The 137,655-nt window shown below is 51.0% G+C and overlaps 7 protein-coding genes across 30 annotated transcripts; 2 read left to right on the forward strand and 5 right to left on the reverse strand.

The window, feature by feature from the left end:
* Positions 1-4,382: 4,382 nt before the first annotated feature.
* Positions 4,383-16,850, reverse strand: RINL (Ras and Rab interactor like). 4 transcript variants are annotated; one of them, XM_016935875.3, is made up of 12 exons: positions 16,802-16,850; positions 15,263-15,351; positions 14,901-15,060; positions 12,458-12,560; positions 10,383-10,455; positions 10,232-10,296; positions 9,663-9,812; positions 9,155-9,577; positions 8,528-8,845; positions 8,135-8,266; positions 7,809-7,972; positions 4,383-4,667 (listed from the first exon to the last, which is right to left on the reverse strand). In XM_016935875.3, the coding sequence occupies exons 2-12, from the start codon at positions 15,310-15,312 to the stop codon at positions 4,626-4,628; spliced, it is 1,680 nt and encodes a 559-aa protein (XP_016791364.2). In that variant the 5' UTR covers positions 15,313-15,351; positions 16,802-16,850; the 3' UTR covers positions 4,383-4,625. The 4 variants fall into 4 exon arrangements, with proteins under 4 accessions (XP_016791364.2, XP_512988.3, XP_009433819.2 ...); XM_512988.6 differs by lacking the exon at positions 4,383-4,667 and adding an exon at positions 6,381-7,728; XM_063800735.1 differs by lacking the exon at positions 4,383-4,667 and having other exon boundaries at positions 7,550-7,972; positions 9,155-9,236; positions 9,333-9,577.
* Positions 16,851-17,129: 279 nt separating this feature from the next.
* SIRT2 (sirtuin 2) lies at positions 17,130-38,376 on the reverse strand. Of its 8 annotated transcripts, XM_054672440.1 has the most exons (17): positions 38,025-38,139; positions 37,313-37,437; positions 36,898-36,944; positions 32,336-32,384; positions 31,931-32,044; positions 28,625-28,666; positions 28,377-28,483; positions 28,211-28,267; positions 27,609-27,677; positions 22,209-22,338; positions 20,000-20,059; positions 19,668-19,723; positions 19,389-19,465; positions 19,253-19,304; positions 18,202-18,272; positions 18,001-18,067; positions 17,130-17,880 (listed from the first exon to the last, which is right to left on the reverse strand). In XM_054672440.1, coding segments are annotated over exons 4-17 (1,059 nt in total). In that variant the 5' UTR covers positions 32,337-32,384; positions 36,898-36,944; positions 37,313-37,437; positions 38,025-38,139; the 3' UTR covers positions 17,130-17,724.
* On the forward strand, positions 38,039-48,474 carry NFKBIB (NFKB inhibitor beta). Of its 5 annotated transcripts, none has more exons than XM_016935885.2 (6): positions 38,039-38,258; positions 44,658-44,707; positions 44,789-45,122; positions 46,800-46,888; positions 46,978-47,238; positions 48,316-48,474. In XM_016935885.2, exons 1-6 carry the CDS (start codon positions 38,039-38,041, stop codon positions 48,415-48,417), a joined length of 1,056 nt encoding a protein of 351 aa, XP_016791374.2. In that variant the 3' UTR covers positions 48,418-48,474. The 5 variants fall into 5 exon arrangements, with proteins under 5 accessions (XP_016791374.2, XP_016791373.1, XP_001168499.1 ...); XM_016935884.2 differs by having other exon boundaries at positions 38,171-38,258; positions 44,602-44,707; XM_001168499.5 differs by lacking the exon at positions 38,039-38,258 and adding an exon at positions 38,552-38,730 and having other exon boundaries at positions 44,602-44,707.
* Positions 48,475-48,721: 247 nt separating this feature from the next.
* Positions 48,722-52,849, reverse strand: CCER2 (coiled-coil glutamate rich protein 2). The gene is made up of 6 exons (XM_063800736.1): positions 52,324-52,849; positions 51,681-51,769; positions 51,395-51,435; positions 51,149-51,236; positions 50,143-50,666; positions 48,722-48,910 (listed from the first exon to the last, which is right to left on the reverse strand). The coding sequence occupies exons 2-6, from the start codon at positions 51,739-51,741 to the stop codon at positions 48,821-48,823; spliced, it is 804 nt and encodes a 267-aa protein (XP_063656806.1). The 5' UTR covers positions 51,742-51,769; positions 52,324-52,849; the 3' UTR covers positions 48,722-48,820.
* On the reverse strand, positions 52,353-69,986 carry SARS2 (seryl-tRNA synthetase 2, mitochondrial). 4 transcript variants are annotated; one of them, XM_016935869.2, is made up of 18 exons: positions 69,720-69,986; positions 65,467-65,562; positions 61,818-61,847; positions 61,107-61,247; positions 60,972-61,026; positions 59,695-59,758; positions 59,371-59,476; positions 58,369-58,416; positions 58,027-58,135; positions 57,699-57,744; positions 57,526-57,613; positions 57,329-57,438; positions 55,820-55,913; positions 55,636-55,728; positions 55,439-55,504; positions 55,214-55,348; positions 53,548-53,701; positions 52,353-52,440 (listed from the first exon to the last, which is right to left on the reverse strand). In XM_016935869.2, the coding sequence occupies exons 1-18, from the start codon at positions 69,984-69,986 to the stop codon at positions 52,418-52,420; spliced, it is 1,725 nt and encodes a 574-aa protein (XP_016791358.1). In that variant the 3' UTR covers positions 52,353-52,417. The 4 variants fall into 4 exon arrangements, with proteins under 4 accessions (XP_016791358.1, XP_016791359.1, XP_016791362.1 ...); XM_016935870.4 differs by lacking the exons at positions 52,353-52,440; positions 53,548-53,701 and adding an exon at positions 54,865-55,089; XM_016935873.3 differs by lacking the exons at positions 52,353-52,440; positions 53,548-53,701 and adding an exon at positions 61,582-61,662 and having other exon boundaries at positions 55,072-55,348; positions 61,107-61,172.
* A 93-nt stretch (positions 69,987-70,079) lies between these two features.
* On the forward strand, positions 70,080-72,268 carry MRPS12 (mitochondrial ribosomal protein S12). 2 transcript variants are annotated; one of them, XM_001135151.4, is made up of 3 exons: positions 70,080-70,248; positions 70,526-70,593; positions 71,581-72,268. In XM_001135151.4, exons 2-3 carry the CDS (start codon positions 70,545-70,547, stop codon positions 71,946-71,948), a joined length of 417 nt encoding a protein of 138 aa, XP_001135151.1. In that variant the 5' UTR covers positions 70,080-70,248; positions 70,526-70,544; the 3' UTR covers positions 71,949-72,268. The 2 variants fall into 2 exon arrangements, with proteins under 2 accessions (XP_001135151.1, XP_001135068.1); XM_001135068.5 differs by having other exon boundaries at positions 70,204-70,421.
* Positions 72,269-74,529: 2,261 nt separating this feature from the next.
* FBXO17 (F-box protein 17) lies at positions 74,530-109,572 on the reverse strand. Of its 6 annotated transcripts, XM_016935877.4 has the most exons (7): positions 109,366-109,453; positions 108,518-108,803; positions 82,882-83,247; positions 81,481-81,592; positions 79,386-79,481; positions 78,011-78,146; positions 75,323-75,796 (listed from the first exon to the last, which is right to left on the reverse strand). In XM_016935877.4, the coding sequence occupies exons 3-7, from the start codon at positions 83,228-83,230 to the stop codon at positions 75,653-75,655; spliced, it is 837 nt and encodes a 278-aa protein (XP_016791366.1). In that variant the 5' UTR covers positions 83,231-83,247; positions 108,518-108,803; positions 109,366-109,453; the 3' UTR covers positions 75,323-75,652. The 6 variants fall into 6 exon arrangements, with proteins under 6 accessions (XP_016791371.1, XP_016791366.1, XP_024207083.2 ...); XM_016935882.3 differs by lacking the exon at positions 109,366-109,453 and having other exon boundaries at positions 74,530-75,796; positions 108,534-108,695; XM_024351315.3 differs by lacking the exon at positions 78,011-78,146 and having other exon boundaries at positions 75,619-75,796; positions 109,366-109,565.
* Positions 109,573-137,655: the final 28,083 nt, after the last annotated feature.

The following is a 137,655-nucleotide window of genomic DNA, read 5'->3' on the forward strand; positions in this document are numbered from 1 at the left end:
CATATAATATGTACTATATTATATATAGCATATCATATATAGTATATATAATATATACTATATTATATAGTGTATAATATATACTATATTATATATAGCATATCATATATAGTATATATAATATATACTATATTATATATAGCATATCATATATAGTATATATAATATATACTATATTATATAGTGTATAATATATACTATATTATATATATATTATATATATAACTGGGTTTTTTTTGTTTGTTTTTTTGGTAGAGATGGGGTCTTGCTACATTACCTCGGCTGATCTCAAACTCCGGGCTTCAGGCAATCCTCCTGCCTCAGCCTCCCAAAATGCTGGGATTACAGTAGTTAGCTACCACACCCACAGAAGTTTTCTTTTCGTTTTTGAGACGGAATTTTGCTCTGTCGCCCAGGCTGGAGTGCAGTGGCATGATCTCAGCTCACTGCAGCCTCCACCTCCTGGGTTCAAGCAATTCTCCTGCCTCGGCCTCCCTAGTAGCTGGGATTACAGACATGCACCACCATGCCCAGCTAATTTTTTTTTTTTTTTTTGAGATGGAGTTTTGCTCTTGTTGCCCAGGCTGGAGTGCAATGGTGTGATCTCGGCTCACTGCAACCTCCATCTCCCAGGTTCAAGCGATTCTCCTGTCTCAGCCTCCTGAGTAGCTGGGATTACAGGCATGTGCCACCGTGCTTGGCTAAATTTTTTTGTATTTTTAGTAGAGACGGGGTTTCTCCATGTTGATCAGGCTGGTCTTGAACTCCTGACTTCAGGTGATCCGCCTGCCTTGGTCTCCCAAAGTGCTGGGATTGCAGGCATGAGCCACCACACCCAGCCGCTAATTTTTATATTTTTAGTAGAGACAGGGTTTCAACATGTTGCCCAGGCTGGTCTTGAATTCCTGACCTCAAGTGATCCACCTGCCTTGGCCTCCCAAAGTGCTGGGATGGGTGTGAACCACCACGCCTGCAGAAGTTTTCTTAAGCCTCCTTGTAAACCCTCTGTTTTTCACTGTCCCCCGCCCAGTGTTACAGACCACAAGTTCTTGGGATCTGAATGCAACTGAAATTGACTTGAGGCCAAAAGAGTTTTCCCAGACAAGACTTCATTGGAGTTTATGCCTGGGTATGAGGGAGACAGCACAAGAGAAAGAGAGCAAATTTGCTGGCTGACTCTTGGAAAAGAGCCAGTAGGGCTTTTTTATTAGGCAAAGCTCTGGAATTGACATTAGCGGGAGGATATACAGGCTGAGCTGGGCAAAACATGTGAGGAGTAGAGCACTCATGAGGACACTTGTCTGGCTGCGATGGTTATCTTGAGTAATGGGCCACATGGTGTTCTGGCAGGTGCAACAAGGCTGTAAATCAATTGTTCAGCTTTCCTTCTGGAGCTGGGACACTCACACCCTCGGTTACTTCCTAAGGCCAGTTCCTGAAATTCTTTGTTTTTTCTTTTGTTTGAGACAGAGTCTTGCTCTGTTGTGCCCAGGCTGGAGTGCGGTGGTGCTATCTTGGCTCACTGCAACCTCCTTCTCCCAGGTTCAAGCGATCCTCCTGACTCAACCTCCCGAGTAGCTGGGATTACAGGCGCCTGCTACCACGCCCGGCTAATTTTTATATTTTTAGTAGAGATGGGGTTTCACCATGTTGGCCACACTAGTCTCGAACTCCTGACCTCAAGTGAGCCACCCGCCTCGGCCTCCCAAAGTGCTGGGATTACAGGCGTGAGCTACCGCGCCCAGTCTCGCTATTGATTCTTTTTGCTTCCACGGACAACTTTTTATTTCCTATCTTCCATCTGTGAGGGCGTTCAGGACTTTTGGGCCTTTGTGTGTAAACAGTCAACTCTGTGGAGCAGAGACCCTAGAGAATATGGCCAGAGAGAAATGTGAGCTGTACTCCATTGGCAGCTAGCAAAACTTTCCTTTCTTTGAGCTGTCTTTGCAGTGGTTCTAGATCTTGGGAGGACGGCTGTAGATGCCCTGCATCCTTGGTTAAGTCATACTTGGTTAAGGCTTATAGGTTTCACTTCGGAGAGTACCTGTGGTGAAGAAGTTCACAAGCCAGGAATACCACCTGTTTGTCCCAGCTAAAAGCTGGTAATACGGCTGGACACTGTGGCTCTCACGCCTGTAATCCCAGCACTTTGGGAAGCCAAGGCGGGTGGATCACCTGAGGTCTGGAGTTCGAGACCAGCCTGACCAATATGGTGAAACTCTATGTCTACTAAAAATACAAAAATTAGCCGGACATGGTGGTGTCTGCCTGTATTCCCAGCTACTTGGGAGGCTGAGACAAAAGAATTGTTTGAACCCAGGAGGCGGAGGTTGCAGTGAGCTGAGATTGCACCACTGCACTCCAGCCTGGGCAACAGACAGAGACTCCATCTCAAAAATAAAATAAAGAAAGAAAGAAATTTATTTATTTTAATAAGAAATTTAATCTGGTAATAAGAAATTTAAGAGTATTTATTTTGAAGAGCTTTATAGTTAGAAGTCAGCTTAATCAAAAGCTAATATCCAAGTTTTTTTTTTTTTTTTTTTTTTTAAGACTGAGTCTTGCTTGTCACCCAGGCTGGAGCGCAGTGACACGATCTCGGCTCACTGCAACCTCTGCCTCCTGGGTTCAATGAAGCCATTCTCCTGCCTCAGCCTCCCCAGTAGCTGGGATTATAAGGGCGCACCACCACGCCCAGCTAATTTTTGTATTTTTAGTGGAGACGGGCTTTCACCATGTTGGCCAGGCTGGTTTCGAACTCCTGACCTCGCGATCTGCCCGCCTCGGCCTCCCAAAGTGCTAGGATTACAGGCGTGAGCCACCATGCCGGGCCCCAAGTTATATATATATATATTCAACAGGACTTTCTGACTTTTCTCTTTGAATCTTTTTTCGTGGACTAGAACTTTTTTTTTTCAAACACAGAAAAACCCTGTGTGCTTGGTATGACCACTTCCTTTGTTCACTTCCTCCCTTTTTCTTTTTTTCTTCTTTCTTGAGGTGGGGTCTTGCTCTGTTGCCCAGGCTGGAGTGCAGTGGTGTGATCACAGCTCTGCAGCTTTGACCTCCTGGGCTCAAGCAATCATTCCACCTTCACCTCCCAAAGTGCTGGGATTACAGACATGAGCTTCTATGCCCGGCCCACTTCCTTTATTAAAAATTATTTTTCCATGATGTGAGTGAGAGCCCAAGGGGAGACTTCTAGCATGAAGCCCAGAGCTCCACAGCAAACAGGAGCTTGAGTTTGACCCTAAGCCCTCAACCAGCGATACCCCAAACAGCTGCCATTTGAGTTTCACGTCCCTTTTTTTTTTTTTTTGCCACACATTCATGCATCACCTGCCCTCTTCACTGCTTAATAATTTTCTTTAAATCAACCCACTCTTTTGTTTTTAATTCAACACTTTATTTAAACAGGAGATGTCATTTCACTCCAGGAAGTGGAAAACCAGTGTCAGTTGGCACACATAGACTCTAATAGTACAAATAAATCCAATGATTCAGCAACAACAGAGAAGTGCTAAAAGCACTGGGTGAAAGGTGTTGGGGAACAGGTTGGTCACCAGGTCTCAAGGTGACACCCACAGATGATGCAAGAATTCAAAGGTTCACGCCTATAATCCCAGCACTTTGGGAGGCCGAGGCGGGTGGATCACTTGAGGTCAGGAGTTCAAAACCAGCCTGGGCAACATGACGAAACCCCATTTCTACAAAACATACTGAAAATTAGCTGGGCATGGTGGTGGTGTGCACCTGTAGTCCTAGTACTACTAAGCTGAAGTGGGAGGATCGTGGGAGGTGGAGATTGCAGTAAGCCTAGATCACACCACTGCACTCCAGCCTGGGCGACAGAGTGAGACCCTGTCTCAAAAACAAACCGACAAACAACAACAAAAAATAAAACAAAAAACAAGGGGAGAAGATGGCCATCTGCAAGCCAAGGAGAGAGCCCTCAGAAGGAAGTCTATTGTGTTGACACCTCGAACTGGAACTATTGTAACTGCCCAAGGGGTTCACGTTTCCTGCTGCCTAGACAGAGCCCATACATCAAAACAGGGGAATTGCAATAGAGAAAGAGTAATTCCCTGGGCGCAGTGGCTGACGCCTGTAATCCCACCACTTTGGGAGGCTGAGGTGGGTGGATCACGAGGTCAGGAAATCGAGACCATTCTGGCTAACACAGTGAAACCCTGTCTCTACTAAAAACACAAAAAATTAGCCGGGCGTGGCGGCACGTGCCTGCAGTCCCAGCTACTTGGGAAGCTGAGGCAGGAGAATGGCGTGAACCCGGGAGGCGGAGCTTCCAGTGATGCAATGAGCTGAGACCACGCCACTGCACTCCAGCCTGGGCAACACAGCAAGACTCCGCCTTAAAAAAAAAAAAAAGAGTAATTCACGCAGAGGAGCCAGAGCCTGCTGTGTGGGAGACCGGAGTTTTATTACTACTCAAATCAGTCTCCCTGAGCATTCTAGGATCAGAGCTTTTAACAACAACGCGGTGGGTGGGGGGAAGCTAGTGAGCCAGGAGCGTTGATTGCTCAGGAATGAAATCATAGGGAGTCGAAGCTGTCTTCTTGAGCTGAGTCAGTTCCTGTATAGGGGGCCACAAGATCAGAAGAGCCAGTTTATTGATCTGGTGGTGCCCACCGATCCATCAAGTGCAGGGTCTGCAAAATATTCCAAGCACTGATCTTAGGAGCAGTTTAGGGAGGGTCAGAATCTTGTAGCCTCTGGCTGCATGACTCCTAAACCATAATTTCTAATCTTATGACTAATGTTAGTCCTACAAAGGCAATCTAGTTCCCAGACAAGAAGGAGGTCTGCTGTTGGGCGCGGCGGCTCACGCCTGTAATCCCAGCGCTTTGGGAGGCCGAGGTGGGCTGATCACAAAGTCAAGAGATCGAGACCATCCTGGCCAACATGGTGAAACCGTGTCTCTACTAAAAATACAAAAATTAGCCAGGCGTGGTGGCACATACCTGTAGTCCCAGCTACTCAGGAGGCTGAGGCAGGAGAATTGCCTGAACCCGGGAGGCGGAGGTTGCAGTGAGCTGAGATTGCGCCACTGCACTCCAGCTTGGGCAACAGAGCCAGAATCTGTCTCACAAAAAAAAAAAAAGAGGGAGGTCTGCTTTGGGAAAGGGCTGTTTTCAACTTTGTTTAAACTACAAACTGTTTCTCTCAAAGTTAGTTCAGCCTACATCTAGGAATGAACAAGGACAGCTTGGAGATTAGAAGCAAGATGGAGTCAATTATGTTAGATCTCTTTCACTGTCTCAGTCATAATTTTGCAAACGCAGTTTCACTGTGAGGAAATAAATTTCTGTTGTTTAAACCACACAGTCTGTGATCTTTTTTTTTTTTCTTTTTTGAGACAGAGTCTCGCTCTGTCGCCCAGACTGGAGTGCAGTGGCACAATCTCAGCTCACTGCAACCTCCACCTCCCAGGTTCAAGCGATTCTCCTGCCCCAGCCTCCTGAGTAGCTGGGATTATGGGCGCGCGTCACCATGCCTCAGCCTCCCGAGTAGCTGGGATTACAGGCGCGTCACCATGCCCGGCTAATTTTTTTTTTTTTTTTTTTGTATTTTTAGTAGAGACGGGGTTTCACCATGTTGGCCAGGCTGGTCTCGAACTCCTGACCTCGTGACCCGCCTGCCTCGGCCTCCCAAAGTGTTGGGATTACAAGCGTGAGCCACCGCACCCGGCCATCTGTGGTCTTTTTGATGGCAGCTCTAGCTGACTAGCCTATCTCCTTAGCTCAGTGGTCAAAGTTAGCTTTACCAATCACGGCCCCTGATGGGATTCAGGTACCGAGAAGGACACAGCGTCCCTGCGGAGTATTCTTCCCCACAGCTGCAAGACCAGATTTTAATCATGAGGAAGCAGCAGACGAGGCCAGAAACTGGGACTGTCCACAGGACAACTGGCCAGGGCTCTTTGAACAGCCAGGGTCAGTCCAGCTGCTACACATGTGAGGTAAGAAAAAAAAAAGCCAACGTCAGGAGCCTCTCTGAACCTATTGTGGTTTGGAGGCTGTCCAGTTTATTTACAAATTGAAAAAAGTTATATATATAAATTATTATATTATTGTTTTATAATATTTATATTATTTTATAAATTAATATAATTATGATTATAAATTAAATATTTTAATTTATATATAAATTATATATTTTAATTTATATATAAATTATTTTTTATTTTTGTAAATATATAAATCTATCTATATATAGATATATCTATACGTATAGATACAGATAGATACCTCATGTAGCTAGTGCATACTTGAAATGTGACTAGTCCAAACTGTGATGTGATTAAGTGTAAAATGCACAGTAAATTTCAAAGCTTTAGCATACACACACACAAACATACAAAGTTTTAAATATGTCAGTAACTTTTTAATATGGATACATGTTGAAGTGATAATATTTGGGATACATTGTGTTAAATCAAATATATTATTATTAACGTTAACTTCACTTGTTTCTATTTATTTATTTATTTATTTATTTATTTATTTTTGAGATGGTGTTTCACTCTTGTTGCCCAGGCTGGAGTGCAATGGCACAATCTCGGCTCACTGCAATCTCCGCCTCCCGGGTTCAAGCCATTCTCCTGCCTTAGCCTCCGGAGTAGCTGGGATTACAGGCATGCGCCACCATGCCCGGCTAAGTTTGTATTTTTAGTAGAGACGGGTTTCTCCATGTTTGTCAGGCTGGTCCTGAACTCCCGACCTCAGGTGATCTGCCCGCCTTGGCCTCCCAAAGTGCTGGGATTACAGGCATGAGCGACCGCACCCGGCCTCACTTGTTTCTTTTTAGTTTTTTGAATTGTAGTTACTATGAACAATGAAATACATAAATATATGGTTTGTTAGCATGTGATACATTCTTTGGGAAAAACGATCACATCTGGGCATGGTGGCTCACGCCTATAATCTCAGCACTTTGGGAGGCCGACGTGGGAGGATTGCTTGAGGTTAGGAGTTTGAGACCAGCCTGGGCAACAGAGAGAGACCTCATCTTTATAAAAAATTTTAAAAATTAGACAGGCATGGTGGTAGGTGCCTGTAGTCTCAGCTACTTGGTAGGCAGAGGCAGGGGGCTTGTTTGAGCCAGGAGGTTAAGGCTGCAGTGAGCCGAGATCATGCCACTACACTCCAGCCTGGGCAACAGACAGAGACGTTCTTTCAAAACAAAACAAAACCCCCTGTTCCTCAAGCAAGATGCCAGACGTACCTGGGTCAGTCCAGACTCCTGACCTATGTGGTTTAGGAGCAGCAAGGAGGAGGGAGGGGTCCCAGGAAAAGAGAACAGCCTACCTCTGGGCCTTTGCACTGGCTCATCCTGCTTCCCGGAATGCTCTTCCTAATACCCACTCTGCTCCTCCCTTCCCCTCCCCTCCTTCAGGCCTTTCTGCAGATGTCACCTCAGTGAGGCTTTCTCTGATACCCCTGTCTAAAACTGCAAAGCCTCCTGAGTAGCTGGTACCACAGGAGTACGCCACCACGCCCGGCTAATTTTTGTTTATTTTTTTTTTGGTAGATGGGGGTCCCACTGTTTTGCCCAGGCTGGTCTCAAACTCCTGGGCTCAAGCAATCCTCCCACCTTGGCCTCCCAAAATGTTGGGATTACAGGCATGAACGGAGGGGTGTGAAACCCCTAGTTGTCACTGGTCCCTGTCACAGTCTCTTCTGCCCATGGCTCCTTAAAGGGCAGGTTGGCCTGTGGGGAGAGGTGGGAGCTGGGTCAGAAGGGCACCAGGTCTCACCCTCCCTTCTACTTGCAGCCAGATGGGCAGTCACCTGGGCTCTGGGATGATCCTTTCTGTGCAGCGTCCGCCTGCGGTGCCACTGGTGCAGGGAGGCGCGGGCCTCGGAGCTGAGCCCCCGGGGAGCGCGGTCTGTTTCGGGCTGGTAGTGGGCAATGTGGTGCAGCGCCCCAAACCACGTGGTCAGGTAGTACCCAGCTGGGGACAGAAAGGGAAGTCAGTTCCGCCCTCTCGGCTTCCCTGGTCGCCCCAAATCCCCCTGCAGTTTGCCTGCCGTCCCTCCTGCTGCGGGGGGAGGCTGTTTGGGATCCCGGAGGTACTGGATCGCTGGGTTCCAGCATTCTGGAGTTGGGGGCTCACCCTCTCCCTGCAGCTCATCTGGATCTAAGAGCTCCATAAGAAACTCTACGTCCAGCTGCGTCTCCCCAATGTCCGGGCTCCAGATGAGTTCCTCGGTCAGCGCCGGCAGGAAGGCGTCGGCCCCCAGGGGATCTGGGAAAACCCGAGGAAAGGTCTTGAGATGGATGGGGGCGCGTAGACACCTTCCATCCGATCCCCAGGACCACGAGGGCTGGCTGCCCCTCCACCTTGTCGGGCATGACAGCGCCTCCTACCAGAATCTCCAGGACCACATAGATTCCTCCCACCAGTGCTACCCTCTCCCTCGACGTGCGCCTGCATACTCGCCTCCCGCCTGGCTCCCTCAACTCTCAAGGCTCTCCCCACCACGCTAGACGTTGACCCCTCCCTTACCTTGGTTCTCGCCTCGAGCCAGGCCCGCATAGACATCTCTGCACACCTCCAAGAGGAGCGCCACCTTGCGGCGCGGGGCGCAGGCAGCGTGGAGGTGCGCAAGGCGCTCGTGGATGCGGCTCCGCAAGGCGGGGGCGGGGCTCTGCCCTTCCGGTCCCGGCCCCTGTGCCCCCGGAGGCCCCGCCCCCGCCCGCAGGGCTGTTTGTCGCCGCCGCAGCCGCCGCAGCTCCGGTGCTCGGAGTGTGCGGAGTCGTGTCCACAGGGCCGGCTTCAGGGGCGCCAGCACCGCCTGGCACACCGCCGTCTCCAGCGCGGGGCCTGCGGGGTGTGGGGGACGGGTGAGCACAGGAGCGCCAAGTTGTCCCACGCCCACCCACGCGCTCCAACAACCCACCCTGGCCCACAGCCACCCCTGCCTAGCTCTGGTCCCCCGTGAGTGTAGACATGGTTGTGAACATGTGTGGAAGAGTTAGCCTGGGTGTGAACTTGCGCGCATACGTGGGCGATAGAACGCGTGGGATGTGTAGGAAGGGCGTGTGGGTGCAGAAGGAAACGTGTGCGCACCGATGGAGAGGACGAAGTTGCACACTTGAACCCGTGGGGGCTCCCTTCCAGTCCTCCCATTACCTGGATCCTCGTCCTTCTTGGGGAGCCCAGGACCTCTGCTTCCAAAGACAGCCCTGATGTAGGAGTCCTTTGCCAGATGATCCTGGAGGTCAGTAAGGAGGTGCCGCACATCCTGAAGCAGCTCCGTGGCCGGGTCCCCAGACCCGTGGGGACCCCCAGAATCTGAGGCGATGCGCACCCGAAGGCTTCGGTATTGCCTGGCCACGTAGCTGCTCCGGGCCCTGACCAGAGACTGGACGTGAATGGTGAGCACGTCCTCAGGGCCTTCCTCTTCCGGGTCGTCCTCCCTTCCTTCCTCCTTTCCTTCAAGGTCTTCCTCCTCCTCTTCCAGGAGGCTGGCGAGAGCCGGCCCAGGATGGTCCACTTCCGGGCTGAGCGGGCCTTTCACCCAGGAGACCCCGTGAGGCGCAGGGTTCCTGGGGGCTGGAAGTGAGGAGGGCGTTCGGTCGCCTAGAACAGGGGCAGCAGCTCCCTCCCCCTCAGAGGCCCAGGGCCCCGCCCAGCTAACCTGGATCATGTCTCTGAGCAGCCTCTGGCTCTGTTTCTTGAGGGGTCTGCTCCCTCCCCCAGCCTCTGTGGGTCTCCAGGTAGAGCTGGTTCACAATGGAAAGCACCTTCCCTGGGGTGTCCTGTTGGACCCTGCCGATCTGCACAGGATCTGGAGCCAGCAGAAGTGAGAAGGTGTCCTAGGTATCCAAGGGACCAACCTTGGTCCCCTCAAGGCGCCAGGAGACTTACTTCCCAGCTTCATTGCTGGAGGTGCTGAGGCTTAGCTCCTGGCCCCTCCTCAGTCAGACCCAGGAGTCCAGGTCCCTAGTCCCCTTCTCACTTAGGCCCAGGCATCCGGGACCCCCAGTTCCTTCCTCCTCCAATCCCCTCCTCTGTTAGGACCTAGGAATACAGGTCCCCATCCCCTCCTCCCTCTGGGACTACAAAGTCCAGGCCCCCAGCTCTCTCTAGTCTCCAGGTCTATATTCCCCTCAAACCCAGTAGTCTGGGCCCCAAAGCCCCATTTATTCCCTTGGAGCAAGGAAATTGGCAGGTTGGCTGTGCCCTCTTTAGAGAACCATGCCTCACCTGTGTGTTCATCTCTGGGCCCTAGAGTGGGAGGGGGCAAGAGCAGGGTTCTGGGCAGAACATCCCTGAGAATAAAGAGGTGGGAGCCACAGTGTCAGTGGGGTGTCTTAGGGAAGGGTCCCCCTTAGTGCCTCAGATGGGTGACCTGTACCTGCTGGCTGATAGAAAGGCCAGGAGATGGGGCAGGTCTGGCATGCAGAGGTTGGAGGATTCCAGGGACACACCTGTGGTGGGGGGAGGAAGAAGGAGAAAGTAAACTCGAGTGGTGGCGGTTTTCTGTCCCCTGGGATGCTCTTGCTCCTCCATTCCTTCAGAATCCCCCCAGGGACCTTCAGAACAGGGAAGTTCCCACTCCTTGGAGTCTCCATCTTTACTCTTGTGTACCACTTATGCCACCAACAAGGATTCATTCATTAGACAAACATTTACTGAGCCCTTAGTCCTTTCCAGGCACTGGAGATACAGTTATCAAAAGGCAGACAAGTTCACTGCCTTCCTGTAGCTTACCTTTTAGCGGGGGGCAGAGGGGGAAAAGGCAGAATATAAATGAATAAACAGTCAGGGTACAGTGGCTCACGCCTGTGATTCCAGCACTTTGGGAAGCCGAGGTGGGCGAATCACCTGAAGTCAGGAGTTCGAGACCAGCCTGGCCAACATGGCGAAACCCCGTCTCTATTAAAAATACAAAAATTAGCTGGGCATGGTGGTGGGCGCCTGTAATCCCGGATACTTGGGAGCCTGAGGCAGGAGAATCACTCGAACTCGGGAAGTGGAGGTTGAAGTGAGCTGAGATTGAGCCATTGCACTCCAGCCTGGGCGACAAAAGTGAGACTATCTCAATAAATAAATAAATAAATAAAAATTTTAAAAAAGAGTCAACAAAGTGGATATTGTATTGAGTGCTATGAAGAAAATGGAGTGATTGAAAGTGACCAAGAGGCCAGGCATGGTGACTTACGCCTGTAATCCCATCACTTTGGGAGGCTGAGGTGGGTGGATCACTTGAGGTCAGGAGTTCAAGCCAGCCTGGCCAACATGGCAAAACCCATCTCTATTAAAAATACAAAAAATTGGGAGGTGGGGGCCTAGGGGAGGGATAGCATTAGAAGAAATACCTAATGTAGATCATGGGTTGATGGGTGCAGCAAACCACCATGGCACCTGTATACCTATGTAACAAACCTGCACGTTCTGGACATGTATCCCAAAACTTAAAGTACGATAAAAAATAAATAAATAAAAATAAAAATAAACCAAAAAATTAGTCATGTGTGGTGGTGTACACCTGTAATCCCAGCTACTTGGGAGGCTGAGGCATGAGAATTGCTTGAACCTGGGAGGTAGAGGTGGCAGTGAGTTGGGATTGGGCCACTGCACTCCGCCTGAGCGACAGAGTGAGACTCTGTCTAAAAAAAAAAAGAAAAAAGAAAAAGAAAGTGACCAAGGTGCCATCTTTTAACTATGATGGTCAAGAAAGTTTATATTTCTGCAGAGGCCTGGAGGATGGAGACTAAACCAGCCCCTCCAGGAAAAGCATTCATACAGGACGAACCCAAGCAGAGGTCCCGAAGCTGGAACACACTTAGCATGCTAAAGACACACAGAGGGGAACAGTGTGTATGGGGCAGAGTGAATGAGGGGCAATAGATAGAGAGACAGGAAGGAACTACATCACACAGCACCTTATAGATCATGACAAGGAGTTTACATTTTGTATCTAAGGACGTTGCATGCTCTTTGCAGGATTTGGGGTAGGGGTGTATAACATCTGATTGATACTGAAAAATATCTTGGGCTCAGAATGGATTGCGGGAAGGAAAGGGAGACAGGATTGGGAATATTCATCACATATTTTGGAAACAAAGCTGACAGGTGTTTTTGTTTTGTTTTGTTTTGGCAGGGTTTCCCTCTGTTGCCAAGGCTGGAGGGCAGTGGTGTGATCTTGGCTCACTGCAACCTCCGCCTCCTGGGTTCAAGCTATTCTCGTGCCTCGGCCTGCCAAGCAGCTGGGATTACAGTCGCGTGTCACCAAGCCCGGCTAATTTTTGTAGAGACGGGGTTTTGCCATGTTGGCCAGGCTGGTCTCGAAATCCTGGCCTCAAGCGATCCACCCGCTTCGACCTACCAAAGTGCTGGGATTACAGGCGTGAGCCACCGCGCCGGTCCAGCTGATAGTTCTTAGTGATCAATTGACTGTGGGCTGGAACCTCAGGGGAGGTGCCTTACCTCTGGGAATCTTCTGGATCTGGTAGGTGTTGACTTCTCCTGGTAAAGGTCCTGACCTCAACACCAGGGCCTGGCTGGGGTCACGTCCTGTGACCAAGAAACTCTGGGGGATAGAGACAAAGGCCAGCGTGACAAAGGTGTGCGCAGATGTCTGTTGCTTTTGCCTGACTAGCATCCATTTCCCTTATTTTGGGTTCCACACCCCAAATTTCCTTTAGGGAAACCCTCTCCCTACTTTCGGTCCATGTGTGTTGGGCTGACTTCCCCCAAGCCCTGGCGGGGTGGGCCCATGACCTGATCTAGCCAACAGGATGAGGGTGCTCTCGGCCCACTGTTTGGTTCAGGGAACAGGCATATGACTCAAGCTCAGCCAATGGACATCTTCCACAGGATTTTTTTTTTTTTGAGAAGGAGTCTCGCCCTGTCGCCCAGGCTGGAGTGCAGTGGCACAATCTCTGCGCACTGCAACCTCCGCCTCCCGGGGTCAAGCGATTCTCCTGCCTCAGCCTCCCAAGTAGCTGGGATTACGGGCGACTGCCACCACGCCCGGCTAAGTTTTTGTATTTTTAGCAGAGACAGAGTTTCACCACGTTGGCCAAGCTAGTCTTGAACTCCTGACCTCAAGTGATCCGCTCTTCTCAGCCTCTCATAGTGCTGGGACAACAGGCGTGAGCCACTGCGTGCTGGAGCTCTTTTGGAAAGACTTCATTTGTTACACTGGTGTTGCTAAACTGGTGGGATACAGCTCTGAGCTGGGAAGGATGATACCCTCCTGAGGAGGAAGCTGTGGTAGCCCCCGTTTGCTGTCATCTCCAAATCTATTCCACATTCCTTGCAGAATTCCTTGTTCACGGCATTAATATATCCAGCCATGAGTAAGATTGATATATGGATCATGATTGATATAGGTGGTGGTTCTTAGCTCTGGCTGTATACGTCCCAAGAGAGCTGTTAAAAATATTGCTACAGCCGGGCACAGTGGCTCACGCCTGTAATCCCAGCACTTTGGGAGGCCGAGGCGGGTGGATCACCTGAGGGCAGGAGTTCGAGACCACCTTGGCCAACGTGGTGAATCCCAGTCTCTACTAAAAATACAAAAATTAGCCGGGTGTAATGGCGGGCGCCTGTAATCCCAGCTACTCGGGAGGCTGAGGCAGGAGAATCGCTTGAACCCGGGAGGCAGAGGTTGCAGTGAGCCAATATCGTGCCACTGCACTCCAGCTTGGGTGACAGAGGGAGACTCCATCTCAAAAAATAATAATAAAAATAATAAATAAAAAATTAAAAATATTGCTACCTGGGCCCCATCCTTTTTTTTTTTTTCTTTTTTTTTTTTAATAGAGACTGGGCCTTGCTCTGTTGCCCAGGCTGGTCTTGAACTCCTAGGCTTAAGCGATCCTCCTACCTCAGCCTCCCAAAATGCTGGGATTACAGGCGTGAGTCACCACACCCGGCCAGCCATCTATATTTTCTGAATCAGTTGTGAAAACCTTTATTTTGGCCGGGGACGGTGGTTCACACCTGTAATCCCAGCACTTTGGGAGGCAGAGATGGGTGGATCACCTGACGTCAGGAGTTTGAGACCAGCTTGGCCAACATGGTGAAATCCCATCTCTACTAAAAATACAAAAAATTAGCCACGCGCTGTGGCAGATGCCTGTAATCCCAGTTACTCAGGAGGCTGGGGCAGCAGAATCGCTTGAACCTGGGAGGCAGAAGTTGCAGTGTGCCGAGATCATGCCATTGCACTCCAGCCTGGGCAACAAGAGTGAAACTCTCAAAATTAAAAAAAAAAAAAGAAAAGAAAACCTTTATTTTTCCTGTAAAATAAACAGATGCAAGTGGTGCCTCTGTTCTCCCTGCCTGGAATGCACGCAGGTGCTTGGGCCTGGGGCAGCCCCCGGGAAGCTGTGAGAGAAGTCCAAGAGAATTATAGCTATGCTGGCCTCAATGTCACTGCGCTGCTGATCTAAAGCCAGCAGCTGCCTTTTTGGTTATGTTAGGAAGATAAATGCCTATTTGTTTAAGCCGCTGTAGGACAGGTGTTTGTTATATTCAGTCCCAAATATCCAAAATTCCCCGCAGTTGAAAGCAAAGCCAAGAAATGGGATGAAGAGGAATTTATAAGTGTTCTGAAGTTCAGGATCCAGACCTTCCTGAAATTACATTTTTTTTTTTTTTTTTTTTTTTTAGACAGGGTCTTGCTCCATCACCCAGGCTCGAGTGAAGTGGCATGATCTCAGCTCACTGCCGCCTTGACCTCCTGAGCTCAAATGATCCTCCCACCTCAGCCTCATGAGTAGCTAGGACTGCAGGCGTGAGCCATTGCACCCGGCAAGAAATAGCCTTTTTGGTTTGCCCAATTTGTGTCGTGTTTGTCGCTAGTAACCAGCAGAGTCCTAATCTAGGGTGTCAGGATGGGTCCCCAGCTGTGAGTACTCACCCCTAGTGGCCACAGCCCCACAAGGGCCTCCGCATCCTGGGTATCCAGCTCTGGCACATGCCACACCCCCCATGTCCTCTGCAGGCGAGTAAGTGGCTCTAGGGTGCTGAGGACCCCTAGAGGGGTCCTGTCTGCTTTGTTCACCTGTGGTGGGACCAGCCTGGGATGGACAGTGCCCAGGGAGTCAGGGGTCAGAGGTGGGCAGTGGGACAATGAGGTGAGGTCAAAGGTACAGGAAGGGGCAGGCCCAGGGCAGAGGCTCAGAGATGTGATTCAGGATTCTGTAGTGAGGGAGGTATTGGATGGAAAGGGTTTCTGGATGCAGGGGAAGGAGGGCATAGCCTCAGCCCTAGTAGCCTCACCTCACCCCCTCTGTGGGGACTTCAGGTGCCTTGTCTTCTGGCTGGGCCATCCTCAGGTTGCAGGAAGCCAGTGAGTCATGACCTGGCCTCTGGCAGGGAGAAAGGTAAGACTCAAGGCTGCTCTAGCCCTCGGGTCATGTTCAAGATATTTACAATCAATATGGCAGAGACCCTGACCAATCAGAATGGACCCCAGAGGCCGCTTGCCGTGGCAGGGGTTAATTCTTTATTTTATTTTTGAGACGGAGTCTCACTGTATTGCCCAGACTGCAGTGCAGTGGCACTATCTCAGCTCACTGCAACCTCCGCCTCCTGGGTTCAAGCGATTCTTGTGCCTCAGTCTCCCGAGTAGTTGGGATTACAGGCGTGCACCACCACGCCTGGGTAATTTTTGTATTTTTTAGTAGAGACAAGGTTTTGACGTGTTACCCAGGCTGGTCTCAAACTCCTGACCTCAAGTGATCCCCCCGCCTCGGCCTCCCAAAGTGCTGAGATTACAGGCATGAGCCACCACACCCGGCAGGCAGGGGTTAAATCTTTAGTACCGGATGGTGGGGAATCTGGGGATCCCAGGAGAGAGGCCAGTGTGTCTTGCGGTGTGGGGAGAGGACTCAAAACAATAGCTCTTTACTGAAGTGGTAGGAAATATTTTAAGATTTTTAACAGCCATGGGGGCTGTGTGAATGTGGGCCAGCCCTTGGCAAAACCCAGTCAGCGCCTGGAAAAGTTTTTGGCCCAGAGTAGGCAGTCCATATATCTGGAAAGGTAATAACATCCCCTCTTCCTCCCTTCCCACACCATGGAGGGGCCACTGAATCTCTTCCCCCAGCATTTTATTATGAAAAATTTCAGACATAGAGAAAAGCTGAAAGAATTGTACAGGAAACATCCATATGCCCACTACCAAGATTCTACCATGAACATTTTACTCATCTTGCTTTATCACACATCTGTTCCTCTCTCTCTTCATCCACCCATCAGGCCCCAGCTCCTAACCAGGTACAGAGTCCTACGTAGGTTATCACTTAGGGTGGCACTTATCCCAGCAGCAGTCCCAGGAGCAGGAGACCTGGATCGGGGGAGGATCCATCCTCCCTCCCTCCCTCCCTCCCTCCCTTCCTTCCTTCCATCCATCCAGTATTTACTGAATACAGGCTGGAATTAGGTGCCTCTGCCCTGGAGAGAGGGTGATGAACAGGACAGGCTCCTCCCCTCAGGGCCTTCCATTCTTGTTTGGGGCAGGTGTAGCATATGGATAATAGGCAGCTAAACAAATACATTAGGCCATTGACCAGAAGGCCAGGGTGTTATTAGGAAGGAGGGAGGTGGGCAGGGAGGCGCAGGTGCCCTGCCCAGGCAAGAGCAGGAAGGAAGGGAGGGGAGGGTAGGGGAGAGGGAAGCAGATGCCTGCTTGTGTACCGTGGCAGGGGAGGCGGCTGTGGGCAGTGCATGGCAGGGGTGGGTCAGGGCAGCTGCCTCATACCAAAGGGAGGCAGCAGGGGCTGAAGATGCCAGATGCTCGGTCCCTGGGGGCCCTACCTGTTCTCGGAGGAGAGGCCTGCAGTAGCAGGAAGTGGAGAGAGGAAGCTGAGCAGGCAGGGGGAAGAGGCGGGGCTGGGGTATCTGAAGTCAACTTTCCTCCCTCTTTCTGGGGCCTCAGGCCTTCAGTGACGGGGCTTAGAGGAAGGGACACTGGCAGGCTGGAAGTCCAGGGGTCAGAGCCACGAGGGCCCCCGTGAGGACCCTCTTGTTACCCCTCACTCTGGATCCCGGAGACTTTCTGGTTCCTTAGTGGCCCAAGATCTAACCCCCTCCCTCCAGAGATTTCCCTGGGTGCCCACAGAAAGAAACAGGAGGCCAGACCGGATTGTTAGTTGTTTTTGTTTTTAATTTGTCTCCAATAAGCAATGTCTTCTGCCCATCCAGCATGGGAAGTGGGTCCCACGTGAAGGGGGCCCACCACCCACTTTGGGAGCTGAAGGCAGAGACTCGGGAGCCCTCCCGGCTCAGACTCCCCCTACGCTGGGTATGGGTTATATTCAGAGGCCCACACCCACACTGGGGTAGGTTAGGTATGGTTTACTTAGCCACAGGCCCCTGGGGGCAGGAGACAGAGTGGGGGCCCGAAGCTCCCTGTCCTGGAAGAGTTAAAAGTTCTGGGGTAGCCCTGGCCCCGTGGGGGCAGTTAGAGATGAGGGAGGTTACTCCTTAGCCCAGGAGTGGTTAGAGACAGCGGGGCTGGTAGAGATGCCTGTTTAAGCCTTGGCCTCTAGGAGGTGTTAGAGATTTGCTGGGGTTGGGGGCCAGGGTTGCTGGGACCCCAGTTTTGGGGAGGGAGTTGTAAGAGATTGGGGGATGTTCTGAGCTCCCCAGACAAGAACTGCTGGTTAAGAAGGGGCCAGGCCTGGTTGGGGCTCAGCTGTCCCTGAGGAGCTCGGCATCCCGCCTGGGAGATGCAGCTGTCACTGGGGTTTCTCCCTCTCTGTTGTCCTGGCCTCGTCCTTGGCAGGTGGCGGGGACTTCTTGGGGGAAGCTGAAGTGCTGGGGTTGGGGACCCCCGCCCCCGACTGGGCATCTATGCTGGCGTGCTCCCTCCGGACAAGGTCCTCCAGCTCCTTCTGCAGGAGCAAAGGTCACAGAAGTCAAAGGTCACTGTGCATCATGGGGTCAGAGGACCCATGGGGTGGGGAGAGGGTCCAGGGATGGGGCTCAGGACAGGCTGGGGTTGCTCAGCTCACCTTCCATCCAAGGAGCTCAGCAAGGGCCAGGCAGCCCTGGTCGCATTCACCCAGCCAGGCCACGTCCCTGCGGTGCAGCAGGAGATCAGAGTTCCCAGGCGGGCTCGCCCCTGCCTGCTCCTCTCATCTGCCTTCGTGCCCCCGCCCCCGCCACCTCACCCTGTCCCTTCCAGGCTGCCCCAACCCCCGGTGGGGCCTCACCTGTAGGCCTTCTTGGAGTCAAAGTCCATGCCTCCTCCGAGGCCCATAATCATCCCCAGGAAAGGGTCCGACTGTCAGGGAGGGGGTGGGGCAGGGGCAGGAGCAGGGAAGGGAGAGCTAAGAGCACAGACCCTGGAGCCAGGTGGCCTGGGTTTGTATCCTAGCTCTGTGACTTTGTTTTTTTGTTTGTTTTTTTGGTTTTTTTTGAGACAAAGTTTCACTCTTGTTGCCCAGGCTGGAGTACAATGATGTGATCTCGGCTCACTGCAACCTCCACCTCCTGGGTTCAAGTGATTCTCCCGCCTCAACCTCCCGAGTAGCTTGGATTACAGGTGCCCAGCACCATGCCTGGCTAATTTTGTATTATTAGTAGAGACGGGGTTTCACCATGTTGGTCAGGCTGGTCTCGAACTCCTGACCTCAGGTGATCCACCCGCCTTCGCCTCCCAAATTGCTGGAATTACAGGCATGAGCCATTGCGCCCAGCCAGCTCTGTGACTTTGGTCAAGTGACTTGTCCTCTCTGTGTCTTAGTTTCCTGTAGAATAGGGGTGATCACAAAACCGCGATGGGGTTGTGGCGTCAGTGAGTTCACGCAGGCTAAGGCTTGGGACAGTGTCTGCCCACAGTGTGCGCTGCTTGCCCGGTGACCCTGCCTACTTCCCCTGAGGGGAATACCCAGGAGGGAGCACCTGCCCTAGAGTGAGGCTGCTCAGGAAAAACAGACCTGAGAGACCCGGAGCGTGGACCCACCCCCCCGCCCCCCCGCACTGTCTCTCCTGACCCCTGCACCCCCTCCCACCTCCTCAGTCCCTGGAAGCCCGGCCTTCCTATCTGGCTTCAGCTGGTTTGAGTTGGAATTCTATCACTTGCTCAAAAGGGCAGTGAATGTCCCAGAGGCCTGGAACCCGACCCCTCTGGATTCTAGAGCCCCAGGTTCTGAGCTGAGGAATGCAAAGTGCTGGGGTTCCACAGTGGGGGTTCCCTCTGAGGAAAAGGGTGAGAGGGAAGGGGGAGCCTGTGACGAGGGGGGCTTGAAGAAGGGCTCTTACCTGGCCAGCTTTCTCCTTGTTGATGAGCAGGCGAGGGGTGGAGAGGGGTGCCCTGTGGGGAGGGGGAGCTAAGGGGTCAGGGTCTGTCCTGGCCCTGGGTGCCCAGCCGTCCTCCCAGCCACAGCCCCCAACCTACTTGCTGATGAGGGAGGCAAAGGGCTGCACCTGCAAGGAGGTACCCATGACCAGCAGGAGGTCCACCTTCAGGAAGTCCTGCGGGGAGGGGCGTGAGCTTGGGAGCCTCCGCCCAGGCTGCGCCACCGCTCCCTCCCCCGCCCCCAGCAGCAAACCTCCCTGCCGCCCCCCATAGCTGGGGAGGTGACCTTTCCTGAGGCAGGGCCCAGGCTACCCCCATGGGGCCCAGCACAGGTGGAGGCGGCGGTTGGGGATGCGGGGAGGCTGGGGGGCCACTTACTGACTGCATACAGGAGAAGAAACGCGCTGGGAGGCTCTCACCAAAAAAGACGATATCTGAGGTGGAGACAGATGGACGGACAGAGACAGTGACATGGGGAGGCAGAGAGGACAGGTGGGAGCAATGGCAGACCCGGAGGCCACGGTGGGAGTTGGAAGCAGTGGGGACCGGCCAGGGGCACAGACCCCATTCTCCCCAGGATGGATCTGGGGCACTGTTCAGAGAGACAGAGGTGGCCAGATGTGTGGGGGTGTGGCCTTTGGGAAGGGGTCAGGGGGAGGAGGGGACCCCCACCCAAATCCACCTGGGCAGGTCCCTGGCCCGAGGCTCACCAGGCTTCACCAGGCTCTGACAGTCTTCACACTTGGGCGTCACCTCAGAGAAGATCTTCTCTGGGTGTGGCGAAGGGGAAGAAAGAGAAGGCAGTAAGAGGATCTGGGCCGGAGTCTGGAGGTGCAGCACCCCCACCCCTCTTCCACTGTTAACATGAACACACCTCCATCACTTGGAGTGTGATGGGTGTCTCCTGAGGTGTCCACTCTGCTCAGAAAAGACCTCTCTTCTTGTTGTTGCATTTTGTTTTTTGTTTTTTTCTTTCTTTTTTTTTTTTGAGATAAGGTCTCACTCTGTTGCCCGGGCTGGAATGCAGTGGCACGATCATGGCTTACTGTAGCCTCAACCTCCCAGCTTCAAGTGATCCTCCTGCCTCAGCCTCCTGAGTAGCTGGGATTACAGGTGCATGCCAGCACGCCCGGCTAAATTTTGTATTTTTTGTAGAGACAGGGTTTCGCCATGTTGCCCAGGCTGGTCTCAAACTCCTGGGCCCAAGCAAATCTGCCCACTTTGGCCTCTCAAAGAGCTGCAATTACACGTGTGAGCCACTGCGCCCGGCCTTATTGGTTTGTTTGTTTTTTTGAGACAGGGTCTCACTCTGTTGCCCAGGCTGGAGTGTGGTGGTGCAATCATGGTTGAGTGCAGTGGTGTGATCATAGCTTACTGCACCACCGACTTCCCAGGCTCAAGTGATCCTCCTGCCTTAGCCTCCCGAGTAGCTGGGCTCACAGGCATCCACCATCGCACCTGGCTACATTTTATTTTTTTTAGAGATGGGATCTCCCTATGTTGCCCAGGCTGTTCTCAAACTCCTGGGCTCAAGTGATCCACCCACCTCGACGTCCAAAAGTGTTGGGATTACAGGCATGAGCCACTGTGCCTGGCCTTATTTCTTATTGATTTAGGAAGCTTGAAAGCATTTCTGGCCGGGTGTGGTGGCTCACGCCTGTAATCCCAGCACTTTGGGAGGCTGAGGCGAGTGGATCGTTTGAGGTCAGGAGTTTGAGACCAGCCTGGCCAACGTGGTGAAACCCCGTCTCTACTAAAAATATAAAAATTAGCCAGGGGTTGTAGCACGTGCCTGTAATCCCAGCTACTTGGGAGGCCGAGGCAGGGAGAATTGCTTGAACCCGGGAGGCGGAGCTTGCAGTGAGCCGAGATTGCACCACTGCACTCCAGCCTGGGTGACAGAGCAAGACTCCATCTCAAAAAAAAAAAAAAAAAAAAAAAGAAAGCATTTCTGTCACTTGCAACCCACTGAATTCTAAGTCATTTGCTCAACTGTCCATTCATTCATTCAGCACACATTTAGAAAGCATTGTTTCAATGTCAGTAGTCGGTAATTTTCTTTAAAATATTTCTGCATGGACAGCATGACACCGTGGGTGCTGCCTGTGACGCTGCTGTCAATGACACATAATGGGGGTAATGTGAATTGTAGACTGCCCCCAGCTGCTTGCAGTTGGGCTATTCAGGAATCCTCAGCCCAGGGGCACTCAGCTGGCATTTTATCAGAACGGCCACACTCCAGAGGCCCTTCTGCAAATGCTGCAGCTGTCCTTATCTCACAGGGACACCAGAGGCTTTGTTAAATCAGCATAAAGAATGTCAGAAATGGCTTTCCATGAGTGGAATAAGTGACTTCTTGTTTTTTTTTTTTTTTTTTTTTTTTTTGAGACAGAGTTTTGCTCTTGTTGCCCAAGCTGGAGTGCAATGGTGCGAACTCAGCTCACTGCAGCCTCCGCCTCCCAGGTTCAAGCGATTCTCCTGCCTCAGCCTCCCGAGTAGCTGGGATTACAGGCGCATGCCACCACACCAGGCTAATTTTTTATTTTTTTTTGTATTTCTAGTAGAAACGGGGTTTCACCATGTTAGCCAGGCTGGTCTTGAACTCCTGACCTCAGGTGATCTGCCTGCCTTGGCCTCCCAAAGTGCTGGGATTACAGGTGTGAGCCACCGCTCCCGGCCTACTATCATCTATTAAAAACAGCCAAAGACAGGAAATCAGGCAGTTGGGCTGCAGTGAGCCATGATCACCCCACTGAACTCCCCGCGTGGGCGACAGAGTGAGACTCTGTCTCAAAAACAAACAAACAAAACAAAAAAAACCCCAAAGACTTGAGCAGGACAGAATGGGTGCCCACTGCATGGAGACACTGCTCCTGGTGCTGACAGGAGGCCTGCCCTCAGGATGCCCTCCAGCCTCACCTTTCATCCAGCTTAGCGGGTATTCGTGCCGGCAGCTGGCGCTGACGCAGTGTGATGTGTAGAAGGTGCCATGGGCCTCCACCAAGTCCTCCTGTTCCAGCCCGGCTATTCGCTCCAGGGTATCTATGTTCTAGAGGGAGAGATGGAGAGAAGAGGGGTGAGGAGTGAGCCACCCCTTGTAGGCCAGAAGGCACAGTAGGGAGTTGAGGGCCACGAGGAGCAGTGAGGTGGTGGGGACAGGTGGAGAAGGGAGGGAGGAGAAGCAAGTGGCAGGGTTTATCTGAAGACTCTTCTGTTCATCCCAATGGTGCCACTTAAAGGGTGACAGTCAAGGCTGCTTAAGGGCAGGGGCCAGGCTGGGCATGGCGGCTCACGCCTATAATCCCAGCACTTTGGGAGGCTGAGGTGGGAGGATCACTTGAAGCCAGGAGTTAAAGACCTGCCTGAGCAACATATCAAGACCTTTGTCTCTACAAAAAATTAAAAAAAAAAAAAAAAGGGGGGGCCCAAACCTAAGTATCTATGAGGCCAGGCCCACAGCCACTCCACAGCCTGTGTGGCTTTTATTCTGCAAATTCAGGCCATCTGCTTCCATTTTTCAGAAAAAAAAAAAGTTGTTTTATTAGAGCCAGATGCTTTATTTCCACCTGTCATTAATTACTGAAATTAACATACATTTACAATGTCTCTGTTATTAATGGAGCCCCCTCAGATGTGGCATCCTTGTGCAATGTGCACCCTGCACAGCTGCATGTGGCAGCTCCAGGCAAGCATTAACATAAATGAATCAGGAGGGCTTACTAGGTGTGGTTTTTTTTTTTTTTTTTTTTGAGATGGAGTCTTGCTCTGTCACCCAGGCTGGAGTGCAGTGGCACAATCTCGGCTCACTGCAACCTCCGACTCCCAGGTTCAAGAGATTTTCCTGCCTCAGTCTCCCAAGTAGCTGGGATTACAGGCACGCACCACAATGACCGGCTAATTTTTGTATTTTTAGTAGAGATGGGGTTTCACCATGTTGGCTAGGCTGGTCTCGAACTCCGGACCTCGTGATTTGCTTGCCTTGGCCTCCCAAAGTGCTGGGATTATAGACATGAGCCAATGCGCCTAGCCATGTTTTTTTATGTATTTGAGACAAGGTCTCACTCTGTCGCCCAGGCTATAGTGCAGTGGTACAATCATAGCTCACTGCAGCCTCCAACTCCTGGGCTCAAGCAATCCTCCCACCTCAGCCTCCACATCTGGCTGATTTTTAAAATTTTCTGTAGAGATGGGGTCTCACTATGTTGCCCAGGCTGGTCAGCGAGCCTTCTGCCTCAGCCTCCCAATGTGCTGGGATTACAGTGTGAGTCATCATGCCTGGCCCTTCCTTGGCTTTAATCACTATCTTCCCCTTTAGTAGCCAGGGTCCTTTCTTACTATGGCCTGTTTCATAGATGGCATATTCACCTGTATTCTTTTCTTTTTTTGGAGGCAGGGTCTTGCTCTGTCACTCAGGCTGGAGTGTAGTGGTCTGATCACAGCTCACTGTAGCCTTCACCTCCTGGGCTCAAGCCATCCTCCCACCTCAGCCCACTGAGTAGCTGGGACTACAGGCAAATGCCACCATGCCCGGCTAATTTTTTATCTTTTTAATTATTTTTGTAGAGATGGGGGGTGGGGTGGTCTCCCTATTTGCCCGGGCTGGTCTTGAACTCCTGGGCTCAAGTGATCTTCCCACTTCAGCCTCCCAAAGCGTTGGGATTACAGGCGTGAGACACCATGCCCAGCCACTGTTTTCTTTTCTTTCTTTCTTTTTTTTCAGATGGAGTTTCACTCTTGTTGCCCAGGCTGGAGTACAATGGTGCTATCTCGGCTCACTGCAACCATTGCCTCCTGAGTTCAAGCAATTCTCCCTGCCTCCGCCTCTCAAGTAGCTGAGATTACAGGCATCCGCCACCACGCCTGGCTATTTTTTTTTGAGACGGAGTCTTGCTCTGTTGCCAGGCTGGAGTGCAGTGGCGCGATCTTGGCTCACTGCAAGCTCCGCCTCCCAGGTAGCTGGGAACACAGGCACGCGCCACCATGCCTAGCTAATTTTTGTATTTTTAGTAGAGACGGGGTTTCACCATGTTGGTCAGGATGGTCTCGATCTCCTGACCTCGTGATCCGCCCACCTCAGCCTCCCAAAGTGCTGGGATTACAGGTGTGAGCCACTGCGCCCGGCCACTGTTTTCTTTTAAGACAGTGAGACTTTCCATATTAAACAGGTGGGAATGTTCTTTTCTGCACAGACATTTGTGCGCGCTCATTTTTCTTAAAACACCCACCCGCGTTGGAGCAGCTGTTGTTTGCCTGTGAGGAATGCCGCTAAAGCAGGTGCTGACAGAGGACACTGGCAGAGGTTACGCAGAGATGGCTCGCATGTGTGGCCCAGGGCCAAACTGACAGCGTTTCCCAGGGACTCCAGAAACAACGGGAAGGGTTTGTTTCCCTTCAAGGGCAGAATGAATGCTCTAACTGCCTTCTGGGCTCCCTACCAGCAACCACCTTATCTCCAAAGCCTACAGACAAGAGTCACTGTCACTGTTCCCACACGCCCTGTAACTTTCCTCCCTTGCCCGCTATTCTAAATCTTGGTTTTGCCTTTGGTACTTGACTCAGTCTACCCACTGACTCCCTCACATGTGAGTGAGCAATTTGCAAATAACTGAACAGTAAGCAAATAACAGCGTGGAAAAGAACCACCGAAATACCTCTACGTTCTGTTATTCTTTGACAACATGGTTTTTTTTTTTTTTTCTTTTGACAGGATTTTGCTCTACTGGTCCAGGCTGGAGTACAGTAGCTTGATCATAGCTCACTGTAGCCTTGAAATCCTGGGCTCAAGCAATCCTCCTCTCTCAAGCTCCCAAGTAGCTGGGACTACAGGTGTGCACTACCATGCCTGGCTAATTTTTTTTTTTTTTTTTTTTTGAGACGGAGTCTCGCTCTGTTGCCCAGGCTGGAGTGCAATGGCGTGATCTTGGCTCACTGCAACCTCTGCCTCCCAGGTTTAAGTGATTCTCCTGCCTCAGCGTCCTGAGTAGCTGGGATTACAGGCACGCACCACCACACCCAGCTAATTTTTGTATTTTTAGTAGAGACAGGGTTTCACCATGTTGGCCAGGCTGGTCTTGAACTCCTGATGTTGACTTTGGCCTCCCAAAGTGCTGGGATTACAGATGTGAGCCACCGCGCCTGGCCTTTATATAATAGTTTGTATGTGATGTGTCATTTTTTTTCTCTTTTTGAGACGGAATCTCTCTCTGTCACCCAGGCTGGAGTGCAGTGGGGCAATCTCGGCTCAGGGCAACCTCCACCTCCCAGGTTCAAGCAACTCTCATGCCTCAGCCTCCTGAGTAACTAGGACTACAGGCATATACCACCACGCCTGGCTAATTTTTGTATTTTTCGTAGAGATGGGGTTTACAACAGCACCCCCCTTCCCGAACACATACACCGTTTCTGACTCCCCTTCCAGCTTAACTGTGTTCCAGGGACCCATGACCATCTTATATGCTCAGTATATGATGTCTCCATCTTGTCCATCACCTCCCTCCCTGCAGTAGGGAATCAACTCAGTGAACATTTACTTTGACAGAAGCTGACAAACAAGGGCCAGCGGGTTCTTGGAGTGAGTGTCATGACATCAACCACAAAAAGCACTTGGCTTCAAGCAAGCTGTTATCATATCTGAGCCACGTCCTGGAATAATGGTGACTCTCTGGGCAGAAGGTTTATTCTGAGCCCGGAGTCTCCCTATGTTGCCCAGGCTGGTCTTGAACTCATGGGCTCAAGCGATCTCCCACTTTGGCCTCCCAAAGTGTGGGGATCACAGGACTCCTCCTCTTGGAAGGAGGAGGCCTCCGCTGCCCTCTGCCTCCTACCAGCCCCAGGTGGGAACACCTCGCCCACCTGAGAAATCTGAACTTAAAGCCAGTTGTTCCTCCCCCTGGCGGTAGCTTTTGGGGCTGCAGGTGCCAAACTGCCAGGTACAGGGAGAAAACACTAGAACACTTATTTATTTTCAATGTTACCACTCTTTTTTGTTTGTTTGTTTGTTTGTTTAAATTGAGATGGAGTCTTGCTCTGTCACCCAGGCTGGAGTGCAGTGGCACAATCTTGACTCACTACAACCTCTGCCTCCCAGGTTCAAGTGATTCTCCTGCCTCAGCCTCCCGAGTAGCTGGGGTTACAGGCACCACCACACCTGGCTAATTTTTGTATTTTTAGTAGAGACCAGATTTCATGATGTTGGACAGGCTGGTCTTGAACTCCTGACCTCGTGATCTGCCCACCTCGGTGTCCCAAAGTGCTGGGATTACAGGCGTGAGCCACCGCGCCTGGCCACCTGTTTTATAATTCGGGGTTCTGAGGTGTGATCTAGAGCTTGAATTAATACTGTTGTAGTGCCTCATGTCATTTCTATACATATTCATAAAACAGGTAGAGGCAGCAACATTTTGTTGTTGTTTTGATTTGTTTTTTGTTTCTTTGAAACCAGGTCTCCCAGGCTACAGTACAGTGGCACCATCATAGATCACTGCAGTCTTGACTTCCTGAACTCAAGCAATCCCCCTACCTCAGCCTCCTGAGTAGCTGGGGCTACAGGCACACGCCACCCTGCCCAGCTAATTTTTGTATTTCTTGTAGAGACAGGGTCTCCCTATGTTGCCCAGGCTGGTCCCGAACGCCTGGGCTCGAGCTATCTCTCACTTTGGCTTCCCAAAGTGCTGGGATTACAGGTGTGAGCCACTGTGCCCAGCCCATCAAGATTTTTTTACTGTTAGGGGTATGAGACTCTCCAAACCAGAAGCCAACAATGTGAGCCATCCTTGCTTGAATGCCCCAGGGAGAGGCCCTTGGCTAAGCACCTGACGTGTACGAGACATGTTTATAATTGGGCAAAGCACAAAAAACTATAAAAAGGTGCCCCTTCCTTAAGGCACAACATCTACTTGTTGGACATGTGTCATAGTGTATGGATTTTGTTAGATGAAGTCACTTTGGAAACTCGCTCATAACCAATGTGAAATCTGGGGTGCCTATAGTGCACACAGAGTCCCTTCAGCCATAGGCTCCTTCCACATCACACATGGGATGGCCCTGAGAGGAGGTCACTGCCACCGCACTGCAGACCTGTGAGGGCAGACCTGAGAGGGCAAACCTTTTCTGGCCCCTGTTTGCCGGAAGGGGAAACTGAGGCAGAGAAGACGTGACTCACGGCAGGTCATGCAGCAAGGAGGCAGTAGGCCAAGCCCTGGCCCCGCATTGCTGGAGTCCCCGCCTGAGCTCTTGGGCACGCAGCTCTGCTCCTCCGCTGAGGACACCATGCCCGTTCCACCCGCCCATCCTCCTCCCAGGATGCTCGCATCCGCCTACCTGCGTGTAGCAGCGCAGGAGTAGCCCCTTGTCCTTCAGCAGGCGCATGAAGTAGTGACAGATGGTCGGCTGCAGGGGAGAACGACAGCACTGCTGATGACTGTAGGGAACAGCCACAGGCCACTGCCACATGCCAGGAACTGTTCTAGGCACTGCGACTGTTTTACCCCCAGGGAACCATCACAGCAGCCGCGTCGGGGAGAGACCACCGCTATCCCCAGATCACAGATGAGGAAACTGAAGGACAGGGAAGGGGATTGTGTTGCCAAAGTCACACGGTGGGTAAGCTGCAAAGCTGAGATTCGCGCCCAGGCAGCCCGGCTGCAGGTTCCCGGGCTCTCAACGGCATCATTAGTCAGCTAAGCCTCGCAGCAGCCCTCTTCAGACAGTACCATCAGCTTCACTTCACAGGAGGCAAATCGGAGGCTCAAGGTTGTAAGATGAAGACATGAGGAACCAGGACTTGAACCGAGGCAGTCTGGGCCCAGCACCCATGTACTTAATGGCTACATAATATTTGTCTGCAGGGCCTTGGGGGGGCTTCTCATGCGTGCCCTCCCCCAACCCTTCCTGTTTCGCGCCCTGCAAAACAAAGATCTCACCTTGAACTGCCCAGGATAGAGTTCCTTGGCGAGGGCGAAGAAGGGTTCCGGATGTTTCTGTAGGAGAGACAGCCAGAGGGCCAGATGCCCCAGGTAGCATGAGGGTTGGAGCCAGGTGACCCCATCCCCACCCCTCACAGACGCCCCTTCCTGGGGGAGCACAAACCTTGAAATAGCTGATCTCAAAGATGGCCTCTGGGTAGGGAAGATGGTACTTCTCTAGGTTGTCATAGAGGCCGGTGGATGGAGAGCGAAAGTCGGGGATGCCTGCGGCTAGGAAAGGGGGGTCAGGGAGCAGTTGGTCTATACCATACTAACCCTCCTGGGACAGGGCTCAGATAGGGCTCCTCCCCAGCCCTTGGGAGGGACTCCCCAGTTCCTGGGGGTAGCTGCTGGGGGAGAAGGGTTACTTACATGTGGAGATTCCAGCTCCCACCAAACAGATGACTCTGCGACCTGGAGGAGAGGAACTTATGCACCATATGACACCGTTTGCTCAGTCCCTACGATAGCACCACCCATCACAGCCCCTGACACCGTTTACTCCATGCCAGGCTCTGGGGCAAGCATCTCAGATGCATGACGGGCCTTCCAATCATCTAGACGGGGATGGTGTTAACATCCCCATTTTATAAATGAGAAAACTGGGGCTCAGACAGGGGAAGAAGTCACACAATCAACTGCGGAAGAGCCAGCCAGCGGATAAAGAATCCAGTGTTGGGCTGGGTGCAGTGGCTCATGCCTGTAATCCCAGAACTTTGGGAGGCTGAGGCAGGCGGGTCATCTGAGGTCAAGAGTTTGAGCCCAGCCTGGCCAACATGGCAAAACCTCATCTCTACTGAAAATACAAAATTAGCCAGGCGTGGTGGCACGTGCCTGTAATCTCAGCTACTTGGGAGGCTGAGGCAGGAGAATCACTTGAACCCGGGAGGCGGAGGTTGCAGTGAGCCGAGATCATGCCATTGCACTCTAGCCTGGGTGACAGAGCGAGACTCCATCTCAAAAAAAGGAAAAAAAAAAAGAGAATCCACTGTTGGAAATCACACCAACTTGGACTTGAGAAAAGGCCACTTGAGGATAAGAACCCTGGGCTGAGCAGAAATAGCTAGCTACTGGCTGGTGAGTAGCCACCAGGCCATAGTACCCTGGCATCTGCCCATCAGCTGATAGACAGGCACAAGTGTGATATGCTGTGGATCAGATGCCTCTGGGATGCCCTGTCCAAGGGAGGACAGCAAAGGTGAACAGAGCACAAAGCCTGCCACAGCTTCAGCCCTGAGCTTCAGCTCTGAGATGCCATCAGGCCAGGCCTGGTTGAATCCAGTGGTGGCTACATGTGGTCTGGATTCAGGGGACCTAGGGTCAAATCCTGGCTCTGCCACTTGGCAGCTGTTTGACCCTACACTGAGTCGTGACCTTTTTGTGCCTCCTTTTCCTCCTCTGTTCAGATCACTTCCATAATGATCTTACAGGTATAATGTGAAGATCAAATAATAGGACACTTGTAAAGTGCTGAGCCCAGTGCCTGGCAAATAGTGAAGGCTCAATTAAGTGGTTAAAAAGAAATTTTTAGGGCCGGGCCCGGTGGCTCACTCCTGTAATCCCAGCACTTTGGGAGGCCGAGGGGGGCAGATCACCTGAGGTCAGGAGTTCAAGACCAGCCTGGCTAACATGGTGAAACCCCGTCTCTACTAAAAGTACAAAAATTAGCCGGGCGTGGTGGCACGCACCTTTAATCCCAGCTACTCGGGAGGCTGAAGCAGGAGAATCGCTTGAACCCGGGAGGCAGAGGTTGCAGTGAGCCATGATAGCGCCACTGCACTCCAGCCTGGGTAACAGAGTGAGACTCTGTCTCAAAATAATAATAATAATAAATTTTTAGAGCAGTGAGGTGAGGGTTGGAGCCTCACCTTTAAATTTTTGCAGAGAGGGGGTCTCGCTTATTGCCCAGGCTAGTCTTGACCTACTGGCCTCAAGCGATCCTCCTGCTTTCAGCCTCCCAAAATGGTGGGATTATAGGCCTGAACCACCACTCCCGGCCTCAACTAATTGTTATTTTTCATTACTATCTCCTCCTGGGCACCCTCATGAGCCAATTACCCCAGAATCCAGGTGCAGGAGGACACAAGGAACAAATGCTTTGTTGCCACTGCCTGTGTTGTCTTTGGGGCCTGCCCAGGCTAAGACAGCTGCTCGCCTGCCGCAGGAGAGGGAGGCTCAGGGCAGCAGGCCTGGCTTCCCGAGGAGGGAGACAGTGGCAGCTGGAGGACAGGGACACAGGAGAAGACGTCCTCAACAAAAGGCTGCTCAGGAACCACAAAGGGTCGATTGTTCTAGTTGAGGACTGCCAAGGGCCTGGTTTCTCAGACTTTGGTGACCTCAACTTGTGGCAAGAAATATAAATTTCAGGCCGGGACGGGTGGTTCACGCCTCTAATCCTAGCACTTTGGGAGGCTGAGGAGGGTGGATTGCCTGAGCTCAGGTGTTCAAGACCAGCCTGGGCAACATGGTGAAACCCTGTCTCTACTAAAATACAAAAAATTAGCCAGTCGTGGTGGTGTGCGTCTGTAATCCCAGCCACTCGGGAGGCTGAGGCAGGAGAATTGCTGGAACCCGGGAGGTGGAGGTTGCAGTGAGCTGAGATTGTGCCACTGCACTCCAGCCTGGGCAACAGAGCAAGACTCCATCTCAAAAAAAAAAAAAAAAGAAAAAGAAATATAAATTTCATGGTGACTCAGTAAGTGGACACCTATCCACCACATCTGAAATAAGCCTCCTGTAGTAATAACCACGGCACACCCTGCCACAGCTCTCGCTATGTTCCAGGCCCTGCTCTAAGCATTTGCATTTTTATTTATTTTTAAAATTTTATTACTTTATTTTTTTTTAGAGTCAGAGTCTCACTGTGTTGCCCAGGCTGCAGTGCAGTGGTGCCATCATAGCTCACTGCAGCCTCCAATTCCTGGGCTCAAACAATCCTCCCTTCTCAGCCTCCTGAGTAGCTGAGACTACAGGCAACGCCCCCATATCTGACTATTTTTTTTTTCTTGTAGAGATGGTGGGGCGGGGGGGGGGGGGTCTCACTATGTTGCCCAGTCTGGTCTTGAACGCCTGGCGTTGAGTGATCCTCCCGCGATGGCCTCCCAAAGTGCTGAGATTACATACATGAGCCACTGCACCTGGTCCTATATTAATTTATTTAGCCCCGCCAATAACCTTATGAGTTAGATACTATAATCATTATCCTCATTTTATGAAACAGGCCTGGTCAATCAGAGTGCAGTAATTCACTCAGCAATGGAGAAGCGACCCAGGTCTGGCCAATCAGAGGCATGGGGGCAGGCATGTGACTCAACCGGGACCAATGGGAGCCAATCTCTGCTGTTTGGTTTGAACTACTGGGAAAAGGTGCTCTCCGGTGGCAGCTCCTAGGCTAGTGGAACATGCATTTGCAGCTGCCAGGAGTTACCTTTACCCCAAAACAAGAAAAGCAGCATCAGAGAGAGTTATGATTTTTAACAAAGTGGAAGCACCTGGACCCAGCCGTGCTTCAAGCTGGATTAGAGCCAACACACTCCTTTTTGGCTTAAGCCAGTTCCAGTTGGGTTTCTTGCTACTTATAAAGAAAAGATTTCAATAAATGGTTCAAGTGGCTGGGGATGGGAGGTCACTTGGGGCCAGGAGCCAGGCAAAGTGGCCCAATCCTGACAGGGGACTCACAGCGTTCGCTCTGCATGTACCGGGCCACCCCTTCCAAGGTCAGCTCGTCCAGCAGACGCTCCTTCTGGCTGCCCAGGCTGAGCGTCTGGGAGAATAAGTTGCGCAGGAAGTCCACTGACCGGAAAGAAGAGAGACAGCGGCACGACGGGCATTCAGCCAGGGGGCATGGATGTCTCCAGCACCCTGGCCCCAGCCCTGGGGTCCCCGGCCTCCCCACATCTAAAGGCACAAGGCCCGGCCCAGCCAGGGGCCTCCAGGAGCCTGCTCTGGCACTGGTACCCAACCCACTGCTACATACTTTGAATGTCACTCCTGATGGAGTTGAGGAGGTATCACCCACACCCCTGCCCTGAAATCCCCCGCCCCACCGAACCCTGCTCCCTGTCCCTCCAGGAAGATACTCACTGTCTGCTTCTCCACCAGCGGCTCCTCCCTCAGAGTCTGAATCTGAGTCCTGGAAGGGGTGGGGTGGAGTGGCCAGGCCCGAGAGGTGGGATTAGGGAGGGAGGAGAGGGGGTGATACCAGGTTTGGGGAAAAGGCTGTGGCAGGAAGGTGGCCTGAGGAAGTGCGAGGTGGTGGAGAGACTGCACTGGGGCTAGCGCCAGGGCTCTGGGACAGGCTGCCGGGGTTGGAGTCCTGGCCATGCCAGTCCCCAGGAGCAAGACCTCATGTGAGTGGCTTTGCTTTGCTTTTCTTTTTTGAGACAGTGTCTCGCTCTGTTGCCCAGGCTGGAGTGCACTGGTGCAGTCACAGCTCGCTGCAGCCTCAACCTCCCAAGCTCAAGAGATCCTCCCACCTCAGCCTCCCAAGTAGCTGGGACCACAGGCATGTGCCACCACGCCAGGCTAATTTTTTGTTTGTTTGTTTGTTTTGTAGAGACGAGGTCTTCCTCTGTTGCCCAGGGTGGTCTTGAACTCCTGGGCTCAAGCAAGTCTCCTGCCTCGGCCTCCCAAAGTGCTGGGATTACAGGCGTGAGCCACTGTGCCTGGTTGTCACTTTGATTTTCTAAGTCTGGGTGTCCCTCACCTTGGAAAGGGAGCTTGGGTGCTGGGCGCAGCACCAGGGGCGGGGGAAGTGCTCAGTAAGCACTGGCTGTTGCTGTTATTATCACAGCCTGGGGTCTTCCCTTTGTTCCCGGGTCCCCTGGAGCATGGGCCTGCTGTCCCCTCCCAGCAGCCCTGGGGGCCTCTGAATAATGTCCCAAGTCACTCTGGGAATGATTCCAATGCAAAGCCTTGGTGCTCACTTCAAGGACCTATGTGCCCCCTGCTCGAGGCCTCAGACACTCTGCCCACCTCTCCAGCGACCTCTGTCTCCTTCCTCGAAGCCTCCCCTCAGCCCAGCTCCAGACTGGCAGGTCTCTGGGACTCTGTCCAGGGCCTCTCTGCTTTCTCTTTCCACTTTCCTGGGGTTACCTGTCTCATCCATGCCAATGGCCTCTGCCTCGTCACTCATGATACCATCTCTCTGCCCCCAGATCCGGGGTTCCCTGGCTTCCTGGACACCTTGCCCTAGGTGCCCCCCAGCCTCTCACTCCTACTATGTCCCAAATGGACCCTGGGATCTCCTCCAAGCCCATCCTCCTCCCAGGCCTCATCTCAATGCGATCGTACTGTCCCCCCCATCAGCCAGATGTTTCCTGCCCCCGCCTCCCTCCTCGCCCTCCTGCCACAGCCCTTCAGCTCCAGAGCATGTACGCTGAGCCTCCTAAGGGTCTGTCCACCAACCCCCTTTCCCTCCCCGGGGCTCCACCTGGTCCAGCCTGTCCTCTCCTCCGGGGGTCCTGCCCCAGCCTCCTCCCCCAGCCTCCCAGCCTCAGTCTCCACCTCCCATCCACCCTGCTGCCCTGCATGTGAGGCTGTCTGGGGCAGCTCGCCCCTCTCCACTTCAAAGGCCCTTCTCTCTGGCTTCTCCAGTCTTCCCAGACATCTATGGAATTGCCAGGATGTCCACAAGGGCAGGGACTTTGTCTGGGTGCCCAGCACTGAGAACAGGGTCTGGCTCCTGGCAGGAGCTCCAGGAGCTCCTCCACCTTGGAATGAATGCCTGCTTCAGGCTGGACCACGGCTGGGCCCTGCAATGGATTTCACCAAAATGCAGTTCTGACCAAGCCACCACCTCAGACAACTCCCTTCCCCGGATACTGACTGCTCTGCGTCCAAGTCTTTTTGAATAAGACCCTCCCTTCCAAACATACGACAATTTAAAAAATTGCTTTTTAAGACTGTGCAACTCCAGCTGGGCGTGGTGGCTCATGCCTGTAATCCCACCACTTTGGGAGGCTGAGGCAGGAAGGTTGCTTGATGCCAGGAGTTCAAGACCAGCCTGGGCAACACGGTGAGACTCTGTCTCTATTTAAAAAGAGAGAGAAAGGCTGAGCACGGTGGCTGACGCCTGTAATCCCAACACTTTGGGAGGCTGAGGTGGGTGGATCACGAGGTCAGGAGATCGAGACCATCCTGGCCAACATGATGAAACCCCGTGTCTAATAAAAATACAAAAAATTAGCCAGGCATGGTGGCACATGTCTGTAGTCCCAGCTATTCAGGAGGCTGAGGCAGGAGAATCGCTTGAACCTGGGAGGTGGAGGTTGCAGTCAGCGAGATCACCCCACTGCACTCCAGCCTGGGTGACAGAGCGAGACTCCGTCTCAAAAAAAAAAAAGAGAGAGAGAAAGAGAGAGTGAGAATGAGAGAGAGAGAGAGACACAGAGAGAAAGAGAGATTGGACAACCTCTGCCAAACCTTGATTATACTCATGTATACTTCAACAACATATAACTTGCGGCACTCGCCTTGTAATTGCCCAAGCCCACCCTTATAAAGATAACCACTGTTAGCTAAGCTTAATGGAAATTACTCCAGTTTTCTCTGCATAAAACTAATTACTTTTTACAGAAATAGGTCATAGTACAATACAACATCTTGAGTTTTCGGCAGAACAATATGCTACAGACCCACCTAATTTAAAAAATAATTTTTTAAAAAAGAGACGGCATCTTGCTATGTTGCCCAGGCTGGTCTCAAAACTCCTGGGCTCAAGTGATCCTCCTGCCTCCCAAAGTGCTGGGATTACAGGTGTGAGCCACCGTGCCCGGCCTCACCTCGTTTTTCAGAGCAGCTACATAGTATTGGATTGTATGGATGAACCATAGTTCATTTAACCCATCCACTGACAGCCATTTGGACTGTTTCCAGTTTTGCCCTGTGACGGACAATGCTGCATTTTACATCCTCGCATCTCTCTCTTTGGGACTGAGGATCCTTTTTAACATTCAACCTTTTTCTCTGACAGTGGTCGTGCTTTGGGAGCCAGGCGAGTGAGTTGCCACGGCCTAACAGGAGGCTCTTATATCCTTAGCAAAGCTCCACTGTGCATTTGTGAGGTATTCTGATGCCCGCTTCTGCACCACCCCACGTCTGAAAGGCAATCTCAGGGGTGTGGGTGGGCTGGCACTCTTTCAGGCTGTACACAGTGAGGCTGTGTGGAAGGCCTGTGCCCAGCATGTGTCTGCAGCTTGGCCTAAGGGAGAGCCGGAGGTGCTGACGGGGGCCTTCAAGCTCCTAAGAGACTGCCTGTCCACCTCTCCTGGCAGCCTCTGACAGGTGGTGTGCCCAGTGCTGGGGGACTCAAACCCTTCCCTGCTGCTGTAGCCGAGGGACAGGGGATAAGTGACTTAACAACTCTGCCTCAAATTCTGCATCTGTAAAATGGCCGTGATAGGCGTTCCTCTTCACAGGGATGCCAGGAAGATGAAATTGAGATGAGGCACGTTTGGCACTAAACAGTGGGCCCAGCTTTAGTAAGCCGTCAGTAAATGCTAACCACGACTATAACAAGCTGACCACCACCAGCCACCCAATTACGGAACACATCACACTCCTTCATGCCCCCCAGGTCTTTGCACAAGCGATACCTGTTGTGTGGATCACCATTTCTCACCTTGTCTAAGAAAATTCTAAGTCACTCTTCACTTATGCTGTGTCTGTATCTTGGTCTGACAGCTAGACCAGCCTGTGGATTCCTCCAGGGAATGGCCTGGCTAGAATCTTCTTTGACCCAGAAAATTTTCTCTGTGCTCCCACAGTACCCTGAGTTTCTTTACTTTTCTTCCTTTTTTTTTTTTTTGAGACCGTGTTTTGCTCTGTCACCCCGGTTGGGGTGCAGTGGCACAGCCATGGCACACTACGGCCTTCACCTCCTGGGCTTAAGCAATCCTCCCCCAACTCAGCCTCCTGAGTAGCTGGCAATGCAGACATGCACCACTACACATGGCTAATTTTTAAATATTTTGTAGAGGTGGGGGCCTCCCTATGTTGCCAAGACTGGTCTGGAACTCCTGGGCTCAAGCGATCCTCCTACCTCAGCCTCCCAAAGTACTGGGATTACAAGCATGAGCCACTGTGTCTGGCCCTGAGTTACTTTCTTTCTTTCTTACTTTTTAGAGAAAGGGTCTTGCTCTTTCACCCCGGCTGGAGTGCAGTGATGCAATCATAGCTCACTGCAGCCTCAAACTCCTGGGCTCAAGCGATCCTCGCGCCTCAGTCTCCTGAGTTATTGGAATTACAGGCATAAGCCACTGCATCTGGCCCCCTGAGTTACTTTCATCATCACGCTGTGAGATCATTTTTTCCCATCACTTGTCCACGAGATCTGTGCGTTCCAAGACCAAATGGGACACCTGTCTCTTCCAGTCCCAGGACAAATGTGGTTCAGAAGGGATGGCAGGCAGTGGCAAGGAAGAAGGAAAGTTTGGGAGGACAGGCCTGGACTTGAGGCTGGAAACTCTTCTCTGACAATCCCCAGAATCTGCCTTTCCCCAGAAAGCCGCACTGGGTGGTGTGAGGGATTGGGGCAATGAGCCGAGGGCCCTGGGGTGACTGTTTCCCCTTTGCCACCTCCCCCCAGTGTGGGATGTGGAACAAGTCCGTCTCTCTCCTCCCCTCCACCCTTTCCCCCATCTCACCTGAGCCTCCTGCACCTTCCCTGCCTGGGTCTCCAGAGGGTGAGAGGCTGGGGGAGGGGAGCAGAGGTGGTTACAGTGGGGAGAACGATTAAGGGGGGAATAAAGGGGTTCAAATGGTCAGTGAGGGGGCAAGAACACCCACCAACCTAATTACACTGGGATGGGATGGTGGTAAAAATGGAGCAGAGGGAGGGAGGGGACGGAGAAAAGATCTTATCTACATGCAAAGTGATGCCGGGAGAGGTGATTAGTGAGGGGCAGAGAGGCTGGAGAGGAAGATTTAGGGGGACAGGGAGAAAGTAGGGGCTTTTGCCCAGGCTGGTCTTGAACTCCTGGGCTCAAGCGATCCAACCACCTTGGCCTCCCAAAGTACTGGGATTACAAGCATGAGCCATTGTTTCTGGCCCTGACTTACTTTCTTTCTTTTTTACTTTTTAGAGAAAGGGTCTCGCTCATGTCACCCAGGTTGGAGTGCAATAGTGCGATCATAGCTCACTGCAGCCTCAAATTCCTGGGCTCAAGCGATCCTCCTCCTCCTACCTAGGGGATTCAGGGCATGAAGGAACACTCAGGAGGAGTTAGGAAGGACACGACAGTGTGTGAGTGTGTGTGCGGGGAGGGTTAGATTTACAAGGCAGAGGGAAGTTTAGAAAGGAAGAGAGAAGGGAAGAGACGCTTTGGCTGGGAGGCAGGTTTAGGAGGGAGGTGCAGTGGTGCAGTGGAGGCGGTAGGTTTAGGAGAGGCGCGGAACAAGGGGAAGCCATAGGAGGGGTCAGCAGGGGTCCCTCAGCATCCTCTGGTTGCCTCTAACAATCAGGTACCCATAGCAAGCGGGACCGGGGCAACTTATGTTCTTTGCAGCGAGGGTCCTTAGCAACCAAGGTGCGAGAAACACGCGATCATTGGCAACTTGGCAAGTGGATGTGGTAAACGAACCCTGAACACACAGCGACCCAGAAACCCACCAGCCTAGCGATACAGATCGCTTAGCAACAGCCCTCAGAATCCCACTCCCCGAAGCGCTCCCTACTTCCCGCCCCACCGTGGCCACCCTTGGGCCCCGGGGCCTGCAGCATTCAGCCAGGCCCCGGCGCGGCCCGACCCTCCTACCCGGATCCCCGACTCACGGTCTGGTTCTGCCATGGGCGCGGTGCTGAAGCCCTTGAGGCTGTCACCGACCGCTCTGTCCCGTCACCAACCACTGTGTCCCGTCACCGACTGCTCTGTCCTGTCACCGACTGCTCTGTCCCGTGACGGCACCAGAAATGGGAGTGGCCGTGATAGGGCACAGAACTACAACTCTCAGCAGACATTGCGGCCGCAGACGCGCTTTCGTACAACACCCAGAGCGCCCCAGTTAGGTAAGAAAGCGCGCGAGGACCGGACTACGAGTCCCAGAAGGCGTGGCGTCAGCAGCCATGTTGGTAAAGGGCGCCCGGAAAATGTGGGAACGGCTAGAGAGTTGTAGTCCTCCCGAATACTCTGATTGGTCAGGATGCAGTACGAGGGCGGGGTGTGAGCGGTTCAGCATATTATCATTGGGTGAATCAGGGGGCGTGGTGGGGAATTTCCCGCAGGGCGGAAGCTCCAGAACTCCCGGCAAAGCCCAGTTACAGGCGGGCGACTGCGGGGGGCCCCTGAGGCGGCGGGGGCCATGGCTGGGGTCGCGTGCTTGGGAAAAGCTGCGGACGCAGATGAATGGTGCGACAGCGGCCTGGGCTCCCTGGGTCCGGACGCAGCGGCCCCCGGAGGACCTGGGTTGGGCGCGGAGTTGGGCCCGGGGCTGTCGTGGGCTCCCCTCGTCTTCGGCTACGTCACTGAGGATGGGGACACGTGAGTGAACCTTAGGCTGCCAAACGGAGCCCTAGGACCCGGCGTCAGATTCCTCATTAATCTCTGATCCCTGAGGCTTCCTAACCTCATACTCCTAAATCTGACTTCCGATGCTGAACTTCCTGACCTCTGACCCCCGAGTCCTAACTTTTAACAAAACCAATCTTCTATCTAGCTATGATCCTAACCCAATCATTTCTTACCTTCTTTTCTTGAACTATGATTCTCAGCTCCTGGAATCCACATTGTATCCACTGATACCCAAACCTGACTCCAGTCCTGAGACTTTTGTTAGAACTGTGGCTTCTCCTGACTTCTAACCTCCAAATATGATCTTTGATTCTTAGTTCCCGATTTGAGCCCTAGAGTTTGATTTCCGAAATTAATACTTGGTCCCTGACTCTAAGATCCTGTCTTCTGAGCAGTGTTCTTCAAATCTTAAATTCAAAGAGAGAGAATGTAAGCTCTTCTATGTTGAATTCCTAATTAAAGTAAAAAAATAGGAAAATTAAAAAAAAGAATGTAAGCTCCATGAGACCAAGGATTCATCTGTTAAACAAATATTCTTTACACATTACCACGTTCCAGGCTCCGTTTAGGTGCTAGTGATAAAGGCAGTGAAGAAAACAAACAAAAACTTAAGCCCTTGTGGAGCATACATTTTAGTGGAGCTAAATAAACAGATTGATAAGACCGCAAGGAAGGAAAGAAATGGAAAGACAGGAAGAAACAAAGAAAGACACGCAGAAAGAAAGAAACATAGAAAGTAAGAAAAGGAAATAAAGTCAGAGGTAGTAAGTACTTTGGAGAAAAATAAAGCAGGAAAATGAGGCAATAGATAAACAAGATAAGAGCATTTTAAGGAGAAGGAACTGCAGTTGCAAAGGCCCAGATGAGGGATTGTACTGGGTTTTTTGTCTGTTGTGTTTACTGCTGTATGCCCAGTGATGCAAGCAGGGCCTGACCCAGGAGGCACTGAATAAATATTGATCTCAACCAGCTTTATAGTCTCGTTAATTTTCATTAAATTTCATTAATTAATTTTGGTTTCATTAATTTTTTTTTTACTTCCTATTCAATTGGTCTCTGTTCTGACTTTTTTTTTTTGAAACGAAGTCTCACTCTGTCGCCCAGGCTGGAGTGCAGTGGTACCGTGTCGGCTCACTGCAACCTCTGTCTCCTGGGTTCAAGCAATTCTCCTGTCTCAGCCTCCCGAGTAGCTGGGATTACAGGGGGGTGCCACCATGCCCGGATAATTTTTGTAATTTTTTGGTAGAGACAGGGTTTCACCATGTTGGCCAGGCTGGTCTCAAACTCCTGACCTCAAATAATCTGCCCACCTTGGCCTCCCAAAGTGCCGAGATTATAGGCGTGAGCCACCACACCCGGCCTAATTCAGTATTTTTTTTTCTTTTTTTTTTGAGACTGGAGTCTTGCTCTGTCGCCGAAGCTGGAGTACAGTGGAATGATCTCAGCTTGCTGCAACCTCTGCCTCCCGGGTTCAAGCAATTCTCATGTTTCAGCCTTCCACGTAGCTGGGATTACAGGCATGCACGACCACATCCGGCTAATTTTTGTATTTTTAGCAGAGATGGGATTTCACCATGTTGGCCAGGCTGGTCTCAAACTCCTGACTTCAAGTGATCCACCCACCTCAGCCTCCCAAAGTTCTAGGATTACAGGTGTGAGCCACCATGCCCGGCCTAAAAATATTTGTATTTCTATCTGTCTGTGTGTCTGTGTGTGTGTCTGTCTGTGTGCCTGTGTGTGTGTCTGTCTGTCTGTCTGTCTATCTATCTATCTATCTATCTATCTATCTATCTATCTATCTATCTATCTAATCTATCTATCTATCTCTGTCTATCTCTACCTGCCTGCCTGCCTGCCTGCCTGCCTACCTATCGACAGGGTCTTACTCTGTCACCCAGGCTGGATACAGTGTCTCAATCACAGCTCACTGCGGTCTTGAGCTCCTACCAAGCCATCCCCCTACCCCATCCTCCCAAGTAGCAAGGACTACAGGTTTGCCCCACCATGTCTGGGTAATTTATTTATATCTAAAGGGTATTTCTTGTAGACAGTGTATAATTGGGTTTTGCTTTCTTTATAATAGAGGCGGGATCTTGCTATGTTGCCCAGGCTCATCTTGAATGCCTGGGCTCAAGCAATCCACCTACCTCAGCCTCCTAAAGTGCTAGGATTATGGGCATGAGCCACCACCCCTGGCCTTTGCTTTTTTATTCAATCTAACAATCTCTACCTTTTTTTTTTTTTGAGGCAGGGTCTTGCTCTGTCACCCAGGCTGGAGTGCAGTGGCATGATCATGGCTTACTGTAGCCACAACCTCCTGGCTCAAGTGATCTTGCACCTCAGCCTCCTGAGTAGCTGGGACCACAGGCACATGCCACCATGCCTGGCAAACTTTTAAATTTTTTTGTCCCCCTATGTTCTCAAACTCTTTTTTTTTTTTGAGACAGAGTCTTGTTCTGTCACCCAGGCTGGAGTATAGTGGCACTATCTCTGCTCGCTGAAACCTCTGACTCCTGGGTTTAAGCAGTTCTACTGCCTCAGCCTCCCAAATTTGGGATTACAGGCGCGTGCCCCCACACCTGGCTAATTTTTGTATTTTTAGTAGCAACAGCAGTTTCACCATGTTGGCCAGGCTGGTCTCAAACTCCTGACCTCAGGTGATCCACCCGCTGTGGCCTCTCAGAGTGCTGGGATTACAGGTGTGAGCCACTGTGTGCAGCCGTGGTCTCAAACTCTTGAGCTCAAGCAATCTTCCCACCTTGGCCTCCCAAAGTGCTGGGTTACAGGGATGAACCACTGTGCCCAGACAGTCTCTGCCTTTTAATTAGTGTTTAGACCATTTACATTTAATTTGATATTGATGTGATTGTGTAAATTTATCCCATGTCTATTATATATATTCTACTTACCTATGTTTTCTTTTTCCTCCCTCCTTTTTGCCTTTTATTGGGTATAGTTTTTGTTACTTTTTTTCAATCCTGCTCCTTCTGTATACTGTTTTTCATTTTATTTCTTTTTTTTTTTTTTTTGAGATGGAGTCTCGCTGTGTCACCCAGGCTGGAGTGCGGTGGTGCAATCTCGGCTCACTGCAAGCTCCGCCTCCCAGGTTCATGCCATTCTCCTGCCTCAGCCTCCCGAGTAGCTGGGACTACAGGCACCTGCCACTTCGCCTGGCTAATTTTTTTTGTATTTTTAGTAGAGACGGGGTTTCACCGTGGTCTCGATCTCCTGACCTTGTGATCCGCCCGCCTCGGCTTCCCAAAGTGCTGGGATTACAGGCGTGAGCCACCGCGCGGGGCCTCATTTTATTTCTTTTGTTTGCTTATTAGATATTCCTCTTTTTGTTATGTTAGTGGTTGCTTTAAGGTGGGGGTTGGCAAACTATGGCCTCCAGGCAAAATCTAGCCAGCCATCTGCTTTTGTATGGTTGTGAGCTAAGAATGGTCTTTACATTTTTAAACAGTTTCTAAAAATCAAAAAAATAATAATATTATATGGCAAGCGAAAGTGTATGAAATTCATATTTCAAGCTCCATAAATAAAGTTCTTTTGGAACGCAAGCAAGCTCACTCATTTACATATGGTCAGTGGCTGCTTTTGCACTGACACAGCAGAGTCGAGTAGTCAAAAGAAACCGTACGACTGCTGGGCTCAGTGGCTCATGCCTGTAATCCCAGCACTTTGGGAGCCAAGGCGGACGGATCACGAGATCAGGAGATCGAGACCATCCTGGCTAACATGGTGAAACCCTGTCTCTACTAAAAATACAAAAAGTTAGCTGGCAGTGGTGGCGAGCGCCTGTAATCCCAGCTACTTGAGAGGCAGGAGAATCGCTTGAACCCGGGAGGCGGAGGTTGCAGTGAGCTGAGATCACGCCACTGCACTCCAGCCTGGGCAGCAGAACAAGACTCCATCTCAAAAAAACAAAACAGACAAACAAAAAAAGAAAAAGAAAAACAAAACCAAAAAGAGAAATATGACCTACAAAGACTAAAATAGTTATCTGGCTCCTTACAGAAAAAGTTTGCTGACTCCTGCTGTAGGGTTGATAGTTTACAACTTTATCATAGGCTACCTTAAAGTGATATTATGCCATTTCACATAGAGAAAAAGAAATTTATTTTATTTTATTATTATTATTTGAGACGGAGTTTCACTCTGTCGCCCAGGCTGGAGTGCAGTGGCACGATCTCAGCTCACTGCAACCTCCATTTCTCAGGTTCAAATGATTGTCCTGCCTCAGCCTCCTGTGTAGGTGGGATTACAGGTGCACGCCACCATGCCTGGCTAAATTTTTTTTGTATTTTTTGTAGAGACAGGGTCTCATCATGTTGGCCAGGTTGGTCTCAAACTCCTGACCTCAAGTGATCTGCCCGCCTTGGCCTCCCAAAGTGCCAGGATTACAGGTGTGGGCCACCGTGCCCAGCATAATGAACTGTTTTAATATTCTTGTTTGCAAATTCTAACATCTGTGTCATTTCTGGGTCAGTTTCAATTCATTGATGGTTCCTATTATGGATCATGTTTTCCTGCTTCTTTACATGCCTGATAATCTTTGGTTAGGTGCCAGACATTGTGAATTTTACCTTGTTGGTCTGGAGAATTCTGTATTCCTATAAATATTCTTGAGGCCGGGCGCAGTGGCTCACACCTGTAATCCCAGCACTTTGGGAGGCCAAGGCGGGTGGATCACGAGGTCAGGAGTTCAAGATCAGCCTGGCCAACATGGTGAAACCCTGTCTGTACTAAAAACTACAAAAATTAGCCAGGTGTGGTGGCACGCGCCTGTGGTTCCGGCTACTCGGGAGGCTGAGGCAGGAGAATTGCTTGAACCCAGGAGGTGGAGGTTGCAGTAAGCCACGATCGTGTCACTGCGCTCCAGCCTGGGCGACAGGGCAAGACTCTCTCTCAAAAAATAAAAATTAAAATAAATAAATAAATAAATATTCTTGAATATTATTCTGGGATGGAGTTAAATTACTCGGAAGTAGTTTGAGTCTTTCCAGTTTTGCTTTTATGATTTGTTAGGTGGGTGTTGAGCAGTGCCCCATCTACAGTTAATTATTCCCCACTATTGAGGCAAGACCTTCCTGAGTATCCCACCCGATAGCCTGTGATGATGTTTTTCCAGCCTGGCTGGTGGGAACACTCACTATTCCTGGCCCTGTGTGAGTAACGAGCACTTTTCTGAAATCCTTTTGGATGGTTTTCCCATCCCCACAGACTCACAGGCATGGCTGATCCGTATTCTCCGGAATACACAACAGAACCTCCTGCAGTTCCCCAGCAATCTCTCCTTTGGCAACTCTTTGTTTTGTACTCTGTCCTGTGACTCTAGCCACGCTGGCCTCCACAGACTCTTCCTCCATATCCATCTCCTGACCTCAGACAACCTGATGGGCTCTGCTTGGATTCCCCTCTCTGCACCGTGGCTTTGAAACTCTCTCAAGACAATAAGCTGTGGCAGTCAAGTGTGGGGCCCACCTCGTGTTTCCTGTCTTTCAGGGGTCACTGTGATTCATTGCACGATGTCCAGTGTCTTCAACACTGTTGCTTCATATACCGTATTTCGTCTGACTCTTGTTTGTTTGTTTGTTTCACGTGGGAGTGAATTCTGGTCCATGTTACTTCATTTTGGGCAGAAGTGGAAATCCCACTGAATAAACATTGATTCCACGAATTTGCTGATGAAACTCTGACCTCTGACCTCCCAGATAGCTGACAGGGGGTTCCAGAACTGTGGTCACAAGGCCTAGCATACAGTAGGCGCCCCATGTTTGTTGAATGAAGGAATGCAAGAGGATTTGAACTTTGCCCTCTGACCCCGGTCTTTGTCCCCAGGGCACTGCACTTGGCTGTGATTCATCAGCATGAACCCTTCCTGGATTTTCTTCTAGGCTTCTCGGCCGGCACTGAGTACATGGACCTGCAGAATGACCTAGGCCAGGTGAGCCACGAGGGATGGTGTAGGGCTTGGGGTCCAGGGTTCCCAGTGTGACTCCCTACCGCCTGTCCTCTGCTTCTGCAGACAGCCCTGCACCTGGCAGCCATCCTGGGGGAGGCATCCACGGTGGAGAAGCTGTATGCAGCAGGCGCCGGGCTGTGCGTGGCGGAGCGTAGGGGCCACACGGCGCTGCACCTGGCCTGCCGTGTGGGGGCACACGCCTGTGCCCGTGCCCTGCTTCAGCCCCGCCCCCGGCGCCCCAGGGAAGCCCCCGACACCTACCTCGCTCAGGGCCCTGACCGTACTCCTGACACCAACCACACCCCTGTCGCCTTGTACCCCGATTCCGACTTGGAGAAGGAAGAAGAGGAGAGTGAGGAGGACTGGAAGCTGCAGCTGGAGGCTGAAAACTACGAGGGTGAGGGTCGTCACCAGGGAAGGACTCAGCTCCTGGGCTAGGCGAGAGCACCTGGCCCTGGGCTCAGCTTCCCTGATTTGAGACCGAGCTCCTTGGGAAATCATGCCTAGGCTTCAGGAGCCCGGACATCGGGACCAGGGACCTCCACTCAGGGCCCAGATGATTGAGAATTGGATATGTAGGACCCAGGACCCCCACCTGGAGGCCCCAGGTCACTTGGGATGCAGACCTGTCACCCACAGACCCAGAGCTGCCAGGATCCAGTTGTCGGGCCCCCGGGCTCCCCACCTGCAGAGTGTATTGCAGACCCCTACCCTACCCAGGACCGGGTAATGCAGAGCTCAGGCCCTCTGTGAAACTCTGGCACCCCAGGTTCCCAGCAATGGGCAGCAGGGTTCAGAGACAGCCCTCCTCAGCCTCATGGGAAGAAGGGCTCATCTGCCCACAGCCCTGACATCCAAGTTTCTGCTCCCCTGCCTATAAGCCCAGCCACCTGAGACCAGACCCCTCCTCAGATGGACTGACGTCATTCAGGACCCAGTGTTCAGGGCCTGCCTCTCGCCCCCAGGTCACAGGCTTTTCAGCTACTTGGTACCTTTTTTTTTTTTTTTTTTTTTTGAGACAGTCTCACTCTGTTGCCCAGGTTGGAGTTCAGTGGCGTGATCTTGGCTCACTGCAACCTCCACCTCCCAGGTTCAGGTGATTCTCCTGCCTCAGCCTCCCGAGTAACTGGGATTACAGGAATTACAGGCACATGCTACCATGCCCAGCTTATTTTTGTATTTTTAGTAGAGACGGGGTTTTACCATGTTGACCAGGCTGGTCTTGAACTCCTGGCCTTAGGTGATCTGCCCGCCATGGCCTCCCAAAGTGCTGGGATTACAGGTGTGAGCCACCGTGCCTGGGCAGGAACCTTAATTTAAGGTTTTTTTTTTTTTTTTTTTGACATGGAGTCTCACTCTGTTGCCCAGGCTGTAGGGCAGTGGCGCCATCTCAGCTCACTGCAAGCTCCACCTTCTGGGTTCACGCCATTCTCCTGCCTCGGCCTCCCGAGTAGCTGGGACTACGGGCGCCCGCCACCATGCCCAGCTAATTTTTTGTATTTTTAGTAGAGACGGGGTTTCACCATGTTAGCCAGGATGGTCTTGATCTCCTGACCTCATGATCCGCCCACCTCAGCCTCCCAAAGTGCTGGGATTACAGGCATGAGCCACTGTGCCTGGCCTTTATTTTTTATTTTTAGTAGAGACGTCTTGCCATGTTGCCCAGGCTGCTTCTTGAACTCCTGGGCTCAAGCGATCCTCTTGCTTTGGCCTCCCAAAGTGCTGGGATTACAGGTGTGAACCAGCGTGCCCGCTCAGGTCCTTTGAGTGATAAGAGCAGAGACTTGGGTCTCCTCCTGGCCCCAAAATCCAGGCTCCCAGTCCACAGACCCCAGGCTCTTTACCCACGGGCCCCAGGCTTCAAACAACTCAGGCACTAGCACTTGCCAGCAAGCTCAGGCCATCTGAGACAGGCATTTGGTACCCAGGCACCTCTTTGCCATACCCAAGAATTCAGGCACCAGCCCCCAAACCTAATCACCCTCACGCCACATGACCCTCTCCCAGGATCAAAGCACGGTGGGGGGGGGGGGACCCTCACCTCATCATCTGACGCCAATCACTCTGTCCCCAGGCCACACCCCACTCCACGTGGCCGTTATCCACAAAGATGTGGAGATGGTCCGGCTGCTCCGAGATGCTGGAGCTGACCTTGACAAACCGGTGAGCCCCAGCCTCGGGGAAGGTGCCGTCGGCGGGAGGGGGCTTGTCCCCTCTTCGGGCCCTCTGACCTTTCTGTTGCACCCTCACAGGAGCCCACGTGCGGCCGGAGCCCCCTTCATTTGGCAGTGGAGGCCCAGGCGGCCGATGTGCTGGAGCTTCTCCTGAGGGCAGGCGCGAACCCTGCTGCCCGCATGTACGGCGGCCGCACCCCACTCGGCAGTGCCATGCTCCGGCCCAACCCCATCCTCGCCCGCCTCCTCCGTGCACACGGAGCCCCTGAGCCCGAGGGCGAGGACGAGAAATCCGGCCCCTGCAGCAGCAGTAGCGACAGCGACAGCGGAGACGAGGGCGTGAGTCAGGAGGAGAGACAGGGCAGCCCAGCTGGGGGGTCAGGATAGACCGGCAGGCAAGAAGCCCAAGAAGATAATTAGGCACCGACCTTGGGCTGCTGTTAGAGAACTCAGGCAGCAGCGCCAGTGACACGGGGCACTAGTCAGGAGAGACCTGGACAGGGGTGGTGGGAAGAGCTTGGGCAGAAGTGGCTGAAAAACTAAGGCAGTGGCAAAGGTAGAACTCAGGCAGGGGTGGAGAAAAGACGTTGGTCGCAGTGATTGGTGAACACAGCGGGGGTGGGTGGCAGCGCTGGGGGTGATTTTAGGCAGCAAGAATTGGAGAACTCACACTGCGAAAAGAAAACCTTGGGTGGCAGTGATTTGAACACCGGCAGTGCTGGGGCAGGACCCGAGCCAGCGGTGGGGAGAGATATAGTCAGAGAACCCAGCAATACAGATCTGTCCTTGGGCAAGGCGCGGTGCTGAATGATGGGTGCGGAGGAATTTGGGTAAAGGCAGAGGGAAGGGGTGGAGGAGGCCCAGCTCAGTTGCCGAAACTCTGGAGTGGCGGCTGGCTAGAAATTGGTCTGTAGAAATGACCTTGAAAATGGAGTTCTGGCCAGGTGTGGTGGCTCACGCCTGTAATCCCAGCACTTTGGGAGGCCGAGGCGGGCGGATCACGAGGTCAGGAGTTCGAGACCAGCCTGGCCAACATGGCAAGACCCTGTCTCTACTAAAAATACAAAAATTAGCTGGGCGTGGTGGCGCATGCCTATAATCCCAGCTACTTGGGAGGCTGAGGTAGGAGAATTGCTTGAACCTTGGAGGTGGAGGTTGCAGTGAACCTAGATCACGCCACTGCATTCCAGCCTGGGCGACAGGGCGAGACTCCATCTTAAAAAAAAAAAAAAAAAGAAAGAAAGAAAAGAAAAGAAAATGGAGTTCTGAGAGCTAGGAAACTGGGAGGTTGAGCCAGGAGCAGGGGAACTTGGGCTTTGAGGCGAGACCCAATTCTTAGGGTGCTCTATGAGGACATGGGTGGTGGGCAAAGTGACAGCTGCCTGAGCCCCTCTGCCTGGTCCCCTTTGCCCCCAGGATGAATACGACGACATTGTGGTTCACAGCAGCTGCAGCCAAACCCGGCTGCCTCCCACCCCAGCCTCAAAACCTCTTCCTGACGACCCCGACCCCGTCTGATTTGTTTCATTGTTAATATAATTTCCAGTTTAATAAACAAAACCCTAGTTCTGACAACCAGAGACCAGACTGATCTTGTCTTCCCAGTCCTCCGGGTCCTTCTGGGGCCCGTCCCTGTCACATCAAGTGCTGTTCACAGAGGCAGGGTGCGTTTCTTTGTGCTTTATTCACTCAGAAGGGTTGGAGTGGGAGTGCATAGGTGTGGGGGTGCTTCCTGTGTCAGGGCTGAGCCCAGCCCCCGGCCCAGCTCAGACTCACCTCCTTGGGTGTGGTTCCAAGGCACGTCCGCCTCCTCCCCTGTTTGGGTAGGGGTGGCGTGGGGTGCTAGGTGAGGTGGAGGCTTCGGGGTCAACAGTCCTAAGCCACAGGGTGTGTCAGGAGGAAGGAGGGAATGAGGTAGGGGTCAGCCCTCCCTCCTGAGCTGCTCCCCCAGCGTCTCTGTCACCTTCTTCAGTTCGTCTCTCAAGTGCTCCAGCTGCTCCACCTCCTTTTCCTGGTGGGGTCAGAAACGGGGTAGTCAGCACCCACCTTCAAAGGCAGGCCACCTCAGTCACTGTGATTGTGGGCCATGTCGGTTCTCATAGTGGCATCCAGCAGCGGTCGTTCTGATCGTCGTGGACCACGATGATGACCATGCTGATTGCCATAACCCTGGAAGAGTGGTGCTGGCTAACGCGACCACAGCCAACAGCAGTGGCTTGGGACTGGCAAAGGTGCCTGGGATGAGCACCTCGTGATGGGGCTTTATTTTTATTTTTAAGATGGAGTCTCGCTCTGTCACCCAGGCTGGGGTACAGTGGCACGATCTCGGCTCACTGTAACCTCCACCTCCCGGGTTCAAGTGATTCTCCTGCCTCAGCTTCCCGAGTAGCTGGGATTACAGGCATGCAACACCATGCCTGGCTGATTTTTTGTATTTTTAGTAGAGACAGCGTTTCACCATGTTGGCCAGGCTGGTCTCGAACTCCTGACCTCAGGTAATCCTCCCGCCTCAGCCTCCCAAAGTGCTGGGATTGCAGGCGTGAACCACCGTCCCCAGCCCTTTTTTTTTTTTTTTTTAAGATGGTTTTGCTCTGTGGCCCAGGCGGGACTGCTGTGGCACAATCATGGCTCAATGCAGCCTCAACCTCCCGGGTTCAAGCAATCCCACCACCTCAGCCTCCTGAGAGCTGGGACCACAGGTGTGCGCCACCATTGCTGGCTAATTTTTTAAATTATTTGTAGAGTCACGGTTTCACTATGTTGCCCAGGCTGGTCTCAAACTCCTGGCCTCAAGGGATTCTCCCGCCTTGGCCTCTGAAAGGATTAACCCTCCCTAGGATTACAGGTGTCAGCCACCATGCCCAGCCTGTTATGGCACTTTTGGTGCCACCAATCATGGTGACACCTTGTTTTCCATGACCCAGCAATGGTGTCTGTCACCTAGTGAAGTAGGCACAGCAGCCACTTTTCACAGTGGCCAACTTGCTAGTGATGGTGGCTTGCTTCTGTGCAATGGCGCCATCTTGGTTGCTGTAGTCCATACGGTAGTGTGGAAGTATAAGGTAGAGGCCTTGCACGGAAGTTGTTAGCCAGTCGTGGTGTCAGTCTTGGCCACTGTGATCCACTAGTGATGGATCTGGTGGTGTAGGGCCAACACCGGTGGCTGTGAGTTGTGACTCCACTGACCATCATCAACCCTGCCTCCAAACTGTGTTGGTGTTCCTCCTTCATCCCCCTACTCACCTCTCTCTCCGAAGCCGCCTCCTTCTCCTGCCTGGGCTCAGCCTCTGGCTGGTGGTGGTGGTGGTGGTGGTGGTGGGGCGAGTCCTCGTGCCTCTCTCCTCCGCCTCTCTCGGCCCCCTGCCACAGGCTGCGGTCCCCGCCCAGCACCCGCACCCCCTTCTCCTCTGCCTGGAACTGGGCCGTCTCTTTGTCACTGGCCTTCTCTGCCACCCGCTTCTGGAGGTCCCCTCCATTCTCTAGATGCCGCTGCCACAGGTCCTCAAAGGTCTCCATGGGCCCCCTCTTCCTCTCCTCCTCCTCCTCCTCCTCGTCCTCCTCCTGGTGGAGCTGGCGATGCCCTTGCATGCGGATGGCTTGTTCCTGGACCTCGGACTTGTGGGTCCTCTCTGCTACCTCCTCCTCTTCCTCATCCCTCACCTCCTGGCTGGACCTCATCTTCCCAGCCTCTTGCTTCTTGAAATCCCCAAGCAGCAGGCCTTTCTCCTCGGTGGACGCACAGCCGTGGGGCTCTGTCCCGCACAACTCTGGCAGAAAGGGAAAGGACACTCTCTAAGCATCCAATTGGGAAACTGAGGCCGGGTATGGAGGCTCACGCCTGTAATCTCAGCACTTTGGGAGGCCGCGGCGGCCGATCACCTGAGGTCAGGAGTTTGAATTGGGAAACTGAGGCCTTGAGGAGTTCTGGGCCCTGCCGAAGGTCTCACAGGGGGGCTGCCCAGACTACAAGGGGAGGGTCCTATTTCATCCCACCTGGGAGGGGATGTTCCCTGCCCCATCCGGCCCCTCTGCAGGGAACCACAAGGGTGTTGCTGGTGGCCAGGCTCTGTCAGGTGTGAATGCTGGGCAGTGCCCCGCTGGTCCAGGCAACAGGGCTCTGGGAATGAGGACCTCTTCCTCCAGGTAGCCTGGGTGGGAGAGCATGTGGGCACCTGGGCAGGACCCTGGGTGGGGTAGGGTAGGGTCCCATGGGGTTGTGGAGGGTAAGTGGGGCCTGGGGCCTCCTTACCCTTGTGGAGAAGAGCAGTGCAGGGTCCTCTCTGGACCTGGCCCACGGTCAGCACCTCTGTGACCACCTCTGCCAGACAGCGGGTCAGCTGGGGGGCAGGGGTGCCGGGTCAGAGGGGAGGTTGAGGGCAGGGGAGATGGGGAGGAGAGCGGCTGGTTTGAGGGCAATGAGGATCATGGGGCAGGCTGTGCAGGGAGGGCAGGGCCCCAGCTAGGTGAGGCAGGGCAAGGCCTCCACACTCCTCACCTCCTCCTTGGAGGGTCTCGGTGCCAAGGGAGCAGCGGTGGCTGTGGAGAAAGGAGATGGCACTGGGCTTCGCCGCCCTGGCTGCTGTCCCCGGTACCGACCCCAGCTCCGTGGGCGTCCCGGTCCCCACACATCCCCTCCCCATCCCACCCGGCGGGTGTACTGTCCCCAGCTGGAGGCTCGGCCCCTGAAGCCTCTCCACTGGGTGCACTGCCTGCCCCCTCCCACTGGAGTCGCCGCTCCCTGGCCCCTGGCAGGTCCCGCACTCAGCAGGTCCCACACTCACCCGCCCCCAGCAGGAGCAGCCGCAGCAGCAGCAGCTCAGAGGCTGGCCCTCGGGGCGGCATGGTGGGCGTCCAACGGGTCCAAGGCGCTCTGCGGGCCAGGGTTGCAGCGCCTTATAACCCACGCGGGGACCCCGCAGGGGAGGAAATGATGTCACCGCCGCCCCCTCCCTGCCCGCGGCGGGGCGACATCTGCGGGGCGGCTGCCTGCCTGAGACCCTCAATTATTCATGAGGCCTCCGCCCTGCACGCGCTCCCCTCGAGGCTTCAGGCCAGGAGCGCAGCGCAGCGCAGATGGTGGAGGCCTCCCTTTTTTTGTTTTTTTGAGACAGGGTCTGGCTCTGTCACCCAGGCTGGAGTGCAGTGGCGCCATCACAGCTCACTGCAGGCTCCTGAACACACTTGATCCTCCCACCTCAGCCTCCCGAGTAGCTGGGACCACAGGCGTGTACCACCATATCTGGCTAATAATGTTTATTTTTTGTAGAGGCAGGGTCTCACTTTGTTGGCCAGGTTGGTCTCAGACTCCTGGGCTCAAGTGATCCTCTCGTCTGGGCCTCCCAAAGTGCTGGGATTACAGGCCTGAGGTGCCACACCTGGCCTGGGGGGATCTCTTCCCAGAGCAGCAGGGTCTGGTACACTCACCCTCCACGCTGGCAGGTGGACCGGGGTGGGAACCCAGAAGCAGCCACTCACAGATGGTCCCCAGGCAACTCCTTCCCTTCCTGGGCCTGTTTTCTCATCCAGAGAGTAGGTCTTTTTCTTTAAGAGACAGGGTCTTGTTACAGGCTGGAGTGCAGTGCCTCAAACTCTCACACAAGAGATCCTCCTGCCTCAGCCTCCAGATCAGTTGGGACTGCAGGCTTGCATTATCATGCCACAGTAATTTTTTTCATTTTTTGTAGAGAGGGGTTCTTGCTATGTTGCCTAGACTGGTCTCAAACTCCTGACCTCAAATGATCTGCCCACTTGGGCCTCCTGAAGTGCTGGGATTACAGGTGTGGGTGAGCCACTATGCTTGGCTGAGAGTGGGTCTCATAAACCTGCTTCCTCAGAGGCTGCAGTTGGCTTCTGGCCTAAGCCCCAGCTCCACCACGTGCCAGCTGTGCAGCCCAGGACAACCACTTAACTTCTCTAAGACCTGTTTCCTCACTGTAAATAGGGTTGGTGACAACCTACTCTACAGTTGGACAGTGAGGATTAAATAGTTGTGTGTACAGTGTTTAGGGAAGTGCCTGGTACTGGGAACTGCACACGTCCAAGCATCTTCAGTGCAGTAATTTTTGTTGAGCATCTACTACATGCCAGGTCCTCTTTTAGACCTGAGGCTACAGCCCTGAGCCAATGGGTGGATACCTCTGCCCTCCTGGAGCTGGTATTTGACACACATCAATACATATTAAGGAAAGAAGGCAGAAATGCATCAAAAATATAGTATCTCAGGCTGGGCGTGGTGGCTCATGCCTGTAATCCCAGCACTTTGGGAGGCCAAGGCAGGTGCATTACCTGAGGTCAGGAGTTCAAGACCAGCCTGGTCAACATGGCGAAACCCTGCCTCTACTAAAAATACAAAAAATTAGCCGGACATGGTGGCACCTCCCTGTAATCCCAGCTATGCGGGAGGTTGAGGCAAAAGAATCTCTCAGAGGTTGCAGTGAGCCGAGATCACACCACTGCACTCCAGCCTGGGACAGTGAGACTCAATCTCAAAAAAAAAAAAAAAAAAGTATCTCAGATGTAGGTACTGAGTGTTGGGGGAGTTTTACTGTGGTCACGGAAGACTTCTTGGAAGAGGTGACATTTGAGCTAAGGCCTGAATGACAAGATGGAGGCCAGCACACACCATCTAGGGGAGAGACAGCCAGACACCAATGTAAATGCACGAGTCAGGAAGGAGTTTGGAGAGTTTCAACGTCAAGGCGGGTCGGGTGGACCAAGCAAGACAGAAAGATGGGCCGAAGAGGAAGGTGGAGCAGCTCAGGTGGGGTCTCAGGGGCCTCGATGACCACTTTACCCTTTTACTCTGAGACGAAGCCACAGGAGACCTCTGAGCAGGGGTGGGACACCCAGCTGAGGCGCTCACAGGTCCCTCTGGCTGTGTGGCGAGGATGGAGAGCAGGGAGCCAGTGAAGAGGCTTCCAGGGTTAACCAAAGGGGAGGGATCGGGGAGCAGGAACCAGGTGGGGTCAGGGAGGAGAGAACAGTAGGCAGAGTCTGGAAATCTTTTTTGAGACGGAGTCTCGCTCTGTTGCCCAGGCTGGAGTGTAGTGGTGTGATCCCAGCTCACTGCAACCTCTGCCTCCCGGGTTCAAGAATTCTGCCTCAGCCTCCCGAGCAGCTGGGATTACAGGTGCCCGCCACCACGCCCAGCATTTTTTTTTAGATGGGAGTCTCGCACTGTAGCCCATGCTGGAATGCAGTGGCACGATCTCCAGTCACCACAACCTCCGCCTCCCAGGTTCAAGCGATTCTCCTGCCTCAGACTCCCGAGTAGCTGGGATTACAGGCGTGCGCCACCACGCCCAGCTAACTTTTGTATTTTTAGTAGAGATGGGGTTTCACCATGTTGGCCAGGCTGGTCTTGAACTGACCTCAGGTGATCCGCCTGCCTCAGCCTCCCAAAGTGCTGGGATTACAGGCGTGAGCCACTGTACCTGGCCAGATTCTGGAAATATTCTGAAGGCGGTGTTGCCAGGGTTGCTAATGAAGTGGAGTGGATATGAGATAAAAGTCGAGGCTAACCCGAAGGGCTGTGGCCTGGGCAGCCGGGAGAATGTGCTGGGATGGGCATGCCTGAGGAGGAGCAGGTGCAGGCCAAGTGATCAGAGGACCAGGTAGCTTCCCTGAGTTTGGGATGCCCACTGGGCCCCTACCTGGAGCTGCAGAAGGGACAGCTGCATGGGGAGCTGGGGACTGAGGGGTGAGGCTGGGGCTGGGGTCAGCTCGAAGGAACCCTCAGAGGGTGACTCTGTCCTGGCTTGTCCCAGAGGAAGGGGAGAGAATTCAGCATCCTCTCAGCAACCCTGGTGGCCCCTAGGCCAGCCTCCATGTGCACTGGGGGGTGGCTAGGCACTTCCAGCCATGGTCTTTGCAGCCACAGACCCTTTGAGGACAGTGCCTCCAAGCGGCTGCTCAGCAGCTCCTAGAGAGCCAGGCATCTCCCTTTTTCACAGATCCACAGAGGCCTTTGTCCTGACCATTTATTGGGGACTTTTTGCTCAGCACTGTAGGAGGAAAGAAGGCAGGAGGGATGGAAGCCTCTTCCTCTGCTTCTCCTGTCCCTAGAACCGTAAAGCCCAGACGTCCTGCTTCCCACTGGGACCCTCAATGATAACAGGGTCAGTGACTGACTCTGAGGCAGCAAGGACAGAGAAGAGGTGGACCCCGTGGTCCAGGGGCCCGGGCGTGGAGCTGACAGGAAGAACACAGATGTCAGGACGGGCTCAGGAACACAGGTCCCAGGTGTCCGGGGTCTCCTGAACTCCAGGAAGCAGTGACACCCCCGAGGGCTGCTGTGGGTGGGTTCTTAGCTTACAGCAGGCTGGCCAGGCAGCCCAGGCTTCCGGGGCTGGTTGGGGCCGATGTACCGGAGAGGCACGTGGGTAGGGGCTGTGATCCGATCAGTGCCGAGGTAGGACTGGAGGGCAGGGGGCACGAGCACTGAGCCGTCCTGGGGACAGAGCAGACCTCAGGACACTGCAGATGCCCCAGCCCTCCCCGGCGCTGAGCTGCCTCTCGGGTGGACCCCTCAGCCCCTCACCTTTTGCTGGTTACTCTCCAGGAGCGCGATGAGAAGGCGGGGGACAGCACAGGCGGTGGCGTTCACCTGTGAGACAGCCATGCTCGGAACTAGGCGCCCACCCCAAGGTGAGCCCGGGGAGGAGCCAAGGTGGGTGGGTCTAGGGCAGCAGAGGCTGCGGGCGAGGGCACGCGGGCAGGAGGCTGTGCGGGCCTCACCGTGTGGGCAAACTGCAGCTCCCCAGCCTCGGTCTGGAACATGATGTGGAGGCGGCGGCTCTGGAAGTCTGTGCAGTTGGAAGCACTGGTGACCTGGGGTGGAGGAGCGGCAGGCTGAGCGGATCAGGGATGGGGGGCAGGCCTGTCCTCCTGCCCACCCCGTCCCCAGCGGCACAGGGCTCACCTCTCCAAAGCGGCCTCGGCCTGGCATCCAGGCCTCAATGTCAAACTTGCGGTAGGCGGGGAGGCCCAGTTCCTGGGTGGGCATATCCAGGACCCTGCGGTCAAGGATGAAGGTGTGGGGAAGGTCAGCGGGTGAGAGGAGGAGCAAGAGGAAGAAATGGAAACGATGGAAGAGAAGGCAGCCAAAAAGCAGGAAAAAGCCCAGGAGTTTGAGACCAGCCTGGGCAACATAAGGAGACCTCATCTACTCAAAAAAAAAACAAACAAACAAAAAAAGGAGACAATAGTGCCAAAGGAGAGAGTTGTGAGGGCAGGGGTGGTGATGGAGAAGGTGGTACATGGAGGGGGAGGCACAAAAGAGGTTGATGGGAGGGGAAAAAGGCACGTGGCAGGGTCCACCGGCTCTTCACAGTGGCCATTCACACATTTGCACCTTCTAGGCACCCTCGGTTTTTTTCTTTTTTTTTTGAGACGGAGTCTGGCTCTGTTGCCCAGGCTGGAGAGCAGTGGCGCGATCTCGGCTCACTGCAACCTTCACCTTCAGGGTTCAAGTGATTCTCCTGTCTCAGTCTCCTGAGTAGATGGGATTACAGGTGTGTGCCACCATGCCTGGCTGATCTTTATATTTTTAGTATAGATGGGGTTTCACCATGTTGGCCAGGCTGGTCTTGAACTCCTGACCTCAGGTGATCCGCCTGTCCCGGCCTCCCAAAGTGCTGGGATTATAGGTGTGAGCCACTGTGCCTGGCCTTTATTTTTTTTTTTAGAGACAAGGTCTCACTCTGTTGCCCCAGGCTAGAGTGCAGTGGCATGATCACAGCTCATTGTAGCCTCCACCTCCTGGGTTCAAGCAATTCTCCTGCCTCAGTCTCCCAAGTAGCTGGGACCACAGGTGTGTGCCACCATACCCGGCTAATTTTAAAAAACGTAAAGACGAGCTCTCGCTGTGTTGCCCAGGCTGGTCTTGAACTCCTGGCCTCAAGCAATCCTCCTGCCATGGCCTCCCAAAGTGCTGGAATTACAGGCGTGAGCCACCACACCCGGCTTACGCTCCCAGTTTTTTACAATGGGTCACCCAGAAAAGAAGTCCACATTTCTCAGCCTCTCTTGAAAGCTGCGTGTGACTGACAGGGTGAGAGGAAGTGGGGCTCGCAACCTCTGGCTCCCCCTTTTCCCACCCCCACTCTCCACTGGGAGGTGAAAAAGTATCTTGGGCTGCACAGATGAGGCAGCGGCCCAGAGAGAGGGGGAGCAGCAGGAGGAAAGGGGCCCGGGTCTCCACTCTGGCACACCGTGCACTGTTCGTGCTTCTGTTACAGTCCTGTGAGGGGCGACCGGCACACGGCAGACAGACTGGGATCCTGTATATGCTCCTGTAATCCTTGTACAGGAAAATGGGGGCAACGAGGGGGCTGGAGAGGTGGTTCCAGAGCGAAGAGCAGCTAGCCAGCCCCTCGTCCCTCCCCTACCCCACCCCTGCCATCCCTGGATCCCTGGCCCCTCTCCGCACCGGAAGTGCAAGCCCAGCTCTGTCAAGATCTCCATCTGAAGGGACAGGAACTCCTCCAGCAGCTGTGAGCTCTGCTCCAGCCCAGGGCCTGTCACCCCAAACATCTCCACCTGGGACAGAGGGCACAGGAGTCAGGAGGCTCTGAGCTCTTCGGGTGGCCCCCCACCCCAGCCCCGTTTAGTCCCAGCGACACCAGCCTTGGTGAAGTGGTGTACTCGATACAGCCCCCGGGGTTCCTGTCCCGTGTTTGTCTCTGCCCGGTAGCAGGTGCTGGAGCAAACCATCCTGGCAGAGAGCAGGGAAAGTCGGGTCAAGGAGGGAAGAGTGATTGTCACAGGTAGGGTCAAGGTGTAAGGAAACCAGGTGTCACCTGACTGGCAGGTCCCTGAAGGCCACGGTGTGGTCCATGAAGTAGCCTGGGAGGAGAAACCACAGGGTGAGCCAGGGCTGCCAGTGCCCAGAGGAAGCCTTTGGAAGATTAAGAGGCACTCTCTCTGGTGGATGCAACCCCAGGTCAAGGCCCGGGGCTGGATTATCACTGTACTGCTGTACAGTAAACAACCTACACAGCCGTACATGTTGGCCCTGGGGCTGCTGAGCTGCTCTGGGCAGGTGATCCCCCCCAGCGCTCCCTGGACGCTCCCAGTTGTCTTTCCACATCCCTCCTGCTCCTCCCCACCACCCACACAGGTCCTCACCTGCAAGCCCCACCTCCGCTGTTCCAGCCAGGTTGAGATCTTTGAAGCGGGCAGGGTCGATGTTGTAAATTTGGGATGGGTTGGCATTTGGTGTCATCCCACAGCCTTCCTGGGGGAGGAGGCCAGGCCACAGGGATCAGGGGACAGGTAACCCTGGCCTCTCGTTTTAGTCACAACCCCAGCTCCTCCCCTGAAAACATGTGGAGCTGCCCTGGCCTCCCTGGTATGGCCTGGCCCCCTCAACCCAGCCCCAGGGCGGTCTCCTCAGGTTTCCCTGCCTCGGGCACCCACGGCAGGGCCTGACACCCAGGTGGGCGAGGGAAGCGGAGAGGCCTCACTCACAAACACTGCTCCGCGGAGAAGGTCTGGCACCATCATGGGGGTGAAGCCCTGTTCAGGGGAGAGGATGAGTGAGCAGAGCTGGGACCCCTACCAGACCCCAAGCTCAGCCCTGAAGAAGGGGTGCTGCAGAGCCCCTTCCTCCTCAGACGAAACTGAGGCAGGGGCTGGCGCAGTGGCTCACCCCTGTAATCCCAGCACTTTGGGAGGCTGAGGTGGGCGGATCACTTGAGGCCAGGAGTTTGAGACCAGCCTGGCCAACATGGCAAAACCCCCTCTCCACTAAAAAGACAAAAATTAGCCGGCATGGAGATCGTGCTACTGCACTCCAGTCTGGGTTGACAGAGCGAAACTCCGTCAAAAAGAAAAAAAAAAAAAAAAATTAGCCAGCATGGTGGCATGGGCCTGTAATCCCAGCTACTCAGGAGGCTGAGGCAGGAGAATTACTTAAACCCGGGAGGTGGAGGTTGCAGTGAGCCAAGATTGCACCACTGTACTCCAGCCTGGGTGACAGAGCGAGACTCCGTCTCAAAAAACAAAAAAGTACAGATTTGGCCACACCCTCCCCTGCTTAAAAGCCTCCCATGGCTCCCTAGTACCCTCTGAAAATGTCTGAGTTCCTCACCGTGACCAGTGCTCCATGCAACCAGTCCCTGCCATGTTTCAATGGATGCTGTGATTCCCAAATGCTCCCTTTATACCGCAAGCAGGCAGTGAGGTGCAATGATTACAAGCACAGGCTCTAGGCCCAGCTCCAGACTGGCTGTGAGACCTTGGGCTATAGGTACCTCCCCTCTCTGGGCCTCAAGCCCTCTCTGTAAAGTGGGGATGATGACAGCACCCACTTCATAAAGTTGTCGTAAGGACTAAATGTGTCAATGATACACATGAAGCTCTGAGAGCAGTGACTAGGGCAAAGCAGAGGTCACTCCCATCCCCGTTGGGCCCTCTGAGCTCAGCTTTGATGCCACCCCCTCCAGGCAGCCCTCCTATCTTGGCCCATACCCGGCGGAGAAGCTTGTTGAATGTGAAGTTGACCAGGCCGTGCTGCAGGAGGGCTCCAGCCCCGCGCAGATAATAGGAGCGGTGGCCAGACACGTGGGACAGGCGCCTGGGAGACAGACAGACAGGCGGGTGCACATGGGCCAGGCTGGCAGGGAATGTGGGGACGAAAACACCCAGGGGAAGAGGCCCGGCTGCTGGGTGGGGCTGGGGCATCAAAGATTCATGGCATTTCCACATCTCACGCTGAGGCCAATGAGGCAGGAGCCAGCTGTTGGGGTGCAGGCAGCTGGGAGAGGGGCGTGGGGAGCCAGGGGAGGGGCTCACTTCTGACGGATGATGTCGAGTTTCTCGCCAATTTCCAGGTGGCCCCGAGGTTGGAAGGAGAAAACTGGATGTGGGTGAAAAGCACCGGTGTAAGGCAGCGGGGAGAGAGGGATGGGGCCCAGATAGAAGCTTCCAGAGACAGCAGAGAGGAGGGACGGTGAGAGAAAATAAAGGAGGGGCAGGAGGAGAGAAGGGAGAAGAAGACACGGAAAGGGAGGGAAAGGGAAGAAAAGACAGACAGGAAGGGAGGGAGAGAAAAGCAGAGACAGGGAGAGGAAATGAGAGGAGGCAGAGAGGGAAATAAGAGGGCGCGGGGTGGGGAAGGCAGAGTTAGAAACAGAGGAGAGAGGCCAGAGAAGGAAACACCACGAGGAAGGGAGGAGGAGAATCAGAGAGAAGGAGGCACAGAGTTGGGGAGAAAAAGCCCCGGAGACAGGGACCAAAGCAGGGGGGTCAGAGAGAGAGACAGAGACACACACACACTCACACACACACATACACACACAGAGATACACACAGAGGTACGAAGACACACACACATACAGACACACAGAGACAGACACATACACAGACACGCAGAGACAGACACACAGATACACACAGATACAGACACACAAAGACAGACACTCACACACAGATACACACAAAGACACAGATACACAGACACAGATACAGACATACACAAAGAGATACACGGAGATATGCAGATACACACACAGACACACAGAGACAGACACATACACACAGACACAGAGAAAGACACAGATACATACACACAGATACATACACACACACACACAAACACAGATATACACACACAGAGATACAGACACACACACAGATAGACACACAGACACAGATACAGACACACACAAACACAGACACACACACAGATACAGACACACACAGATACAGACACACACAGATACAGACACACACATACAGACACAGACACACAGATACACAGATACAGACACACATGACACACACGTCACACAACACATACATACACGACACACACTCACACACATACGATACAATCACACAACACAGGGTGAGACTGCCCAATGGTGAAGGGGGAGAGAATGAAAACCCAAGGACCGCCTCTCAGAGATAGCTCGAGCTCGGCCAAGGCAGGAAGCTGGAGCCACCTCCTGTACCGCCAGGAGTTCTCCAGGCTCCAGACATGTTCCCAGACCCCAGGGGCCCACACGCCGAGACCCCAGAACCCCCACACCGCAGGGCTTGTCAGCTCCCAGGCCTGGGGTGTGGCCCACCTGGCTTGTCTCCGACCACGTGGAGCACTCGAGCCTGGCTCTCATCCCCGACGGGCTGCAGGGAGACAGCAGGAGTCACGGAAAGGTGGCACTAGGTGGGCCCCTGGCCTCCCTGCCACCCAGCACGGTGCTCACCACGTCTGGGTGGGTCTGGTTGGGCAGCTTCAGTGCCTGCAGGTAGAACTGCTCCTCAAGCTGGGCCTCCCTGGGGTACAGGTGAACAAGCTCCTTCCGGATCTCCCGGCCACGTGCCCGCAGACCCTGGTACTTGGGGTCCTGGGGGCAGCACAGGTGGGTTCAGCCCGGGAGAGGGTCAGGACTCCCTCATCCAGTGTGACCTTGATCCTGACCGGCAGAGCCCCTGTGGTGGACATTCATGCCTCTCCTGAACGTCTTTGCAGAACTTCGCTTACCACCACATGGCAGGTTTGTGGGGAAAAGAATCAGGCCTGGCCAACTAGAACGTTCTATTGCCAACTAGAACGTTCTATTGCCTTGGCCACAATGACTGGCTCAGAGATAGGCACCTGATGTCACCTGAACTCATGAGAATCAGCCCCAGGACTTTAACTGGAACTATCAGGAAAGCCTGCTTGACTTTGCCTCCTACTTTCACAAGGAGAGAAAGCTGGCCCGGGAATGGGAGGAACGTAGGACCAAATATGGAGCCAGCACCTGGATCCAGCCACACCTGAAGCCAGTTTTTCATGCATCAATAGAGCCTATTTTTTTTTTCCCCTTAAACCTGTTTGAGTTGTTTTCTGTTACAATAGTAGAATCGTGACTGGCAGGGTATCCTCCCTGCCCACCCCCAACCCTGGATAGGACATCAACTCTTCACAGTACCTGCTGCACTTCACCACTGTCCTGGTTTGCCTGGTAGAAAAGAGACAGGGTGGGTGATTAGGTTGATAAAGTCAAGGGTGGGGAAGAGAAAAAATGGTGAAAGGTCAAACAAGGCCAGAGGATCTTAGTCTCCTGCTCTGTCAGTACCTAGCTGGGTCCCTCTGCAACTCTGTGTTTCTGTTTCTCTATTGCTAACGCTACAAGGAGGCAAGATAATTAACAGTAATCACAGCCGCAGCTCCGTGTAGGAAGTGCTGCCTCCATGCCAGGCTCTATGTACAGTGCTCTCCCATGCCATGATTTCTTCAAAATCCACTTTAGGAGGTAGGCATTCGTGTAAACCCTGTGATATGGTTTGGCTGTGTCTCCACCCAAATAATATCTCAAATTGTAATTCCACCTGTTGTGGAAGGGACCTGGTGGGAGGTGATCGGGTCCTGGGGGCGGTTTCCCCCATGCTGTTCTCCTGATAGTGAGTTCTCACGAGATCTGATGGTTTAAAAGCATTTGGCAGTTACCCCTCTGGCTGTCTCCAGCTGCCATGTAGAAGGGAAAGTGCCTTGCTTCCCCTTCCGCCATGATTGTAAGTTTCCTGAGGCCTCCCAGCCATGTGGAACTGTGAGTCAATTAAACCTCTTTTCTTTATAAATTACCCAGTCTCAGGTATTCTTTTTTTTTTGAGACGGAGTCTTGCTCTGTTGCCTAGGCTGGAGTGCAGTGGCGTGATCTCGGCTCACTGCAAGCTCCACCTCCTGGGTTCACGCCATTCTCCTGCCTCAGCCTCCTGTGTAGCTGGGACTACAGGTGCCCGCCACCACGATTGGCTAATTTTTTTTTGTATTTTTCGTAGAGACAAGGTTTCACCATGTTAGCCAGGATGGTCTCCATCTCCTGACTTCGTGATCCACCTGCCTTGGTCTCCCAAAGTGCTGGGATTACAGGCGTGAGCCACCGCGCCCAGCCTGATCTCAGGTTTTCTTTATAGCAGTGTGAAAATGGGGCCAGGCGTGGTGGTTCACAACTGTAATCTCAGCACTTTGGGAGGCTGAGGTGGGCAGATCACCTGAGGCCAGCAGTTGGAGACCGGCCTGGCCAACATGGAGAAACCTCATCTCTAAAACCTTGTACTAAAAATACAAAAATCAGGCCAGGCTTGGTGGCTTACGCCTGTAATCCCAGCACTTTGGGAGGCTGAGGCGGGCAGATCACGAGGTCAGGAGATCGAGACCATCCTGGCTAACATGGTCTCTACTAAAAATACAAAAAAAAAATTAGCTGGGCGCGGTGGCGGGCGCCTGTAGTCCCAGCTACTCGGGAGGCTGAGGCAGGAGAATGGCGTGAACCCGGAAGGCGAAGCTTGCAGTGAGCTGAGATAGTGCCACTGCAGTCCGGCCTAGGTGGAAGAGCGAGACTCAGTCTCAAAAAAAAAATTAGCTGGGTGCGGTGGCACATGCCTGTAATCCCAGCGACTCGGGAGGCTGAGGCACGAGAATCCCTTGAACCTGGGAGGTGGAGGTTGCAGTGAGCCGAGATCGTGCCACTGTACTCCGGTCTGGGTGACACAGTGAGACTCTGTCTCAAAAAAAAAAGAAGAAAATGGACTAATATACCCTGTCTGTAGATTCGAAAATGGAAGCTCGGAGAGGTAAAGTCTATCAGTGTGCATTTGAGGGCCTGCAACCAAGGCCCCTTGACATTCTGAACCTTCCATGATCCTAAGCAGCTGAGGGAATCGAACAGCCTGGGTCTGAATGTTGGGCACCTACATGCTGTGAGCCCTTGGGCAAATCTCTGCCCCCTCTGAGCCTCAGTATCCCCATCTGTGAAGTGGGATGATAACAGGACCTCCCTGGGCAGGGCTGTTGTGCAGCTTCCCTGAGATGAGTTAGCACTCAAAGAACATTAAATGATCCATTGTGTTGCTTTCATTGGTTGTCCATGATGTAGAGAGCCCGAGGCTGGCCACTCAGTAGGTGCTGGGAGATGTGATTCTTGGTGGCAGAGGCCTCCAAACAGAGTGGTAAAAACCAACTGCCTAGGTGCGAACCTTGCCTCTCCCACTTCCTGGCTGTGAGACTTACGTACTTTTTCTGGTTGTTTTTTCTCGGAGACAGGGTCTCACTCTGTCGCCCAGGCTGCAGTGTGATGGTGCGATCATAGCTAACTGCAGCCTCAAACTCTCGGACTCAAGCGATCTTCCTGCCTCAGCCCCAGAGTAGCTGGGACTACAAGTGCATACCCCCATACCCAGCCATTTAGGCCCGTTTTAATCTCTTAGGGCCTCACTTTTTCCCAGCTGTAAAATTGGGTTTGTATTGTTCCTGTGTGACAAATGGCTGTGAGGATTAAGAGTATGGAAAGCACCTGGTATGGTGTGTAGCGATTTCTACATAAAGGTCTGCTGTTGTTTTTATGATTGTTTTTAAGCCATCTGTGGCAGACACTGTTGGTTGTATAACCCAAGATCCCTCCTTCCAGGCCAGGCGCAGTGGCTCACACCTGTAAGCCCAGCACTTTGGGAGGCCAAGGCGGGTGGATCACCTGAGGTCATGAGTTTGAGACCAGCCTGGCCAACATGGTGAAACCCTATCTCTACTAAAAATACAAAATTAGCCGGGCGTGGTGGCACATGTCTGTAATCCCAGCTACTGGGGAGGCTGAGGCAGAAGAATCACTTGAACCCAGGAGGCGGAGGGTGCAGTGAGCCCAGATCATGCCACTGCACTCCAGCCTGGGTAACAGAGTGAGACTCGGTCTCAAAAAAATAAAAACAAAATAAAGATCCCTTCTTCCTCCTTCCCCACAGAACTCTGACTCAGTTCACCCTTCCCTGGTAGCCTGTAGTTCAGGGGAAGCGGGCCCAGGTGGAGGATGGCCTCTCATCAGCCTATGCCGGCTGCCGGAACTCCATTCCTCCGGCTGACAACTGGAGTGTGGTGGGGGTCTGGGCCCAGGGGACACGAGGGGACTCTGCTGGATGCTTCAGGAAAGGTGTACTTGCTCCTGAAAAAGGAACTCAAGCCAGAGAAGTCTCTGTCTCCTTCCCCTGGCACAGTCATGTGAGGAGATGCTGCACTACAGCAGCCATCTGGAAACCCTGATGGGAAACTGAGGAAAGATCAGTGCAGTGAAGTTGCTGGTGCAGAGAGAAGGAAAGGACCTGGGCTGGGGATGCTGGAAGAACCGCTAATTAATCAGCCCTAGGGATGCCAGGGTCCTGCACAGCTCGCTATGTGAGGTAATGCATGTCCACGTTGTTCACACTTGCTTATTTATTTATTTAGGGAGTCTCGCTCTGTCGCCCAGGCTGGAGTGCAGTGGCGCCATCTCAGCTCACTGCAACTTCCGCCTCCTAGGTTCAAGCGATTCTCCTGCCTCAGCCTCCCAAGTACCTGGGATTACAGGTGTCCATCGCCATGCCACCTAACTTTTGTATTTTTAGTAGAGATGGGGTTTCACCATGTTGCCCAGGCTGGTCTCAAACTCCTGACCTCAGCTGATCCACCAACCTAGGCCTCCCGAGTAGCTGGGATTATAGGCGTGAGCCACCGTGCCAGCCTGTTCAAGTTCTTTAAATTCAGTTTCCTGTTACCTGTGTCTAGAGACACCCTCGTGGCCACTCCCCACCTACTCAGGGCGCCATGCTCACCAGCAGGGCCCGCACTGCCTCAGTCACAGCTGCCTTCTCTTCCTCCAGGCTCCGGATCTGCTCCTGCAGCTGCCTCAGCTCCTGCCATGTCGAGATCTGGGGTGGATATAAGAGAAAAGGAGATGAAGCAGCCATCGCCCCTACCCTTCTCTCTGGAGCCCACTGGCCACCTGGACCTGCGGCGCAGTGAGGCAGAGATCCCTACCTAGCCCTCAGTGGCCATCCTCCCCTCCTCCCCTTCAGTACTGGAATGCCCTGAGGTTCAGCTGGCCACACAGATGCCCAGAATTCAGACACACTGGCCGAGCATAGTGGCTCATAACTATAATCCCAGCACTTTGGGAGGCCAAGGTGGGTGGATCACTTGAGATCAGGAGTTCAAGACCAGCCTGGTCAACATGGTGAAACCCCATCTCTACTAAAAATACAAAAATCACCCGGGTGTGATGGCAGGCACCTGTAATCCCAGCTACTCAGGAGGCTGAGGCACGAGAATCGCTTGAAACCAGGAAGCGGAGGTTGCACTGAGCTGAGATCGTGCCACTGCACACTCCAGCCTGGGCAACAAGAGTGAAACTTTCTCAAACAAAAAAAATCTCTAAACTAGCACTTTAAAAAATCATGGCTGGGTGTGGCACTTTGGGAGGCCTAGGTGGGAGGACTGCTTGAGTGAGCCCAGGAGTTCCAGACCAGCCTGGGCAACATAGGGAGACCTGCCTCTAAGAAATTTTTTTTTTTTTTTTTTCTGAGACAGAGTCTCACTCTGTCACCCAGGCTGGAGTGTAGTGGCACGATCTTGGCTCACTACAACCTCTGCCTCCCAGGTTCAGGTGATTCTCCTGCCTTAGCTTCCTGAGTAGCTGGGACCACAGGTACGCGCCACTGCACCTGGCTAAGTTTTGTATTTTTTAATAGAGGCAGGGTTTCACCATGTTGGCCAGGCTGGTCTGGAATTCCCGGCCTCACGCAATCTGCCTGCCTTGGCCTCCCAAAGTGCTGGGATTGCAGGTGTGAGCCACAGCACCCGGTCTCTACAAAAAAACTTTAAAAAAATTAGCTGGGTGACAGATTGACACTTTGTCTCAAAAACAAAAAAAATTGTTAAAATGTACATAACATGGGAGGCTGAGGCAGGTGGATCATTTGAGCCCAGGAGTTCGAGACCAGCCTGGGCAACATGGAGAAACCCCGTCTCTACAAAAATTAGCTGGGCATGGTGGCACATGCTTGTAATCCCAGCTACTTGGGAGGCTGAGGTGGGAGGATTGCTTGTGCTTGAGCCTGGAAGTCTCACGGAGCCTGAGAGGCTGCCATGAGCCAAGATCATGCCACTGCACTCCAGCGTGGGTGACAGAGTGAGACCTTGTCTCCAAAAAAAAAAAAAAATTTATTATGTTTTTGAGGAACTGCCATACGGTTTTCCATGGCAGCCGTACCACTTTATACACATTCCCAACAGCAATGCACAACGATTCTGACGTTTCCACAACACAATTCTTGCCAACACTTGTCCTTTTCTGTTTTGTTTTTAATAATAGCTACTTGAGGCCGGGTGTGGTGGCTCACACCTGTAATCCCAGCACTTTGGGAGGCCGAGGCAGGTGGATCACAAAGTCAGGAGTTCGAGACCAGCCTGGCCAAGATGGTGAAACCCTGTCTCTACTAAAAATACAAAAATTAGTTGGGGGTGGAGGCGGGCGCCTGTAATCCCAGCTACTTGGGAGGCCAAGGCAGGAGAATTGCTTGAACCCGGGAGGCAGAGATTGCAGTGAGCCAAGACTGCACCACTGCACTCTAGCCTGGGCGACAGAGCAAGACTCCATCTCAAACAAACAGCTGCTCAAATGCACGTCTAAACTACTACTTTGAAAATGAAGAGAACAGCCAGGCGCAGTGGCTCATGCCTGTAATCCCAGCACTTTGGGAGGCCGTGGCGAGTGGATCATTTGAAGTTAGGAGTTCGAGACCAGCCTGGCCAACATGGCGAAACCCGTCTCTACTAAAAATACAAAAATTAGTTGGGTGTGGTGGTGCACAACTATAACCCTAGCTACTTGGGAGACTGAGGCACGACAATCACTTGAATCAAGGAGGCGGAGGTTGCAGTGACCGGAGATTGTGCAACTGCACTCAGGCCTGGGCGACAGAGGAAGACTCAGTCTTAAAAAACAAACGAACGAACAAACAACAAAAACACACCCCTGGCCCCCCCCCCGCAAAAAACAACAACAACTAGCACTTTACAAATGAAAGAGAATATAATTAAAGAACAAGAATGCATCACACGTGGCAAAAGCAATAATTGTTAATGAAACTGGTTTCAATTTTGGGTGTGCGTACTGGGTCAGGATGTGAAATGTATTTCCTACTCTTGGCCACAAACTTTGAAAAAGCCTGCTAAAGGATGTGACGCTCTAAATTATCTACATGGCCATCAAATGGAATTTTCCATCCTACCGCCAGGCTTTTGTATATTCTGGTCCCCTACTTGGGATACTCGTCTTCCCTCTTCCCTGGTAATTTCTCAATCCACAGATCTTTGTTTAATGCCACCTCCTCTGAGAAGTCCTCCCAGGCTGTCCTCCACTTTGCCTTCACAGCATTTACCACAGATTATAATGAGTATATCTGTCTGTATGAATTTGATTACTCTAGGTAGTCAAATTTACCAGAAATTGTAATTAGTATATATGTAGAGTTGTATATGTTAAATGTCTTTTAGTGGGGCATGGTGGCTCACATCTGTACTCCTAGCACTTTGGGAGGCCAAGGCGGGTGGATCACTTGAGGTCAAGAGTTTGAGACCAGCCTGGCCAACATGGTGAAACCCCGTCTCTACTAAAAATACAAAAATTATGCAGATGTGGTGGCACGTGCCTCTAATCCCAGCTACTCGGGAGGCTGAGGTGGGAGAATCACTTCAACCTGGGAGGCAGAAGTCGCAGCGCACTCCAGCCTGGGAGACAAGAGCAAAACTCCATCTCAAAAAAAAAAAAATGTCTTTTACTAGACTGTGAACTCAGATCATGAGAGGGCACAGCAGGGTACTTAAGATTGTGGAGTCTGGGTGTGGTGGCTCATGCCTGTAATCTCAGCATTTTGGGAGGCCAGGGTGGGAGGATGACTTGGGTGCAGGAGTTCAAGACCAGCCTGGGCAACATAGTATGTCCCTGTCTCAACAAAAAATACAAAAGTTTAGCCGGGCGTGGTGGTGTCTGCCTGTAGTCCCAGCTACACGGGAGGCTGAGTGGGAGGATTATTTGAGCTCAGGAATTCAAGGTTCCAGTGAGCTATAATTGTACCACTGTACTTCATCCTGGGCGACAGAACAACACCCTATCTCAAAAAAAAAAAAAAAAAAAAAAGTGGATTCTAGGCCAGAAAGCACAGGTTAAAATTCCCACTCTGCCACTTCCCAGTTGCATGACCTAGCGCAAGTGAATTAGCTTCTTGAAGTCTTAATTTCCCCTCTGATAAAATGGGAGAAATAATGGCACCTACTTCATAGAGTTGCTGTGAAAATTAAACGAGGTTAAAGTGAATAAAGCACTTCAAACAGGCTGGGAGGGGAGTCCAAGAGAGGAATGGGAAGACGTGGGGACCCCACTATCGTTAGCACCTCAACACAGAGATATTGTGAACCCGGTCCTAATTCCCTTTTATAAGTGCTAGCAATTTTATTATTATTCACCGCATATTTGCAACATCTAGAACACCGGAATATAGCAGTTGCACCTTAAGTATCAGTTTAATAGAACCATTCATTAATGGATTCATTCATTCATTCATTAACTCTATTTAACTGCCTGCTATGTGTGGCGGAGGTGCACAGCTCTCCCTACCTCTCTCTCCAAACGCAAGAGCTCCACCACACCCCAGGCCTGACCCCGTCCGATTCACACTTGGCTCCCCATTTTCCTTTGTGGTCTTAGGGAAAGGCTGGCATGAGGTTGCAGCACGGAGGGCAATGTCACATAGCAAGTTCCTAGACGACAGTAGGTACCCAGCAAGCAGTATGAAACAAGCGCATAATGGGTGTCCAGGACACAGTAGGCATTCTTGGCACATGGTAGGGCCTCAGCACTCACTGGACAACTGGCACATAAGTGGGTGCCATGCACAAGACGTTGGCTAACTTGGGAAAGAACTAAAATTCCTACTATAGGTTCGCCCCCTGCCGGAGGACATCTTGCAAACCCAATTCTTCCGTAAAGCAAACGCCTGCGCCCCCCGGCCGGCGCAGGCGCACTCACGATCGCGGGCAGGTCTGCCGAGCGCAGCTCCCCCTTGCGGAGCTCCAGGGCGTGTGCGGCCTCTTCTGGGCATGCGCAGAACCGCTCTATGTCCAGCTGAGGGAGTGCGCTGTAGCCCTCGCGCGCATACTCGTACAGGAGGTTCCGGTTTCGTTTCTCTGTAGCGAAACTTCTCCTTGGACTATCGTTGGAGATGCAGCCTCCCCGGGGCCGGAGCCCCCGACGAGTCAGCAAAGGCCACAAGCGCCGCGCCATGGACGCAGCCATCTTGGACCGGGGACAAGGCGGCACTTCGTCCCGCCCACTCCGCGTTTAGACCAATTGCAAAGCAGCGAACCTGACCGTGACGAGCCAATCAGATCCTGAGGAAAGTTGACCGCGATAGAGTCCTTCGTCGCCCAATCGTCGTCTGTGTCCCGCCTCTTCAGTGACGCGAGGCAGAACCAGCCAATCCCTGCACGGATAGCGCCCGGAAGAGGCTAGAAGCTGGATTCAGCGTGTCCGCGACCTCACCTTTAGGTCCTGTGAGGTCGGTGGAATCCTGGGGTCCTCCAAATCTACCAGGCCATCTCCCCAATTTCCCAGTTCTTCCTTTGTGCGGGCGAGAGTGGTTGGGCCCTCGGGAACCCACTCAGAGCGAGGCTAAATTTACGGAGGGACTTTCTGTTAGCAGTATGAGGGCCTGTGGTTAGACCTATAGAGGTATTTCCTTTGATTTAAGCCAGAAAGTCCTGAGAGCGGATCGGGGAGCATTTGCGGATCGGCCACTTTTTCCTCCTTTCTGAGTCTTTTATCCCCTACCACAGGGACGGCCCAGGCGGCAGGATGTCCTGGTCTGGCCTTCTCCGTGGCCTCAACACGTCCCTAACTTGTGGTAAGTGGGGGACTTGGGCTTCAGGGACGAGGCTAGAGGGGGAGGGTTATTCGCTCTTGGACTTGTGTGCCTCTGTCGGAGCCCCGAGGGAAACGGGGGTGGAAAAACACGGTGGGGTTTTGGCAGAGCTAGGGCTGCTAGAGCAAGAGGTGGGAAGCAGCTGCATGGAGGGCTACTGCGTGTCAAGCGGCGTTTGGGTCAGTTTTATTATTTATTTATTTAAGATCTCCCTCTGTCGCCCAGGCTGAAGTGCAGCGGTGTGATCACAGCTCACTGCAGTCTCGACCTCCTGGGCTCAAGTGATCCTCCCGCCTCAGCCTCCCAAGTAGCTGGGACCACAGGCCTGCAGAACCACAACCAGCTAACTTTTTGATTCTTTGTAGAGAGGGAGGTCTCCCTGTGTCGCCCAGTCTGGCCTTAACTCCTGAGCTCAAGTGACCCTCCACAGCCTCCAAAAGTGCTAGGATTACATGCATGAGCCACTGAGCCTACTATTATTTTAAACAGCATTAAAAATAATGCTTCCTGGCCAGGCGTGGTGGCTCACACCTGTAATCCCAGCACTTTGAGAGGCCGAGGTCAGGAGTTCGAGACCAGCCTGACCAACATGGTGAAACCCCATCTCTACTTTAAAATACGAAGATTAGCCGAGCGTGGTGGTGGGTGCCTGTAGTCCCAGCTGCTCAGGAGGCTGAGACAGGAGAATTGCTTGAACCCAGGAGGCAGAGGTTGCAGTGGGCCGAGATTGAGCTACTGCACTCCAGCCTGGGCGACAGAGTGAGACTTTGTCTCAAAAAAAAAGAAAAAAAAAAAAAAAGGTAATGCTTCCTTGAAGAATAAAGAGTTACTTTTGTCTGTAAATAACATTAGATGTGAACAAATGCATCCTTGTAAGGTGCTTTAAACAATGCCTAAAACACCAAAATTGACTTGCTACTACACTAAGATCTGTTCTCTGGGATAATAACCCCTTTCGGCCCTCTCCAGGCCCAGCTCTGGTTCCCCGGCTCTGGGCCACCTGCTCCATGGCTACCCTGAACCAGATGCACCGCCTGGGGCCCCCCAAGCGGCCGCCTCGGAAGCTGGGCCCCACGGAAGGCCGGCCGCAGCTGAAGGGTGTGGTCCTGTGCACGTTCACCCGCAAGCCGAAGAAGCCCAACTCGGCCAATCGCAAGTGCTGTCGAGTGCGGCTCAGCACTGGCCGCGAGGCGGTCTGCTTCATCCCCGGGGAGGGCCACACCCTGCAGGAGCACCAGATTGTCCTTGTGGAGGGCGGCCGCACCCAGGACCTGCCAGGCGTCAAGCTCACCGTTGTGCGTGGCAAGTACGACTGTGGCCACGTGCAGAAGAAGTGACGGCTGGGGGCACAGTGGGCTGGGCGCCCCTGCAGAACATGAACCTTCCGCTCCTGGCTGCCGCAGGGTCCTCCGATGCTGGCCTTTGCGCCTCTAGAGGCAGCCATTCATGGATTCAAGTCCTGGCTCCGCCTCTTCCATCAGGACCACTATTAAGCCATAGGAGTCCTGGGGGTGCAAAGGGTGCCCCTCTGTCAACACCCTTGGCTCCTGTGTTTAGAGGGGTGGCCTGAAGGACCTTTTCTGCTGGGACAAGACACTGTACTGCCCTCTGCTGGGAAGGGGTTTTAATAAACAGACCCTGGCGCTTGTGATGTGAATCCCCTTGTGGAGTATTTGCCCTCTGTGTGGCTGTGGCAGTGGACATCTCTGAGCTTCAGTTTCCTCCTCCAGAAAATAGCTCCATTGGTGGTATCTCCTTTGTTTGGTTTGGGGAAGATTAAATTCGATGCTCTATGTGCATAACACGCATGGAGGGCTCCTTTTTTTTTTTTTTTTTTTTGACAAAGTCTCGCTCTGTTGCCCAGGCTGGAGTGCAGTGGCATGATCTCAGCTCACTGCAACCTCTGCCCCCCAGGTTCATGTGATTCTCCTGCCTCAGCCTCCCGAGTAGCTGGGATTATAGGCACACACCACCAGGCCTGGCTAATTTTTGTATTTTTAGTAGAGACAGGGTTTCACCATGTTGGCCAGGCTGGTCTCAAACTCCTGAGCTCGGGTGATCTGCCCACCTTGGCCTCCCAAAGTGCTAGGATTACAGGCGTGAGCCACCATGCCCGGCAGAGGGCTACTGTATTTTAAGCTTAGGAGTCAGGTAGGTGGCACAGAGGCCCAGGTCTCCTTCCTGCAGGCCATGGGTTCTGGGCACATAAACTCTGCCCTCAAGCATGGACATCTGGAAAATGGCAGTAATTGTAATGTTGATGTGGAAGGGGTGTGGAAAGGATTCAATGGGGTGTGCTGCTCCACACATGGGAGCTGTTCTTTTATACGTGTGTGTGTGTGTGTGTGTGTGTGTGTGTTTGTGTAGAGAGAGACAGAGACTCACTGTGTTGTCCAGGCTGGAGTGCAGTTCTATGATCAAAGCTTACTTCAGCCTTGACCTCCTGGGCTCAATAGATCCTCCCGCCTCAGCCTCCTGAGTAGTCGGGACCACAGGTGTGTGCCACCACACCTGGCTAACTTTTCCATTTTTTTAGAGTAGGAATCTGGCTTTGTTGTCCAGGCTGGTCTCGAACTCTTGGCCTCAAGAGATCCTTCCACCTTGGCCTCCCAAACTGCTGGATTATAGGTGTGAGCCACCATTATATAATAATATAAAATTATTACTGGGTTCACCTGAGCTCAAATCCTGCTCCCCATCATAATTGCTATGAGACCTGGCTATGTTGGTTCCCCCTATGGGCCTCGGTTTCCTCCCTTGGAAAATGGCACTGATGATAATGCTGACTGCACCTGATCATGTTTTTGGCCACATAAGATTTAAGAAGTGGGGCCAGGTGCAGTGGCTCATGCCTGTAATCTCAACACTTTGGGAGGCCGAGGTGGGCTGACCACTTGAGGTCAGGAGTTTGAGACCAGCCTGGCCAACATGGTGAAACCCTGTCTCTACTAAAAATACAAAAATTACCTGGGCATGGTGGCATGTGCCTGTAATCTCAGCTACTCAGGAGGCTGAGGCAGGAGACTCGCTTGAACCTGGGAGGTGGAGGTTGCAGTGAGCCGAGATCAGCACCACTGCACTGCAGCCTGGGTGACAGAGTGAGACTCTGTCTCAAAAAAAGAAAAAAGAAAAAACGATGTTGGAACTGTGTTTATATCATTGGGCTCTGGAGCCCAGCACTGCTCCAAGCCCTGCCTCCCCTACTTACTGGCTGGGTGACCTTGGGCAGGTCGTTTACACTCTGAGCCTGGACCAAATGGTGCTGATAAGGGTGCATGCCTGAGAGCTGTTTGGCGCATCATAGCTGTCTCCGAGTTCCTCTTGGCGCTCAACACACAGCCTCCTGAGGGTCTCCTGATTGTAAACATGAGGCCACAAGGTCTTTTAGGATCAGAGCTGGTGGCAGATAAGTGCACTGATTACAGATGAAAATTGCCCATCCCCTCATATTTGGCACCAGTTTTATTGAGCTAGTTTGTTGGCCATGCCTAGCTGAGAAATAGAGAAGTGGAGGGAGATGGGGGGATGGGAGAGCTTTTCCTCATGGCACACTCTGCTCCAGGAGTCTGTATACAGGAGTGTGGAGAAAAGGAAGTGTTACCTTGCAGGAAGTTGCCCCCAAAGCAAGGGCAGGAGGTGGGGGTGGGGGACTTGGCCTCTGATGGAATTCTGGAATTCTGATGAGAGAGGTGCTAGCCTGACCCGAACAGGAGATGCTGACGGGCAGTGCTGGGCATGTTGCACAGAGATGACTAGTTACACAGCCCCGTGGCGGGATCCCAGAGTGCCGAGACCAGCTGGGTCGTGGAGACCCTAACCCAGCGGTGCTAGAGGAATTAAAGACACACACCCAGAAATACAGGGTGTGGAGTGGGAAATCAGGGGTCTCACAACCTTCAGAGCTGAGAGCCTCGAACAGAGATTTACACACATATTTATTGACAGCAAGCCAGTGATAAGCATTATTTCTATAGATTATAGATTAACTAAAAGCATTTCTTATGAAATAAAGGGATGTGCCAAAATAAACGGATGGGCTCTGGCTAGTTATCTGCAGCAGGAACATGTCCTTAAGGCACAGATCACTCATGCTATTGTTTGTGGTACAGGAACCCCTTTAAGCCGTTTTCCGTCCTGGGTGAGCCAGGTGTTCCTTGCCCTCATTCCGGTAAACCCATGACCTTCAGGGTGGGGGTCATGGCCATCATGAACATGTCACAGTGCTGCAGAGATTTTGTTTATGGCCAGTTTTGGGGGCCTGTTCCCAACACCAGAGATTTCCCCAAACAGCAGATGACTTTGTTAGTCTCAAGGACAGACTGCCTCAGCGGACCTCTGCTCCCTGCCCACGATCATTACCCCCAAAACATGCCGGCAAGTCTCTGCTCCCTGCGTCGGCAGAGGGATTTATAAGCCCTCTCTTATAAATCCTGGTTTAGCATTTGTTTTGTGACTGAGTCCATCGAGATCCTTGCAGGAGAAGAAAATTTGCAGGCAAATGAACTAAATGTCTCTTCCTGACACTCCCCTTCTGGGGGGCTGAGGAAGCTGTGAACAGCCTGGTTTGTCACACAGCACGATGGCCACCACACTGAAGCAGCAGCAAGCAGATTCGTGGAAGGTGTGCTGAGAACCAGCCACCTGGGAGCGCTACTGTCCCTGGGTATCCTCTGGCTTCTGGCTGCAAAGCTGGTCTTTTTTTTTTTTTTTTCATTGATATAGGGTCTTGCTTTCTCACCCAAGCTGGAGTGGTGGTGAAATCACGGCTCACTGCAGCCTCAACCTCCTGGTCTCAGGCAATCCTCCCACCCAAGCCTCCTGAGTAGCTGGGACTACAGGCGGCACCACCATGCCTGGCTAATTTTTTAAAAATTATTTGTGGAGACGGTTTCACTATGTTGCCCAGGCTGGTCTTGAACTCCCGAGCTCCAGTGATCCTCCCACCTCGGCCTCCTGAAGTGCTGGGATTCCACAGGTGTGAGCCACTGCACCTGGCTGCAAGTCTGGTCTTGACTGACAACGTCAGGCAGTAGTCCAGTCGCTAAGACAGACGGATCCTGACCCTCACACTGGAGTGGGTCACAAGGGCGCCGTAGTGCCCCACCCAGGAACTCACGTCTCTCCCGTACTGCTCAAAAGATACGTAGCGGATGCCCTTGCCAAAGTTGGTGAAGACGTGGGAGACCTGCAGGGGGAAGGGGAGTGAGAAGGTGAGGGCCTGCGGGCCCCTTCTCTTCCTCCACTTCAACAGATAGGCCCGAAGGACTGAGGAGGTGCCAGTCCTGCGCTAGGTGCTGGGGACGGAGCAGTGAATAAAACCGGAAAAGGACCTCGCGCTGGTGTCAGTGCCATTCTAGCAGGGGGCCCGGACATTGGAGATAGGTGGGGGTGAGGGGCCAGGGGCATTCTGCCAGGAAGGTGGCAGGAATGTGAGTAGAGTGAGTTAGCAAAGGCCCCACAGAGGTGACACCTGAAGGAGGAGAGGGAGCCAGGAGGGGCTCTGGAGGGTGTCCCAGGCAGCAGGAACGGCCTGCGCAAAGGCCCTGAGTTGGAGAATGCCTGGAGCTGAGTGAGGGGAGAAGTAAAAGAGGGGTCAGGGAGGTCATGGGCAGATCATGGCCTTGTGGGCCACAGGAGGACTTTGGCTTTTTTTTTTTTTTCCAATTTAAAAAAGTTGAGATAAAATTTTCGTAAAACAAACTTTTTATTTATTTATTTATTTTTGAGATGGAGTCTCACTCTGTCGCCCAGGCTGGAGTACAGTGGCATGATTTTGGCTCAATGCAACCTCCACCTCGCAGGTTCAAGCGATTCTCCTGTCTCAGCCTCCCGAGTAGCTGGGATTACAGGCGCGCACCACCATGCCCGGCTAATTTTTGTATTTTTAGTAGAGACGGGGGTTTTGCCATGTTGGTCAGGCTGGTCTTGAACTCCTGACCTCAGGTGATCCACCCGCCATGGTCTTCCAAAGTGCTGGGATTACAGGTGTGAGCCACTGCGCCCAGCCAAAATTCACCATTTTATTTTATTTATTTATTTTGAGGCCAAGACTCGCTCCATCGCCCAGGCTGGAGTGCAGTGGCATAATCTCAGCTCACTGCAACCTCCACCTCCCCCGGTTCAATAAATTCTCCCGCCTTAGTCTCCCCAGAAGCTGGGATTACAGACGCCCATCACCGTGCCTGGCTAATTTGTGTATTTTTAGTAGAGACGGGGTTTCACTGTGTTGGCAGGCTGGTGTTGAACTCCTGCCCTCAAGTGATCTGTCCGCCCTGACCTCCCAAAGTGCTGAGATTACAGGCATGAGCCACCACACCCGGCCCAAAATTCATTTTTTAAAGTGTACAATTCAGTGGTTTTTAGTTGATTCACGATATTATGCAGCCATCACCACTACCTAATTCCCATCACCCCAGGAAAAAACTCTGCATCCATGAGTTGTCATTTCCAAGACCTCCCTCCCCCAGCCCCTGGCAGTCGCCAATCTTCTTAGTGTACATTTCATATATGTGGAATCATACAGTATTTGTCATTTCATGTCTGGCCACTTTCAGCATCATGTTTTCAAAGTTTATCCACGTTGCAGTGTGAATTGATGCTTCATTTCTTTTCCGTGGCTGCATAACTTTGGCTTTTACTGTGAGATGTAGCCACAGGAGCATTACAAGCAGTGAGACTTCTGATCTGACTCATTATTATTATTATTATTATTATTATTTTTAGTTAGGGTCTCAGTCTGTTGCCCTGGCTGGAGTGCAGTGGGACCAACTGGGCTCCAACCATCCTCCCACCTCAGCCTCCTGAGTAGCTGAGACTGCAGGTGCAAGTCACCATGCCCGTCTAATTTTTAATTTCTTTGTAGAGATGGAGGTCTCGCTATATTGCCCAGGCTGGCCTCAAACTCCTGCCCTCAAGCTGTCCTCCCATCTTGGCCTCCTAAAGTGGTGGGATTACAGGTATGAGCCACCGTGCCCAGCCGAAACATTTACTTTGGTAACTGAGATGTGAGGATCAAGACAGCATAGTCTTGGTGCCAGATTGGTCTTGAGTCCAGCTCTGCACTGGACCAGTCACATAACCTCCCTGTGCCTCTGTTTCCTCAACTCTAGAATGGAGATAGGATTTTGCTTCACTGCTGCATTTCCAGCACATAGAGTGGTGCCCAGCACACAGTAGGTGCTCAATCAGTGTTTGTTGAACATTAAGGGGTTTTGCTAATGAAATGAATCGATATGTAAGCGTCTTGACACAGGGCTTGGGATGTAAGAAGGGCTCAATACTTCTTAGCTGTTATGATTATAGATATCCAGGAGTGACAGAAGGGAAACCGAGCAGACGAGAGGCTGGGCGTGTGTGCCTTTAGCGGGTCGGGGGGAGCTGGAAGCTAGTCTGGACCCACCTGTCGGCAGCCCCTCTCAGTCCACTGAAGGACCGGGTCAGGTGAGGCTGAGAACTTGACCACTTCCTTTTCATACACATCCAGAAGGCGGACCCGGAGCTGGTAGACGCAGCCGCAGTTCTCTCGAGCGCCCCACCTGCCAGGCAGCAGTCAGCCTCTATGCCCCCGTCACCCAGCCAGCTCTCTGGGTTTCGGGGCGGGAGGCTGAGGGCTGGCTCCATCTTGATGAAGGTCCTGCACATCTGGACCACATTTGGAGACGTCCTGGCCTGGGAACCTCTAGGGGAGGAGCCTTGGTGGTTCTGGGGTGGAACCAGAGCCTGGGGGAGGAGCCTGGGTGGTCCTGGCGTGGAGCCAGAGCCTGGGGGAGGAGCCTGGGTGGTCCTGGGGTGGAGCCAGAGCCTGGGGGAGGAGCCTGGGTGACCCTGGGGTGGAGCCAGAGCCTGGGGGAAGAGTCTGGGTGGTCCTGGGGGAGGAGTCTGGGTGGTCCTGGGGTGCAGCCAGAGCAGGGGAGGAGCCTGGGTGGTCCTGGGGGAGGAGCCTGGGTGGTCCTGGGGTGGAACCAGAGCCTGGGGGAGGGGCCTGGGTGGTCCTGGGGGAGGAGCCTGGGTGGTCCTGGGGTGGAACCAGAACCTGGAGGAGAAGCCTGGGTGACCCTGGGGTGGAGCCAGAGCCTGGGGGAGGACTCTGGGTGGTCATGAGGTGGAGCCAGAGCAGGGGAGGAGCCTGGGTGGTCCTGGGGGAGGAGTCTGGGTGGTCCTGTGGTTGATTCTGGAGGCTTTTGGGTAGGTAGTTGGGGGACGGGAAAGGATGCTCTGGGGAAGAACCACAATGCAGGGCAGGTGCCCGATGACTTCAGGGAAGAGCCAGAGCCCCAGGGAAGAGACCAGATTTTCTATGGAAGAGCCACAGCCTGAAGGAGGAGCTGGAATGCTTTGGGGCAGAACCTGGGTGTTTTGGGAAGAAGGCATTCATCCTAAGCCTGTAGGCTCTGAAGCCAGTCCTGTCCCAACTATGCTCCCTGAGCCTCAGCTCACAGGGCACCATGCTCCCACCCCTTCAGAGACCCTGGGCATCCACAAGGTGGTCAGGGGAGGTGTCTCGTTTCAGAGGGGTATCAAGCCAGTCAGTGGCCCCCTGTGGACCACCCCAGCCTGCTGGGATGAGGGTGGGCAGGAGTGCAGAGTGGGGGCTCTGGCTTCTCCAAAGCTCTACCTTCCCCAGCTCTGCATCACTTCCCCTCTCAGCCTCATCACAAAGGGTGCACAGTGACAGCCGCTACCCGTGGGGTTGATGGGGCGGGAAATGAGCCCCTGCTGCAGAGCCGCTGCCAAGCCTGCTGCTGCTCTGGGGCAGGGTGCCGCTCCTCACTCACCAGTCAGCCACACAGATCTCAATCTGGGCGCTGTCCAGCAGCTCCTGCCACACCCCTTCCATCACCAGGTCCACAAGCTGCCTCTTGGAGCACCATCTGGGAAGGAGAGATGGCAGGGGGCAGGGCAAATAGTCCTGGCATTCAAGTCACAGTCAGAAACCACCTCCTCCAAGAAGTCTCCCTTGATAACCCTCTCTAAAGCAGCCCTCAGGGTTTGCTCTAGCAGACCTGAAGATGCATGATGGGCTACACATCTCTCCTTGGCCTCTTGGAGTCCCTTTGCCATTCTCCACCCTGCTGCGGGCTCCAGGCAGCTGACCTCTATGAAAGCCTGACCCTCATCTTTGTGGGACAGGACATGACTACAAATGAAGGCCACATACTAGACATGTGAGCGGGGAGCTCTGTGGCCTCCTAAAGTGCGAGGGCCCCGGGTCTAAAGCTGGACGGCCTTGTCTCTGTCACCCATTGCTTCCTGTTGGATCAGCCAATGGGATGCTCCGGCAGGGGATGGAAGTGAAAGAGGTGACTAAAATCAGGGTATTTATCCTCTTAGGTCCTTCTCAAGGGACTGCCTTGTTCCCCAAGGAAAAAGCAAAGCTCCATGGCACTGTCTCCTCATTTTCCAGTAACTGTTTCCTCCCCTCACCTCTAGCAGTCTAGGGGTGGTAACGTTCCTTTCCTAACTGTTACTAGCTCAGGGGCTCCTGCCTACAACTTTGTAAACAGTCCTTCTCCTCAAACTAGAATGTGCCATAATAACATAAATTGCGCAGTATTGGTGGAAGGATGGGTAAGTTGAGCAATGGAATAGAACAAAGTGCCAGGAACCGGCTGAGTGCGGTGGCTTAGACCTGTAATCCCAGCACTTTGAGAGCCCGAGGCAGGCGGATCACCGGAGGTCAGGAGTTAGAGATGAGCCTGGTCAATATGGTGAAACCTCTTCTCTACAAAAAATACAAAAATTAGCCAGGCATGGTGGCGCACCTCTGTAGTCACAGCTATTTGGGAGGCTGAGGCAGGAGAATCATTGGAACCCAGGGAGGCAGAGGCTGCAGTGAGCCAAGATTGCACCACTGCACTCTAGACTGGGCAACAAAATGAGACTCTATCTCAAAAAACAAAAACAAAAACAAAAAAAACAGAGTGCCAGGGACAGACGTAGGTATACACAGAAACTTCATAAACTGTAGAGGTGGCACCATCATTCCATGGAGAACAGATTCTCATTTTTTTTTTTCTTTTGAGTCAAGGTCTTATTCTGTTGCCAGGCTGGAGTGCAGTGGCATGATCCTAGGCTCACTGCAACCTCGAACTCCTGGGCTCAAGAGATCCTCCCACTTCGGCCTCCCAAAGTGCTGGGATTACAGCTATGAGCCACCGTGCCCGGCCTTCAGTTTCCTGTTATAAAGTGGGGGCAATAATAGTATCTATGTCACAGGGTTGTTGCCAGAATTATATGTAAAGTGTCTAGTATAGAGTAACTCCTTGTGGAGGCAAAAGCGACTCCATCTTGGGTGCTAATCTGCCATGTTCCCTTTTTTTTTTTTTTTGAGACAGAGTCTCACTCTGTCGCCCAGGCTGGAGTGCAGTGGTGCAATCTCGGCTCACTGCAACATTTGCCTCCTGGGTTCAAGCGATTCTCCTGCCTCAGCCTCCACGTCCAGCTAATTTTTGTCTTTTTAGTAGAGACGGGGTTTCCCCCTGTTGGCCAGGCTGGTCTCGCACTCCTGACCTAAAGTGATCTGCCCAGCTCGGGCTCTCAAAGTGCTGGGATTACAGGCGAGAGCCACCGTGCCCGGCCCAAAACCCTGTCTTTAGATCAAAGCTGTCTTGCTGTTGTCTCACAAACTGCAGGCGATGATGCACAGAGCATTGCTGCCTGTGGTTGCTAACCTTCCTGATCTTTCCTTGTATCCCTGGCATATGAAACAGTACCCTCAACAAGTATTTGTTGATTGATGGAATGAATCAATGAATAAATAAATGGGGGAAGGAGAGGGTGAAGGTGACGATGAGGACAGTGTGGGGGGTAGGGTCCCTTTCTTTGGGGCCCTTGCCCCAGGGATCAGGGCCTCTCACTTGGGCCACTCACTCGAAAGAGGTCACGAAGCAGGTCTGCGAAGGAGCCCCAGGCACCGGTGTTAGGTTCTTTTCTATGGCCCAGCCATTCCCTCCATGCTCCACCTCCCAGCCTCTGAAGCCCTCTGTGGGAAAACAAGAGTTGAACATATGGTTCACCTGCCAGCCTGCCCAGAAGAGACCCCGCAACCACCCAGCTTGTGCTGTCCACCAGCCTCTCCCTCTTGTGCTCCAATCCTCCCTGGTTTCTCCTACCGACTCCTCCTCCCATTATTCTGTATTCCTGGTCCTACCCCACAACTGTGACTCTCAGCCGTGCCCATCCACTCAGCTTCTCTTCAGCCACCCTTACTTGCTCTTTCTCCTTCAGTCCTGCTCTTCATTGTGTGTGTGAGAGACAGGGTCTCACTCTGTCGCCCAGGCTGGAGTGCAGTGGCTCCATCATAGCTCACTGCAGCCTCAAACTCCTGGGCTCAAGCGATCCTCCCACATCAGCCTCCAGAGTAGCTAGGACCACAGGTGCATGCCACCACGCCTGGCTAATTTAATTTTTTAATTTTTTTTTGAGATGGAGTTTCAATCTTGCTGCCCAGGCTGGAGTGCAATGGCATGATCTCAGCCCACTGTAACCTCCGCCTCCCAGGTTCAAGCAATTTTCCTGCCTCAGCCTCCCAAGTAGCTGGGATTACAGGCGTGCACCACCACACCTGGCTAATTTTGTATTTTAGTAGAGATGGGGTTTCACCATGTTGGTCAGGCTGGTCTTGAACTCCTGACCTCAAGTGATCTGCCCCCTCGGGCCTCCCAAAGTGCTGGGATTACAGGCGTGAGCCACTGCGCCTGGACTAATTTTTAAATTTTTTAGAGACAGAGTCTCACTTTGTTGTTCAGGCTGGTCTCAAACTCCTGGCCTCAAGTGATCCTCCCACCATAGACTCCCAAAATGCTGGGATTACAGGCGTGAGCTACTGCACCCCACCATTTTTTTTTTTTGAGACAAGGTCTCTGTCACCCAGGCTGTAGTGCAATGGCATGATCATAGCTCACTGCAGCCTTGAACTCCTTGGGCTTAAGCGATCCTCCTGCCTTGGCCTCCCAAAGCATTGCCATTCCCACCGCGCCTGGCCCCTGTCCTGTTCTGCATCTCCTCTGCATACCAAACTACTTGCTTTCTCCCCCGGTCCAGCCAGGGTCTTCCTGCCTTGCCCCGCCCACTCGTTCGGATTCCCGGCTCCACCTTCTCCAGCCCCGCCCACCGGGCCTACCGCCCAGTCACTGCGTCCCTCAGCCCCGCCCCCTGGCTCCTCCAGCGGTCTAGCCAATTGGCTACATCTCTCAGACTCCGTCCCGGCCCCGCCCCCGCCTCGCTCGCCCCGCCCCCCTCAGCCTACTGGGCCCCGCCCCCGTCACCCACGCTCTCCACAGGAGTTGAAGATGAGATTGCGGCCGAAGGGCGCGCGCAGACAGTAGCGCGCCAGGGCGCACAGCGGGAACTCCTCCTTGTCTTCGTTGCTGGGCAGGCAGCGTTGAGCCACTGCGTAGAGTGCGCGGCCCTCGGCGCTGCGGTCGCGGGCCAGCTGCAGCAGCCACACAGTGGGCCCGTCCACTATGTCGCGCCAGGCGCGGCACACTGGGCGGCATCGCGTGACCAAGGAGCGTGGCGGCACGTGGCTCAGCACCTGCACCAGCAGCTCCGGGGGCAGCGCGTCCAGGGCCAGGGACGGGTCCGCCGGCAGCCGTCGCCGCGATAGCCGGGCGCCCATCTCCAGCAGCCAGAGTCCTGCAGGTCGAGAGGGGTCGGTAGGCGGGTCAGCGCAGCCAGGCCACCCCCTCCCTACCTTGCCCCCCAGGGCGCAAGGCCCCGGTCCATGGGCAACCAGGGACCCATTTCCCTCTCTGATCCTAGGCCTCTCCCAATCTTCCCCACTTGGGTAAAAGACCCCTGGTCTGACTCTGACCCCTGTCAGGACCGCTGATCACGGCTTCCGTCTGGCGTTCACTTGTGTCAGGCTAAGCGCTTCACGTATATGACCAGTGGAATGGCAAAAGAACTAACATAACTAACCCCATTTTTGTTTAAGGGGACTTTACCCATTCCTGCACATGGCTAGGTTAATTTTAGACCGCTGAGATAATATGCAAAAACAGCAATCATGTAGTTTTTAAAACTAACTCTGGGATTAAAGAAGTATGTAAACAACTATGTTTTGTCAAAGATTTTTTTTTTTTTTTGAGACACAGTCTTGCTCTGTTGCCCAGGCTAGAGTGTGCAGTGGCACGATCTTGGCACATTGCAACCTCCGCTTCCTGGGTTCAAGCAATTCTCCTGCCTAGCCTCCCGAGTAGCTGGAACTACAGGTGCCTGCCACCACGCCCGGCTAATTTTTGTATTTTTAGTAGAGACGGGGTTTCACCATCTTGGCCAGGCTGGTCTCGAACTCCTGACTTCGTGATCCACCCACTTCGGCCTCTCAAAGTGCTGGGATTACAGGTGTGAGCCACCACGCCCAGCCTGTTTTTTCAAAGATTTATAGGGGCATTGTGACCCAACCAAGGACAAAGAAGTCACCAACCTCCTCGGACCCTAGCTGGCACTCAGATGTCTGCAGTGGTCACCTCCTTATTTTTATTACTTTTTTATGGAGCTAGAAACCAGGACTATAGCCTCTACCTCCTGGGCTCGAGTGATCCTCCTGCCTCAGCCTCCCAAGTAGCTGGGACTATAGGTGCATGCCACTATGCCCAGCTAGTTTTTTATTTATTGTTTTGTAGAGATGGGGTCTCACTACATTGCCCTGGCTGGTCTTGAACTCCTGGGTTCAAGTGATCCTCCTGCCTCAGCCTCCCAAAGTGCTGGAATTGGTATGAGTCACTGCGCCTGGCCTGTTGGTCACCTCTTGATCACAATGCCCTTCTCTTCCCTCTGCCCCTAAAAAAAAAAATTGTACTGATTTAAGATGGTACTTTAGGATGATAGTCCACTGTGTTCTCGGTTTGCTGGCTCTCCAAATAAACTTGCTTTTCCTCCCACCAACTGTCATCTCTCTTGAGTTTGGCTTTCTATTTTTTTTTTTTTTTTTGAGGCAGCCTCACTCTGTCACCCAGGCTGGAATGCAGTGGCCCGTCTCGGCTCACTGCAACCTCTGTCTCCCAGGTTCAAGTGATTCTCCTGCCTCAGCCTCCCGAGTAGCTGGGACTACAGGAATGCACCACCACACCTGGCTAATTTTTGTATCTTTAGGAGAGACAGTTTCACCATGTTGGCCATGCTAGTCTCGAACTCCGGACCTCAGGTGATCCACCCACCTCGGCCTCCCGAAGTGCTGGGATTATAGGCTTGAGCCACCGCGCTCGGCCCGAGTTTGGCTTTCTTTTCTGAAACTGAGTCTTACTCTGTTGCCCAGGCTGGAGTGCAGTGGCACAATCTTGGCTCACTGCGACCTCCGCCTCCCGGGTTCAAGCGATTCTCCTGCCTCAGCCTCCCAAGTAGCTGGAATTACAGATGTGTGCCACCACACCGAGCCAGTAATTTCTGTAGTAGAGATGGGGTTTCACCATGTTGGCCGGCTGGTCTCAAACTCCTGACCTCAAGTGGTCCACCTGTCTCAGCTTCCCAAAATGCTGGGATTTCAGGCGTGAGCCACCACGCCTGGCCTGAGTTTGGCTTTTGAGTGTTGAGCAGCCAAACCTCAGTTGGGTTACAGACCCACAAGGAAACCCACTGCGGAAGAAACCATTTCTACCCCATACCCCAATGTGTTCCAGCTACTGTGAGCTTTGGAACCCATGACCCATCTTCAACAAAACCTCTTCTTGCCTCAGTTACTTCTCTGAACATTCCTACCACCTTCTTGCTCTAACTGGAACCCAGCTCTCCTGTGGGCCTTCCAAGTGGGGAGGTCTCCGTGCTCCTGGGAGCTACTTCCTGACCATTCTCCCTCCACCCTCCCCAAAACCCCCAGCGATGAATCTCATCACTACCTTGCTTCGTGCGTCATCTGCTGACCCAGATCATGACTCCTCTCTTCTCCCTAATTTTAGCTCTGGGCTCACGGCCGCTCCCGCTGCTCTTAGCATCATTCTCAGTGATTTCTATAACCAGATAGTTCTTCCGCAGCCCCAACCTCTCTGTTCCCTGACCTCTCTCTAGTGACTTTTTCCTTCCCCAACATCTCCCTCTCGTGGTCAAACCCAGACCTTGTTTGAATAACAGCAGCCTCTTCAGAACCTCAATCTCACACACTCACTCTCCACCCATCACTTTTTCTTTCCACCTCATTCCCTCCAGTGCCCCACTCGCATGATCCTTCCAACCCACTGTGATCTCCCATCCGTTGTCCCTTTCATTTTTTACTCCCTCTCACCCTCCCATGCCCTCATTTCTTCCTTAGCCAGCTTAAATTCCATGGTTAATCATTAAAAACATTCTTGACCTGGCACGCTGGCTCATGCCTGTAATTCCAGCACTTTGGGAGGGCAAGGTGGGAGGACTGCTTGAGGCCAGGAGTTTGAGATCAGCCTGGGCAACACAGCGAGACTCCACCTGTACAAAAAATAAAATGAAAAAATTAGCCGGGTGTGGTGGTGCACACCTGTAGTCCCAGCTACTCCAGAGGTTAAGGTGGGATGATTGCTGGAGCCCGGGAGTTGGAGGCTGCAGTGAGCTATGATTGTGCCACTGTACTCCAGCCTGGGCAACAAAGCGAGACCCTGTCTCTAAATAAAATAAAAAGAATAGCCAAAAAAGTGGGGCTGTAGCTAGAAGGGGAGGTGAAGTCAAGAGAGGGTTTGGGCTGGGCACGGTGGCTCACACCTGTAATCCCAGCACTTTGGGAGGCCGAGGTGGGCAGATCACTTGAGGTCAGTAGTTTGAGACCAGCCTGGCTAACATAGTGAAACCCCATCTCTACTAAAAATACAAAAATTAGCTGGGTGTGGTGGCGCACCTGTAATCCCAGCTACTCGGGAGGCCAAGGCAGGAGAATTGCTTGAACCCAGGAGGCAGAGGTTGCAATGAGCTGAGATCGCACCACTGCACTCCAGCCTGGGCGGCAAAGTGAGACCCTGTCTCAAAACAAAACAAAAACAAAAACAAAAACAAAAAAAGAGAGAGGGTTTGTTTTGAGATGGGAGACAGGACGCTGTGTGGGCTAACAGGAGATCCAGTGCATGGGGGAAACTGAATGAGCAGCAGAGAGAGGTGAGAACCAGGGACGGTGGCTGGAAGTGGGCGGGAAGGTGGGAGCAGGTGATGGGACAGTCACAGCAGGAGAATGGGTGTGGGCAAGGGTGCAGGTAGGTGGTAGAGGCGGGGGTGGCTGTGGAAGTTCACTTCTCATCTCTTGCATTTTCTCTGCAAAATAAGAAGCCAAGGGAGAGTGAAAGGGGGGGAGGAGGTGTTGGAAAGGATTAGAGGAGAAGGGAAAAGGTGTGAATTAGTTGTCTAGAAGACAGGAGGAAGGAGGGGATCAGAGAAATGTCATATGGCTGCCAGGCAGCATTGGGGTCCGCCTGAGGGTCAAGTTCACAGACTTGAAATTAGCCTGGCCAGGGGGCTGTGTTGTTTTTTAGCTCACTCAAGCTGTGTGGGTGCAGGCACGGCAGAGAGGAAGGCTGGATTTAACCAGGGTCTCATGCAGGAGGAAGCCAAAGCGGGCAAGGGTGTGTGCAGAGAATGTGTTATTTTTTATTTATTTACTTTTTTGAGATGGAGTCTCGCTCTGTCGCCTAGGCTGGAGTGCAGTGGTGCGATTTCAGCTCACTGCAACCTCCACCTCCTGGGTTCAAGCGATTCTCCTACCTCAGCTTCCCAAGTAGCTGGGATTACAGGCCTCTGCCACCACGCCTGGCTAATTTTTATATTTTTAGTAGAGACAGGGTTTCACCATGTTGGCCAGGCTGGTCTCGAACTCCCGAACTCAGGTAATCCACCTGCCTCAGCCTCCCAAAGTGCTAGGATTACAGGTGTGAGCCACTGCGCCGGGCCGAGAATGTGTTTTTTTTTTTTTTTTTTTTTTTTGAGACAGAGTTTCACTCTTGTTGCCCAGGCTGGAGTGCAATGGCGCGATCTCAGCTCACTGCAGCCTTCACCTCCCAGGTTTAAGCAATTCTCCTGCCTCAGCCTCCTGAGTAGCTGGGATTATAGGCGCCCGCCACCACACCTGGCTAATTTTTATATTTTTAGTAGAGACAGGGTTTCACCATGTTGGCCAGGCTGTTCTCAAACTCCTGACCTCAGGTGATCCGCCCACCTCAGCCTCCCAAGGTGTTGGGATTAACAGGCGTGAGCCACTGCGCCTGGCCTGAGAATGTGTTATTTTTTATTATTATTATTATTATTATTATTTTTGAGACGGAGTCTTGCTCTGTTGCCCAGCCTGGAGTGCAGTGGTGCGATGTCAGCTCACTGCAAGCTCCGCCTCCTGGGTTCATGCCATTCTCCTGCCTCAGCCTCCCGGGTAACTGAGACTACAGGCGCCCGCCACCATGCCCAGCTAATTTTTTTGTATTTTTAGTAGAGACGGGGTTTCACCATGTTAGCCAGGATGGTCTCGATCTCCTGACCTCATGATCCGCCCGCCTCGGCCTCCCAAAGTGCTGGGATCACAGGCGTGAGCCACTGCAACTGGCCTTTTATTTTTATTTTTGAGACAGGGTCTTGCTTTTTCACTCGGATGGGAGTGCAGTGGTGTGATCACGGCTCACTGCAGCCTCAACCTCCCAGGCTCAAGTGATCCTCCCACCTCAGCCTCCCAAACTGCTGGGATTAGAGGCATGAGTCACCGCATGCAGCGTCTTTGTTTCTCTTTGTGGTAAAACTTCTCAAAAGAGCTGTCTACCCAGTATTTTCTGCTTCCATTCTTTCTAAAACATTTTCTTTCTTTCTTTCTTTCTTTTTTTTGAGACAGAGTCTCCCTCTGTCACCCAGACTGGAGTGCAGTGGCACAATCTCAGCTCACTGCAACCTCTGGCTCCCAGGTTCAAGTGATTCTCGTGCCTCAGCCTCCTGATTAGCTGGGACTACAGGTGCGTGCCACCAGGCCCTGCTAATTTTTGTATCGTTAGTAGAGACAGGGTTTCACCATGTTGCCCAGGCTGGTCTTAAACTCTTGGGCTCAAAGGCTCCTGCTGCCTTGGCCTCCCAAAGTGCTGGGATTGTAGGTGTGAGCCACTGTGCTCGGCTCCAGCTCCACTTCTTGCTATAAATTATATGACCAATGGCAAGTCACTTAATCTCTTTATACCTCAGTTTCCCTTTCTGAAAATGGGGCTGCTAACAGTGCCTCCATCATAGGGCTGTTGTGAGGATGAAATGAGTATTTTAAAGCACTTAGGAAAAGCCCCTGTAGGCTCCTAAATAAGAGTGATATTAATTTAATATTAGTCCAGGCATGGTGGCTCACACCTGTAATCCCAGCACTTTGGGAGGCTTAGGTGAGCGGATCACCTGAGGTCGGGAGTTCAAGACCAGCCTGGGCAACATGGCGAAACCCCATCTCTACAAAAAATACAAAAAGTAGCGGAGCGTGGTGGTGGGCACCTGTAATCCCAGCTACTCGGGAGGCTGAGGCAGGAGAATCACTTGAACCCGGGAGGTGGAGGTTGCAGTGAGCTGAGATCGTGCCTCTGCACTCCAGCCTGGGCGACAGACTGAGACTCTGTCTCAAAAAAATAAAAAGATGATGTCAGGAATTTTTGCTACATTCATGGACTACTTGCCTGACACAGGCTTATTTCTTTTTTTTAAGTAAAACCTTAATTTGTTTAAAAATGACAATAGCTGACATGAATTGAGCACTTATTGGGCACATGAAGATAACAAGCATTAGATCATTAAAGCCTCTTAACCAAGGGCACCCTCAAAGGAGAGTTTTGCCCATTAAACAAGATGATAGAATTCATGAGCTGATCCAGCTTAAATGCTCAGCACCGTGGCTTAATAAGGGCCAATAAATGCCGCTAAATGAAAATGTCACAGCTAAAATAGTTGCTGTCAGCCAGGCACAGTGGCTCATGCCTGTAATCCCAGCATTTTGGGAGGCGGAGGTGGGTGGATCACTTGAGGTCAGGAGTTCAAGACCAGCCTGGCCAACATGGTGAAACCTGTCTCTACTAAAAATACAAAAATTAGCCAGGCATGGTGGTGGGAGCCTGTAATCCCAGCTACTCAGGAGGCTGAGGCAGCAGAATCGCTTGAACCTGGGAGGTGGAGGTTGCAGTGAGCCAAGATCATGCCACTGCACACAGCGAGACTCTGCCTCAAAATAAATAAATAAATAAAATAGTTGCTGTCACTTTTTAAAAATGATGTGTCATAATAATGGCAACTAACATAATTTAGTGTTTCACATTAATTTTTAAAATATTAATATTAATTTTCACAGGTGTGAGCCACCATGCCCAGCCTCTGACATCATCTTTATTCCTACTGCAGAAAGAATGAAGCTGTGGAGACAGACTTTACAAAGACCAAGCTGTGCTTTTCTCCAGGTGGTTCTGAGTTGCATTAATAGTTCACTGAGGCCCGGCGCTTGAACCCGCGAGGTGGAGGTTGCAGCGAGCAGAGATCACATCACTCACTGCACTTCAGCCTGGGTGACAGAGCGACTCTGTCTCAAAAATAAATAAATAAATTCCCTAGGTTTATAAACAAGTCTACCAGCCTGCCTGGCATGGGTGTGATGTTCACCAGAGTTTAGTTTCCTGGAGTTCTTCTTAGGAGGAGTTCTTAGTTCCCACTCTTCTTCTTTTTTGTTTTTTTGACACGGAGTCTCACTCTGTCGCCCAGGCTGGAGTGCAGTTGCACGATCTCGGCTCACTGCAACCTCCGCCTCCCGGGTTCAAGCGATTCTCTGCCTCAGCCTCCCGGGTAGCTGGGATTACAGGCACCTGCCACCACGCCTAGCTAATTTTTGTATTTTTAGTAGAGACAGGGTTTCACCATGTTGGCCAGGCTGGTCTCGAACGCCTGACCTTGTGATCCGCCCGCCTAGGCCTCCCAAAGTGCTGGGATTACAGACTTGAGCCACTGCGCCCGGCAGTTCCTATTCTTCTTAGGAGTGTGTTCCCACTGGCAAAAGGAGGATCTCTGGGGCTGGGGGTAGGCCCCTCGCCCAACGAGGACAGCCAGACTTCACCAAGGAGCAGAGATGTTCAAGAAATGTACTGTATGAGCCCTCAGCTATACCACACAAACCATATTAAATGCTTGTATGGGGCCCCAGTGTGGTGGCTTATGCCTGTAATCCCAGCACTTTGGGAGGCGGAGGCGGGAGGATTGCTTGAGCCCAGGAGTCCAAGACCAGCCTAGGCAACATGACGAAACCCTCTCTCTACAAAAGAAATACAAAAAAATTAGTCAGGCATAGTGTCATGCACCTGTAGTCCCAGCTACTTGGGAGCTGACGGGGGAAGGATCACCTGAGCCAGGGAGGTTGAGGCTGTGGTGAATCGTGAAGGGGCCACTGTATTCCAGCCCAGGCAATAGAGTGAGATCCTGTCTCAAAAAAAAAAAAGAAAAAAAAAAAGTTTGTGGCCAGGCACGGTGGCTCATGCCTGTAATCTCAGCACTTTGGGAGACCAAGGTGGGTGGATCACCTGAGGTTAGGGGTTTGAGAGCAGCCTAGCCAACATGGTGAAACCCGTCTCTACTAAAAATACAAAATTAGCCAGGTGTGGTGGCATGCTCCTGTAGTCCCAGCTACTTGGGAGACTAATGGGAGAATCCCTTGAACCTAGGAAATGGAGGTTGTGGTAAGCTGAGATTGTGCCACTGCACTCTAGCCTGGGCAACAGGGTGAAACTGTCTCAAAAAAAAAAAAAAAAAAAAAGGAAAGAGGAAAGAAACACGAAAAGTGGCTCAACAGTCAAAGACAGGCTTATTTTGGAGAATAAGCCTGAGAGGGGCTTCTGGCCAATTTTGGGAAAGGTTGAAAAGTACCCACTGCAAGATTGAATGCCAACTACTGGCTGAGTCACAATAGGACAAGTAGGGCCTAGTACTGCCTGCTTCCAGGGTTTTTGGGAGAGTGTGTGTTTGGAGGAAGGTTACTGGCTGTCAGAGTGACTGGGGAATGCTACTGGTACTCAGCTACCCAAAGGGACCCAGGATGCTACTACAGCAGACTGTATTTTTCAAAAGTGGCTATGAGAACATTTCCTATCTGACATGCTTTTTCAGTTCACCACTGCTCGTGAAGCTGTGGGGTCCACATTTCTCTCCTGGGCACGTGCAGGCTTTTGCAACTGCCTCAACTTTCAGAGCACTGCAGAAGGGAGATTGCTAAGGGATTTCATTCTCTCTCTCTTTCTCTCTCTCTCTTTTTAAGAGACAAAGTCTCACTCTGTCGCCTGGTTGGAGTGTAGTGGCGTGATTATGGCTCACTGAAGCCTCGAACTCCTGGGCTCAAGCGATCCTCCCAACTCAGCCTCCTGAGTAGATGGGACTGCAGACACATGCCACCATGCCCAGCTTAGTTTGTTTTATATTTTTTTTTTCTAGAAGTGAGGGGTCTCCCTATGTTGCCCAGGCTGGTCTCTTCCTGGGCTCAAGTGATCCTGTCGCCTCGGCCTCCCAAAGTGCTGGGATTATAGGTAGGAGCCACTGTGCCCGGCCTGCTAAGGGATTTCTGAGGCTGGATCATAAAAGAGTATGCAGCCTCTGCCTGTCTTTCTTTCTTTTTTCCTTTTTCTTTTCTTTCTTTTTTTTTTTTTTTTGAGACGGAGTCTTCCTCTGTTGCCCAGGCTGGAGTGCAATGGCCCTATCTCGGCCCACTGCAATCTCCACCTCCTGGGTTCAAGCAATTGTCCTGCCTCAGCCTCCAGAGTAGCTGGGATTACAGGCACACGCCACCATGCCTAGCTAATTTTTGTATTTTTGTTTTTTTTAGTAGAGACGGGATTTCACCATGTTGGCCAGGCTGGTCTCGAACTCCTGACCTTGTGATCCGCCCACCTTGGCCTCCCAAAGTGCTGGGATTCATTAGGCTGTGCAATTTGTGCACTTTCTATAAAAGGTTTGCTAAAAATGGGCTGGGTACCATGGCTCATGCATGTCATCCCAGCACTTTGGGAGGCTGAGGTGGGAGGATCGCTTGAACCCGGGGGTTCGAGACCAGCCTGGGCAACATAGTGAAACCCCATCTCTAAAAAAGTAAACATTAAAAAATTAGCTGGACCTGGTGGTGTACACTTGTAGTACCACATACTCGGGAGGCTGAGGTGAGAGGATAGCTTGTGGCCAGGAGTTCAAGGGTACAGTGAGCTATGATTGCACTACTGCATTCCAGCCTGGGTGACAGAGTGAGACTCTGTCTCCAAAAACAAACAGATAAAAAACACCACCACCACCACCAAAACAGAACACATACCCAAAACCCTCAACGTTTGCTAAAAATGATGAAAACAAGAAAAACAGATATAGCAGTCCATGGAAAGGAACAAAAAGATGTCCAAAAACTTTCCTCAAAGCCATCAAACAAAAGATGTTACTATTTTAAAATAGAAGAATCTGTGAAAATGATTAAGAGTTAGCTTATAAGTATCTCCTCAGCAGATTCTCAAATTGTATAGTTTTTTTGAGGCCAGAGACCTTTTTATACTGACTGGAAAATTCTGCACAAAAAATACCTCTGTGAATCATGATACCAGTTTGTTTTTGGTCTGTCCAGAGTATAATTTTGCCAGAGTATATTTATAATAAGCCATTATTCCTTTTTTTTTTTTTTATGGCTCTGGGGACTGGGATCAGCTATGCGGTCCTCACTTAGGGAACTTGTGCCTTTGCCGTCAGATGGTGGATGGGGCTGGGTCATCTGAGGCTTCTTCCATCCTAGTCTAGCAGCTGAAGTGAGGAGACCCGAACAGCTGGCGCTCCTTAGACATTTCTCTCTATTTTCACCTGGTCTGTCCAGCTACTTTCGGAAACAAACCAAATAATATCTTTTTTTTTTTTTTTGAGACAGAGTCTCGCTCTGTCCCCCAGGCTGGAGTGCAGTGGCACGATCTCGGCTCACTGTAACCTCCGCCTCCCAGATTCAAGGGATTCTCCTGCCTCAGCCTCTCGAGTAGCTGGGATTACAGGTGCGTGCCACCCACACCCGCTAATTTTTATATTTTTAGTGAAGACAGAGTTTCACATGTTGGCCAGGCTGGTCTTGAACTCCTGACCTCAGGTGAACCACCTGCCTCGGCCTCCCAAAGTGCTGGGACTACAGGCATAAGCCACTGCACCCGGCCACTTTTTTTTTTTTTTTTTTTTTTTTGATATGGAGTCTTGCTCTGTCGCCCAGGCTGGAGTGCAACGGCATGATCTCTGCTCACTGCAACCTCCGCCTCCCAAGTTCAAGCAATTCTCCTGCCTCAGCCTTCTGAGTAACTGGAATCACAGGTGCGCACCACCACACCAGGCTGATTTTTTGTATTTTTAGTAGAGACGGGGTTTCACTGTGTTGGCCAGTCTGGTCTCGAACTCCTGACCTCAAGTGATCCTCCCGCCTTGGCCTCCTAAAGTGTTGGGATTACAGGCGTGAGCCACTGCGCATGGCCCAGATAATATACTTTCATCTTCAAGGTTCATTGTATTGAACAGGTTTTACTAACACAGCAGCAGCCTCAATTAACTGTGTTCATTTTATAAAGTATTATTTTTACTTTATTAGTTACGTTTTATTAATTGTATCTGTTTAAAATGTAGCAATTTTATTTCAATTGATTTTAAATCTTTTTTTTTTTTTTTTTTTTTTGAGATGGCGTCTTACTCTGTCACCCAGGCTGGAGTGCAGTAGCATGATCTCAGCTCACTGCAATCTCTTCCTCCCAAGTTCAAGCAATCCTTCCGCCTCAGCTTCCCAAGTAGCTGAGATTACAAGCGTGCGCCACCACACCCAGCTAATTTTTATATTTTCAGTAGTGATGGGATTTCACATGTTAGCTAGGCTGGTCTCAAACTCCTGACCTCAGGTGATCCACCCAACTCGGCCTCCCAAAGTGCTGCGATTACAGGTGTGAGCCACCGCTCCCAGCCGATATGGAACATTTCTATTGCCCCAAAAGGTTTATCCCTTCCCAGCCAACCTCCCCACTCCCACCCAAAGTCAACTACTATTCTGTTTTGTTTTGTTTTTGAGACGTAGTATTGCTCTGTCCTCCAGGCTGGAGTGCAGGGGCGCGATTTCGGCTCACTGCAACCTCCGCCTTCCGGGTTCAAGAGATTTTTTCTACTTCAGCCTCCGGAGTAGCTGGGATTACAGGTGCGCACCACCACACCCGGCTAATTTCTGTATTTTTAGTAGAGACAGGGTTTCACCATGTTGGCCAGGCTGTTCTTGAACTCCTGAACTCAAGTGATCCGCCTGCCTCGGCCTCCCAAAGTGCTGGGATTACAGGCGTGAGCCACCGTGCCCGGTTGCTTTCTGTTACTATAAATTCAATTTTTCTTTTCTATAATTTCACGTAAATGGAATCATATAGAGTGTCGGCTATCAACCTACGACCTCATTGTTCTAAGCTGCGAAACTGGAGTTTGGTTCTAGCCCACCCAGGGACGCTGTTAAAAAAAAAAAAAAAAAGCTCCGGGAACGGTGGCTTACGCCTGCCTCCTGCCTGGACAACAAGAGCGAAACTTCGTCTCAAAAAAATAAATAAATAATAAATAAATAATAATTGGAGTTTGGCCCTTTAAATCTTCTTCCTTTGCTGACTGACATGATGCTAAGTTTTTTTCAGTAGAGGGCGCTGGAGAGACGTTGTAGGAAGAAAGGGTTTGGCTTCCAGTTTCCAGACTTGGCTCCTGCAGGGCAGCTACTCCTGCAGCGAGCATGCTTCTCCAGCCTCTGACTCCTACATGCGTGCGGTTTCTTTAGTGTCAGGAAGTTTCTCTGGCACATGGCTCCTGAAATATGGCAGTCAGCAGCACCCACCTCAGCTGAGACACTTCCCTGTCAGCTGCTTTCCCCACCATCTTACTGGATGGACTTCTGCCGCATTCTACTGGTGCCGCACCATAGGGATGCCTTTGTCCTTCGGTGAGCCATGGCCAAGACTACTCCAGCAAGGTCGGGGTCTCAGCCTGGGGCTCTCATCTTTCTCGGGCTATCTTAGACTTAGGAGGAGTGGTTGCTCCTTGTATCTGCTATTTCTTTCTTTCTTTTTTCTTTTTCTTTCTTTCTTTCTTTTTTTTTTTTTTTTTTTTTTTGAGATGGAGTCTCTCTCTGTCACCCAGGCTGGAGTGCAGTGGCAAGATCTCGGCTCACCGCAACCTCTGCCTCCTGGGTTCAAACTATTCTCCTGCCTCAGCCTCCTTGAGTAGCTGGGACTACAGGCACATGCCACCACGCCCAGCTACTTTTTGTAGTAGAGACGGGGTTTCACCATGTTGGCCAGGATGGTCTCGATCTCTTGACCTCGTGATCCACCTGCCTCGCCTCCCAAAGTGCTGGGATTACAGGTGTGAGCCATTGTGCCCAGTCTATTTCTACATTTGTTAGCATTCTCTTTATTTCTTAGTAACCAGTTCCTCTTACTCAAATCCCCTATTATAGTTAACAATTCTGTATATTAAACAATCACTGTTTAAATTACTGTGTGGTTTGTCTCCTGGTTGGATCCTGACTGATACACACAGTATGTGTCTCCTTGTGAAGAAGGCATCTGGGCCAGGCACAGTGGTTCATGCCTGTAATATTCCTTGAGTTGTAGGCATGGCTTAGGGTTATTTGTCCTCTCCTTCAGCATAATGTCCGTGTGATTCACTCATACTTTTTTTTTTTTTTGAGGCAGGGTCTCACTCTGTTGCCCAGGCTGGAGGGCAGTGGCGCCATCATAGCTCACTACTGCCATGACCTCCCAGGCTCAAGCAATCCTCCCATCTCAGCCTCCCAAGTAGCTGGGACCACAGGTGCACCCCACCATGCCTGGCTAATTTTTAAATTTTTTTTGAGACAGGGTCTTGCTATGTTGCCCAGGCTAGCCTTGAACTCCTGGGCTCAGCGATCTTCCCAGCTTGGCCTCCCAAATTGCTGGGATTACAGGCATGAGCCACCGCGCTTGGCCCATCCACTTGTTGTGTATCAATCGGTAGTCTATTCCTTTTTATTGCTGGGTAATAGTCCACTGAACACATAATCTACAACCTGTTTATCCACTCAGTATGATGGACATTTGGGTTGTTTCCAGCTTAGGGGTATTATGAATAAGGCTGCTATGAATATTCATGTACAAGTGTTTGTGTGGACATATGTTTTCATTGCTTTTTTTTTTTTTTTTTTTTTTTGGAGACAGAGTCTTGTTCTATCACCAAGGCTGGAGTGCAGTGGTGCAATCTCGGCTCGGCTCACTGCAACATCCACCTCCCGGGTTCAAGCAGTTCTCCTGCCTCAGCCTCCCAAGTAGCTGGGATTACAGGTGTGCGCCACCACACCTAGTTAATTTTTATATTTTTAGTAGAGACGGGGTTTCACCATGTTGGCCAGGCTGGTCTCAAACACCTGACCTCAAGTGATCTGCCTGCCTCGGCCTCCCAAAGTGCTGGGATTATAAGAGTGAGCCATCGCGTCCAGCCATTTTCATTGCTCTTGAGTAGATACTTAGGAGTAGAATTTTTGAGTCACATGGCAGGTGTATATTTAACGTTGCAAGAAAATGCCCAGCAGTTTTCCAGCATGATTGTGCCATCTGCATTCCCAAAAATTCTATATGCATTGCAGTTGCCAGCACCTGGTATTGGTATTGTCAATCTTATAAAAAGTTTACACAGAATGGTTTCCTTTTCATACCTTCAGAATACTTTCCTCTACCCGATTCTCCCTTATTAATTTTTGTTTGTTTGTTTGAGACGGAGTCTCACCCTGTCACCCAGGCTGGAGTGCAGTGGCGTGATCTCGGCTCACTGCAACCTCCGCCTCCCGGGTTCAAGCGATTCTCCTGCCTCAGCCTCCCATCCCTTATTAATTTTTAACTCTTTTGGCCGGGCATGGTGGCTTATGCCTGTAATCTCAACATTTTGGGAGAATGAGGCAGGGGGATTGCTTGAGGCCAGGAGTTCCAGACCAGCCTGGGCAACATAGCAAGACCTCCATCTCTACAAAATATAAAATTAACCAGACATGGTTGCAAGTGCCTGTAGTCCCAGCTACTCGGGAGGCTGAGGTGGGAGGAGTGCTTGAGCTCAGGAGGTGGAGGCTGCAGTGAACTATGATCACACCACTGTGCTCCAGCCTGGGTGACAGAGTGAGACCCCATTTCAAAGAAAAAAAGAAAAGAAAAAAAAATTGCATGCAGCCCCTGGGAAGTGTGGATGCTGCTGGTGTTACTGAGTAAAGCCCTCCCCATCTGGCATCCGGGAGTGAGCTCCCAGCACAAAGACTGTTTTCGTCCCTGCTAACATGATCAAGTGCTGTCCACAGAACACAGAGTTCACAGTCATCCATCCAACTTGACCAAGAGGCCAGTGGGAAAGGACTGTATTTATAACAGCCCCAAATGTCATACCAGTGACTTAAAAACAAGCAAACAAAAAACCACAATCAGTCACCCAGCCTCTTGTTTGAAAAAGTGACGGGATAGCAAGGACCATCAGATGTTTAAGAAAACTAGCAGCCTGAAAGAGAAACATTTAAGTAAACAAGCAGAAGGAAAGTGAACTGACCCCAGAGGAAACAGACAATTCACAGGACCAAAAGAACATGGAGGAAAAGAAAAAACCCTAACTGGTACACTCAGGGCTGGCTTCATGGGCATGCAACCTGTGCGTTCACATGTGGCCCACCCTCTTTTCAATGCTCCACTGTGGCCATCTCAACATTCTTTTTCTTTTCTTTTTTTTTTTTTGAGATGGAGTCTCTCTCTGTCGCCCAGGCTGGAGTGCATGACACAATCTCAGCTCACTGCAACCTCCGCCTCCTGGGTTCAAGTGATTCTCCTGCCTCAGCCTCCCGAGTAACTGGGACTACAGGCGCCCACCACCACATCTGGCTAATTTTAGTATTTTTATTTTTATTTATTTTTGAGATGGAGTTTTGCTCTTGTTGCCCAGGCTGGAGTGCAACAGAATGATCTCAGCTCACTGCAACCTCCACCTCCTGGGTTCAAGCGATTCTCCAGCCTCAGCCTCCCGAGTAGCTGGGATTACAGGCACAAACCACCAAGCCAGGCTAATTTTTGTATTTTTAGTAGAGACGAGGTTTCGCCATGTTGGCCAGGCTGGTCTTGAACTCCTGACCTCAGGTGATCCACCCACCTCAGCCTCCCAAAGTGCTGGGATTACAGGCATGAGCCACTGTTCCCAGCTAATTTTTGTATTTTTAGTAGAGACGGGGTTTCACCATGTTGGGCAGGCTGGTCTTGAACTTCTGACCTCAGGCAATCTGCCCAACTCAGCCTCTCAAAGTGCTGGAATTACAGGCATGAGCCGTTGCTCCCAGCCTCAACATTCTTTTTATTTATTTTTATTTATTTATTTATTTATTTTTTGAGATGGAGTCTTACTCTGTCACCCAGGCAGGAGTGCAGTGGCGTGATCTTGGCTCACTGCAACCTCCACTTCTGGGTTCAAGCGATTCTCCTGTCTCAGCCTTCTGAGTAGCTGGGACTACAGGTGTGCGCTACCACGCCCGGCTAATTTTTGTATTTTTAGTTGAGACAGGGTTTCACCATGTTAGTCAGGCTGGTCTCGAACTCCTGACCTCAGGTGATCCACCCACCTCGGCTTCTCAAAGTGCTGGGATTACAGGCATGAGCCACCATGCCCGGCCAACATTCTCTTAAATTAAAAATTTTGTGTGTGTGTGTGTGGAGATGGGGTCTCACTATGTTGCCCAGGTTGGTCTCAAACTCCTGGCCTCCAATGATTCTCCCGTCTCAGCCTCCCAAAGTGCCAGGATTACAGGCCTCAGCCACCGAGCCTGGCCTCAACATTCTTAATTATTTCTGAACAAGTGGCCTTGCATTTTCATTTTGCAATGGGCCATGCAAATTATGTAGCTAGTCCTGGGAACACTTAGATTTGCAAAGATGTTCTAAACAGAGTAAGAACAGGATACTATAAAAGGAAGAATGTCTACAAGAAGAAAAAGAAATCCAAAGAAATGGATTGGATGAGTTACTAACAGAAAAACGCCTCTGTCAAAATGGAAAAATTAAAGCTATGAGAAATTCTAGGAAAAACATAAAACTGTATCTGTGTTACAGCTATTTGATAAAGTTCACAAAAAAGGAATCCTTTTGACCTGGAGGCTAGGGGCATTCTCTTTACATTGGCTTTACTTACGGGTTGTCTTGGGAAAAAGACTCTTTTCAACAAATGGTGCTGGGACAACTGGAAATCTATATGCAAAAAGATGAATTTAGACTATTACCTCATACCAGAATCAACATGAAATTAATCATACATCTAAATTTAAGAGTTAAAACTATAAAACTTTGAGAAGAAAACAGGAGAAAATCTCATGATCTTGTGTTAAGCAGAGATTTTTTAGATCCAACACCAAAAACTATGATTCATAAAAGAAAAACTGGATAAATTAGACATTATCATAAGTTAAAACTTTTGTACTTGCACATTATATATCTGATAAAGCACTTGTGTATAGAATATATAAAGAACTCATAAAACTCAGTGAGATAAACCAGTTAAAAAATGGACAAAAGGCCGGGCGCAGTGGCTCACGCCTGTAATCCCAGCACTTTGGGAGGCTGAGGCAGGTGGATCACCTGAGGTCAGGAGTTCAAGACCAGCCTGGCCAACATGGTGAAACCCTGTCTCTACTAAAAATACAAAAAATTAGCCTGTAATCCTAGCTACACAAGAGGCTGAGGCCGGAGAATCGCTTGAACCTGGGAGGCAGAGGTTGCAGTGAGCTGAGATCACGCCATCGCACTCCAGCCTGGGCAACAAGAGTGAAACTCCGTCTCAAAAAAATAAAAATAAAAAAGAAAGAAAGACAAAAGATTTGAGTAGACATTTCACCAAAGAACATATACAAATGAGTAATGAGCACATGAAATGATGCTCCACTTCATTAGTCATTAGGAAAATGCAATTTTTTTTTTTTTTTTGAGATATGGTCTTCTCTGTTGCTCAGGCTGGAGTGCAGTGGCACGATCTTGGCTCACTGCAGCCTCAACCTCCTGGGCTCAAGTGATTCTCCCATTTCAGCCTCCCAAGTAGCTGGGACTACAGATGCACCCACCACCACATTCAGCTAATTGTTGAATTTTCTATAGAGATGGGTCTTCCTATATTGCCCAGGCTGGTCTTGAACTCCTGGGATCAAGGGATCCTCCTTCCTTGACCTCTCAAAGTGCTGGGATTATGGGCATGAGCCACCATGCCCAGCTGGGAAATGCCAATTAAATTCACAATGAGACACCACTTCATACCCACTACCCTGGCTATTACTCAAACTGACGATACTGACAGGTGTAGTCGAGGATATAAAGAAACTGGAACCCTCAGGCATCGCTGGTGGGGATGTAAGATGTACAGCCAACCTGGAAAACCATTAGGCAGTTTCTTTAAAAGTTGAGGCCAGGCTCGGTGGCTCATACCTGTAATCCCAGCACTTTGGGAGTCCTGAGGTCAAGAGTTCGAGACCAGCCTGGCCAACATGGTGAAACCCTATCTCTACTAAAAACACAAAAACTAGCCGGGTATGGTGGTGGGCGCCTGTAATCCCAGATACTCGGGAGGCTGAGGCAGAAGAATCACTTGAACCTGGGAGGTGGAGGTTGCAGTGAGCCAAGACTGTACCACTGCACTCTAGCCTGGGCAACAGAGCAAGACTCTGTCTCCAAAAAAAAAAAAAAGTTGAACATGGCTGGGTGCAGTGGCTCATGCCTGTAATGTCAGCACTTTGGGAGGCCAAGGTAGGAGGATCGCCTGAGTCCAGGAGTTCCAGGCTGCAGTGAGCTATGAATGCGCCACCACCCTCCAGCTTGGGAGACAGAATAAGAGCCTGTCTCTAAAAAAAAAAAAAAAAATTAAAAAAAAAGTTAAACATAAACTTATATGAGACCTAGCAATTCTACGACTAGATTATCTACCCAAGAGAAATGAAAATACACCTTCTACCTCCATGCAAACTCTCATATGCTAATGTTCATAGCAGCTTTATACATTTGGAAACACTCCAAATGTCTATTAGCTGATGAATGGATACATAAAATGTGCCATGTCCACAAAATAGAATATTTTTAAGCAATAAAAAGGAATAAACATGCTATAGTATGAATAAACTCCAAAGCAATATGCTACATGAAAGAGGCCAGATGCAAAAGGACACATATTATATGATGTGCTTCTATGAAATGACCAGAAAAGACAAATCTTTTTGATCAGAAAGTAGATTAGTAGTTGCCTTGGGCTAGGCTGGGAACAGAGTGACTACAAATAGGCACAAGGGATATTTTGGGGGTGATGAACATGCTTTGTTACGGTGGTGATGGTTGCACAACTCTGTAAAGTCACTAAAAGCCACAAAGTTGTCCACTTTAACAGGGCTGAATTTTTTGGTATGTAAATTACACCTCAAAAAAGCTGATTAAAAAAACACAGCAAACTTTGCAGTTAAAGCATGTAGGGCTTAAATATGGAAACAGAACAGACTGTAGATGTTTCTACCTTGACAATGTAAAAGCAAATGTACAGCCGGGTGCGATGGCTCACGCCTGTAATCCCAGCACTTTGGGAGGCTAAGGTGGGATGATCGCTTGAGCCCACGAGTTCAAGACGAGCCTGGGCAACATAGTGAGACCCCCGTCTCTACAAAAAAATTAGCAGGGCATGGTGGCGTGTGTGTGTAGTCCCAGTTATTAGAGAGGCTGAGGTGGGAGGATCGCTTGAGCCCAGAAGTTGAGGCTACAGTGAGCCGAGATCCCGCCACTGCACTCCAGCCTGGGTGACAGAGTGAGACCCCATCTCCAAAAAAAAAAAAAAAAAGAAAGAAAAGAAAAAAGAAAATGAGCAAACACAAAACAGTGCAATGTTACTGCAATTCACTAAAAATACTATCAAAGAGAACTCCCATACATTCCTGGTGGAATCCATTTGGAATCACTTTGGAAACCACTGGGCTTTTTTTTTTTTTTTTGAGACTGAATCTCACTCTATCGCCCAGGCTGGAGTGCAGTGGCATGATCTCGACTCACTGCAACCTCCACCTTCTGGGTTCAAGTGATTCTTGTGCCTCAGACTCCCAGGTAGCTGGGATTACAGCTACTCTGCCACCATGCTCTGCTAATTTTTGTATTTTTAGTAGAGACAGGGTTTCACCACGTTGGCCAGGCTGGTCTCAACCTCCTGAGCTCCTGCCTTGGCTTCCCGAAGTGCTGGGATTATAGGCATGAGCTATTGTGCCTGGCCCACTGGACATTTTTTACTGAAGTAAAAATGAAAATGTGCCTGCCCCATGACCCAGCAACTCCACCCCAGAGCCAGAAAACACATACAAGAATATTCATGGTGGTGTTGTTCCTAACAGCTTCAGATTGGAAAAGTCCCAGATGCCTGTCCACTGTAGCACATACAAATAAGTCATTAATAAGATAAGATGGACTACTATATAGCACAATAATACAAATATTGCAAATACAAATATTATAAATAATACAAATACAAAATAAGGAATAAGCCACAAGTACCCAGAACATGAATGATTATCAAAAGCAAAAAAAAAAAAAATTTTTTTTTGAGACAGGGTCTCACTGTGTTGCCCAGGCTGGAGTGCATGGCCGCGATCATAGCTCACTGCAGCCTCCAATTTCTGGACTAAATCGATCCTCCTGACTCAGCCTCTTCTGGACCTGGGACCACAGGCACACACCACCATGCCTGGCTAATTTTTGTGTTTTTAGTAGAGATGGGGTTTCACCATGTTGGCCAGGCTGGTCTAGAACTCCTGACCTCAAATGATCTGCCCACCTCAGCCTCCCAAAGTGCTGGGATTATAGTCGTGAGCCACCACGGCTGGCCCTTTCTCTCTTCGTGTGTGAGGATGTCCCCTCTGCAAGATGGGAAATATGCAGGTCCACATCTGTCATCCACAATCTACATGTTCAAAAGCTCAGAAAACCAACAGTTTTTCCCAGACCCATTTGGTGGCAGGAGCTGACTTGAGCTGTCATGAGGTTTTGTATAGTCTTTAGTTACTCCCCTGAGAATGAACGTGCATTTCACTGAAGGTCTATTAGTGTTTGATTACACAAATGCTCCTCAGCCCTACTAGGGGACTTATGTAACATACCAAATGGGCTCCATATGACTTGCTTAATATTCAAAGTCTAGGCTGGGCATGGTGACTCACGCCTATAATCCCAGCACTTTGGGAGGTCAAGGCAGGCAGATCACTTGAGGTCAGGAGTTCGAGACCAGCCTGGTCAACATAGTGAAACCCATCTCTACTAAAATACAAAAATGAGCTGGGTGTGGTGGTGCATGCCTATAATCACAGCTACTTGGGAGGCTGAGGCAGGAGAATGGCTTGAACCTGGGAGGTGGAGGTGGCAGTCAGCCAAGATCACAACACTGCACTCCAGCCTGGGTGACAAAGGAGAGTCCGTCTCAAAAAAAAAAAAAAAAAAAAAAAAAAAAAAATTCAAAGTCTAGATTCCCAAATGCATCCGGCCCCAAGAGCTTTGGATCAGAGATGATGGACCTCTAACAACCCCTGCCCCTCACGGTTGTAGGGAAATTTCATGAGATCAGGGCCTGGCCCTCAACAAATGTTTGCTGCCACTGTGAGGAGTTACTATGATTAGCAGCAAACACCCAGCTATGGGATTGGAGGAGTCCACGTGGGCACCTCCATATGCTGCCATCAGAGACTAGAAGAATGTGGGATAAGGACAGACACGCTTAGGAAAAAACAAGGCGAAACACAGCAGGACAAAAACTGAACCTCTGGCACGATCATTCGTTGAATTTGCAAAAGGAAAAAGAAAATACCAAGTTCCAAATCTATCCCTAGAAAAATGAGTGGTGACTGGGTGCTGTGGCTCACGCTTGTAATCCCAGCACTTTGAGAGGCCAAGGCAGGAGGATGGCTTGAGCCCAAGAGTTTAAGACCAGCCTGGGTAACATAGTGAGACCCCTGTCTCTACAAACAAAATTTAACAATTAGCCAGGCATGGTGGTGTGCACTTGTGGTCCCAGCTACTCGGGAGGCTGAAGTGGGAGGATCACTTGAGCCCAGGAAGTTGAGGCTGCAGTGAGCCAAGACTGTGCCACTGCACTCCAGCCTGGGTGAGAGTGAAACCCTGTGCCAATTAAAAAAAAAAAGAAGAAAAGAAAAAGAAAGGGCCCAGCTGCAGCAGTTATGTTGACAGTGTTAGTCATAGGTGAACAGGCTATAATAGTTAAGGAGATGCCTTCACAGAATACTAACAGCTACTGTTAACTGAGCACTTACTTTCCTCTAGGCATGTGGGAATTGCTTTACAAAATCTCACAGAAGCCTCAAACCACCCCATGAAGTAGGCACATGGGGAAACTGAGGCTTGGAGGATGACAGCAACGTGCCCAAGGTCACCCAACAAAGAAGCAACAGAGCCATGTCAAAAGACAAAATTACAACAAATTTAGTTATAGATCTAATGGGCTTTTATTCAAGATTCTTGAATGGGGCAGCCTCCATTCTACGAAACAGACTGAGACCCCCACTGGGTAGTAAGAGAATGGTGGGTTTTATAAGCTGGGACCAAGGGAAAAGAATGATAGAAAAAAACAAACAAACAAACAAAAAAACTAGGCCGGGAGCAGTGGCTCACTCACACCTGTTATCCCCAGCACTCTGGGAGGCCAAGGCAGGTGGATCACCTGAGGTCAGGAGTTCGAGACCAGCCTGGCCAACATGATGAAACCCCATCTCTACTAAAAATATAAAAATTAGCTGGGTGTGGTGGCACACACCTGTCATCCCAGCTACTCAGGAAGCTGAGGCAGGAGAATTGCTTGAACCCAGGAGGTCAAGGTTGCAGTGAGCTGTGATTGTGCCACTGCACTGCAGCCTGGGCGACAGAGTGAGACCCCATCTCAAAGAAAAAAAAAAACCTGCTGGGATTTGAATCTTGGTATATTGGACTCCATAGTTTGTGCTACTGTATACATGTCTTCTCTCTCTTTCTTTGTTTCAAAATAATCTTACTTTATTTTCTCCCAATTTTTACTATGAAATTTCATTCTATAGACAAGTTGAAAGAGTAATCAAATGAACATCACTATCTGCTCCACATTTTGCCATATTTGCGCTCTCTCTTTTCTTTTTGGACAGAGTTTTGCTCTTGTCGCCCAGGCTGGGGTGCAATGGCGCGATCTCGGCTCACTGCAAGCTCCACCTCCCAGGTTCAAGCTATTCTCCCGCCTCAGCCTCCTAAGTAGCTGGGATTACAGGTACCCGCCATCATGCCCTGCTACATTTTTATTTTTGTCGAGACAGGGTTTCAACACGTTGGCCAGGCTGGTCTCGAACTCCTCAGCCTCCCAAAGTGCTGGCATTACAGGCATAAGTCACCGCGCCTGGCGGCCTTGATGAACTACTCTTCAGTACTTCCTAATGAATCTCCTAAGATTAAGGGCAACCTGGCCAGGCGTGGTGGCTCACGCTTGTAATTCCAGCACTTTGGGAGGCCAACGCGGGTGGATCACGAGGTCAGGAGTTTGAGACCAGGCTGACCAACACGGTGAAACCCCATCTCTACTAAAAATACAAAAAAATTAGCCAGGCGTGGTGGCACATGCTTGTAATCCCAGCTACTAGGGAGGCTGAGGCAGGAGAATCGCTTGAACCCAGGAGGTGGAGGTTGCAGTGAGCCGAGATTGTGCCACTGCACTCCAGCCTGGGCGACAGAGAGAGATTCTGCCTCAAAAATTCATTCTGCCCTCAATACCCACTCCGTGAACAATTTCCCCTACTGTCTCTAGCAGGTCTTCTGTGGCTGTTTCCTCCTAACAAGATCCCCGTGGGGGCTCAAACACCAGTGGGGGTGGCAGGTCTCACTCATCTCTTTTAATCTAAAACGATTCGTTTTCCAGTTTTCTAAAAGAGATTACATTACTTTTATTATAGAAAAAAATTAAGGCAAACTTTTCTATTTGATTTCTAAGCCATATGTAGAATTTGATTAGAATTGAAGAAATTAATATTTACATAAATACAAAAATGTTATTTTAAAAATATATCTTTTTGTTTGGGCACCGGTGGCTCACACCTGTAATCCCAGGACTTTTGATGGCCAAGACGAGCAGATGGCTTGAGCCCAGGAGTTCGAGACCAGCCTGGGTAACACGGCAAAACCCCGTATCCACAAAAAATAAAAAAATTAGTGGGGTTTGGGGCGGGGGGCGTGCACCTGTAGCCCTAGTTACTCAGGAGGCTGAGGTGGGAGGATCTCTTGAGCCCAGGAGGTTGAGGCTGCAGTGAGCCATGATTACGACACTGTACTCCAGCCTGGGCAACACAGTTTTGATTTGATTTGATTTGATTTGATTGAGACAGGGTCTCAAATATATATGTGTATACACATATATATATACACACACATATATATACACACACATATATATGTACATATATAGTTTTTTTTTTTTTGAGACAGAGTCTTGCTCTTGTCACCCAGGCTGGAGTGCAATGGCACAATCTTGGCTCACTGCAACCTCCACCTCCAGGGTTCAAGCGATTCTCCTTCCTCAGCCTCCTGAGTAGCTGGGATTACAGGCGCCTACCACCACGCCCAGCTAATTTTTGTACTTTTAGTAGAGACGGGGTTTCATGTTGGCCAGGCTGGTCTTGAATTCCTGACCTCAGGTGATCCGCCCGCCTCGGCCTCCCAGAGTGCTGGGATTACAAGCGTGAGCCACCGCGCACGCCTGGCCTAAAAATATATTTTTTAAAAAGAAGCTCCTTAGCCAAGCCTTACAAAAAGAGAGTCAACAGATACTAGGTATATTTAATGGAACAATAAATACAAGTTAAAAAAATTATTTTATGTTAGAAAAGTAGCCAATAGAGAAGCCGAAAGTAATGTCCTGACTATACAAGGAGGTGATTATATAGGGAGGAGGAAAACCACGGAGATGATCAAAGTTGTCTCCTATTTTTAGCAAGGGATCCATGGACGCGTTGTCTAAAAGTTGATGAAATAAGAAATAACAATCCAAAAATATGCTGTAAAGATTTGGAAATAGATACGAGGAATAAAAAGTGGAAAAAGTTAAAAACGAGGCACCAGCGATCACGAGTTACTTCTTGCCATTTTTGAAAAGTAATGTAGTTAACAAAAAAATGTATTTGGCCGACAGGGGTTGGGGGCGGTGGTGAGGGAGAGGTTGTTGTTTAAAGGCGTGTTGTTTTCCATGCAAAGCTCTGTCCTGTCCTACGTGTCTGAGTGTCGTGTATTACTGGAACATTTTTAAAGAAGTATTATTTATTTTACAACTAGGCTCCCATAATATTTGTCTTTCAAAATATGGAGTAAATAGACGCTGTCTAAAGTTGAAGAGGCAGTATACAGAGCTTTAGAACATATCACTGAACATTGCAAAAGTAACTTGGCAGAACAAAATTTAAATTGAGGGTTGGGGCCGCAGCGAAACACATAATGTGCCCAAGTTGCTAAATCGAGAAACCGCCCTCCAAGGCTTCTGATTCACAGATTCTGCGAAGGGACTGACGGCCAGAAGACAGAAAATCCAGCAACGGTAAAAAGCGGCCTGGCCTTCCCCGGGCTGTTGCGCCCACGTGTTGGTTTGCAGCGTTTGGCAGGGGTTTTGGATGGTGGCCTCCGCGGACGAGCGCAGGGATGGAGAGGCCTGGGCGTTCGAACACCCACGTTCAAAGCAAAGCCCTTCCAGATTTAGGGCTTTCTAACGTGCATTTGTATAACTTTGGGTTTAAAGGAGCCTCAGGCCGAGGGAGGGCCCGGGGAAGCGACGCTGCGGGTTATGGGACTCCCAGGGACCCGCCCCTCCGGGCAGGGCCTGGCGCGGGAATCCTTCCCGGGGCGCCCCAGCTGTGGGCGAGAACGGGACTGACGCTTGGGTCCCGACCTGGGTCCCCTACCTGTCCCGGCGCTCACCTGGCGGGCTGCTCGGAGGCGGCAGCGGCGGGCTAAGCTTCCCTTTCCCACTTTGCTCTGGGAGGCAGTCGAGGGGCTCCCCGTGATCGGCGTGGCCCAGGGGGCCCCGGGACCGGCGGTCTGGGCGGTCGGTCCTCTCCCGGGGCGTGGCGGCTGCAGCCCGGCGCCGGGGGCGGCGACTCTGAGATCCAGCGGGCGGGGGCGGGAGGCCGCCCCTCCTCCGGCTGCGGGGCCCAGCGGGAGCGAGGGCGGGCGGGGGAGCTGGGAGGGCTGCGTGCAGCGAGGGGGAGGCCCAGTTGCCGCGAGGCCGGCGGGGAGCGGGGCCAGCCCCGCGCCCCTAGGATCCGGGGCCCACCCCTGGGAGAGCCACCTCCTCTGGGTGTGCGAGTTCCACATCCCCAAGACGCCCCCGCGGGGGGACTGGTCCTAGCTCCCCACCCCCACCCAAATTCCGTTTCCTTCTGGTTCTGGCCTCCTGCTTGCGGCCGTCTCCACCCCTCACATCTATGGGATCCTGCATAGGTCCACGGTTGGTAAACCGCTTAGCTGTGAGCCCGACCCAGGGCCTGATTCGAAACACTTGGATCAAAGTCCCTGGCCACAGGGATTTTCTTGTATTTACGTTGCTTCCCAGGGCCAGATTCTCAGAAGCCCGGGGCTGATCTTAAATTAAATCCCTTCACCACACGCACTCTCTGTGGCAATGACAAACCTGTACCCTTCCACCTTAGGACTCCCCTGTCCTCCCCATCCCCCCAGCTATAGACAACTGAATTAATCCGGAGGTTCAGTTTCGGTCAGGCTGGGGCCGCGACCCATTTTCTCCCTTTACCTCTGCCCTTGGGTCTTTGCAGTCCCTTCTGATGGCCCTAGATTGCACCAGGGACCTCAAGGTGACTGATCTCAGACACCCCAGAGCTAGTTTTCTGGAAGCCAGGCCTCCCCCACGCTGGTAAATCATTCTCCAGGCCCACTGGCTCATATCTGCCACTGTGCTAAATGCTTTGTATGCATGACCTCCTCATGGACGCCTCTCCCGAGAAACTGAAGTCCAGAGATACCTGGTCTGTTGCACGTAGTCCAAGTCGCTAGCTTGGAGGGGTCACACAGCCAGAGAGCCTGGATTCCCTAAAGCCCCTTCCCCTAGAAACCTCAGCCAGGCCCCACAGCGCCATCGTGAGGACGGCGTGAGACTGCGTGTGCAGCGCGGAGCACAGTGCTGGACTCAGAGCCAACGCTAATTTGACTATTACATTATTTGTAACAACCGCCTTTGAAAGCATTTTCTGCTGTGGGTTGTAAAATTACTGTATTATTGGTAGAGTTTTTAGCACAGATCCACACGCAGTTCCTTATGTGAAAGGCGTAGGCCTAGGTTTGTTTTGCATTCCGGATTTTGGGGGGGTTATTTATTTTATTTTATTTTTTTGAGACGGAGTCTCGCTCTGTTGCCCAGGCTGGAGTGCAGTGGCTAGATCTTGGCTCACTGCAAGCTCCACCTCTCGGGCTCAAGCAATTCTTGTGCCTCAGCCTCCCGAGTAGCTGGGATTACAGGAACGCGCCACCATGCCTGGCTAATTTTTGTATTTTTAGTAGAGAGGGGGTTTGGCCATGTTGGCCAGGCTGGTCTCGAACTCTTGACCTCAGGTGATCTGCCTGTCTTGGCCTCCCAAAGTACTGGGATTACAAGCGTGAGCTACCACGCCTGGCCGTAAGTAGCCATTTCTTCATGCTGCTCAATTCTCTGACATCCAGGGGCTTGTGTATGTAGGGACGAGAATACTAACTAATCTTTGTTCTTTGATAAAACATTAAACAGTTGTTCCTCTAAGTCTTCCTCGAAACCAGATTTCCCTAATCATTTCAACATTCCTTCCAAAGGCCATCGCTTAAAGCCTTCCCAAATCTAATGTCAGATGTTTGCGATTGTTGTAAATACCTTAACAAATAGACAAAGCAATTGTGTGTTATTATAATGATTACAAAGCTAATGCATACTTGTGCTGACACATGTCACCAGTGTGCTGATACCCATGGATTTGAGCTTGTTTCTTTATTATTGTTATTATTACAAAAAGTGGAATTGTTTATTTTTCATTTATTGATTTATTTTTGAGACAGCGTCTGGCTCTGTTACCCAGGCTGGAGTGCAGTGGCATGATCACAGCTCACTGCAGCCTTGATCTCCTGGGCTCAAGTGATCCTCCCACCTCAGCCCCTCAAGTAGCTGGGACTACAGGGGCACGCCACCATGACCGGCTAATCTTTGTATTTTTTGTAGAGATGAGGTTTCACCATGCTGCCCAGGCTGGTCTCGAACTCATGAGCTCAACAATCCGCCTGCCTTGGCCTCCCAAAATGCTGGGATTACAGGCATAAGCCACTGCATCTGGCCTTGTTTCTTTATTATTGGTATTCTAGTTTTTAGACTCCTTTCCTGCAGGGAGTGTGATTTGACTCACCCAATATAAGGAGCCCTGGTAACCGCCTCGGACCTGCTGAGGTTTCGGCTTTAGGTCAGAGCCAGTTTCAGGAAGGCTGATGATTCAGGACCGGTGGAGAGGCCTGGGGAACCTCTAGCAGGGCAGCCCACTGAATGCGGTTGTCACTCAGAGCCTGTCCATGTGCTTGGATCTGAACAGGAAGAGAGGTTTTATTTATGGTCTTGGTCGTGCTTTCCCTCGGAGTCACATTTGTTCCTGGTGTCTCCTCACATGGTGCAGGCTGATGTGCCTACTTTGCAGCTCTTTCTGCTGAGCAAGGCCTGTTTCTACCCAATTAAATCTAAAGCCTTCTATCACAATAAAACCTCAACTGTCATTCCCATCAACCATGAAGAACTGAACTAGGAGGCCCTGACATTTGCCAATCTGATGTGTTATCAAATGTTTACATTGGCTGGGCACGGTGGCTCATGCCTGTAATCCTAGTGCTTTGGGAGGCAGCAGGATCACTTGAGACCAGGAGTTCAAGACCAGCCTGTGCAACACAGTGAGACCCCCATCTCTACAAAAAATTAAAAAATTACCTGGCTATGATGGTGTGTGACTGTGGTTCCAGCTACTTGGGGGGCTGAGGCAGGAGGACCGCCTGAGCCTGGGAGGTTAAGGCTGCAGCGAGCTGTAATGGTGCCACTGTACTCCAGCCTGAGTGACAGAGCAAGACTCTATCTCAAGACAAATAAACAGGCCGGGCGCGGTGGCTCACGCCTGTAATCCCAACACTTTGGGAGGCCAAGGCAGGCGGATCACCTGAGGTCAGGAGTTTGAGACCAGCCTGGCCAACATGGCGAAACCCCGTCTCTACTAAAAATACAAAAATTAGCTGGGTGTGGTGGCATGTGTCTGCAATCCCAGCTACTAGGAGGGCTGAGGCAGGAGGATTGCTTGAACCCGGGAGGCGGAGGTTGCACTGAGCTGAGATTGTGCCACTGCACTCTAGCCTGGGCAACACAACAAGACTCTGTCTCAAAACAAACAAACAAACAAACAAACAAACAAAGTTTACATCTTTGCCTATCTAAGAAGTAAAAAGAAAACAAAACAAGGTATTGCCCTGGTATCTTCCTTCGCATTTCTCCTAAGATGAGGACATTGGTCATCTTTTCATGTGTTTAAGAGCTATTTGCATTTCTTTCTACATAGTTTGTCATTAATCACCTTTGCCCATTTTTCTGCAGTTACTGGTCAGGTGTTGTGTTTTAAAAATGGTGCAATGGGCCAGTGCAGTGGCTCACTCCTGTAATCCCAGCACTTTAGGAGGCCAAGACGGGCGGATCAGAAGGTCAGGAGTTTGAGACTAGCCTGGCCAATATAGTGAAATCCTGTCTCTACTAAAAATACAAAAATTAGCCAGATGTGGTGGAGGGCACCTGTGGTCCCAGCTACTTGGGAGGCTGAGGCAGGAGAATCACTTGAACCCAGGAAGCGGAGGTTGCAGTGAGCTGAGATCGTGCCACTGCACTCCAGCCTGGGTGACAGAACAAAAGTTTGTCTCAAAAATAAATAAATATAAAAAAATACAAATATAAATACAAAAATTAGCCTGGAGTGGTGGCACATGCCTGTAATCCCAGCTACTTGGGATGTTGAGGTGTGAAGATCACTTGAACCCAGGAGGTAGAGGCTGCAGTCAGCTGAGATTGCTCCACTGCACTCCAGCCTAGGCGACAAAGTGAGACTCCGACTCAAAAAAAAAATGGTGCAATTATTGCAAACAGTGAAAAATGGATGGATGTCACATACAAATCTAACTTTCCAGCCTCTGGAGAGATGGCCTACACTATAGGGCACGTGTTCTCACAGTCCCTTACCTTGTGCAGTGCATTGCCTGGGCCCATCATCCATCACATTAATATCCTGGCTTGTGGTTATCTGTGGTGGTGATAGTGGCAGGAGGCAGTCAAATCCCTTGGCAGATAGGGGTGGTTCCCCAGTGAAACCTCATCTTCAAGCCAAAGACAGTTTTAAGCCTGAAGGCCAAGCTGCAAGTCTCAGATAAATCCACAGACCAGATTGAGAACTTGTCTTCCTGTTTGGTGCACTTTCCTCTGATTCCTCCCCACCCTTCATCTATTTTACATGTACCTACCCTTCCCTAATTTTTTTTTTCTTTTCTTTCTTTTTTTGAGATGGAGTCTCGCTCTGTTGCCCAGGCTGGAGTCCAGTGGCATGATCTTGGTTCACTGCAACCTCTGCCTCCTGGGTTCAAGCAATTCTCCTGCCTCAGCCTCCCAAGTAGCTGGGATTACAGGTGCCCGCTACCATGCCTGGCTAATTTTTGAATTTTTAATAGAGACAGGGTTTTACCATGTTGGCCAGCCTGGTCTGAAACTCCTGACCTCAGGTGATCTGCCTGCCCTGGCCTCCCAAAGTGCTGGGATTACAGGTGTGAGCCACCGCACCCAGCCCGTAATTGGTTTTTTACACTGTCATGCCCATCTTTGAATGGTGCTTTTGTTTTAGCCTCTTTTGCATACTCACAAACCAATCAGCATGCACTCCCCCATTCTAAGTCCATAAAAGCCCCAGACCCAGCCACACTGAGGGAGAGACCACCTGACTTCAGGTGGGGGACTACCCTCACATCCCCTCTCTGCTGAGAGCTTTTACGTCACTTAATAATAAAACTCTTCTCCACCCTTCTCACCCTTGGATTGTAAGTGTGATCTCGTTCTTCTTGGACGTGGGACAAGAACTTGGGACCCTGCCGAATGTAGGTACGAAGAAGGCAGCAGCACCATAGCTCCCCCCGATTGGTGCCTAGCGGCCACCCCATGCAACAGAAAGCAGTGTCAAGACCAGGCCAGCCCTGGAGCTACAGGCCAGAGTGGGGCAACATGACAGAACTACTAACATGCCTCCATTCGTCAGGCTGTGGAGGGACTAACAGAGCTGTTATCATGCTATAACACCACCTCTGGGACTTCAGGGTCATGGGCTTCCCTGTTTGGGTGCCGCTGTGTTCTCCTTGTCTGAACGCCAGAGTACACAGTGGGAGCCGCTTGCAACACACCTGGTCCAGCCACAAACCCTACATGGAGCCTGCCCCTGTGTCAGTGCTTGCAGGGGCCAGTGGGACCCCACACTTGCTGGCTCACACACCCCCTCCCACCAGGGACTGAGCACAAAGTCACGGTGGCTGTGGGATCCATGCCAGAGTGCAATCTAGCTGTGCCCTGGTGGGCTGAGTGGGCAGGGTGCCTCCTGCAACAAACCTGGGAACAGTGCAAGGCCTGGGCAGTGGCATTGCTGGCCAGAGGTCTCTGGCCAGCAATGTGGCTGAGAAAAATCCTGCGTCGGTGGCAACTCCTGGGATGATCCTCTCGAAGCACTCAGCTGGGAGCCTGGCCCTGCAGACTCCTACATTATGAGCCTTTAGAAGACAAAAGAAATGCCCAAAACAAAGCAGTCCAGCTTTGCCTTAGTGATGGCTGTCAAGGGACCCAGTTAATCAATTAGAGGTACATCTGCACTGTGAAGATGTGCATAGTTGGAGGGCAGAAAGTTAAAAATTAAAAGCTTACCAGATAGAGGAAAATATTTTTTTTTTTTTTTTTTTTTCAGGCAGAGTCTTTCTCTGTCGCCCAGGCTGTATGCAGTGGCGCCATCTCAGCTCACTGCAACTTCCGCCTCCCGAGTTCAAGCAATTCTCCTGCCTCAGCCTTCTGAGTAGCTGGGATTACAGGCGCCCACCACCACACCTGGCTAATTTTTGTATTATTAGTAGAGATGGAGTTTCACCATATTGGCCAGGCTGGTCTCAAACTCCTGACCATGTGATCCACCTGCCTTAGCCTCCCAAAGTGTTGGGATTACAGGTGTGAACCACCGCGCCTGGCCAGGAATATCTTCTGAACAAAAAAGGAAACTTGCAAGGAATCCTCTTGGAAAATGTAGGGCACAAAAAATATCCATTTAGATATAAATAGAGACATAGAGACACAACCCCTGGTAGGGATAGAGACAGGTACACACACACACAGAACTGAAGGCACACACACACACACACACACACACACACACTTTTTTTGTTTTGTTTTGAGACAAGGTCTTGCTCTGTTGCCCAGGCTAGAGTGCAGTGGCATGATCATGGCTCATGACAGCCTCGACCTCCTGGGTTCAAGTGATCCTCCCACCTCAACCTACCAAGTAGCTGGGACTACAGGTGTGCACCACCACACCTGGCTTTTTTTTTTTTTTTGGGTAAAGATAGGGTATCACCATGTTCCCAGGGCTGGTCTCCTGGGCTCAAGCAATCCTTCCGCCTCAGCTTCCCAAAGTGCTGGGATTACAGGCTTGAGCCACCACACCTAGACAGGCACAGACTCATAGAGTAAGCTCCAAAAAAATTCTCAAGCCACATGCCACCTGGAGAGACTACTGTCTGCAAGGGTGTCACAGGAGGCCGTGTGGGGGTCTGGGTTGCCTCCCACCTAGATACTCCAGGATAATCTTCTTGTCTCAAAACCTATAACTTCGGCCAGGTGTGGTGGCTCACACCTGTAATTTCAGCAGTTTGGGAGGCTGGGGCAGGAGGATAACTTTAGCTTAGGAATTCGAGACCAGCCTGGGCAACGTAGGCAGACCTCGTCTCTAAAAAACAAAGATCCCCCCACCCACCTTAACGTCATTATATCTGCAAAGTTATTTTTGCCATATAAGGAAACATTCACAAATTCCAGAGGTTAGGACCTGGATAATTTTGGCAGAAGGGGGGATTATTCAGTCTACCATACACCATAGTTATTTATTTAAATTTTTTTTGAGACACAGTCTCACTCTGTTACCCAGGGTGGAGTGCAGTGGTGCGATCTTGGCTCATTGCAATCTCCACCTCCTGGGTTCCAGCAATTCTCCTGCCTCAGCCTCCCAAGTAGCTGGGATTATAGGTGCACTCTGCCACGCCTGGCTAATTTTTGTATTTTTAGTAGAGATGGGGTTTTACTATGTTGGCCAGGCTGGTCTCAAACTCCTGACCTCATGTGATCCACCTGCCTTGGCCTCCCAAAGTGCTGGGATTACAGGTGTGAGCTACCATGCCTGGGCTTTTTTTTTTTTTTTTTGAGATGGAGTCTTGATCTGTTGCTCAGGCTGGAGTGCAATGGCATGATCTTGGCTCACTGCAACCTCCATCTCCCAGGTTCAAGCAATTTTCCTGCCTCAGCCTCCCTAGTAGCTGGGACTACAGCCATGTACCACCACACCCAGCTAATTTTTTTGTATTTTTAGTAGAGATGGGGTTTCACTGGTGTTGGCCAGGCTGGTCTCCTGACCTCAAGTAATCCTCGGCCTCCCAAAGTGCTGGGAATACAGGCATCAGCAACCACGCCTGTGGTCTTGCTATGTTGCCCAGGCTGGTCTTGAACTCCTGACCTCAAGTGATCCTCCCACCTCGGCCTCCCAAGGTGCTGTGATGACAGGCGTGAACCACCATGTCTGGCTCGGACCATAGTTCTTTTATAATAATAGTGGTCATCATTCTAGTAGTTGTTATCTAATCACATTTTATAATTATTAGTTCTAAAATATTAAGTGCCAAAATAAATAAATAAAAAAGAAAAAAATAAAAATAAAATAAAATCTTAAGTGCCAGGTTCTGGGCTAAGAGATCTAGGTACAGTATCACATCTAATTCTTCCAGCAACTCTCTGGAATAGGGACCTTTGCTACCCTGAAGAAACAAGTAGAGACAATAGCGCTAAGAAACAGAGAAGCCTAGGCCGGGTGCAGTGGCTCATGCCTGTAATCCCAACACTTTGGGAAGCCTAGATGGGTAGATCACCTGAGGTCAGGAGTTTGAGACCAGCCTGGCCAACATGATGAAACTCCATTTCTATTAAAAATACAAAAAATTAGCCAGGCGTGGTAGCAGGTGCCTGTAATCCCAGCTACCTGGGGGACTGAGATAGGAGAATTGAGGTAACGGTTGCAGTGAGCAGAGAGAGTGCCACTGCACTCCAGCATGGGTGACAGAGCAAGACACCATCTCAGAAAAATAAATAAATAAATAAATAAATAAATAAATAAATAAATATAAAAATACAAAAAATTATCCAGGCATGGTGGTACATGTCTGTAATCCCAGCTACTTGGGAGGCTGAGGCAGGGGAATCACTTGAACCTGGGAGGTGGAGGTTGCGGTGAACCAAGATCGCACCACTGCACTCTGGCCTGGGTGACAGAGCAAGACTCTGTCTCAAAAAAAGAAATTATATATATATATATATGTGTGGAATGAATGAGTAAATTAATATGTGAAAGAAGCTGTGGTGTTAAAAAATATTTTAAACAAAAACGATGGCCGGACACGGTGGCTGACGCGTTGAATCCCAGCACTTTGGGAGGCTGAGGTGGGTGGATCACTCAAAATACAAAAATTTACCCGTCTCTACTAAAAATGCAAAAATTAGCCTGGTGTGGTGGCACATGCCTGTAACCCCAGCTACTCGGGAGGCTGAGGCAGGAGAATCGCTTGAACCGGGCAGGCAGAGGTTGCAGTGAGCCGAGATCATGCCGCTGCACTCCAGCCTGGATGACAGAGTGAGACTCCATCTCAAAACAAAAAAAAAACCTCGGTGAAGTCTGGTCTGACCCCGGAGCCCTTAATCACCACCCCAGGATACCCCATTCACAAGCACAAGAAACACAGTTACACTCAGATGCCCCCTTCTCTGGGCAGAGGTTTCCTAAGACTTTGTATATATTAAGTTTTGTTAATTGCACCTCACTGAAAGGTGTTGGCCCTCTGTGCTCTCCGCCTGCCATGATTCTGGGATTTTGGTCCTCCCTGGCATCGACCCTGCTGAATCCAGACAGTAGAGACTGGGGAGTTGCTTGTTGGTGTCAGGGGATGTCTGAAAACCATGGGCTCAGGTCATGACTTTGCAAATAATACTTCCCGGGGGAACACTGGGCATAGCATTTTTTTTTCTTTTTTTGAGACAGAGTCTTGCTCTGTGGCCCAGACTAGAGCTCAGTGGCATAATCATAGCTCACTGCAGCCTCAACCTCTTTGGCTCAAGTGATTCTCTCCTCTCAGCCTCCCGAGCAGCTGAGACTACAGGCGTGTACCACCGTGCCTGGATAATGTTTTGTTTATTTTTTGTAGAGACGAGGTCTCACTAGGTTGCCCAGGCTGGTCTTAAACTCCTGGCCTCAACTGATCCTTCTGTCTTGGCCTCCCAAAGTGCTGGGATTCCAGGTGTGAGCCTGGGCATAGATTTTTTATAAGTCAGTGTTTGCCAGATGTCAAATATTTGTGCTGTGGCCTGAATGTTTGTGTCTACCCAAATTTCTGTGTTGAAAGCTAATCCACAGTGTGATGGTATTAAAAGGTGGGATCTTCAGGAGGTAATTAGCTCTTGAGGGTGGGCCCCTCGTTAATGGGATTAGTGCCCTTGTAAGGGATTGAAGAGACCAGAGTTCTCGCCTTCTGCCACGTGAGGACAGAGTCCAAAGGCACCATGGGCTGGGCACCGAGGCTCATGCCTGTAATCCCAGCACTTTGGGAAGCTGAAGAGGGAGCATCGTTTGAGCCCAGTAGTTCAAGACCAGCCTGGGTAACAGTGTGAAACCCCATCTCTACAAAAAATATAAAAACTAGCCAGGTGTGATGGTGGGTGCCAGTAGTCCCAGCTACTCAGGAGGCTGAAGTGGGAGGATCGCTTGAGCCCGGGAAGTTAAGGCTGCAGTGAGCTGAGATCGTGCCACTGCACCCCAGCCTGGGGGACAGAGCAAGACCCTGTGTCAAAAAAACAAAAACAAAAACAAACCAAAAAAACCCACCATCTATGAACCAGAGAATGTGCCCTCACCAGACACCAAATCTACTGGTGCTTTGGTCTTGGACTTCCCAGCATCCAGAACGGTGAGAAATACATTTCTGTTGTTTATTGAAATACCCAGCTTATGGTATTTTGCTACAGCAGTCCAAAGGGACTAAGACAGTTTGTAAGTGGATCTCCTTTGAAGATCCAGGCTCAAAAAGAAAGGCAGCCAGTGGCTTTGGTCTAGCTGGCCAGCTGGGGCACCAGGGACCTGTGCATTCCCAGAGGGGCTAGCCCATGGGAAGAGGATTTGAAAAGAAATGTGAGAATCTTGCTTCACAGACAATATTTCCCTGGGGGAGAGAAAGAGAAGAGCATGTTTACATGACCAGTTTCATGTGTATTAGTGGTGGGTTGCCCTACCACTAGAAATACACATTCCTAGGAGAGAATGTAAATTTCCTTCCTTCCTTCCTTCCTCCTTCCTTCCTTCTTTCCTTCCTTCCATCCTTCTTTCCTCCCCCCTCCCTCCCTTCCTCCCTCCCTTCCTCCCTCCCTTCTTTTCTTTCTTTCCTTCTTTCTCTCTCCTACTTTCTTATTTCTTTCTTTTTGAGATAGGGTCTTGCTCTGTTGCCCAGGCTGGAGTGTAATGGTGCAATTATGATTATGATCTTTCTTTTCTTTTCCCTCTCTTTCTTCCTTCCTTCCTTTCCTTCTTTCCTTCCCTTCCTTCCCTTCCTTTTTTTTGAGACGGAGTCTCGCTCTGTTGCCCAGGCTGGAGTGCAGTGGTGTGGTCTTGGCTCACTGCAACCTCTGCCTCCCGGGTTCAAGCGATTCTCCTGCCTCAGCCTCCCGAGTAGCTGGGATTACAGGTGCTCGTCACCACGCCCGGCTAAATTTTTTTTTTTTTTTGAGATGGAGTCTCACTCTGTTGCCCAGGCTGGAGTATAGTGGCATGATCTTGGCTCACTGCAAGCTCTGCCTTCCAGGTTCCTGCCATTCTCCTGCCTCAGCCTCCCGAGTAGCTGGGACTACAGGCACCCATCACCACGCCCGGCTAATTTTTGTATTTTTAGTAGAGACGGGGTTTCACTGTGTTAGCCAGGATGGTCTTGATCTCCTGACCTTGTGATCCACCCGCCTCGGCCTCCCAAAGTGCTGGGATTACAGGCGTGAGCCACCGCGCCCGGCCAATTTTTTGTGTTTTTTGTAGAGACAGGGTTTCACCATGTTGGTCAGGCTGGTCTTGAACTCCTGACCTCATGATCAGCCCATCTTGGCCTCCCAAAGTGCTGAGATTACAGGCATGAGCCACTGTGCCTGGCCCAAATTTTTTTATACATTTCAAATACTTAAAACACCAAATAGCCCAGATGATTCTTTTTTTTTTTTTTTTTTTTTTGAGATGGAGTCTTGCTCTGTCGCCCAGGCTGGAGTACAGTAGTGCAATCTTGGCTCACTGCAACCTCCATCGCCTGGGTTCAAACGATTCTTCTGCCTCAGCCCCCCAAGTAGTTGGGATTACAGGTGCACACCACCACTCCTGGCTAGTTTTTATATTTGTAGTAGAGATGGGGTTTCTCCATGCTGGCCAGGCTGGTCTTGAACTCCTGACCTCAGGCAATCCACTCGCCTCAGTCTCCCAAAGTGCTAGGATTACAGGCGTGAGCCAACGTGCCTGGCCTGATGATTCTTAAATATAACATAAAAGTCTTAATTCTGGGGCTTTGATTTCCTTCATCTCTGTATTCAATTTTAAGCCTTCCTGGCTGAACATGAAAAGACACATAAGAAAACAATTTTATTGGCCAGGCACAGTGGCTCACGCCTGTAATCCTAGTACTTTGGGAGGCCAAAGTGGGAGAATCACTTGAAGCCAGAAGTTTGAAATCAGCCTGGGCAACAAAGCAAGACCCTATCTCTGTTCTTATTTGTTATTATTTTATTTATTTATTTATTTATTGAGATGGAGTCTTGCTGTATCGCCCAGGCTGGAGTGTGCAGTGCAGTGGCGTGATCTCAACTCACTGCAACCTCTGCCTCCCGGGTTCAAGTGATTCTCCTGCCTCAGCCTCTGGAGTAGCTGGGATTACAGGCACCTGCCATGACGCCCAGCTAATTTTTTTGTGTATTTTTAGTAGAGATGGGGTTTCACCATGTGGGCCAGGCTGGTCTTGAACTCCTGACCTCAAATGATCCATCTGCCTTGGCCTCCCAAAGTGCTGGAATCACAGGCGTGAGCCACCACGCCCGGCCTCTTATTTATTATTGTTTTTTTGTGGTGGGGACAGGGTCTCACTCTGCAGCCCAGGCTGAAGTGCAGTGGTGCAATCACGGCTCAGTGCAGCCTCAGCCTCCTGGGCTCAAGTGATCTTCCTGCTTTCGCCTTCCGAACAGCTGGGACTACAGGTGTGTGCCACCACATCCAGTCAATTTTTCTATTTTTTGTAGAGACAGGGTTTTGCCATGTTGCCCAGGCTGGTCTAGAACTCCTGACCTCAAGTGGTCCACCCACCTTGGCCTCCCAAAGTGCTGGGATTACAGGTGTGAGCCACCTCCTGTCTCACCTCACAGGAGTGCTGGCCTCCTGTCTCTATTCTTAAAAAAAAAAAAAAAAAAAAAAGAAAGAGAAAAGATAACAATTTTGCTAGCTAGGTGAGATTAATTCTTGGCCAGATAATTTATTATTGGAAAGGGAGTTCTGACTTTCTAGTTATGGAAAAAAAACCTTAGCCTGGCATGGTGGCTCACACCTGTAAGCCCAGCACTTTGGGAGGCTGAGGCAGGAGGATCACTGGAGCCCAGGAGTTTGAGACCAGCCTGGACAACCTAGGGAGACCCCCGTCTCTACAAAAAATTTAAAAAATTAGATGGGCATGGTGGCACGCACCCATGGTCCCAGCTACGTGGGAGGCTGAGGTGGGAGAATCGCTTGAGCCCAGGAGATCAAGGCTGCAGTGAGGTGTGTTCGCACCATAGCACTATAACCTGGGCAACAGAGCGAGACCCTGTCTCAAAACAAAACAAAACAAAACAAAACAAAACAAAACAACCTTTTCAAAAACACTGCTGAGCCCTTCTAAAATTGTTACCATAACAAATGGGCTTCATGGGCTACAAAGGTTTGGTCCTCTGGCCTTCAGTCTGGGTTCATGGTGTACCATCAGCTCACTTTCCTAACCAGTGACATTAGAGGAAAGTCTGTAGCTACCCAGGTGGCTCGCGGCTGGACTGGCATCAGCCGGTCTCTCTGTCGCCCAGCTCTATTCTGCATTCTTTCTGCATTCCATCTCACCGTCTGGCCTGGCCATGGCCCCTGAGAGTAGTTACATGATGCCTGGCAGGCCGATGATATTGCCTGTCACCCCTTCGGCCAGCTTTCCTCCTGGCCAGGCTGATGTTGGGGTTGTGACCCAGAGATGAACAGGCAGGTCTCAGGGGGCCCCTTGGGGAGGCTGTAGATTGTTCCTGGGAGGGATCAGCTCTCATAATGTCAACAGAGTGCAAGGGGGATGCAACTCATCTGTCATCTACCAGCCCAGGGGCGGCACCGTGTGTGGCTGCTGGGCTCAGCTTACAAACCTCAGAGTCTGGAGGCTTGGAGGAGGGGAGGCGAGGAGCCCATGTTGGGGGAGGTCAAATAACAGGCTCTGGGCGGCTGGAGGGGGACAGAGGGAGGAGGCTGGCCAAGCAATCTCCAAGCCCAGCCCTGCCACCAGTCAATCCACAGATGAGCGCCTACTGCATGCAGCCCTCCCTCCCTCCCTCTCTCTCTTTCTCTTTCTTTCTTTCTTTCTCTCTCTCTCTTTCTTTCTTTCTCTCTCTCTTTCTCTCTCTCTTTCTTCCTTCCTTCCTTCCTTTCTTTCCTTCCTTCCTTCCTTCCTTCCTTCCTTTCTTTCTTTCTTTCTTTCTTTCTTTCTTTCTTTCTTTCTTTCTTTCTTTCTTTCTTCTTTCTTTCTTTCTTTCTTTCTTTCTTCCTTTCTTTCAGACAGGGTCTCACTCTGTTGCCCAGGCTGGAGTGCAGTGGTGCCATCATAGCTCACTGCAGCCTCCAACGCCTACACTCAAGCATTCCTACTGCCTCAGCCTCCTAAGTAACTTGGATTACAGGTGCACACCACCACACTCAGCTAATTTTTTTATTTTTATTTTTTTAATAGAGACAGAGTTTCACTATGTTGCCCAGGCTGGTCTTGAACTCCCGGGCTCAAGTGATCCTCCTGCCTCAGCCTCCCAAAGTGCTGGGATTACAGGTGTGAGCCACCACGCCCAGCCTAACACCTGTTATGTGCAGTGCGCTCTCTTAGGGTTCTGCTGTCTCGAAGGTGGAGGAGTGATAACCTAGCTGCGGGGTGATGGCAGAAGTCAGGCGTGTTCTGAATGTCCTTTGAAGGAAAGATAAAAGGATTTGGTGCTGGACTGGATTTGGTGTGAGAAATGGGGAGAGACAGGAGTCCAGGACAAGGCCAGGCTCTTGGGTCTGGCAGCTGGTGAAATGAGAGTGCCGCTCCCTGAAGATGGCGTGCGGAATCTGAATAGGTTCAGAAGGTTGCAAAATCTTTCTGGGTATGTGCTATGAACTTCAAGGCCAATGTTTCTGTAAATTTTGTAACCATAGCCTGAGTAAGAAATGCATTCTGGCCGGGTGCGGTGGCTCACACCTGTACTCCCAGCACTTTGGGAGGCCGAGGTGGGTGGATCACCTGAGGTTAGGAGTTCAAGACCAGCCTGGCCAACATGGTGAGACCCTGTCTCTACAAAAATACAAAAATTAGACAGGTGTGGTGGTGGGCGACTGTAATCCTAGCTACTCGGGAGGGTGAGGCAGGACAATTGCTTGAACCTGGGAGGCAGAGATTGCAGTGAGCCGAGATTGTGCCATTGCACTCCAGCCTGGGTGAGAGAGTAAGATTCCATCTAAAAAAAAAAAAAAAAAAAAAAAAGAAATGTATTTTACACAACAATCAATACACCTGAAAGTAGAATTTCTGCAGCCATGTTTACCGCTTGCTGTGTGCAGTGCACTCTGATGGTTTCTATTGAATTTCATTTTTTAAAAATTGTGCTGGTTGTGACTTTTATCCATTGGTCATGATCTAAAAATTGAAAATTATCATTCTAGGTTCTACCTCTTCAAGACTTAGCTTGAGTTCTTTACTGCCCTGGAGAAGTCTGGGAGTGTGGCCGGGTGACCAGGGGCAGCTAGGGCCTGGCAGGGATGACTGGAAGGAGGGGAGCCAAGACTTTGCAGTGTTCCTCCAGGGATGATGATGTAATCATGGAAGGGCTCAAAGCCTTTCCCAAGGACAGGGTCAAGGCTACTAAGTCCAAGTAGCAGGGACAGGCACAGCCCGGCCAGTAAGGGTGTGTGGCCCAGGGCTGGTGCCTCCCTTACTCCCTGGTCCTGCAGAGGACGCCTGGGATCTGCAGCACTGTGGCAATGACATGTTGGGGAGAAGGGACCCTCGCAGGCTCCCAGACCTGCTTTGTGACTTACTGAGTGAGTGCCCGACCCCTGCCTCACCAGCCCTGGGCTTCAGAGCCTGAGAATGAAGCCCGCCCTTCTTCCACCTCCTCTCCTGCCCATCTCCTTCCCTCCTTCCTCTTCCCAGCTGGTGCCACGAGGAGCTGGCGGACCTCCAAGAGAATTGGCCAAGAATGCAGCCTCTGGACAGTGACCTGGGTGAGAATCATCACAGTGGCTCACCCCGGACCCAGGAATTTCACTTAGTCCTTGTCATCATCCACCAGTGCGGGACAGCTCGGCCCAGATTGTTCATGGCTCAAGACCCCCACCCCACCCCATTCTGCTTGGTTGCGTTGTGTTGTTTATTTTATTTAATGAATTAATTTATTTATTTGAAACAGAATCTTGCTCTGTTGCCCAGGCTGGAGTGCAATGGCACGATCTCAGTTCACTGCAACCTCTGTCTCCCGGGTTCAAGTGATTCTCCTTGCCATGGTCCCCTGAGTAGCTAGGATTACAGGTGCCCGCCACCACACCCGGCTACTTTTCATGTTTTTAGTAGAGACAGGGTTTCATTGTGTTGGCTGGGCAGGTCTTGAACTCCTGACCTCAGCTGATCTGCCTGTCTCAGCCTCCCAAAGTGCTGGGATTACAGGCATGAGCCACCATGCCCGGCCGCACTGTGCTGTTTTTAAGCCTCTTGAATATCATCACCTCTCTTTGTTTACAGATGGAGAAACAGTTTACAGATGGGGAAACAGGCTCAGAGGGGAAAAATACCTTTTCAGGGTTTTCCAGGCAGAGAGTGGCAGAGCAGAGACCAACCTCCGCCTGGCCAGAGCCCTTCTCTGCTTCCTGTCCATTTGTGGGTGATCTGGTGGTTTCTCCTTTTCTTTCTTTCTTTCTCTCTCTCTCTCTCTCTTTCCTGACAGAGTCTTGCTTTGTCGCCCAGGCTGGAGTGCAATGGTGTCATCTCGGCTCACTGCAACCTCTACCTCACAGGTTCAAGCGATTCTCCCACCTCAGCCTCCCAGGTAGCTGGGACTACAGGTGTGTACCACCACACCTTGCTTTTTTTTTTTTTTTTTTTTGTATTTTTAGTAGAGACGGGGTTTCACCATGTTGGCCAGGCTGGTTTCGCACTCCTGACCTCAAGTGATCTGCCCACCTTGGCCTCCCAAAGTGCTGGGATTATAGGCATGAGCCACTGCTCCCGGCCAGATCTGGTGGGGTTTTTTTGAGACACAGCCAGATCTTCACAGTGCCAGGTGGGGCGATGTGCAGGACTGCAGCTGTGTCTGGATTCTGGACAAGGCTCCAAATGATCACCACCATATCTTGGCTGTTCAGTTAGGTGGGTCTGGGCTAGAGATGAGAAAGGAGGAGTGAGGGAGGAGGAGAGGAATCTGAGCCTCAGATCTGAGGCTGCAGGCCTCTCTGCATCATCTCCTCTTCCACATGGTACCCACTTTTGGGAAAGGCATCCAGATGTGTGCATTGAACAGTACACAAGGGCCTGTGGTCCTGGGACAATATTTTAACACAGGCTTTATTATTATTTGGGTATAGTAAAACCAAGAGATCCTGAGATGACAGTTATTAGAAAGATTGTTGTACTTACAAATTCCAAGAGGAGGGGGCATGCCATACCATGGGGGCCACACAGGGACTCACCAGGGTAGGTCAGGAGGCAGAGGGAACACAGGGAGCTCTGGGCAAGAGCGTTTACTGTGGGCAAGATGGGGACACACAGTAAAAGCTTACTTCTCATTCCTGTTATTGCCCAGGCTGCCTGGGCAGATGCTCTACTCCATGCAGTCATTTAGGGATCCAGGCTATTTCCATCTAGTGGCCCCACCATCCTCCCGGGCCTCATAATATTCCACTGGATCAGTCCAGCAGGTGAGAGGGATGAGGGCATGGAGAGTTATGGGGGAGATATTTGTGGGTCAGCCCCAGAAACGTAACACGTCACTCCTGCCCACATTCTCTACTGAACTGCAGAGGAGGCTTGGAAGTGTAGTCAGGCTCTGTGTGCCCAGAAGGAAAACAAGACAGGGCTTGATGAACACAGATCCCAGTCCCTGCATTGAGAGCATTTCCCAGAAGCCACGGTAAGGGCTTCTCCTTTTGAGTCACGGATCAGAGCTGAGTCACATGCACACTGGCAAGAGGAACCAGGATCACCCTGATATCCAAACCATCAGGATTTCCTTCCAGACTTGGGAATGGAAGGAGATGCCAACAAACTCAAGGCTGTATTAGACAGGAAGTGGGGATGGCTAATGAATAGGTGACAGACAGTTTCAGCCCCTTCTTCTCACAGCTCCCTGCCATTTCTCCTCACCACTCCACAATCCCCATCCTTTTTTTTTTTTTTTTGAGACGGATTTTTGCTCTTGTCACCCAGACTGGAGTGCAATGGCGTGATCTCAGCTCACTGCAACCTCTGTCTCCCGGGTTCAAGCGATTCTCTTGCCTCAGCCTCCTGAGTAGCTGGGACTATAGGCACACGCCATCACGCCTGGCTAATTTTTGTATTTTTAGTAGAGACATGGCAGCAGGCAAGAGAGAAATGAGAACCAAGTGAAAGGGGTCCCCCGTTATAAAATCATCAGATCTTGGCCAGGCGCGATGGCTCATGCCTGTATTCCCAGCACTTTGGGAGACTGAAGCAGGCAGATCACCTGAGGTTGGGAGTTCGAGACCAGCCTGGCCAACATGGAGAAGCCCCGTCTCTACTAAAAATACAAAAATTAGCTAGGTGTGGTGGTGCACGCCTGTAGTCCCAGCTACTTGGGAGGCTGAGGCAGGAGAATCACTTGAATCTGGGAGGCAGAGGTTGCAGTGAGCTGAGATCACACCATTGCACTCCAGCCTGGGCAACAAAGCCAGCTCAAGAAAAAAAAAAATCAGATCTTGTGAGACTTATTTACTACCATGAGAATAGTATGGGTGAATCGGCCTCCATGATTCAATTATCCCCCCCAAGTCCTTCCTATAACACATGAGAATTGTAGGAGCTACAATTCAAGATGAGATTTGGGTGGGGACACAGCCTAATAATATCACCCCCTCCCTCACTAACCTCCATTAGTTCTTCTTCCGCGAGGGTTGAACACAAACCAGCCTTTTGTGTTTTGTTTTTTATTTGTTAGTTTATTTTTGAGACAGTCTCGCTCTGTTGCCAGGCTGGAGGGCAGTGGCATGATATCAGCTCACTGCAACCTCCGCCTCCTGGGTTCAAGCGATTCTCCTGCCTCAGCCTCCCGAGTAGCTGGGACTACAGGTGCGTACCACCATGCCCAGCTAATTTTTGTATTTTTAGTAGAGACGGGGTTTCACCATGTTGGTCAGGATGGTCTCGATCTCTTGACCTCAAATGATCCGTTCGCCTCTGCCTCCCAAAGTGCTGGGATTATAGGCATGAGCCACCATGCCCAGCCAAATCAGCCTTTTTGAAAGCCTCATTCCACTGTTGATATCAACCAATTGCCCGATGCTACCTGTTTTGTGATTTTGACACAACTGACCAGCATTCCTTCGTGATAAGATACTATCAGTCACAGAGTGGTTCTGGCCAGTCTACAGAGTTTGCACACTGAGGGCCCTCATGACCTCGGCTTCGCCTTTTGTTTTTGTTTGTTTGTTTTTTGAGAGTCTTACTCTGTCTCCCAGGCTGGGGTGCAGTGCAGTGGTGCGATCTCAGCTCACTGCAATCTCCGCCTTCCAGGTTCAAGCGATTCTCCTTCTTCAGCCTCCGCAGTAGCTGGGATTACAGGCACCTGCCACCATGCCTGGCTAATTTTTGTATTTTTAGTAGAGACGGGGTTTCATCATATTGGCCAGGCTGGTCTTGAACTCCTGACCTCAAGTGATCTGCCTGACTTAGCCTCCCAAAGTGCTGGAATTACAGGTGTGAGCCACTACACCCAGCCCTCTGCTTCATCTTTTGATGTATAGGGCCTAATTGTAATGTGTTTAAATGTTAAATTGTAATACATTTAAATATTCACCCCAGATGAACATGGGATGCATGTGCATATGTTGGCCTACTATGCATGCACACGTTTCCCCTTTGTGAATATTCATAGCTCCTCCTGTAACCTGTTGAATATATATATTTGGCCACCCCATTCAGCATAAACCCCTGTCTTCATCTTCCCACCTTCAAAGTGCCTGTTTTTGGCTTCTGGCCAGAGGCTACACTTCCGAGCTTGTCAGAATAGACCACCTGCAGGCTACAACCCCTTATGAGAAATAAAGTTCTCCTTTCCAAGTGTATGAACCTCATCATTCTTCAGCTGACACAGCTAAATTTCAGGGAACACTACAACTAAAGGGAAGAAGGGAAGAAAGGCGGTGGGGGTGCTGCTTAGTTTCTACCATGACATGATGGCAGGCACAGTGCTAAGCTTGCTCATGTATCTTTTTTTTTGAGACAGAGTCTCACTCTGTCACCCAGGCTGGATTGCAGTGGCACAATCTCAGCTCACTGCAACCTCCACCTCTCAGGTTCAAGCAATTCTCATGCCTCAGCCTCTTGAGTAGCTGGGACTACAGGCGCCCGTCACCACACCTGGCTAATTTTTTGTATTTTAAGTAGAGGCAGGGTTTTGCCATGTTGCCCAGGCTGGTCTCGAACTCCTGAGCTCAGGCAATCTGCCGCCTTGGCCTCCCAAAGTGCTAGGATTACAGGCATGAACCACTGCACCTGGCTGCTCACATATCATTTAATTGAACCTCCCGCAATCCTATGAGGATGCTGGATCAGGGAAAAGGACTTTGGTTACAAGCAGCAGGAAGTCCAGTTAACATTGGGGCCTGCTAATAAAAGGGTACTTATTGTTTATTTAACAAGCACTCTTGAGATAAGCTATCTTGGGATCTTGGGGTTGGTCTAGCAGCTCAGTTATGTCTTCAGGGAGCCAGCCTGCTTCTCTTCCTTTCCATCACCCTCAGCATGTTGGTGTTTGTCTTAGAGGTTGGCAGCCTCAGCGGCTGGGACCATAACTTCACACACAAAGGCAGGAAGACATAGGAAGGGAAGGGCGCCCAGCACACTTCCCCTGATGCCTTCTTGAGCAGAACTGGGTCAAAGGGCTACCTTTAGCTGCAAAGGAGGCTGTGAAAGCAAACATCCAGCAAAGGGGAACAAGCTAGCCACATCTGGTGTATTCTTTTTTTTTCTTTTTTTTTTTGAGATGGGGTCTCGCTCTATTGCCCAGGTTGGAGTGCAATGGCACGATCTCATCTCACTGCAAACTCCGCCTCCTGGGTTCAAGCAATTCTCTTGCCTCAGCCTCTCAAGTAGCTGGGATTACAGATACCCACCACCATGCCTAGCTAATTTTTTGTATTTTTAGTAGAGACAGGATTTTGCCATGTTGGCCAGGCTGGTCTTGAACTCCTGACTTCAGGCGATCTACCTGCCTCGGCCTCCCAAAGTGCTGGGATTACAGGCGTGAGCCACTGTGCCCAGCTACGTCTGGTGTATTCTAATTCATCATCCACGGCTGGGCACATGGCTGCACCAAAAAAAAAAAAAAAGAAAAAAATAGCTAGGTTCTGTTAGCCAGGAAGTGGGGGATGGCCTGCAAGTAACAGAATCTGCCACAGTAGGAACAAGGTGACATCTACAATGTTTAATAATGGCATGGTATGGCGGTGGCCATCATTGCTGACATAGGCTGGGGCACCTGATTAGGGTCTCAGACACTCCCTTGTGTGCCCCTTTGATTATGGAGAGACAAGGAAACTCCAAAGAAGGAGCAAAAGAAAGGAGGGCACTTGGCAGTGAACACTCAACAAGCAGTGTAGAAGATTTTAACATTTACTGCAATCCCAGCACTTTGGGAGGCTGAGGCGGGAGGATCACTTGAGGTCAGGAGTTCGAGACCAGCCTGGTCAACATGGGGAAACCTCATCTTTACTAAAAAAAAAAAAATACAAAAATTAGCTGGGCATGGTGGCACGCACCTATAATCCTTACTACTTGGAAGGCTGAGGTGGGAGAATTGGTTGAATCCGGGAGGTGGAGGTTGTAGTGAGCTGAGATCGTGCTGCTGCACTCCAGCCTGGGCAACAGAGCGAGACTCCGTCTCAAAACAAAACAAAACAAAACAAAATTAACATTTAAATGACCTGTTCGGCTGATGGAGAGTTCCCACTCCAGACCCCCATGAAGGCAATCAAGAGCCCTCTGGTTGCTCTGTGGCCCCCTAGGAATGTTCATAAAGGCAGAACATCACTGTCTTAGTCTGTTTGTGCTGCTGTGACAACATACCTATGACTGGGTAATTTGCAAAAAACAGAAATTTATTTTCTCACTGTTCTGGAGGCTGGGAAGTGCAAAATCAAGGTGCCAGAAGATTCAGTTTCTGGTGAAGATCACTCTCAGCTTCCAAGATAACAGCTCTTTTTTTTTTTTTTTTTTTGAGATAGGATCTTGCGCTGTCACCCAGGCTGGAGTGCAGTGGTGCAATCATGGTTCACTGCAGCCTTGAACTCCTGGGCTCAAGAGATCCTCCCCTGGCCAGGCACGGTGGCTCACACCTGTGATTCTAGAACTTTGGGAGGCCAAGGCAGGCAGATTGCCTGAGCTCAGGAGTTCGAGATCAGTCTGGGCAACATGGTGAAACCTCGTCTCTACTAAAAATACAAAAATTAGCCAGGTATGGTGGTGCATGCCTGTAATCCCAGCTTACTCTGGAGGCTGGGGCAGGAGAATTGCTTGAACCCAGGAGACAGAGGTTGCAGGGAGCTGATATTGCACCACTGTACTCCAGCCTGGGTGACAGAGCGAGACTCTGTCTCCAAAAAAAAAGGTCCTCCCATCTCAGCCACCTGAGTAGCTAGGACTACAGGTGCATGCCACTGGGCCCGACTAGTTTTTTAATATTTTGTAGAGACGGGGGTCTCACTATGTTGTCCAGGATGGTCTCAAACTCCTGGACTCTAGTGATCCTCCTGCCTCAGCCTCCCAAAGTGCTGGGACTACAGGTGTGAACCACCATGCCCAGCCAATAAAAACCACAAGAATCTAATAGTCATCCCCTGGGACAGACCTTGTTCTAAGCACATTGCACATATTAATACGCAGCTTGTGCAGGTATATACGGTTATATTATATGGGTAGGTAGAATATATAATATATATAGAATAATAAGTAGATACTTTATTGGCACTATTATGTAGAGGAGAAAGGTCTTAGAAATTAAGCAGTTTGTAGCCACGCGCAGTGGCTCACGCCTGTAATCCCAACGCTTTGGGAGGCCGAGGAGGGCGGATCACTAGAGGTCAGGAGATCGAGACCAGCCTGGCCAACATAGTGAAATGCTATCTCTACTAAAAATACAAAAATTAGCCAGGCGTGGTGGCTGGCGCCGTAATCCCAGCTACTTGGGAGGCTGAGGCAGGAGAATCACTTGAACCCAGGAGACAGAGTTTGCAGTGAGCCGAGATTGCGCCACTGCTCTCTAGCCTGGGCGACAGAGCAAGACTCCGACTCAAAACAAAACAAAAAAAATAAGTGGTTTGCCTAAAGCAGTGGTTTTCAGTTGGGAATGATTTTTCCCCCTGGGGATATTTGGCAGTATCTGGACACATTTTTTGGCTCTCACAACTGAGAAGCAGGGGTGCTATTGGCATCTAGTGAGTTGAGGCCAGAAATGCTGCTAGACATTTTCCAATTCCCAGGGTGGGCCCTTCCAGCCAGAATTATCCAGCCCCAAATGTCACCACTACCAAGAATGAGAAACTCTGCCCTACAGACATTGCTGCCCATGGCCCCTGGAGGAAGGTAGATAATGTTCACAGCAGCATGGGTGAGAAATAGTCCCCAAACTGGGGGCACTAGCACATTAAGGACACAATGATGCATAGATTGTAGTCCACTCCCATAATGGACAAAATTAATGAACAGTAGTTATCTTCATCAAAATGGATGAATCTCATATTAATGTTGAATGAAAGATGCAGGTCACAGAAGAATCCAGGTGGTATGCTTTCATTTGTATCATTTATAACATTTATATCAAACACAGGCCAGGCACGGTGGCTCATGCCTGTCATCCCAGCACTTGGGGCGGCCAAGGTGTGTGGATCACTTGAGGTCAGGGGTTTGAGACCAGGCGTGGTGAAACCCTATCTCTACTAAAAATACAAAAATTAGCAGGACGTGGTGGTGGACACCTGTAGTTCCAGCTACTCGGAAGGCTGAGGCAGGAGAATCGCTTAAATCCAGCAGACAGAGGTTACAGTGAGCCAAGATCACGCCACTGCACTCCAGCTTGGGCAACAGAGTGAGATTCCATCTCAAAAAGAAACAACAACAACAACAACAAAAAACTACACACACACACACACACACACACACGATAGATGGCCAAACACTAAAAAAAAGCCAGCAAGAGATTATTACAAAAAATTAGGATATTACCAAGCATAGTGGCTTTCACCTGTAATCTTAGTGACTTGGGAGGCTGAGGTGGGAGGCCAGAAGTTTGAGACCAGCCTGGGCAACATAGTGAGACCCCATTTCTGCAGACAAAAAATAAAAAGTTAATTAGGCATGGTGGTCCACACTTGTAGTCCCAGCTACTTGGGATGTTGAGGTGAGAGGATTGCTTGAGCCCAGGAGTTTGAGGCTGCAGTGAGCCATGATTGCATCACTGCACTCCAGCCTGGAAAACAGAGTGAGGCCTCCCACTCTAAAAAAACAAATCAGGCCAGGCGTGGTGGCTCAAGCCTATAATTCCAGCACTTTGGGAGGTCGAGGTGGCCAGATCACTTGAGGTCAGGAGTTCGAGACCAGCCTGGCCAACATGATGAGACTCCATCTCTACTAAAAATACAAAGAATTAGCCGGGGATGGTGGCACATGCCTGTAATCTCAGCTACTCGAGAGGCTGAGGCAGGAGAATCATTTGAACCCAGGAGGTGGAGGTTGCCGTGAGCCAACCTTGAGCGGAGGTTACACCACTGCACTCCATCCTGGGTGACAGGGTGAGACTCCATCTCAAAAAATATATATATATACATTATTATATATTTTATATATTATTATTATATATTATATATTATATTTTATATATTATATTTTATATATTATATATTATATTTTTAAAAATATATATTATATATTTTAATATATTATACATATAATATATTTATATATTATATATTATATATATAATATATAAATAAATAAAAATTAAAAAACAAATGAGAGGCTGGGCATGGTGGCTCACGCCTGTAATCCCAGCACTTCGAGAGGCCAAGGCAGGAGGAGCACTTGAGCCCAGCAGTTTGAGACCAGCCTGGGCAACACAGTAAGACCCCGTCTCTATAACAGCAAAAACAACAACAAAAATTAGCCAGGTGTGCTGGCTCACACTTGTAGTCCCAGCTACTTGCGAGGCTGAGGTGGGAGAATCCCTTGAGCCCAGGAGACGGAGACTGCAGTGAGCTGAGATCACAGCAGTGCACTCCAGCCTGGGTGACAGAGCAAGACCCTGTCTCAAAAAAAGATCAGATTATTGATGATCTCTGAGTATGATGGAAGGGAAAGGAAAGCAGGTTTCTAAAGCACTGGTAATATTCCATTTCAGAACTTAGTTGGTGGACAGATAAGTATTTTATTATTGTTTAAAAATAAATACACAAGCACACACACTTTTTTACTTATGTAGGGTTTCCTGGGAAACAGATTCTGAGGTGGAGATTTGCAGGCAGATGGTTTTGGAGGAGTGCTCTGTGGGGGAAACTTCTAAGGGAGAGAGGAGCGCAAGGTGGGCAGAGGGAGATGTGGAAGTGTGATGTGCTTGCCACCAGAGCCTCAGCCAGGATGGCAGAGAATGCGGAGCTGGGGTGGCCTGTCCGAGGGATCCCCGGCTGAGGCATGGAGCCAGGCCTTTGTACTTCCTTATGAACCAGATATAGAATGTGGGCTGCCCCTGGGGATTGGGGATAACCTTGGGCCAGATGGCTTTCTTCAGCTGAAGTCCCAGAGAGAGGTGCAGCTGTAAGCCATCAGCTACCAACACCCCAGGCTGCTGGCAGAAAGAATGCCTCAGTCCTAAAGAGGGGGTGTGGGTGGCATATTACAGCATCCAGCACGCCTTTGTACCTACGATGTATTTGACAACAAAAATTTAGAAAGAGGCCGGGTGCAGTGGCTCACGTCTGTAATCCCAGCACTTTGGGAAGCTGAGGCAGGTGGATCACTTAAGGTCAGGAGTTCAAAACCAGCCTGGCCAACATGGTGAAACCCCGTCTCTACTAAAATACAAAAATTAGCCGGGTGTGGTGGTGGGCGCCTGTAGTCCCAGCTACTTGGGAGGCTGATACAGGAGTATCACTTGAACCCAGGAGGCGGAGGTTGCAATGAGCCAAGATCTTGCCCCTGGACTCCAGCCTGGGTGACAGAGAGAGACTCCATCTCAAAAAAGAAAAAAAAATTTAGAAAGAAAATATATTCATGTAATACATCATATTAACAGATGAAAAGATACAAATCATTTGATAGAATTTGACACTCTAGGCTATGCACAGTGGCTTACGCCTGTAATCCCAGCCCTTTTCAAGGCCGAGGTAGGAGGATCGCTTGAAGCCAGGAGTTTGAGACCAGGCTGGGAAACAAAGAAAGACCTTGTTTCTACAAAAATTAAAAAATTAGCCACACACTCCTGTAGTGCCAGTTAATCAGGAGGCTGAGGCAGGAGGATTGCTTGAGTCCAGGAGTTTGCGGCTACAGTGAGCCATGATAATAGTCTTCAATCTGATAAAAGGAACCTACCAAAATCCTATAACAGGTATCCAACTTAATTAGAAAAATTACCTTTAAAGAACTGTCTTAGTCCATTTTATGTTGCTGTGACTGAATACCTGAGACTGGGTAATTTATAAAGAAAAGGGGTTTATTTCTTACAGTTCTGGAGGCTGGGGAGTCCAAGGTTGAGGGTTTTTTTCTGATCAGCCTCTGGGAGGGTCTTGTACTATGTCATAATATGGCAAAAGGCATCATGGCCAAGAGGGGTGCACTGAAGTCCAAACTGGCTTTTTATACCAAACCCACTGTGGCGATAACTCACCCACTCCCATGATAACTCATTCAACCATTAATTTTTTTTTTTTGAGAAGGAATCTTGCTCTGTCACCCAGGCAGGAGTGCAGTGGTGCGATCTCAGCTCACTACAACATCCGCCTCCCGGGTTCAAGCGATTCTTTTGTATCAGCCTCCTGAGTAGCTGTGATTACAGGTGCGTGCCACCACACCCGGCTAATTTTTGTATATTTAGTAGAGACAGGGTTTCTCCATGTTGGCCAGGCTGGATTCGAACTCCTGACCTCAGGTGATCCCCCTGCCTCAGGCTCCCAAAGTGCTGGGATTACAGGCGTGAGCCACTGTGCCTGGCCAATTTTTATATTTTTAGTAGAGATGGGGTTTAACCATGTTGGCCAGACTGGTCTCAAACTCCTGACCTCAAGTGATCCACCCGCCTCAGCCTCCCAAAGTGTTAGGATTACAGGTGTAAGCTACCGTGCCCAGCCTCACCCCCGGTCTTTCATTTGATGCCTGACGATGTCCAGGCAACGTGGTAATAATCATCCAGTTCCATTTTCCTTGTATTTAGTTTTCCTGCCGTACATCTCAAAAGGCTGAATCAACTCATTTGCCCATACATCTCCTCCACCAGCACATTCTCCCAAGCCTCCATGGGTGACAGTTTCAACAACTGGACTGTCACCTGTGCCAGGGACTGTGCTTCCCCTACCCCCTGGGATGGTGTCCTCATTGTCAGCCAGGCACCGAGAGATTTGGTTCCCAAGCCTCATGTTACCATCTGCTTTCTCAGACCACTCCTGGTAGAAGCTATGTGGTTCTGCTTCACTAGGAAGCAATCCTGAGATGGATTTTGAAGTGCAGGCCAGAGACGCTGCCTCACACTTATAATCCCAGCACTTTGGGAGGATCACTTGAGGCTAGGAGTTTGAGACCAGCCTGGGCAACATAGTGAGACCCTGTCTCTACAAAAAATAAAAAATTACCTGGGCATAGTGGTGCACATGTAGTCCTACTTACTCAGGAGGCTGAGGCAGGAGGATCACTTGAGCCCGGGGGGTTGAGGCTGCAGCAAGCTATGATTGTGCCACTGCACTCCTGGGCCTGGGCAACAGAGCAAGACCTTGCTTCCAAAAAAAAAAAAAAAAGTGCAAAAGCATTTTCAAGGAGTAACACTTGTGAAATGAAAAGTATTGACCGGGTGCTGTGGCTCAAGCCTTTAATCCCAGCACTTTGGGAGACCGAGGTGGGCGGATCACCTGAGGTCAGGAGTTCGAGACCAGCCTGACTGACACGTTGAAATCCCATCTCTACTAAAAATACAAAAAATTAGCCGGGCGTGGTGGCACATGTCTGTAATATATATATATGTAAAGAGTTAGATAAATAAATATCTTCTGCAGTAGGACTGTTGAAAGAAAAATTAAAAAGAAAAAATAAAAATAAATATAGATAGAATGTGTGTTTATCTCCATCTATCCATGTATTCATCTATCAACATTATACACACACACACTCCCTAGTTCTGTCCACTGAGAGGTCCTGGGAGTGGTGACACCCCAGTAGTAATGAATACACCAAGCACCCAGATATGGTGTGCTTGGTGTATTCTACATCCCTCCACTATGGAAGTATGACAGGAACCTGGCACATATCGTTGTGCCGGAAAAGTAAGGAAGTGCTTGAGGAATGATGAGGGCATATTAAAATGACATAGGAATCAGCCTGAAGGATCTCTCAATGGCCAAATCTGGGGCAATTTTATTTATTTATTTATTTATTTGAGATGGAGTCTCCCTCTGTCACCCAGGCTGGAGCACAATAGCGTGATCTTGGCTCACTGCAACCTCCGCCTCCTGGGTTCAAGCAATTCTCCCACCTCAGCCTCCCGAGTGGCTGGGATTACAGGCATCCGCCATCATGCCCAGCTAATTTTTGTATTTTTGTAGAGACAGGGTTTCACCATCTTTGCCAGGCTGGTCTAGAACTCCTGACCTCAGGTGATCTGCCCTCCTCGGCCTCCCAAACTGCTGGGATTAGACGCATGAGCCACCACTCCCGGCTAATTTTAGAACCAAAATAAATAAGAAGAGTGTGATGAACGGAATTGTGTCTCTGTCCCCAGATTCATATGTTGAATCCTAATCTCTAGAGTGACTGTATTTAGAGACAGTGTCTTTAGAGAGGTAATTAAGATCACATGAGGTCATGAGGGTGGAGCCCCACCCCATTATGCTTTGGGTTTTTTTTTTTTTTTTTTTTTCTGAGATGGAATCTCGCTCCATCACCCAGGCTGGAGTGCAGTGGTTTGATCTTGGCTCAC

Source organism: Pan troglodytes, chromosome 20, assembly GCF_028858775.2.
Source record: "Pan troglodytes isolate AG18354 chromosome 20, NHGRI_mPanTro3-v2.0_pri, whole genome shotgun sequence".
Lineage (NCBI taxonomy): Eukaryota > Metazoa > Chordata > Mammalia > Primates > Hominidae > Pan > Pan troglodytes.

Coding starts and splice junctions, on each gene's coding strand:
- RINL (XM_009435544.4), bottom strand. CDS start 15,312: ATGGCCCAGCCAGAAGACAAGGCACCTGAAGTCCCCACAGAGGGGGTG. Junction 9,813..10,231: donor GCCCAGAGATGAACACACAG/GTGAGGCATGGT, acceptor TGCTGGCTCCAG/ATCCTGTGCAGATCGGCAGG. Junction 7,973..8,134: donor AGATGAGCTGCAGGGAGAGG/GTGAGCCCCCAA, acceptor TTCTGTCCCCAG/CTGGGTACTACCTGACCACG.
- SIRT2 (XM_009435369.5), bottom strand. Junction 19,305..19,388: donor TTTGCCTCCCTCATCAGCAA/GTAGGTTGGGGG, acceptor CCCTCCCCACAG/GGCACCCCTCTCCACCCCTC. Junction 17,881..18,000: donor CTGAGCTCCTTGGATGGAAG/GTGAGCTGAGCA, acceptor TTGCTCCTGCAG/AAGGAGCTGGAGGACCTTGT.
- NFKBIB (XM_001168499.5), top strand. CDS start 38,552: ATGGCTGGGGTCGCGTGCTTGGGAAAAGCTGCGGACGCAGATGAATGG. Junction 45,123..46,799: donor GGAGGCTGAAAACTACGAGG/GTGAGGGTCGTC, acceptor CTCTGTCCCCAG/GCCACACCCCACTCCACGTG. Junction 47,239..48,315: donor GCGACAGCGGAGACGAGGGC/GTGAGTCAGGAG, acceptor CTTTGCCCCCAG/GATGAATACGACGACATTGT.
- CCER2 (XM_063800736.1), bottom strand. CDS start 51,741: ATGCCGCCCCGAGGGCCAGCCTCTGAGCTGCTGCTGCTGCGGCTGCTC. Junction 51,436..51,680: donor GCTGCTCCTGCTGGGGGCGG/GTGAGTGTGGGA, acceptor CTTTCTCCACAG/CCACCGCTGCTCCCTTGGCA. Junction 48,911..50,142: donor AGGCGGCTTCGGAGAGAGAG/GTGAGTAGGGGG, acceptor TGACCCCACCAG/GAAAAGGAGGTGGAGCAGCT.
- SARS2 (XM_016935869.2), bottom strand. CDS start 69,986: ATGGCTGCGTCCATGGCGCGGCGCTTGTGGCCTTTGCTGACTCGTCGG. Junction 57,745..58,026: donor AGCGGAGGTGGGGCTTGCAG/GTGAGGACCTGT, acceptor TTCTCCTCCCAG/GCTACTTCATGGACCACACC. Junction 55,914..57,328: donor GAGCTGGGCTTGCACTTCCG/GTGCGGAGAGGG, acceptor CCTTGACCGCAG/GGTCCTGGATATGCCCACCC.
- MRPS12 (XM_001135151.4), top strand. CDS start 70,545: ATGTCCTGGTCTGGCCTTCTCCGTGGCCTCAACACGTCCCTAACTTGT. Junction 70,594..71,580: donor CAACACGTCCCTAACTTGTG/GTAAGTGGGGGA, acceptor GGCCCTCTCCAG/GCCCAGCTCTGGTTCCCCGG.
- FBXO17 (XM_024351315.3), bottom strand. CDS start 109,515: ATGAGCCAGTGGGCCTGGAGAATGATTTACCAGCGTGGGGGAGGCCTG. Junction 108,804..109,365: donor GCAAAGACCCAAGGGCAGAG/GTAAAGGGAGAA, acceptor CGCTGCACGCAG/CCCTCCCAGCTCCCCCGCCC. Junction 79,482..81,480: donor TGCTTCGTGACCTCTTTCGA/GTGAGTGGCCCA, acceptor TCTCCTTCCCAG/ATGGTGCTCCAAGAGGCAGC.